Raw genomic sequence first — 144,179 nt, 5'->3', positions numbered from 1 at the left:
ATCAGAACTACAGCGCTCACACACATCAGAGCGCTTCGTATAGCACAGCAAATTATTGAATTTTACATAGCAAATATATTTATTATATAAAACCTATATCACAAGAAATGTAAGACATTTAAGTCATTCTTTCTATTATTCATTTATTTTGGAATTAGTACAGATATGGGCATTAGCAAAGAAACAGATGCCAATTCTATTCTCCAAAAAGCAATGTTTTCAAAATTAACCCGGCTTATAAACACTTAAAAAAGTCATATATACAAGTCTTCTGCATGTTCTTTTTTTAAATACAAAAAACACAGATGTTTACAAATAACAATTTAAGTGATATCATCAGTTTTGCAAGTAGCACGCCTATTTAGAAGCTCATCAAAGCAAAACAAAAAGTAATTTATTCATATAAATTGGTCAATATGTTTACCAATACAACCATAATACACTTGTTGTATTGTTCCTTTACCATATATAGGCACTGTTATGTTATGTTGTAATATGATAAGGTTTACTGCCCACACAATGCAACCAGACATTCATCCACAGTGACGTGGGGGCCTGGATTGTAAACAAAGGGTAATCGCTGGACCCACTTGATGGGGATGAATACAAGTTGGAAGGATACACACAGTTTAGGAGAGACAGAGGGGGTGGGGTAGCATTATATGTGAAAAATGACATTGAGGCAGAAGAACTTGTATTAGATCCCAGTAATGGAACAGAATCTTTGTGGGTGAAACTTTTGAACAAGAGATCTGGAGGATTAGCGGTAGGAGTGTGATACAGACCACCAAACTCAGATATTCAGAAAGATGCTGCATTGTACAGTGTAATCAGGACTGCATGTAGCAAGGATGTGGCTGTTATAATGGGGGATTTCAATTTCCCAAACTTAGATTAGGAAAGCCCAGTGGGGACTACGGAAGCAGAAATCAAAATGGTTGAGATGGTAAATGATTGCTTTCTAACTCAATTTGTCAGGGAACCAACCAGAGAGAGTGCATGTATTGACTTGATCTTTTCAAATGACCAAGATAGAGTCAGGGGGACAGTAGTTAGAGAACCAATGGCAAACTGTGATCACAATATGGTTAGCTTTGAGGCATTCTTTCAGAAAACAAGGTCCAAGTCTAAAACAATGGTCTACAATTTTAGAAAAGCAAACCTTGAAGGTATGAGACGGCACTAAGTAGAGATAGACTGGAGCACATTGGATACAGAGTCATTTGAAAATGGATGGGTATATTTTAAGAATATACTACTTGAGGCTCAGGAGCAATTTGTACCAAAATTTAGCAAATTGAGGACCAAAAAACACTGGCCAAAATGGTTTAATAGAGGTATGCAAAAAAATATAAAGAGAAAGAAAATGTTGTATAGCGCATACAAAAGGGATGGTGACGAAACAAAATACATAGAATATGTTGAGCTGCAAAGAGATCTTAAGAAAGGGATCAGAGGAAAGCAAAGAGGGAAATAGAAAGAAACAAAGCTCTTGGAGCTAAAACCAATGCAAAGAGCTTTTTTCAATATTACAACAGCAAGCGGTCAATAAAGGAGGAAGTGAAACAGATAAAGGGCAAAAATTGAGGTATCTTGGAAAATGAACAAGATGTGGCAAATGTTCTAAATGAGTATTTCACAGAGGTTTTTACAAAAGAAAAAACAGATGACATGCCACAGGTTGACAATCAGTCCAGTCAAACCCTAAGAGAGATCAGGATAAATGAGGAGGAGGTACTAAAGGGACTAGCAGAATTAAAATCAAACAAATCACCTGGGCCAGATGGGATATTTCCAACAGCACTTAAAGAAATGGGGGAAATTATTTATAGGGCGCTAACTCAATTATTCCAAATGACACTTAGAACAGGGGATGTGCCAACTGACTGGAAGACAGCAAATGTCAAACCAATCCACAAGAAAGGGGACAAAACTGAGCCAGGAAATTACAGACCAATCAGTCTCACCTGCATCACTTGTAAAATGTTGGAAAAAATGATTAGACAGAAAATAGAGGAGCATCTTAATGAAAACCATATTCTTGGAGATAGTCAACATGGGTTTAGAAGAGGCAGATCATATCTTACTAATTTATTAGAATTTTTTGAACATGCAACTGCAGCTGTAGATCATGTGAAAGCATATGATATGATATACTTAGATTTCCAAAAAGCTTTTGATAAGGTTCCACACCAAAGACTGATCCTCAAATTGGAAGCTGTAGGCATTCAGGGTAATGTAAGTAGATGGATTATGAACTGGTTGATGTATAGGAAACAGAGGGTGTCGATTAGAGGAGTTGCTTCTAACTGGAGTGAGGTTGTTAGTGGAGTTCCACAGGGATCAGTACTAGGGCCTGTGCTTTTTCTAATCTATATTAATGATCTGGACTCTGGGATAGTTGGCAAACTTGTCAAATTTGCAGATGATACTAAAATAGGTGGCTCAGCAGATACAAGCTTGGCAGCACAGGCTATTCAAAGGGACTTAGATAATATTCAGTTGTGGGCCGACACCTGGCAGATGAAATTCCATGTGGACAAGTGCAAGGTAATACATGCAGGTAACAAAAATGTCCACTATAATTACACTATGGGAGGTACAGATCTAGATGAAGTAACGCATGAGAAAGACCTAGGAGTCTATGTGGACTACTCACTTTCTCCATCCAAGCAATGTGGGGAAGCAATAAAAAAGGCAAACAGAAAGCTAGGGTATATTGTCAAAAGTGTAGAATTGAGAACAAGGGAAGTAATGTTAAGACTGTACAATGTGATAGTTAGACCTCATCTGGATACTGTGTGCAGTTCTGGGCACCACACTTCAAGAAGGATATTGCTGCTTTAGAGGCAGTTCAGAGGAGAGCAACCAGACTTATTCCAGGTCTGAAGGGAAAGTCCTACTTGGAGAGACTGAGGGAACTGAACCTTTTCCCCCTGGAACAGAGGAGACTACGTGGGGACTTGATCCAAGTCTTCAAAATCTTGAAAGGCATCGACCACATCAAACCAGAGGAGCTTTTCCAGATCAGCAGGGACACACGCACCCGGGGACACAAATGGAAATTGGGCTTCAAGGCATTCAAAACGGGAAACAGGAGACACTTCTTTACACAGAGTCGTCACAATCTGGAATAAACTACCCAGCGATGTGGTAGAAGCTGAAAGTTTGGGAACATTTAAAAATAGACTGCATAGGATCCTTGGATCACTTAGATATTAATGGACACCAAACGAGCACGATGGATCGAATGGCCTCCTCTCGTTTGTAAACTTTCTTATGTTCTTATGAGTTTGTCACGGTCTCGTCGGCCCTGCCTTGTTTCTCTGTCATCAAAGCGTATGACACGGGACAAAACATGGAATATCTTTAGAGACATGGTGGCTGGAAATATTGAACTTCCACTCCAAAGGCTTGCTGTTGCTTCTCCTTTTGACTTGTACACTCCTGCCAAAATGAGCAACCCAATGTAGGCTTGCAAGAGGTTCACATCCAAGTCTTTCCAACTGTCCCCTCTAAGTTTGTCATCTTAAGTATATCCTTTTCCATTGATGGTGTTGCAAAGAGGTCAAATGCTGATTTTATGTCTTGGACATGGCTGACAGCGTATCTGGTGGGGCTTGGAACCATTTTGATGACATTAGCAGCACTAAGTTTACCTGTCGGGGAGAGGGACCATAATAACTTTCCATTTTTGGAGGGTAATGTGTCTGCTGGTGGTTGAGACAACAGGAGGATCAACACTAAGAGTCTCATTCTCATCAGAGGAGGATGTCTCATAATTAGGGTCTTCCTCAACATTATCCTCTGTCTCAGACACATTGTCCTCTATGTCACTTTCACTGTCAAAGAGCTGTGACTAAACCTCATTGACAGAAAACCTTTGCTTAGAGGTCATTTTCAATTGAGAGAGAGCCCACAGAGCACCACGAGAAATGGTTTAGAAGGCTGCTGTGCAAGCTTTTGTGTTTGCTCCTCCCCTATGTTGGGTGAACTATCAATGTCCTCGCGAATACTATGTTTTCCCCTCCGCCATGGCGCAGGAAATATCGAAGTTTTTGTGGGAATTGTTTTCCCCTCCCCCATGTTGTGTGAACTATCAGTGATTCTCACAATATTACAAGTATGATTATGTTTGGTTAGGGGCCTAAAGCAGAGGGAAGTTTTTTGAAGATTATGTTATAGTGACCTCAATCTCATCCAAAACAAATTTGATTTTTTTTAAAATATTTCTTATATGTTCTGACTGATGCTATAAAATGTTTACAGGACATTAAAAATATATAATGTTAATTTTATGCTTACCCAGTTGTCCCCATTACAAACTTCTTGCAGGATTTGCCATAACTCGTTGTTTGATTTTGGCTGCTTTTTGATTATTTTCATCTCCATGTAACAATACACAGCTTCAATTAAGATGAGGTCAGGGGTTTGAGTTGGTTTGAGTTGGCCAATCTAATACTGTGAGAGTGTTCCACCTGCAGACTTCCACTCCAAGTAGGTCTTAATTATGTTTGCAGAGTGTTTGTGGTCATTACCGTGCTGAAAAATAAAGTTTTTGCACCTCATAACTTATGAATATGTGATTTGTACTTGTATTTGTGATTTGTACCTGCATTTACAAGAACTAATAATTTGTACGCATATTAATCTTTTTGACAGTGATCTCCTTCCATATTCTGTGTACTGCTTGTTGCCTTTCTGAAAGAATGATTTCTTAGTTACAACACACCCTACAAGACCATTTTTGTAAAACTTCTTCTCACGGTCAAAGAGTGTACTTTGGTTCCTGATGACTCTGCCACATGCTGAACAAGAACTTCACTGAATTTCCTTCTGTCCCTCAAGGAAGTGACCTTTAAGTACTGCTCATCAGATGCAGACAGCTTTTTGGGTGTTCCACTGCATTCTTGGTCTTCAACTTTCCAGTTTCTTCAAATCCCTAATGGCAGCTTGAATACCACATCTTGAAAATTCGGTTAGGTGGGGTATTGCTCTGTGAGAATTGCCTTGCTGATACAAAACTATAATTTTAGGTCTGTCAAACGGTGTTAGCTTAGCCATTTCCAAATCAACTGCTATATTGTGAGATGGCTAGAAGAACACAAGTTTGGTTTCCAAACCTCTACTCGAGGCACCTCAGCTATTCCATGTATTTGTAAAATTCCACAACTAGCACACCTGGTTCAGTTAATCCATACCACATTAATTGGAATCAGGTGTGTTGGTGGTGAAATTGAACATAGAATGGCTGGGGTGCCTCAAGGAGAGGTTTGGAAACCAAGCCTGTGTTCTTCTAGCCATCTCACGACATATCAGTTGGTTTGGTAACAGGGCACCCTTGAAACAGAGACCTAGTTCGCACTGTGTTTTCCCTGGTTATATAAAGGTTAATAACACAAATATAAAATGCAGTAAAGATGTTTCAAAAGGTAGAGATTGTTTTATTTTCAAATATGTGTGAACATGCACTGTACCTTTCAGTTTTCAGCTTTTAACTGACTCAGATCATTTATGGTTTTGTAGATGAGATCTGATCTAAACAGAAGTGAAATGGGACTCTCTGAACACTAATGGGATAGTTATGGAGGTGTGTGATGTTCATTATTAATATTGCAGTCTCAGTTGTACAATACTAGACACTTCTTGTCTGTCCCAAAACATAGCCAAATGGATCTACGTTAAGTAAAATAAGGAATTCTTAAACAGATGCTGGGAAGTCATCTGAATTTTGGTCTTATTTCATTTACTGCTGATGTATACTACTATATGTATTTGCAGTGGTTCTCATGACACTTATTGGCAGCATATCACTGAAAGTGTAAATGTCAGTTCATGCGACTTGCTTAGTTTTGCAATGCAGTTATCCCATGACATGATATTCCATGGATTAAAACACATTGTTTGCTAATCCAAGTTTATCATTTTAAAAGGCTAATTGATCATTAGAAAACCCTTTTGCAATGATGTTAGCACAGCTGAAAACTGTGCTGAATAAAGAAGCAATACAACTGGCCTTCTTCAGACTAGTTGAGTATCAGCAATTGTGGGTTTGATAACAGGCTCAAGATGGCCAGAAACAAAGAACTTTCATCTGAAACTCATCAGTCTATTCTTGTTCTGAGAAATGAAGGCTATTCCATGCGAGAAATTGCCGAGAAACTGAAGATCTCGTACAACGCTGTGCACTACTCCCTTCACAGAACAGCGCAAACTGGCTGTAACCAGAATAGAAAGTGCAGTGGGAGGCCCCGGTGCACAGCTGAGCAAGAGGACAAATACATTAGAGTGTCTAGTTTGAGAAACAGACACCTCACAGGTCCTCAACTGGCAGCTTCATTAAATAGTAACCACAAAACACGTCAACGTCAACAGTGAAGAGGCAACTCCGGGATGCTTCTAGGCCTTCTAGGCAGAGTTGTAAAGAAAAAGCTCAGACTGGCCAATAAAAAGGAAAGATTAAGATTGTCAGAAGAACACAGACACTGGACAGAGGAAGATTGGAAAAAAAAGTGTTATGGACAGACGAATCTATCTTCGAGGTGTTCGGATCACAAAGAACATTCGTGAGATGCAGACCAAATGAAAAGATGCTGGAGGAGTGCTTGACACCATCTGTCAAGCATGGTGGAGGCAATGTGATGGTCTGGGGGAGCTTTGGTCGTGGTAAAGTGGGAGATCTGTACAGGGTAAAAGGGATTTTGAAGAAGGAAGGCTATCACTCCGTTTTGCAACGCCATGCAATACCCTGTGGGCGACGCTTGACTGGAGCCAATTTCCTCCTACAACAGGACAATGACCCAAAGCACAGCTCCAAACTATGCAATAACTATTTAGGGAAGCTGCAGTCAGCTGATATTCGGTCTATAATGGAGTGGATCTCTGGATCACTGGATCTCAACTAGAATGCCAAAGGTCTGCAAGGCTGTAATTGCTGCAAATGGAGGATTGTTTGATGAAAGCAAAGTTTGAAGGACACAATTATTATTTCAATTAAAAATATTTATTTCTAACCCTGTCAATTACTATTTCTCCTATTCATTTTGCTGTTTGACCTATTCAAACTAATTTCATGTATGTTTTCATTGAAAACAAGGACATTTCTAAGTCAATGGTAGTGTATATTAAATATACACATACACCTACTCACACAAACATACATGTATGTATACATGCATGTATATATACACACACACATACACACACACTACAATGCAGAAAGAATAAAGAGAAGTCTCCTGTTTTATGTTCCCTTTTAAAGGTTTTCTCCTGTCCAATTTCCATTCAGTTGCAGTAGATCTCTAGCATTTATTGCAGTGGTACGTGCCTTCAGAGGATAAGTCAAGGTCAAGTAAGGTTTCTCACACCAGAGCAGAGAGGTCTGCTGTGGCAAAACCTTTCCCCATCTTGTACAAACTGGTTCTCCTTAATAACACTGGCATAATTTTGTATGGCTAAACCCACAGCTGAGCTAGAAAAGCTGCCAGGTGACACCCCACACTGGGGGACACATTAACAATATACTGAGGTTCTGCACAGACAGGAAGACTCACCTTGATATTACAGGATATGTTTTCAAGAACAGTTTGAATCTGCTTTTCCAATAGTCACGTATACAAAGGAGGGGGTCAAATGTGCCACCAAGGGTTTAATCCACCTTTAGTTTGCTCACATGCACTGAAAGAACAGCATCATTGCACACCAAAGCACGAAACAGTACAACCAAATTATGAAATGACGTTTTCAACATTCGATTTAATTGAGATGTTACAGAATCCTCTGCCGACATTACAATACAAAAAAAAAAAAAAAAAAGACACTTCTGTAAATCACCTAGTACAGCAAAATGCAATGCAAGAGTCTCTTTAAATGAACAATCTCACAAACTAAACGTCTGGTGATCTAAGTGAAAAGGTAATTTTTGTTCCCCATCTCACCTTTTCTCTTAACGAAGAATACATAGGATATTTTTACAGAGGAGGGGTGGGTAGGAGTATAAAAGTATAGCCAGAATTTAAACACTGAGGACTGTATGCATATTGCAAAAAGAGATATGATTGGTCTTTCAGTATTTAACAAATAGACAATTTCATGATACCAGCTTAAGTGTGGTTTTAAAACAAGGACATAAAAAGCTGTAAAATAGCATAATTGATTTGATTTTGCAGAATAATTTCACTGCATGGAATCATTTGAATGCCACTGTATTTACGGCATTAAAAGCACCTACAGATGTACAGTAATGTGGAAGAAATGCAATGGTAATTTATACACACAAATCTACACAATTAAAAGTTAACACCTTCAAATCTAAAATATCTGACCTTATTTTAACAATGACTGTGTGCGTTTGTTTAAGGTTATGCATGAGGTTGAAGACTTATGTCCTTGTTTTATAATTAAAGAAATGCTGAAGGTATTTTTTCTCTCTCTCCACAAGGGTGTCACCTAAAACGTGAGGCTTGCTTTATTGGGGGAAAAAAAAAAATGTAGGTCTGAAACATGGATTATTATTGAGATCAGGAGATGCAGGGTATTTCAAAGAACTAGAAGGAAGTGTTGTATGAATTGGACACTTCCAATTACGTATACTGTTGGAAATATTTACAGCTGAATTTGAGGAAAGTCTACACTAATAGCACTACAAAAATAATCCTAATTTTTTAACAGAGATTGTATCTGAGGTTATATTAAAAAAAAAATCCCAAATGAATAGTTAGTCTAATCTGTACACGGTGAAGTTCTCCTCAGGAGGGGCCGGGGATTATAAATATAGATCTAAAAGGAAAAAAAAGAAAAAAGTGAAATACAACACACACTGGAAATGGCACTGTCCTAAATGGTGCTGGTTGGGTACAGTGGGTTGCATTCAGACAGTTTCTAGGAAAGACCCCTGCATCCCACTCCCCACCAGTTTCCTGTGATGGGAGCCACAGTAAAAACACTGTAACACAGCCCCCCTCCACCCCACAAACCCCTGTTACCCCCCCAATCTCCTGCACCCACTCTGCTTATCGCTGCTCCATCTTCACTTTCGGTGGCTTGAGAAAAGAGCGATTCTTCTTCTCTTTCTTAGTCTTGCCTTTGGCTTGGAAGGTCCGCCAGCTGTCCACGCGGCCATCCCTCGTTTCCTGATTAGCGATATACAGTTACATCAGTGGATCTTCATAGCAAACAAGGGCACAAGCAAACGTGTGTTAACTGCCGAGGCGCACATCGCTGCTCCAGGGAGAGAATTTCTGATCCAACTCAATGCATCTGAAGGTTTCTGGAAATTAGGGGGGTGCTGAAAAGGTAATCTCACAATGTATGTAAAATTGTGCGACATGATTGTCAAAATAACTTTTATATATTTAATTTATCAGAGCATGCCATATAGTGAAAATTACAAATATTGAAAGGACTATACTGGGAATTGAAATTCACAATATAATAAAGGCAACTGATTAATTGTTTGTGTCCATTATACCTATGCAGTCCAAACAATGACAATCATATCAATTTAAATCCTTGTTGATGAATGCAAGCCACTGGTGAATAAGAAAGACTTTACATATTACATTAAATACTTCGAGGTTGTTTTGAGACCCCAGTGGCCATTTACAAACATTCACAAATATCCACAGACTCCTCTATAATCAGACAGAGCAGAAGGCAAGGTTTAAAGGATTTTCTCATGGGAAATTTGGCCAAGAACTACTTATCAATTTGCTTACAAATACATAAGCTGGAAGATTCACTTTCACTGCATTCATATCATGGTATTTTACGCTTATTACAGCACTTTTTTGCACTTACAAAACTTCCCAATTTAGTCAGAATTGTTTTCACAAATGTACACCATCACTACATCCTTCCTGCTCAATATGCAGTGTGAATGTTGCAATCTACTTATACAAGAGTTAACAACTGTCAGCCTTCCTGTTCTGTAGCCAGATCTGTGCCATCTCACGTGGACTTTACTTACATTTACTGATTTGATGAGGACTGAAAAGGAAATTTTAAATAAATAATAATCTTGAATGGGCCTCAAACACGACTGGCACACAAAGATGGGCAGAGGGAATCAAAAGAATGTATCCAGTACTGCTATACATGGAATACAAAAGTATTCCAGTGATGCGAGAATAATAAGCTTTGGTGTGCTACACTTTTTTGCTTTTACTGGCCTGCAAAATGGCCCTACAGAACATTTATGGCTGCAAGGAATCATTTTTATCATCCAAAATAAATAAATAAATAAATACAAAAAAAAAATACTACATGGGAATTGTAACTTCAGAGAAAGATTGTCCACTGAATCTCTCAAATTAACACAGCTTGCCAATTCTTCAGTGGCATAGACTAGCTGTAACATGAATTCAGACTTCCAAATGGTCTTAGAATGGTCTAAACTAAAATCACTCAAATTGCTATGACTAATAGAAATGCGCCACCTCCTGGAGACAAAATGCCACACAGCAATAGCATGCTGTGAACATAACCCAGAGGCATTAAGGAAGGCACTGGCTTCCTAAAATACAGCCCCACGCAAAACTGAAGAATGACACAGACAATGTAAATGCTCTTCAGATATGGACATAAGAAATGTATCCTCTCACACTTGGGACAAAACAAAACTACAATAAATCTTCCAAGTCTGTACCTCAAAGTTTTTCTGCCACTCCCTCTCCCGTTTGGCTTTCTCCTGCGCTTCAATTTCCTCCTCCCGTTGTCGTTTCCTGAAAAACAAAACAAAAAAGAAAGGAACTATTTAGTGACTAAAATGAAGTTACAAGATAATTCTGTGTTGGGAGTTTTATCGTCCCCCTTTCAGATATTTTCTAATAATTTGATTGAGGAACGAAGGCCTGACTTGAATCCTGCTCAGAATCTGTGGAAAGACAAATTGCACCAAGACAGTGTGCTAAGCTGGCAGAGACTTCCCTAAATACTTTTTCTGTAATTAATGCTAATTGAGTTGAGGGATCTGAATACTTATGCAATCGACATATTTCAGTGTTTTCTTATCTTATAGTTACAAGTATTCTGTTTGAGCATTCAGGTTTTGAATTAAATATTAAGTTAAAATGTGTATGCATCATTTTATAATTTCACAAAATGGGACATCATAGGATGGTAGTTTTTCAAGGCGCTGTATATAATATAAATGTATTGTTGACATCAATGGTGAGCACAGGATTCACATTGATAAGAATGGTGGGAAAACATTTACATTGATAATGACAAACACACAGGGACAGAAAAAGAGATGGACACAATCAGGCAGATAGAGGTAGATGAGGGAAGCATCACAGTGCTATACAGTGAGGGAAAAAAGTATTTGATCCCCTGCTGATTTTGTACGTTTGCCCACTAACAAAGAAATGATCAGTCTATAATTTTAATGGTAGGTGTATTTTAACAGTGAGAGACAGAATAACAACAACAAAATCCAGAAAAACGCATTTCAAAAAAGTTATAAATTGATTTGTATGTTAATGAGGGAAATAAGTATTTGACCTCTTCGACTTAGTACTTGGTGGCAAAACCCTTGTTGGCAATCACGGAGGTCAGACGTTTCTTGTAGTTGGCCACCAGGTTTGCACATCTCAGGAGGGATTTTGTCCCACTCCTCTTTGCAGATCCTCTCCAAGTCATTAAGTTTTCCAGGCTGACGTTTGGCAACTCGAACCTTCAGCTCCCTCCACAGATTTTCTATGGGATTAAGGTCTGGAGACTGGCTAGGCCACTCCAGGACCTTAATGTGCTTCTTCTTGAGCCACTCCTTTGTTGCCTTGGCTGTGTGTATTGGGTCATTGTCATGCTGGAATACCCAACCACGACCCATTTTCAATGCTCTGGCTGAGGGAAGGAGGTTCTCACCCAAGATTTGAAAGTACATGGCCCCGTCCATCGTCCCTTTGATGCGGTGCAAATACTTTTTTCCCCTCACTGTAGGTCACAATACACTGAACAAATTACATGTTCAACTTGAGTGAGGCATCAACTCTTGTGCATTTAGGCAGATAAAAATGGTGCTTCAAAACATTATCAGTTAAAACAATTTGCTGAAGATATGGTTTTCAGCATACGGGCAACATAACCATAGCATTCTGTAACACATGGATCAGGAATGAGAGGCCGCTGGCTTTAAAAAGTGTGTATCCCATGCCTCGATGTTCTAGTGTCGCTGTTTCTTGATTTGAAGTCTGTAAAAGTCCCACTACCTCTCATGCATGTCCTTGGCCTCCCTCTCCTTCCTCTTGATCTCCAGTTCTGCAAACAATTTCATCGTCTGCTTATACACCGCCTGCCTGAACTGAGAGAGAAACATTGCAGGTATGACACGCAGCAATTCATAAATATTACAACATACGCAATAATCACATTAGGTAGATGTTTGATCATAATAATGATGATTATTATTAGTTACATATAGTCTGTATAAACTGAAGGTGTTGGCCTAAAGTTTATTCACGAGGAAAGGTTTATCAACAAACCGTGCTCGTGTTATGAAGCTTATACGCAACTCTGAACCCTGCAGCTATTAACACAATCCTCAGCATTACTATGCAGTTAAAGTACATAAAATAAAATCCAAGCATAAGGTTTTTTTTCATTCCTCTACTTGAATTCATTTTATTTCCATTCCTCTGTGCTCAGAAATGAAATCTCCTTATTTACCGATTTTATTCCTTTATTTTTTCTCAATAATAATTTAGGTATACCAGATCACAAAAGCATCAAGCAAAGTTAGCAACAGTCTGACACAGGTGCAGCATGCAGCGTGGGTTTTGTTTTGTGTGAAAACATGGCGGAAGGCAGTGAAGCGCTCGGGAGCATCCTTTTTTTTTTTTTTTTTTTTTTAACAGTTTTGTCAAAACCAGTCCCCGTTTCTGCAAGGGGCATGTTCTAGCCATATAGGTCCGTGTCATTGGTCAACAGCTTGAGAGTGCTGATTGGACAGACTCGGAGAGACTCACAGTGAGAGCCAGCCTGAGACTCATAGTACACTGGTTCTGGTGTTTTATATGAGTGCAACAGCTTAGTGTTTTGCAGGGTCTCTATATTACTGTGCTCTGTGCTTGTCAGATGTGATGAATGCACTTTAGCCGCCAGCCCTTGTTTAAAAACGCTGTTAATGTGTGTGTGTTTCGAGGTCCTTCATATAAACAGTTTGTGCGCTTTATCAATCTTACATCTCGTACACTTATTGCTGATGGATCTTCATTAGTTGAATATCATATAACCTTTCCTGTCCTTATAAGCTCCAGACACATACAGACATATGTACTGTACTTACCTGTGTAAATTGGAAGTTGTAAAATGTATTACACTTTGAATTGCTTTGTATAATGTAAATTTGAATTTGTAATGTTGATGCCTTGTACTTAACTGTATTCTTGCACTTTGTATTGCACTTATGTTGTAAGTCACCCTGGATAAGGGTGTCTGCCAAGAAATAAAAGTAATAATAAATGTAAATGTTAGACATTGTCCGATTAAAACGCAGGTATTGTTTTAGCTCGGCGTTTGCGGTGTGCATCCGATATGCGAGTGTTTATGTTTACAAAATGTAAATCGTGTTCAGTCCATATGGGTCAACAATTGCAATGAGCAGAAAGCAGCACTGACTGATGATCACATCGCAATTGACCTGCCTATCAAAACTCATTCAATGATTCACTGACTCTCGAGTCTGGCTGATTCGTTCATCTTAAGAAGAAACCAAGTTGTCTCAACTCATTGAGTGTTATAAAACTGAAGACCGTATGTCCCATGTTGGTTACACATTCCTTGCTTAGTGCACAATGAGAAATAACTCTTCATTTATATCTCATATGTGTGTGTGTGTGTGTGAGAGAGAGAGAGAGAGAGAGAGAGAGTGCGAGAGATTAAATGTAGTTTAACAAATTACAAAATTCTAAATCTTAATTCCTATATTGGCTTTGTTGCAAATCAATATTAAATCGAGGGCGGCATTGTGCTTTGGCAACATTTAACTTGTGTTTAACTTGTGCAGTGTTGATCTGTCAATCAAATTGGGCATACAGCATTTTGCTGCGTGCTGAATAAATACCACAGATGAATTCCATACTCGTTCGAGAGTTCTTGTAAAAAACAATGATTTACTCAAATGCATTTAACCATTTAACCATATATATATATAAGATTACATTTAGATGTGTTGGATAAATAATGTTAATGCTTCAAACTGTTATCTTCAGGACTCTAAATATATATTTGTCACAACTATATTTAATTTAACCCAGTGAACCAAATACAGTTTTATCTCCCTTTTGTGAGGTGTAGTTTGTGAACACCTTGTTCTTTACAGTTTAAACAAATCTATCTAACAATCCTGTTACGGTCTGCATTGGTTGTTTTCATGTCATAGAATCAGTGAATGGAATGAACTAATTGAATCAATTAACCAAACTAAACTGAATCAAATGAATCGAGTAATTAAAAATAGTCTAACTGCCCATCACTACTGTACTGCGACAGCTCTCACTGTCTGAGTCTCTCCGAGTCGGTCCAATCAGTGCTCATAAGCTGTTGGCCAATGACGCGGATCTATTAGGCTAGAACACGTCCCTAGTAGAAACGGGGAGAACACGTTATATAGTTTAGTCACCCAACCAACAGATTTTGTTCATTAAAATCCGGCAGTCGTTGACTTGGTTCATGCACATTGCTTTACTTGTGCTGCTTTTATATGCACATTTGATTTGATTACTTAAGGTTGTGTTCATTAAAACCTGCACTAGGGAAACTTTCACCTCTCATGGCCACATGGTGCCATCTTTAATGTTAATGTTATTGTTTTTATGTTTATGAACACAAAAAGTGCATAGTGATGCTAATTTTATGTGTTGTTTGTTGGTTTTAAATATACAACTTGGTGAAATGATTTCAGTGTGAGTATCAGTACTTTTTGAACATTTCCAGCACATTTTAACAATACTGTGATAATACTGATAACCCTGATAATTTTGGTCACTATAATCATGATATGAAATTTTCATACCGTTTCATCCCTACTGAACAGTTATTTTCTCACAAAGACATCGGAAGAGGATTTTGTGTTAAATATCATTCAAAATAAATAAAAGTGCCCCCAACTCCCTTACCAATTCTGGGTCATCCTCCTCCACTACAGTCGGTTTTCCTTCCTTCTTCAGCTGCTTCTTCTTCTCTTTCATCTAATATGTTTTAGGAGGGGAAAAATAAAATCAGAAATTTTCTTTGAAGCAAAACAAACTTTTAAGGTAAAAGGTCAACTACAACAGTGTTTCTCTATCTTTCCCAGTGAAAGACACACAACCTCAAGGGTAAATTTCACACCAACCCCTCTGTCCCGCTACACAACACTTTTGGGTCACTTGAACAACATTATTTGATTGCCCGGCAGCGTGTTTGTCAGGCATTCACACCATGAGCCACAGATTAACGGATATGAGCGATCCTCACCGTGTGCTCCACGTACTCCTTGCCTGCGTGAATCACATCAACGGCCCTCTTCTTCTGCTCCGAATCCAGGAGCAGCTTGTAGGCTTTATCAACAGCTAGAGACAAGAGACTTTTATGCTTATCTATCACAAACCTCAAACAAGAACAGATACCCAGTCGCAGCCTGTTATAAGAAAACCCAGAACAACCTGTGAAGACTGAGCCTAGCCTGTGCGCTGAATGGAGACTTATTAGATGGGACCCACAGGCACCCACAGCAAAATAAGCGGTATGCAGATTCTGAAAAGCTGGGAGGTTTTTTGGAGACTAATAACACTGTGATTTCCCCCCCCCCCTCCACAGCACCATCACAACCAACGACAGGTATGAATCAGATACAGACCCTGGGGTAAAAACAGCATGTTTCACTGTACCTTCAAAGGCTTTCTGGGCCCTTTCTGGATCATCTTGGTTTTTGTCAGGATGGACCAGGATTGAGAGCTGCAAGAGTTCAAATTAATTGCAGAATCAGCCAGAAACATGATCTTTCCAATTAATATGGTGTTGATAAAGACACAGACATTCATTATTTTCAATGATTTTCACATATTCAATGTCTGAGCTAATTACATCTGCTAATTATTTGCCCGCTTACATCATCTTTGAGTACAGATAACTTTTCAAATTATCTTACATTCCAACATCAGGCCATAGAATAGAAGTTCACAGATGATCTGAAATTACCTGGCGAAACCTTTTCTTGATTTCATCATCTGTTATTTCTGGATCCAGCTGCAAGACCTAAGACATGGTCAAACATCATCAATAAGAATATCAGTCGTCCCATTCCCCTCGCCAAATGTATGAAGTATAACGAGTGAGAGAGTATATATACACTCACACACTGAATTATTAAGGGGAAGTAATAATTCATATTATAATGAATTTCAATATATTGATTTTGATATTTATGCATTGAAGTTTGATGCCCTCGCCTGGTACTACGTGCGGTACTGTAGTTAGTCTTGCATATCTTAGAAGTACGCCGTATGCAACAGGAGTGCCAGGACACTGTGCCTGTGGGAGGGTCCTGCTAAACTGAGTCCCTATCATGCTTTTGTGTTGTTATAGAGTTGGTTAATTGGGAATGATCAAGTAGGGTGAATGCGTGGGGATAGGTGTACTAACGTCAGGGGAGTTGGACCTGCAAGGTAGTCACGCATATTTGGGTTATATAGCGTGGGTTACTGCGGTTGCCTTAGTTGGCGCCCTTTGCATGGAGTGGAGCTGCTCTGCTTTGTGTATGCCTAATTCTGCATCTCACTACTACAATAAACCTGCTTGTGTTTGCACCGTAATTTTGTTTGGTTGTTAAAATATATATATGTATATATATGTATATGTAAAAATAACCAGAAAGCACACTTACTTCAAAAGGGTTCAAATTAAAATATGAAGCCCCTGGCCTGGTTAATCTTTCAATCTGTTGTTTGGGGGTTAAAACAGAGTCTCTCTTTTCAATCTGCTTCACCTGTTCAAGAAGAAATATATAATTATCATCATCAGATGAACAATTATAGACTTAAAACTTAAAAATAAAACGGAATAGTTCTGCACTCCTGTTACTTTGCTCAGACTTAAGATATCAGTGACAGCTCTGGCAATGACAGCAGTACAGTATACAGTATACAGTTTGCACAAGTGAAGTACACAGGGAGTTTCTTATTGCTTGAAAAGAAAATACATGCAGTATAATAATAACAGGAAGAGCTGGGCTTGTAAGTTTATCTTTAAAAGCAATTGTTAAGCATTTCTCTTAGCACGTAAAATGTTAATGTACATTAGTGTACCTTACTTCAACACCGATTACATCATATTACAGGGTTTGATGTAACCTACAAGAATGAATCTCAAATCCTACAATGGAAATCTAACATTGCTACATTAACCAATGTACCACTAAGTAATATATGACTTGTCATTCAAATCTGAAAATAAAGTCGCATACATTGTGCAGGCTTATCAAAACTTAATAACCACTATCAAAACATGAAGTGTGTGTGGTGGGGGTTTGCTACTGATACCTATGAGGCAACACGAAATAAACAATCACACTAGACCTGACGTAAACAGGCAGCCGCCACTGTCAAATAAATTACTATTTCACACGCAAATCTGATATATGTGTGTGTATAATATGCGTCAGTGATTTGATGTAATCCGTCTTTAACCTCGGTCTACAGCAGGAAACAGCAGCCTGTTTATACCAGCCATTCCCCAGAATTCCCCTCTTCACCCCGGCGCCAGCGCGGACTCTCCGGGGGACCCCTCTCCCAGACTGGATGCAGCCCACCATTATCCTTCCTGCTTATTCAACCACCCACTGTGGTTTTTAATCACACTTTCTTCGTTCCTGTCTCCCACATTGTCTCACCTCCGTGTAAAAAACCTGGAAAGCTTCGTCTCCAACATCAGTAGCAGTGCCCGGCTCTCCCCCTGCAGCCGCCATCTTGGCTCAACCACATATCACGTGGTGTGCCCTCTGACACGTGACTGTGGACTCTGATCTAGAGTTAATGGGATGCTGGGTTTGAGCGGAAGAGCGATTTATATTTTAATTATGTCCCGATATCCTCAGTATATTTAGTCGTGCACAGCTACACTGAACCATTTCTGTGAGATATAATGAATAACAGGAAGGTAAACCCCGTCAGATCATAGATATAAATGCATTTAGGCTGCCATGCGCCAACAGTTTGAGTGAGAATTCGCGCGGCCATCTTGAGTGATAATAATATCATTGTACTACAAATATTAAATATAAGAACGAATATTTGCGAATATAGTCCAGAAGACTAAGTACTACATGCATTTATTTATACGTAAATATATTTAAGTTGTTTTAAAATCCATTTTATGGAGATTGAATAAATTGTTTACTGCAATGTGTTACCGTTAGGGGCATATCTCAAAGCAGCGGGGTTTATTCTCACCTAAGATGGAGGACGGACCTCTCATTCATAGTATAGTACAGAAAGCCAGGCAGGTATAGCATTGATTCTGTTTGGAAAAAAAAGAGATGTAAGCAGCGGAGGAAGAGGGCAATTGCATGATAATGTGACCCTGGCCATGAAAAAATAAAAATGTCTAAATCAAAAACATCTTCATCAGTTTTTCTAAAAGGTGCATATTTGTGCATGTTTTATTACTTTTGTTCACTTGATGCATTTTCTTTCATTTTACAGCCATTGAAAGCAACATTCTAGGATCAATGTTTTATTGATACATTTGTAAATAGGGCCAACCGAACTCAATGGGTATGCAATATCAAGTAAATAATACTATATTTTACTGATACAAGGAAACTATTTGACAGCAGTTCAAACTGGTGTGTATAAAAAAACACACGTGCCATGCATGTTTACTTATGAGATAGAAAAAGTGTAAAAGCAAAATATATATTAAAATCATGAATAGCAGCACATATCAATGCCAATGCTATGCAAAGCAAATAGTCTCGTATTACACCATTTTGAATCCCTGTAAAATGGCCCCGGAAGTTAAAATATTATTATGGCATGGCATGAAAATGCGTTAACACGTATTAGGCCTAGTTTTTAATTTAAATTAAATTGTTAATGCAGACTGTATGATTACATATTTTTTCATATAGCATTTTTAAAGTGTTTTTAAAAAGCTAATATGAAGCATACAATGATTATTTTACACCATGTGTTTCTTAAGTTGCTGATAATTTATTATAAGGGTGTATTTATTTATTTATGTATGCAACCTTATTCTGATTATTTACTGCCATTATAGTTATATTTAATTTACATCATTATTATCGGATGATTACACCATGTAACGCATTTTTTTCAATCAATGAATAAATACAATAATCAGGCTTAATCTGATAAAATAAATTAATAATACATAAATGCACTTATAATAAACACAGATAAAACAATGATATAAAATACATATTATTATGACTGTAATACGTACAATAAATAAACGTATCATCATGTGTAATAACACTATGTAACACAATTTTTGTTCCTGGGTAGTAAGTGTTATATCCAATTGCTTATGCCTCAAAAGTATAGAAAATGTCTGTTATTCCCTATCTATTATGAACTTTGCTTTTGTGACCAGGACAGTGATATTTTGAAATGTAACTACAAAATGACTACAAAAGATTTAGAAGCGAGTAGTTTCTTAAGAAACTATCTCATTTTTGTATATAAATGCATGTTAATTTAGATTCATATGGTTTTTTTTCTGACTTTATGTGAATGAAAAGACACAAAGTTGCCCATTTCCTCATTGGATATAGTTAAATTTCAAAATATCACTGTCCTGGTCACAAAAGCAAAGTTTGTGGGGAATAATAGACATTTTCTATACTTTTGAGGCATAAGCAATTAGGAAATTTGCTTACTACCCAGGAACAAAAATTGTGTTACATAGTGTTATTACACATGATGATACGTTTATTTATTGTACGTATTACAGTCATAATAATATGTATTTTATATAATTTTTTTATCTGTGTTTATTATAAGTGCATTTATGTATTATTAATTTATTTGATCAGATTAAGCCTGATTATTTTATTTATTCATTGATTGATTTTTCTTTAGATTATTAAGCCTTAATACATTTATATTTTATTTATATGATGATGTAATATGTTTTCTATTATGTTTATTATTATGGTTATCTTAAAATATGTATTATTATCATAATTACAGTAATGATTTATTTAATATATACTCATTATTATGCTTTCAGTTTATTTTACTGTGTTACTAAAACTGATTGTTTTATTTATCATTATAGTTTTTTTTATTTCATAACATTATGTTAAATATCTATCTTTACCATAAGTGCATTTATGTGTTATTAATTTATTTTTATTGAAATTATTAAACCTGATAATTTTTTATTGAGATTATTAAATGTGAATATTTTCATTATTTTTACTGAGATTATTAAGCCATATTACATTTATGTATGTAATTATTTATATGATGATTTGATTATTTGTCATAATTATTGCACTTATTAAGCCAGGGTTTATTTTTTATGTTTTTTTTAATTAATGTATGTGTTCTATTATTATTATTATTATTATTATTATTATTATTATTGGTATTTTTAAATATTTATTATCATAATTACATTCATTATTGTTTTTAATATACACTCCTATTATAATGGTTTATTTATTATTATTATTATTATACTTATTTCTTATTGATGTATTTATTAACCTTTATTTTTATTGAGAACTAGGTGTCATTTCAAGAGTGTCCTGTTACAAGGGAAATCATAAAAAGGCAGTGGACGGCAGAGGGGATTCATTTAAAACTGTCTATAATACTACGGGGGGATGATTTAGACATTCTTGAATTTCCGGCACAAATGTAAGACCATACTGCAGAGTAAGCTGATGAAAGACAGATGATTGTTAACATGGTGCGTAACCCAAAGGGTGGAGTGTGAAGACAATTGTCAAAATGTCTGAAGAGCTAAATAATACATTACAAGCTCAGGCAATGAGTGGTGAGCTGTAACGGTGACGACAAACTATGTTTTGCATTTAGCTTAACAAAACTGCTCAATTCCAGCCTGCATGACCCCCTCGCTCTGCAGGAGGCCGTAACGCCTCAACGATGCATAAACAACCGAATAGCAGATGGTGGTCTTTTCAGATACGCACAAGTCTGAGGAGGTCTTGGGTTTACAAATTGCAGTGTGATATCGTTTCAAGTACAGTTATACTTTTGTGAAATTTAAGATGCATCCTGAATCCCATGCCAAGACCCTGTTTCTTTCCTTCATGATAAACATTACTTTGGGATAAAGAACTTGAAGACTTTTTTGGGATATGCTTTACGTTTGTGATTTCTGCAACAAAGGGTTTAAAGACAGTTTGAGGACTTATCCGCTTTCTGTTTTCCTAGCTTAAAGTACCGCGGTATAGCGAAGTTGGTGATAAAAACCTGATAAAACAAAAAATTGTCCCAAGTGTTGTGTACACTTTAATGTGACTAAGCACCAAAAAAGTGCAGCGCCGAGTTGTCAGCTCTGTAAAACTAATGTAACACCTGAGGTCGAACCACGGTTTTATTCAACCCATTAACAAGGAACCGCAGCACAGTGTCAGCAGAATTATATTCACTGACATGAAGGATTGTGAGTGGTCGGCAAGCTGCACAGGGTGCATCAGGGAGTAATTTAAAAAGTATCGATGCCCAAAATGCCTGAATTACACTTTTATAGCGCACAATGCTAAGGGATGCGACTCTTAAATCTTAATTAAGTATTTGGTGGAAAATTGTGTGAAACCATACTTTATAGTGCAGGGTATTAAGATAATGCGATTCACCGACGATGTTTTCAACCAGTATGGATTTCCTCTCCATTAAATTGAGCTCTTTGCCTAAAACTCTGGGTTTTGAGGCTCAGAAGAAAGTCTGGTTCTGCAATTTTTTCAATATGGCAGACACTCAAAGGTATAGAGGGCCCTACCCGGCCCCCTGTCATTATGGTGTTGACACCATAATGCACCATGAGAGGACAGAATTCTTTAAATGGTAAGAGGGGTGTTTTAGATTTCAGCGAGGAATGGCTGCCTACTGTCAAATGATGATGTGATCCTTAAAGAGATGTTTGGTTTAGAGCGGGGGTTCACTACGACTTCGGGTCCCAACCCTTTGCAATGCACCACCATAGCGTCTCTCTGTATGAAAATGTTTCAAGACAATTTCTTACAGAAAAACAGCGTCGCCATCACCACTTTGGACAAAATACCTTTTTTGATGGTATCCACCCAGTGGTTGGAATACCTGTCCGACAGAGATAATGGCTTGATCAGACACACTTTAAATCATGGCGAGGTCAGAATGGGGCAATATCTCCTGGACGATTTTAGCGTCAGACAACCAGTCACTCACAGAGCAGTTGTGTAGAGAAAGGTGGTTTACAAGTAAAACATCGAGAGTATTGGTTTTCATAATATCACAGCTCTGAAATGGACAGTTTAAACTAAGTGAATCTTTATGCAACAAAAAAACAGCATTCTTATCTAAATTAGTGAACAGAATATGGAGTTTAGAAATAAGAGCAATTTTGGGTGTTTTCACACTTGGTGGTTTCAGCAGTTTTACTCAGATCAGTTAGCAAATATTTTCATGTGTATGTGAACACGCGAACCGAACTCAGACTGTCTCGGGAGGTGCATTGTGAACACAAAACACTCCGGGTTTTCACAATCGCTTTTCCGATTACTTTCTTGGCCCTTGCAATTTACATGCATAGCTCACATTAACACTGTCTGGAGCGCTGGACGTGGGGTTGTGTGGTCCGAGGAGGAGACGACAGCACTCCTCCAGATAGGGAACGAGGACCAGGGCTGGGAATTAAGGTCACCTGCTTGCCCTTGGTGAGTATTTTGAAGGCAGGGCAAGTGACAAATATGAATTACTAACCCACCTGCCAAGTAGAATTTAGTCAATAAAATACAAATAGAATTTTTTTTCCCTGTTGTATATCACAATGATTTTTCCTAGACTGTTGCATCTTTGGTATTGGGGATTCACAGCTTCACAGCCGAGGTAACTTTAACTTTGGCAAAATCATGAAAGATGCATCATATTTCAGTAACATTCAGTTATATTGTGTTTTAGAGTTCAAGTGCAAAACAATGCCCTTAAAAAACACTTGAAAAAAAAGATGAGTGCACGGGGCCATACACCCACTCCATGAACCTCCTGGACAGGTGCCTGCATTGCCTTTCTTCCATCTCGTGTTTCACCGTGTGCTGGAACAGCCCTATTTTGCGAGTGTTGGCTGCTAACTTCAGGGGCATCAGTCCTTTGTCATTGGTGATGTCCTCCAGTTTAATCTTGGGGCGCAGCTTGGCGGCCATTATGAGGATCTCGTCATACATCCTGGTAACAAACCCGGTGTTCTCCGGAGAGTTGTCAGCCACGACGATGAGCGCGTGCAGGACTGTGGTGCCAATGGAGTCTTTCTCCGTGATGTCAACCTTCTGATGATGGGTTGTCCATCAGGAACGGCAAGGGACAAGGGGAGCTTGCCGAAGTAGAACCCAGGCCCTTGGTTGAGCTGGAAGAACTTCCCGCAGGCCCTGACCTGAACGTTGGTTCCCTTTTCTACCAGGAGATGCACAAAATACATGCTTCTCCTCTCAATGGCAACATGAAGGGCCGATTGACCTTTTTAACAGCTGTCAGTATACACTCACCTAAAGGATTATTAGGAACACCATACTAATACTGTGTTTGACCCCCTTTCGCCTTCAGAACTGCCTTAATTCTACGTGGCATTGATTCAACAAGGTGCTGAAAGCATTCTTTAGAAATGTTGGCCCATATTGATAGGATAGCATCTTGCAGTTGATGGAGATTTGTGGGATGCACATCCAGGGCACGAAGCTCCCGTTCCACCACATCCCAAAGATGCTCTATTGGGTTGAGATCTGGTGACTGTGGGGGCCAGTTTAGTACAGTGAACTCATTGTCATGTTCAAGAAACCAATTTGAAATGATTCGACCTTTGTGACATGGTGCATTATCCTGCTGGAAGTAGCCATCAGAGGATGGGTACATGGTGGTCATAAAGGGATGGACATGGTCAGAAACAATGCTCAGGTAGGCCGTGGCATTTAAACGATGCCCAATTGGCACTAAGGGGCCTAAAGTGTGCCAAGAAAACATCCCCCACACCATTACACCACCACCACCAGCCTGCACAGTGGTAACAAGGCATGATGGATCCATGTTCTCATTCTGTTTACGCCAAATTCAGACTCTACCATCTGAATGTCTCAACAGAAATCGAGACTCATCAGACCAGGCAACATTTTTCCAGTCTTCAACTGTCCAATTTTGGTGAGCTTGTGCAAATTGTAGCCTCTTTTTCCTATTTGTAGTGGAGATGAGTGGTACCCGGTGGGGTCTTCTGCTGTTGTAGCCCATCCGCCTCAAGGTTGTACGTGTTGTGGCTTCACAAATGCTTTGCTGCATACCTCGGTTGTAACGAGTGGTTATTTCAGTCAAAGTTGCTCTTCTATCAGCTTGAATCAGTCGGCCCATTCTCCTCTGACCTCTAGCATCAACAAGGCATTTTCGCCCACAGGACTGCCGCATACTGGATGTTTTTCCCTTTTCACACCATTCTTTGTAAAGCCTAGAAATGGTTGTGCGTGAAAATCCTTGTAACTGAGCAGATTGTGAAATACTCAGACCGGCCCGTCTGGCACCAACAACCATGCCACGCTCAAAATTGCTTAAATCACCTTTCTTTCCCATTCAGACATTCAGTTTGGAGTTCAGGAGATTGTCTTGACCAGGACCACACCCCTCAATGCATTGAAGCAACTGCCATGTGATTGGTTGGTTAGATAATTGCATTAATGAGAAATTGAACAGGTGTTCCTAATAATCCTTTAAGTGAGTGTACACTGCTTTAATTAAATCCTTTAAGTTGTCTATTTGCTCTGCGATGTGTGTGTCTCCTCCTCTCGTCTCTGGTGCTTCAGCTAAAAATGGCTTTAAAGGGCGTGAGCCCCCCATTCTCCCGCCCAGAGTGACCAGACGTTCCAGCTGCTATTCAGCAACAGGTTAATCCTATATCGCAGATGTAAATGATTATTATTACTTGATTTCTTAGCAGACACCCTTATCCACCCTTACCCTTATTTTACCCATTAATACAGCTGGACATTTACTGGAGTAATCGAGGTAAAGTACCTTACTCAAGGGTACAACAGCAGTACCCCTATCTGGGATTGAACCACTACTCCACACTGATGCCCTTGAGGCCATTCATTTTACCGGACAAGCTGTTTTTCAGCTGCTTTGCCCCCCTGTCCATTACCAGTACGACACTGGGCGCCTTTATTTCCCATATATATATATTTTTTCTGAACACCCAGCCTCTAAGAATCACACTTCAACATTATATTGTTTGTCTTAATTATGTATTATTTGGAAAATGTCAGATGACAATACAGGGCTCCTTCTACATGCTATCAGCCAGGGTTGCCAGACACTTCTCTCAAAATTCCTCTACTGGTGGAAAAAAAATCCCCCATTTTCAGCTGTTTTCAAAAAATTTCCCCCATAAGTAAATGTGAATAAACAATACAGTTTTTTTTGTTCAGACTATTATACCTTGCACGGATAAAATGTGAGAATAAATGCAGTTGCCAATGGAAAATTATTAAATATATATTATATATTAAATATGATTAAAAAAATAATGTAAATCTTAACCGGGCTTTGCAAAGATATTATGTTTGGTCATCTCCGGGTGCCTCCGGTCAGGTTTTAGGACATCCCGACGAACATGTATTGTGGTCATGTTTTCTTGTTTTCTTTTATATAACAATAAATAAAACTGTTAAAGTTCTTATTTTACATACCGTGCTCATATTTTATTGATGATACATTTTCCCTGACCACCCACTCCCTATTAGTAACTTACATAGAATAATAAAGCTAACAATATAGGTCTATAGTCTGTAGGGTTCATGTTCAACACGTTAATTAAAAATAAGATTTAACCATACATACAGTACCTTTCAATTGCGGTTCTGCCTCCCATTTTAGGTGTATCTCTGTCGAGATGTTTTTGTTAACATTTGTAAGTTATGTCAAAACATTCCAGATAAATTCTAGTACGGATCGACCGATATGTTTTTTTCAGGCCGATACCGATTATTAGTGATCAAGGAGACTAATAACCAATAATTGGGTACGATATATATATACACATTTGCGGTAAAAAATACAATTTTACTGTCAACATTTAAAGTAGCACAAATACCAACACAAAACTTCCTTTAAATGTGTTTAAAAATATGTTTAATTACATACTAGAAAACAGAACATTTAAAATTATATTTTGAAAAATAAAGTGCAGGGAGCTCGTAGCAGCATTTCTTGTAAACTGAATTGAAATTTTACATAGATAAAATAATTAACTCAATAGCTCCCCAAAACAGGTACATTTAACTGACACGAGCTCGTGCAATTGGCGAATCTCTCAAGAAACTACATCGTAAATGGAGGTGAATTGACTCGATTTTTGCAATGCGAAACCTGACAAAATGTTTGCTGCATTACCATTGCTAAACCTCCTAACGTTAGCTAGTTCCTAACTATCATCATGTAAAACGTTAAAAAAAACTAATATGGGCGAGTAATCTGTTATATAGTATTTGTTACCATACTACGAACATTAGCTGTCTAGTTGCATTAGCACTGATGTTGTTGACTCGTTACACAAAAATATCACTGCATAAACTCAAACGTTAACCTATTTTTTACTGCAACAAAGTGCATTATATGCAGGGACTCTGGTGGAAAAGCTGTGACTGATTTAAAAGCCATTGCTTTCGCCTCCGTTGAATGAAATCCCTTATCATGTTTGCCCTATTAAATGGGGTCCTGAAAAATCACTTTCCAATGTCTCTTTTTTTGCTAGTAGGCTACACCAAAACATTAGTTTCAGTGGAGTAACATTAGTGCACAGAAAACAATTACTGTGTATTGTCTTCATAGCAATAGATAACAATGATTGTAATGTTTGTTGCAACTTCAGCATAGATTATTGTGATGTTCATTACAACTTCAGCATTCTTACCTTACCTCCGCTTTCCTTTTTCCCACAAATACGGCATACAGTGTTGATTGGCTATTTACTTGTGAGCTATAACCAATCCGATAACACTGCAGGCAGGACATTGAGCCAGACTAGATGCAGAAACCTTTCTGAGGAATGCGGCTGCATCTGAGCCAGTGCAAGTGCCTTTAAAAAAAGTACGCCTCTTATCGGCCATCATATCAGACAAATTAACGATTCCGATTATTGGAAAAATTATGAATATCGGTTCCAATTATTGGCCAGGCTAATAATCGGTCGATCCCTAATTTCTAGTCTTGTCCTTCTGCTCACTAAGCTATAGCATCAGACGATGGCACGCTGAATCAGCAGCACAATGCAAGATAATTTTGCTCACACCTCAAAGCACTAGGAGAGTGTAGTTATATACGATTGATCAATAAATATGCACTGGGTCCAAGAAATGGCGTAATAAGGTAATATTATTTAAATTCAATCAGTTGCCTATCCTTAACAGTTATAGTCACTGATCAGGCGCAAAAAATGTTGGGGTTTTGTGAGAGTGTGTGATTGGTGGAAATGAGAAGGGCGTGAAGACGCAATCGAGAAATATTGGGTAGAGTCACGCAGACTTTCGTTATTCTGTGTAGGCTTTGACCAATTTAGCCAATGGTCATCTGAGAATGTTCAGAAAATGTGCAGACACTGTGTAGAATAGCAAAAGTCTGTGTATCATGAACACACACATACACATCTAAAATGACTAGTTAAAAGTAGTCTGTGCAGCAATTTGCATACTATTGCATCACTAGTAGAAAGGAAAAATATGAATAAAATATTACAGAAATCCCCCATTTCAATCTGAATCCCCTCATCTGAAAAATATTTTCCCCCATGAAACCTTCCCCCCTATTATTTCCCCCATAGCTTTGATTTTCCCCCAATCTGAAAACCCTGTTATCAGCCTTTGGGGATATATATATAGGGCCAAATTGTGATGGCTAGACGACTGGGTCAGAGCATCTCCAAAACTGCAGCTCTTGTGGGATGTTCCCGGTCTGCAGTGGTCAGTACTTATCAAAAGTGGTCCAAGGAAGGAAAAGCGGTGAACCGGCGACAGGGTCATGGGTGGCCAAGGCTCATTGATGCACGTGGGGAGCGAAGGCTGGCCCGTGTGGTCCGATCCAACAGACGAGCTACTGTAGCTCAAATTGCTGAAAAAGTTTTTTGAAATTGTTGAAAAACTTACAGGACTTAAAGGATCTGCTGCTAACATCTTGGTGCCAGATACCACAGCATACCTTTAGAGGTCTAGTGGAGTCCATGCCTCGACGGGTCAGGGCTGTTTTGGTGGCAAAAGTGGGACCTACACCATATTAGGCAGGTGGTCCTAATGTTATGGCTGATTAGTGTATAATATATATATATACAGTGAGGGAAAAAAGTATTTGATCCCCTGCTGATTTTGTACGTTTGCCCACTAACAAAGAAATGATCAGTCTATAATTTTAATGGTAGGTGTATTTTAACAGTGAGAGACAGAATAACAACAAAAAAATCCAGAAAAACTCATTTCAAAAAAGTTATACATTGATTTGCATGTTAATGAGGGAAATAAGTATTTGATCCCCTATCAATCAGCAAGATTTCTGGCTCCCAGGTGTCTTTTATACAGGTAACGAGCTGAGATTAGGAGCACTCTCTTAAAGGGAGTGCTCCTAATCTCACCTTGTTACCTGTATAAAAGACACCTGTCCACAGAAGCAATCAGATTCCAAACTCTCCACCATGGCCAAGACCAAAGAGCTGTCCAAGGATGTCAGGGACAAGACTGTAGACCTACACAAGGCTGGAATGGGCTACAAGACCATCGCCAAGCAGCTTGGTGAGAAGGTGACAACAGTTGGTGCGATTATTCGCAAATGGAAGAAACACAAAATAACTGTCAGTCTCGGTCTGGGGCTCCATGCAAGATCTCACCTAGTGGAGTTTCAATGATCATGAGAACGGTGAGGAATCAGCCCAGAACTACACGGGAGGATCTTGTTAATGATCTCAAGGCAGCTGGGACCATAGTCACCAAGAAAACAATTGGTAATACACTACGCCGTGAAGGACTGAAATCCTGCAGCGCCCGCAAGGTCCCCCTGCTCAAGAAAGCACATGTACAGGCCCGTCTGAAGTTTGCCAATGAACATCTGAATGATTCAGAGGAGAACTGGGTGAAAGCATTGTGGTCAGATGAGACCAAAATCGAGCTCTTTGGCATCAACTCAACTCACGATGTTTGGAGGAGGAGGAATGACCCCAAGAACACCATCCCCACCATCAAACATGGAGGTGGAAACATTATGCTTTGGGGGTGTTTTTCTGCTAAGGGGACAGGACAACTGCACCGCATCAAAGGGACGATGGACGGGGCCATGTACCGTCAAATCTTGGGTGAGAACCTCCTTCCCGCAGCCAGGGCATTGAAAATGGGTCGTGGATGGGTATTCCAGCATGACAATGACCCAAAACACACAGCCAAGGCAACAAAGGAGTGGCTCAAGAAGAAGCACATTAAGGTCCGGGAGTGGCCTAGCCAGTCTCCAGACCTTAATCCCATAGAAAATCTGTGGAGGGAGCTGAAGGTTCGAGTTGCCAAACGTCAGCCTCGAAACCTTAATGACTTGGAGAGGATCTGCAAAGAGGAGTGGGACAAAATCCATCCTGAGATGTGTGCAAACTTGGTGGCCAACTACAAGAAACGTCTGACCTCTGTGATTGCCAACAAGGGTTTTGCCACCAAGTACTAAGTCGAAGGGGTCAAATACTTATTTCTCTCATTAACATGCAAATCAATGTATAACTTTTTTGAAATGCGTTTTTCTGGATTTTTTTGTTGTTATTCTGTCTCTCACTGTTAAAATACACCTACCATTAAAATTATAGACTGATCATTTCTTTGTCAGTGGGCAAACGTACAAAATCAGCAGGGGATCAAATACTTTTTTCCCCCACTGTATATATATATATATATATATATATATATATATATAAATATTATTTTACTCCAAAATTGTCGGTAGATCTGAGGTTTCGGGAATGTCTTGCATTTTTGGTGTGCAAATCAAGATATCAAGAAAATGTAATGAACAGAGTGGTATTCATTGATGGCTGGTCTTATGAATTACTTTTCCACCCCCCCAGTGCTGATCTGTGGATTGCAGCCTTGTGCAGGCTGATGGGAATGCATGTTCACATCTCTTTAGTGCCCCTAGGTACCGTTACAACAGGGGTTCCCAGAATGTTTAGGCCCAGGGACCCCTTTGCTGCCCAAAGGCTGCATTATTTCATTATTAAATCTGATTGAGAATGACACAACCTATTTAACTGGTCTGTGGAGTTCAGGGCCAAAAGATCTTTTAAAAACTGAATTTATCAAAATACTACCTACTTAAGTGACCTGAATGAAATGTTTTTGTAAATTGATGATTTTACAGCAACCTATAAAATATGCTGGTTTTACAGAATTTATATTTTAATGAACATTTACAACATTCCCTTAATACAAATCAAAGAAGCACAAGGACAAGGACAAGAAAATAAGGATACACTATGCTTGGGGAAAACTTATGTGGAAGAAGATATAGCCAAATTACAAAATAGTAGAAAACCTAATAAAAAAGCAAACCACAAATTGAGGAAGTGAACTTGGTACATTGATAAGAATAGGCTATTATAAGAATGGAACCTGTAAAAGTGACTGGAAGTAAGACTATTCAGGTTAGATGAGATTTGATTTAGTTAATATAGAGCACAATATACATCAAGTACATCAAGACTGTCTTGATGAGTCACTCTTTTATGCTTTTTATAAAGAAAAAACATGTATGCAGTGGGGGGCAGAATTGTAGTTTGAGGAAGATTTAAGAAGTAAGATAACACTATCAAGAAATGTTTTATTGAGTAGTTAAAACGTATAGTAACAGTTTCAACTCAGTGAATTTCACTGATCAGTTAACTGCTTTGACCTTCTTAGTTTAACAAGTTACACCCTTACATTATTTATGGTGCGATTTAAAGGAACACAATATAGAAATAACAAATGATGACATCAAAGTATGTCCTTTGTTCAAAGAAGGGCACATTAAGTTTGATTAACTTTAAAAAAACACAAATATGGAGAATATAAACAAAAAATAACCTATTACACAAGAAACTAAGAAAGCAAGATGACACAGAGACAGGACTTTCCACTAACCCTTTTCCTAGGTTTTGTACAACTACTCCATAGCCATTTGTTTAGATGAACAAACTTCACCACATGGATATATTTTATGCCAGAAGTTAGAAATAAAAGAATATAACTGGGAAACAATGCAGCCTTTTACTTGCCTCTTTTCACAGTTCCTCTGGGATCAGATTAATTAATGGGGATAGAAAGAGATGAATGCAAGTTTCCCTAGTGCTAGAAGACAAATACATATTCAAGTATGAAGAAACATTAGCACAGCAGTTGGATAATCGCACCGTCCAATAAGCTCAGTCCACTGCTGTTTGTATTGCACAAAGTGTTTTGGAAATGCAGTGGATTTATCCTGTATGTAGAGTATATCCACATTAGTAAATATCTAAAAGTATTTTAAGTGTCAGTGAGTTAAAGCACCCATATTCCACCATTCCCAGAGTTAAAATAGCAAGAAATAAATACATCCCAGTGGCACAGAAAAATATAAAATCCCCCAAATTACAGTTAATTCCCTAATATACACAGTTTAAAAGCATGGTCAGGAAAAGTTGGGATGCTTTTCTAGTTTTAACATGGTCTGATGTCCTCCCATCAGTCTACTCAGTTAATAAGTGAAAACCAAAATTGGTTCTGAAAACATACAACCATTGGAGTAGATTATTCTTAAATCAAGATATTCTTAGTCAAATTATTTGTTGATTATCAATTGAAGTTAGAGAGGTCCCATATAGTATTAGGGCTGAACAGCTTCTATAAGCTCCTATGACAAGTTTTAATCATATAAAGGAATGTCATACAAACAAATAAAATTTAAATAAAGTAGTGGTTAAATAAAACAAAACAGGGTTTATGTATAGGATGTATTTAACATACGAGATGGAGGTCCACAATTTGATTAATCCTGGGCATTGACTGATGAACTAACATTATTACAGGTTAAAGCAAAGAGTATGTTCTCAGCTGTTGACAGTATTTCTACTTACATTACTAGAGGTAATACATCAATCTAGTGCAGAATTTGTTGAACACCAATACAAACCTCTGACTTCATCACCATACCCAATATCTTTAGAAATGACTTTGCAACATGTACAGAAAATGACAGTCAGGTTCCACACAGACCTAGAATTTAAGGAATCCATGAGATAGTCTTCCTGGTTTGCAGCAGATGATGATCACAAATCCTCATCGGGGATCTGAAACTTTGCATATACAATCAGCATTATGACTGACATAACTATACAAAGACACCCGATCACCAGGTAGGCTATTCCAAGGAACTGGTTCTGTCCTCCCATCCAGGAAACATTGCTGAACACCACTTTCTTATGGCCTTGGAAACTTAGCACAGGGAAATCTGGAGGACACAAAGGTCAAGGAATGGACAACCACTACAAACATACCATGGCCGACTATACAGATGATGCATCTCGTCAACCGTTTATGATCAATACATTTTAAGTTCAGTTTTTATAAATGTAATTCACAATAACATACACAACATAAATATAACAAAAAGTTCAAACTAACTAATTATAGTTACTTTTGTCTGATTGTGTGTAAACTGTAATCCACATTTTGTCCTTTCTCTGCAGTTCACACTGATTTTAGGCCTTTCAGTGTCCCTTTCAACAGATAAAGATCATACTAGCAACATAACATCTTATTAGAACATCACTGTGAGTGTGGACGTGCCCAGGAAACACAGCCAGAACAAAGCAAGGGTAGTAGTAATCTTTAGATTTGCTTAGATAATATATGTGAATCAATCTGCCCTTTTCTATTTAATGATAGCTTTATTCTTCTGCACCAAACAGGTTAAACTGGTAAAGCAGAGTCAGAGAACTGTACAAATCTATTAGTAATCCAAGGTGCTGACTTCAGTAAATATATAACATGCAAGTCATACCTACAGGCTATACTTGCATTCTTCAGAGTGATGACATTTAATGATTGCTACACAAACTGTACTAAAGGCTTAAAGGTGTGCAGACATGAATGACAGATGAGATTTGACCTTTTTAACATTGAAATAGGATTTCTTGTTGTCGAACGTGAGAACAAGATGTCAGCTGTTGCAAAACTTTGACCTTCTACAATTCTACAACATACAACCACTTTTACACTTTTAAAACTTTTCTAAACATGTTCTGATCAAGACCATTGTCAACTGTAAAGGATACTGTACGAGATTTCCAAGCTGTAATTCCCAGCAGGCAAGCCACTAGCGTAATCTGTGTCCGAGATCCTCCTGTAAAGCTTCCTGAAATCTGGCAGAGCTGCGGTCCTCATCCATACCAAGAAGTCCTGGTTCAGAAACCCGTTATTGCTCAGGTTGGTGTCTAGGTCATAGGCCGGCTTTGGCCAGTTCAAAGGCTTCACTGTCCCTTAAAACCAAAACATCACATTTGATCTGATGCTGAAGGATGCTTGTTCCTGCTGATCATATTAAGATGCCACCAAATTAAGATGATGAGAAGTAGATCTTTACCTTGAAAAGCCTGTGTCAAGTTGCCATTTATCTGGCCTGGGTTTCGGAATTTGATGTTGTAATCTGTCCACCAGGCTATTCCATTACCATCCAGGGGAATGTTCCGTCCAGTGTCATTATGAAAGAGCACGAAGGTGTCTAAAAAATAAATGAAGAAAAACCCTCAGATATACATGTATCCATTAAGCTGTAACTTGTTGCTAAATCTTAGGAAGTCTTTCAGTAAGCTGAATTTGAAGTGAGTACATTACCATTAAAGAAACTGTTTGCAATGGCTCCACAAGGTGCTATAGGTGTTCCGTAGGCATCTCTGTCGAATGGTGCACAGTTGTTCACTGGATTCTATGAGGAAACAAAACTACTTGATGGCATCAGATGAACATGAAATACGGCTGATATGCATGATTATGAAAAAACTAAATGCGATTCGGTTTGCAATTATTTTGTTCCCGCCCAACCCTCCATTTTCAATTACCAATAAGTTTACGATATCAAATGGCTGAGAATTTCAGCCAGGCCTCAGCCAATCAGTGGCAGCCTTTATGAACATTTGGAGCTGGCTCTCTTTTCAGTGTCTGATGTGTGTTGCTTGTGAAAATAACATTAATTTATTAAAATTGTGTTTATATATGAACATGTTCTTGGGTACAAAGGGTCAACTTCCAATCCTCTTGAAACAAATTAAGCCTTTAACATGTATTTCCTATATTCGATTAATGATCGAATGATGAAACAGAATTCACTAATTACTTCAGCAGGTTCTTAATTCTGCAACATTAACAAAGTGGGCTGCTGAGAGAACACTGATCAGGCTTGTTTTGAGTTTCACCTTTATACACCATTTGGAAACACTGGCATACAAACGAGATTCATACAGGGTTTAATGGGAATAAATCAATGCATAGGAACAAAACTGTTTCAGCCATCTCTTGGAGGTACTTGGCAGTATAAATAACCACAAACCAGCATAGAACTGCTGACTCCAAACAGTTGATTGTCGTCCCGAGAAACTCCATATCTTCTGAAGTTTTGGTAGAAGTTTGATAGGCCATAATACATGTAAACAGGGCCCTGTTTAGGAAAAGCAATAAAGTTACTGTCCTGGTAACTTTGAGTACTGTAAAACATGAACAGGTTCTCTCTTTTACAAATGTATCATTATATTTCTTTGCAGGTGACCTTATCCAGGGCGACTTTAAACTAACAATACATCACATTATGTCTACATCCAATTACCTGTTTATATGGCTGGGTTTTAACTGGAGCAATTTAAACATTTAACTTTTGTTCCTATGACAACAGTATGGTTTTAGACATAACATACCTCAAACTTTGTGCTTAGCGTAAAGTTGAGTGAGCACTTGCAGTTTTGTGTTGCATTGTTTGTGCAGGGAGCACAAGGGGAGTTAGCAGTATTACCAGTGTAATCCATCTGTAAAGCAGAGAAAGCTGTTATTTAAGGTCTATGGAAGAAAATGTTAAACAATATATGGATTTCCCCCATTAATAATATAGTTAGTTGTTGTTCACATGATCACTTTCCAGAGCTCAACATTTTAATTATGAAGAAATAAGCCAACACTTATGAATAAATAACATGTAGGGACCTATATTCCATTGTGCACAGCTTTGTGAGGAGTCTATGACATCACTCAGGAGGTACACACACCCCGACTCCATGTATATAAGCAAAAGGTGAGATACTGCAAGTTTGACTACTCTGTAAGTTTCATTGCAGAAGTGTATGCATTTGTGTAATAGCATTTATTAAAGCATTTAATGTATTTATGCAGCATGATGACAGCAGCTCTGGAATAACCTGGGAGCACATACAAATATTTTCCCAATAAGATTAGTTTACTCTATCAGTATTATTTTTATATTTACCAGGAAACATGTCAATAGTGAATGAATTCAAGATAAATCCAGGAATCACACCCAAGTGAGAAAACGAGTTATTTTAAACATTGATCATGCTCCCCTTAAGACACACAATGAGTTTGCAATACCACCCATCTATGAGAGACAGTGAAAGAAAACTGTTCCTACCTCCAACACTTGAATGTTACTGGAGGTGATGAACAGTGCAACACCAATGGCAATGAAAGCCAGTCCAATGACAAGAAAACCAGGGATAACGATTCCTGCTGACAAGATGGGCTGCCATGCAGGCAGTCTCTGCTGGGTGAATGCTGTGTTGTCAGGCTTGTTTGGAGTTTCCCCTTCTTTTGCCATTTTCAAACTCAGACAAACCTATATCAGTCAGATGGGAATATCTGGAGGGATCAAAAAAAAAAGTAATTAAAGAATGATAATGTTCATAAACTGCTGCATTTTGGGGAACCCTGAGAATTGTTTAGGACAGGGTCCACAAAAGTACATGTAGCATTGGTTTAAAGAGGAAAATGCTGACACTTTTTACCTTGTGGGACAAGGAATAATATATAGACTCTGTAAACATCTTAAGCATCAAGCTTCTTTCCTCTTCCTTGCATGTGCTGTGGATTAGCTCCAGATCACTACCATACACAAATGTAAAATGCCTTTTCAAATGGGAACCTGCTTTTACATTGCTGGCACGAAAATGAGACCATATTCCGACAAGTTGCATTTAAGCGCTTATTTTGACCTAAGCAATTTTAATAACTTTACACTATGAAATATTATTTGCAAAAGTGTATGAGAACATAAGAAAGTTTACAAACGAGAGGAGGCCATTTGACCCATCGTGCTCATTTGGTGTCCATTAATAACTAAGTGATCCAAGGATCCTATCCAGTCTATTTTTGAATGTTCCCAAATTGTCTCTTCAGCCACATCGCTGGGGAGTTTGTTCAGATTGTGACGGCTCTCTGTGTGAAGAAGTGTCTCCTGTTTTCTGTCTTGAATGCCTTGAAGACCAATTTCCATTTGTGTCCCATGTGTCCCTGCTGATCTGGAAAAGCTCCTCTGGTTTGATGTGTTCGATGCCTTTCATGATTTTGAAGACTTTAATCAAGTCCCCACGTAGTCTCCTCTGTTCCAGGGTGAAAAGGTTCAGTTCCTCAGTCTCTCAGTAGGACATTCCCTTCAGACCTGGAATAAGTCTGGTTGCTCTCCTCAGAACTGCCTCTAGAGCAGCGATGTCTTTCTTGAAGTGTGGAGCCCAGAACTGTCCACAGTATCCAGATGAGGTCTAACTAGCGCATTGTACAGTCTGAACATTACTGCCCTTGTTCTCAATTCTACACTTTTGACAATATACCCTAACACTCTGTTTGCCTTTTTTATTGCTTCCCCACATTGTTTGGATGGAGAAAGTGAGGAGTCCACGTAGACTCCTAGGTCTTTCTCATGCGTTACTTCATCTCGTTCTATTCCTCCCATAGTGTAATTATAGTGGACATTTTTGTTAGGCTGTTACCTGCATGTAATACCTTACACTTGTCCACATTGAATTTCATTTGCCAGGTGTCGGCCCACAACTGAATATTATCTAAGTCCCTTTGAATAACCTGATCTGCCAAGATTTTATCTGCTGGGCCACTTATTTTAGTATCATCTGCAAATTAGACAAGTTTGCTAACTATCCCAGAGTCCAGATCATTAATATAGATTAGAAACAGCACAGGCCCTAGTACTGATCCCTGTGGAACTCCACTAACAACCTCACTCCAGTTAGAGGCGACTCCTCTAATCGACACCCTCTGTTTCCTATACATCAACCAGTTCATAATCCATCTACTTACATTACCCTGAATGCCTACAGCTTCCAATCTGAGGATCAGTCTTTGGTGTGGAACCTTATCAAAAGCTTTCTGAAAATCTAAGTATGTCATATCATACGTTTTCACATGATCTACAGCTGCAGCTGCATGTTCAAAAAACTCCAATAAATTACTAAGACATGATCTGCCTCGTATAAACCCATGTTGACTATCTCCAATAATATGGTTTTCATTAAGATGCTCTTCTATTTTCTGTCTAATCATTTTTCCCAACATTTTACAAGTAATGCAGGTGAGACTGATGAGTCTGTAATTTCCTGGCTCAGTTTTGTCCCCTTTCTTTGCTGTCTTCCAGTCAGTTGGCACATCCATGTATACTGGGCAATTTATATATTACTACCTTCCACAAAGCTGAGACAATTAAACTTTTCATGTGCATTAGCTCCACCTTTGCAATTAAAAGATACCATCCCACGACAACAATAATAATAAAGCTAATGATTATAATCCTATGCAAAACGCGACATCGTATACATAACCGGTCCGGGTCCAAAAAAGGTAACCCGTGCTAACTACAACATACGCTGACTTTATTGGTAATGACAGCAGTAAATGTAGAAATGTGAAGCACTTATTGTCTAAACCCCCTGGTTAAGAGTAGTTTCTGAACCACTGAATACACCCCCTCTTCCGCAAACAGCACATCTGACAACTCGACATCACGCACCGAGCGCAAGTTACCTGTTTGTCACCTGTCCCAGCCCCAGTGCCCTCAGACTGCTTGGACAATATGCATTAAGCCTATATATTAGTGCATAGATCAATTAAAGCAAACACAATGACTTAAAAGTACAACAGAGTGCTCTTGCAAAAACTTACCTGTTAAGCGTCTTCCCCAAAAACAGTCGCAGTTCCTGAAGAGCAAGTTCGGGTCGTGACGTCACTTTGAAACACCTCAGTTATCCTCATGTATTATTTCATAATGGTCTGATTTATTACAGTTAAAAAATGCATTTAAATCCATAGACAATATCTCGCGCGAGTGTAAACTATACATGTATGTAAACAAACCAAAAAAAAAAAAAAAAAAGTTACATTTAAATGTTATCCGAAATAAGACAAACCGGTTATTCCGGGAGCGCGCATGGCTGGGAATTCTCGAGCGTCCGCGTTCTCGAGCGTCGTCAGCAGAGCTTCCGCTTTGGGTTTGACTGACGGCTGCGGGAACCAATCACGTCTGCGCGATCGTCCCCTCGTCCCCTCCTCGAACCAATAGGCTGAAGCGGGAGGCGGGACAAAGCAGCTGTGGGGATCGAGTGGAAGCCTTTCTTTGTGTTGGTGTCGTCGGGGATCTTTAGGTAAATATACGTCTTATATTCATCTACCCAGAACAGCCTAACATAGATTCAGATGAGCGGCTAATATCTGTTTACACGACTGCATCCAAACACTTTTAGTGATGGCATTTAACGGCGCGATTGTGCGCTGCGTTTCAATGGTGTCCAGCACTGCGACTGAGCATAGCGTGTAGCTGCCCATTGTCAAAATTGCATGGCATGCTGCGTGCTTTTTGTGTTTCCCTTTTTCTTGAAATGCATACACATTTATATTTAATCTGCATCCTGTAGCCCCCCCCTAAAAACAAACAAACACAAACCAAAGCTGTAATGTATTCACACCAATTCAGCAGCGGTCCTCGTTAATGTTATGTTACACAACCTCCATGTGTAATGTATGCATCTCTTAGTGTAGATTCAATAATGTATCTTATGCTCGCAGTGTTTGTGAATTAGCTACTATCCAAGCTAATGTGAGGAGAAGTAAGTTACGCCCCCAATTATAATAAGACTTGTACCCCCCCTTAGAGAGTGTTTATTGTCCGCAGCTTTGGCCGAAGCACCATTGTGTCTCTGCCGTGATGTGATATTCATTCCAATGATCTGATTCTGTTTTTATTTCTTAGTGATTGAATGGATATTTCCAGGTGCTCCGAGAAATGGATAAAACAAGACAAGGTTGTTACACTGCGTAGTTTATTTTCATTCTTCATTGTGTACATTGCATCCGCATCTTGTGTTTCTGTGGTGGATGGTGCATTTGAAATACTGGTGTAAGTGTGTGTTGATTGACTGTAAGTGACACAATACAACACGTTGGAGGATGAGATGCACAACGTCGAAGTGTGTGTGTGTGTGTGTGTGTGTGTGTGTGTGTGTTTGTGTGTTTTATTAATGTATTCAATACATGCCCACTGCATCACGGGTGTATCGCGCAGTCGAACAAAGCCTACAGAGTAAACGATGTGTACACAACTGGAGAATAATCTTCCTTCAAAGTAAGATTGACATGTTTTCGGTAATTCGTATGAAACACGTAACGTCGTTCATCCTGCTGAAATTGATCTGCCGAACTGAAACAGGGCCTAAATCATATCTGCAGTAGCAGGTGTTCTTGCAAAGAAAGCATTGTGTTGTTTTTGGCCTGAAATGGATGCTCCTCTTTTGTGGGAGCGCAATCTGTCGAGTCGACACGTGTTTTTATGTATTTATTCTGTAAATGTGTTTATTACCGACGCGTATCCGATTAGAGATCCACCCTCTGGGGCAGCACAGTGGATTCCAGTTGTACTCCGATGTGTGATCAGCTCTGTGTTGTATTGTTTTAGTAATTGCAATTTACTACAAAAATCCATATTTTTTCATCCGGTAGCAAATTATATACTTAGATATCTATAATGCTGGGACTTTTTTTTCTCCAGTGAACTAAAGTACTTTAACATGTAATTGTTATATACATTATTTCTGCTTGCTCCGCTTGTCATGATTATGATATAAATGTTTTAATTAAGTGATTTGACGCTATATGTCTGGCTCTCTGTACAGGAGAGGTCCCTCTCTGCCTCAATCATGATGTCCAGTAAAAAATCAGACCCCGGCTCGTCCTCGTCCTCGGTGCCGGGGGCTGGGGGCGACAGAGCCCCGGAGTTGCAGCTCCCGAGCCAGGCGGGCGCCCCCAGCTCGGGTCCCGGCTCCGCGGAGAGTGGGGCGTCCAGCGACCGCACGCCGCGGAAGAAGGAGCGGGCCTCTCCTAGCGGGGACCCCGGCGGACCCCCCATCCAGCACTCAGGCTCCGGGGGCCTAGACAACGATACAGCGGAACGGCGCACTAGTCGCCGGAAGAGAGCAAAAGTAAACACCCTACATCTCCTTTGTCCTTTCGCAACACCGTCTGGGGGCGATATACAGACAGGGGGGATTGAACCCCCCAGGTGCTGCTTTCTCCGACACAGGTTTACTGTTTTAGCTTTCAGTGGTGTTTAACTAAGCTGTAAAAAAGTGAAACTGGCTCTAGGGAGCTCCCAAGTCTCCCACTGCAGGATTATTGCACTACTGCCTCTTTGACAACCTGATGCCTAGATAAGTAAGGAGCTAGTTGCATATATATATATATATATATATATATATATATATATATATATATATATATATATATATAGTGGAAAGTCAGAAATTAGGACTGATACTTCAATGCTTTTTCACAATTAACTAAAAATCTCACATTGTGCCCAAATACAACCTTGTTTGTTTTACCTGTGTTAGTTCTATTACTTATTTCCTCTGTGAATATGAAGTTGTTGTAAACTAAATAAATACATCAGTTTGTTTTTTCTTCCCATGCTGACCTGAGATGAGCAGAATTAGGAGTGTGCCACGGATGTTTTTTAATCGCCCCAGCTAGTGAGAACGTGGTTTTAATGAAGCGTTTATTGTGCTTTCTGTTGCAGGTGGAGTACCGAGAAATGGACGAGAGCCTGGCTAACCTGTCGGAGGACGAGTACTACTCGGAGGAGGAGAGGAACGCCAAGGCTGAGAAGGAGAGGAAGCAGGTGCCCCCTCCCCCGGCACCCCCCGTGGAGGAGGAGAACGACAGCGAGCCGGAGGAGCCCTCGGGTGAGTGCAGCATCTCCCTGGAGCCTACAGCACCATCTCTTCTTTATGACATCATTGTACTACAGTGGACATACTCTCCATTCTAACAGTATTTAGGAGACTTGTATATATGCCCACACAAGATGCTTGATATTTTCTGTCTATTTAATTCTTCTTAGTAAACCTGTCTAGACAGCTGTGGTATTTCTAGCAGGATCAAGGGTGTCTTTACATACCTTCTTCTTCTGCCCCCTCCATACCCTTAACAAAATGCTTGGTTGAGGTGTGTGGTGGTATCGAGGCGAGAGCTTTATCCCTCCTCTGTGCGTCTCCTGCAGGGGTAGAAGGGGCGGCCTTCCAGAGCCGGCTGCCCCATGACCGCATGACCTCCCAGGAGGCTGCTTGCTTTCCTGACATCATCAGCGGCCCCCAGCAGACACAGAAAGTCTTCCTCTACATCAGAAACCGCACAGTGAGTCCAAACACTTTCCTGCAAAGGTTGTTTTCAGTTCCTCTGTTAACATGCAAGTTGTATAGTGAAGCATATGACTATGAAGGTGAATTTTACATGAAAATATAATGTAGGTTATGTTCCTCTCAGTCACGGCTGTGTAGTGCCAAGTTGCCTTCCATTAGGCTGGGAATTGATCCAGAACCGATGTGGGATGCTGTCCAGAAGTATTCTATTGAAAGGGAGCTTCGGAGGAGAGGGACAGTTAAGCCATAGTGTCTGGTCTTGCCTCTTATTTATGTATTCAATACCCTTGTTTGTGGATTTTTGTTCCAGCTCCAGCTGTGGCTCGATAACCCCAAAATCCAGCTGACCTTCGAGGCCACGGTGCAGCAGTTGGAGGCCCCATACAACAGTGAGTTCAGTCTAGAAACACTGTAGTTAGTCAAAACCAGATGCAGAGAAGATTCCCTGAAATTTAAACCTCAGCGAATGAGTATTGGGGGCGGGCCATTGTATTCCTCCATTAGTCAGCTTTCCAACACACACTTCTTCAGGAGGGGTGAGACCTCACACTTCTGACCTGCACATTGTCAAAGCACTGCTTGGTTCTGATCCGATGCCTGCTGGACCTGAAGGGACACTCCGAACCCGCAGGGACACGAGAAGCCACAGAGACGCCTGTGTGCAATGATCCAATGAGTCTCCAGCCTAAGGGCAAATCCAAATAAAAACTTTGACCTACCCACGAATCACAGAGTATAAATTTGTACTGTATTATAGTTTAATTTATTGTTAGAAGCCACTACTATTTATAAGTAAACATATGACTTTTTGTGACTCACAGGGTGGGTCAAAGTTATAAATTGGTATAGCCCTACAACTCCTGTGACTCTCGGCCAGTTGTGAACTGCCCCCTGGGAAAAGCCAACATTTGCTCTATTGTTTTGTAATTTAGATGTCACGAAGTAGAGCTAGCTGGTAAAAAATTGTTGTTGTTGTTGTGGCCCTCTTTTATAGTGCTTTTTATTTTTTCCTCAGGTGATGCCGTACTTGTCCACAGGATACACAGCTACTTAGAGCGACACGGACTAATCAATTTCGGCATCTACAAGCGAGTCAAACCCTTACCGAGTGAGCATGGCCTGGATCTTTTGTTTGTTTGTTTGTTTTGTTTGGTCTTAGCAGTTAGCCAATTAGTAAGGTGTCCACGTGTCTTAATTTGTGAATTTAGCTATCTATATATTTAGACTATAAACAAATGTATAGATTTCGTGGAAACGAGCTAGTTGTTTCTAGATGATTGCGTGGCATTGAGTAAAAACTATATAAATACTAGGAGAGCCTCTCGGTCATTTCAGGATTTCAGTATGACAGTAAAAAATGGATGCAATTGAACAGCGGCTATACTCCAAAATAGTTTTTATCTCTAGAATTTCTGACATCGGTGTAGAGTTCCCGCATTGATAGAAAGGGTTTAGTATGTGGGGTTGCTGTTCTGATAACCGTGTTTCTCGTTTGTGTGGTGTGTCTTCACAGCCAAGAAGACCGGGAAGGTGATAATAATTGGAGGGGGGGTTTCCGGACTGGCAGCCGCTCGTCAGCTACAGAGTTTTGGGATGGATGTCACTGTGCTGGAGGCCAGGGTGGGTGTAACTGAACGACACAAGGCCGGAGCTGCCAACAACACCTGCTGCTCTACGGGGATCTCGTTCCCGAGTCCTTGAGCTCATCGGGATATTGTTGTAACATGAGAAAGATGAATACATAGTACAGTAAAATAGAGAAACTGATATTTGTTTTTTGTATGGAATATATTATCCGGAAGAGAGTGTGTGTCTACTAGTGCCTGTGGTCTGTACAATATTTGCTTAAAACGTTAGTATTAGCTAATCTGCTGACTGTGACTGTCATTAATCAGATCAGTGGTGTTCACAGACGACGCAGTAATAACGACAGTTTAACGCACTGCCCTGTCTCTGCAGGATCGCGTAGGAGGGCGGGTGGCCACTTTCCGCAAAGGGAGCTATGTGGCGGATTTGGGAGCCATGGTGGTGACGGGGCTGGGTGAGAACATTGTTTTATTTTACACCATCCATCGGGAATCCACAGGGAGAAGTGCACCCCCACCCCCATAACCTACCAATGGAAGTGCAGTTTGCCACACTGGACTCATCCTAACAGCAGTTGGCAAATTACATCCCCCTGGTTTTCCTTTATAGTTTGTGTGTTTGAAAATATTGAATTTCTGTTGTTTGTGTTGATTTGGAGCCCATATATCCACCTGAAATTGATCTTTCTCTGTTTGTAGCATAGAAATATACGATGTAGTGTTAGTTTCATTACTGTGCTATACATGTACTATGCTACTTGATAGACTGACCCCTTTAGATAGTACAGTCCCACTAAAGCCCAATCCCTGTTTTTTCTTGAGAGGGTACTGCCATGCTAATGAACTAGGCATACCTGCATTTTCCATCCATATGTTTCACTCTTTCTCCTGGGCTCTTTCACTTCACGTCAGTAAAAATCCATCTCCTTCAGCTGTGTTTTCTCACTCTGTGTGACTGAAGGGTTCTGTTTACGTGAGATGATAATTTTTTCATTGGACAAAAGAAGATGGCTACATGCAAATATTGTGGATTGTGAACAAAACCTTTAAATAACAATAATTGGATCTCTACTGGCATCACTCTCCACCTGCACAGCATTCAGTGCTTGAATTTAATAAAGAAAACATTTTTTGTCGTTAGCATTAGGCAAGGGTGGGGGTGCACAAGAGTTGATAAGCAAAGTGAAGTACGTACATTTGTACTTGAATGTAAATATTTTGAGAAATGAAAGCCAGTTTTGCATTGGGGTGTTTGTAACCCATACAAGGTGAATACTCCAATCTCAAGCTCTGACAAAGCAGCAGTCAGACCTCAAATAATGTTGTGAATGTTAAGTTAACAGGAAGTTCAATGCCCTGTACGACAATCAGAGTCTTCGGTGGGGTAAAAAAATAATCTGGTAAACGCTAATGACTAAATTGTCTTTAAAACAGAAGGAAAGAAAAAGCGGGTTGTTAGCCTTGTATAACTTGCCCTTTAGTGTGCCCTGAATACCCTAAATAGATTTAGTGTGTGTGGGTGTTAAATTTGACGCTTTATTGTCCTGTTTCCTCTCAGGAGGGAACCCAATGGCTGTCATCAGCAAGCAAGTGAACATGGAGCTGGCTAAGATCAAACAGAAGTGCCCCCTGTATGAAGCAAACGGACAGGCTGTGAGTACAAGAAGAATTTGCATGTTTTCATATATATTTTTCAGCATGTCATTTAAGATGGTGGAATTACTCCTTATCATAGTACATAGTTCCCCGTGCTAGTGTGTACAATGTGTATGTTGAATACCTTGTGTAAATGCTGGATCATGCTCCAAGATTCAGCAATCTAGTAAGCATTATTCAAAACAGGTTTTCTGGTATTTTGAATACTGATTCCATGTCACTGGAATCCTCTCTGATCCCAGCACTGGGATGCTCTTCTCTGTGCTGGAAAATGTCATTAGCTCTGCTTTTTCTGCTGTTTGACTTCAAACCATCTGGTTTTATGTTCCCAAGCTAAAAATGAACAATGTGAAGGAGTCTTAAATGAATCCTCCAGGTTAATTTTAGAGGCTGATTTCATTTTTATTTTTATTTGATAGCTGCTTAGAGAAATGTTGCCTGGAGAGTTTGAGTGAAGGTATAATGAATACCCTGCAGTTTATAGAGTGTCACATTCATTTTATTGTATTTTAATCTGTTTGCTTGTACCTATTGTACTGACATTTTCTTGTCTTCTTTTTCCCTTTCAATCCCTGTTGCGGAATCTCATCGTTTAAAGGGTGAAAGATGCACAAGTGTACGTATTCAATATTAATGTAATGCAGTGTGGCTTAAAAATGATTAGTTCAGATACATTTTTAAGTGGAAGATGGGGCCTCCAAATCAAGTGGTTTATATATCGCCAGTTGTCACTTCAACTGTTTAATGAATTACTGACCCATTTATTATTTATATTGTTTACATTATGGAGAATTATTTAACCAAACTGTAATCACTCAGTGTGTAATTCTGTACGTCTCTGAACCCCTGTTTTTTTCTGTTTCACATTTGAAAGTTTGAACATGGTCTGAACAAAACCCAGACATGGTTCTTATATGGAGATGTTGCTAAAATAAATAAATAAATAATTTGCAATTAAAACATAGTCCAAAAAGACCATTGCAGTGGCTGTTTTTAGTTCATACATTGCTGTTGCTGTGAAGCTAGATCTTATTCTGATAATTCATTGATGCCTGCAACTGTTCACTACAAAACTCTGCATTACTGAGTGTGCCCGGGATCATTTGTTGATGAAGGTTGTTGACACAGTAACGCACTTGCAGCTGTTGTGAGATGAACTTTGCAACCAAGCCTGATCAGCTCATGCATTTTAATGAGGATCTCGGAGCTAGGAATAGAAATGCTTCATAAATTATAATCGGCACCTTCGGAGAGGGTTGGAAACGGCTGTGCTTGGTCATGAAGCAACCTTAACTGAACACTAGTCTGCAATAAAAAACAAACAAAACATGTAACTAGAAACCTTTTTTTCACCCTCTCTCTTCAAGCACAGTACTTCACCACTTTGCTTATGTCTATGTAAATTCAACTGTTAAGCCCTGTGCAACTGAAGACACAGTATCTCAAGTTCTCCATTAAAATGAAACGCTTGGTTAAATTGTGAATTATCAGTGATTTATATATACTTTTCCTCACGTCTCAGGTTCCAAAGGAGAAGGACGAGATGGTGGAACAGGAGTTTAATCGACTCCTGGAAGCCACGTCCTACCTCAGCCACCAGCTAGACTTCAACTTCCTGAACAATAAGCCCGTGTCCCTGGGCCAGGCTCTTGAAGTAGTCATCCAGTGAGTGCTCATTGCCGGACCCCCTCCCACATCTGCAATGTCATGTTGTTGCTCTGTTTTATATTGTAGACTTCCTGGTGGGGGGGTCATATTATATTAGAGATATAGTGTTTTTGCTCAAAGACTACGTAGAATGCAATGTAAATAAAACACAATAAATTATGTTTAAACACTATATATAATATACAGGCGGAAAAAAAATATTTTAGTCTGTTAATTGATTCATGTACTTGTTTGTTTTTTCCACTCAAATAACTTCCTTTCTTTAATTTTGTTTTTTTTTGTTTTAGACTTCAGGAGAAACATGTGAAAGACGAACAGATCGAACACTGGAAAAAAATTGTGAAAACACAAGAGGACCTGAAGGAACTTCTAAACAAGGTGAATATACTCTCTGACAGAGTGGTGGGGTGGGGGCAATTTAGAGAGACAAATACAAGTAAGCATAAATGTACCCAATCCCCAGAGCTATGTTATCCATTTTTGTATTAGGCCTGTCAGATTAATTTATATTCCACCCACTTAAAACATAAGAAAGCTTACAAAAACGAGAGGAGGCCATTTGACCCATCGTGCTCGTTTGGTGTCTGTTAATGACTAAGTGATCAAGGATCCTATCCAGTCTATTTTTTAATGTTCCCAAATTGTCTCTTCACCCACATCGCTGGGGAGTTTGTTCAGATTGTAACAACTCTCTGTGTGAAGAAGTGTCTCCTGTTTTCTGCTCTGAATTCTTCATATTAGTTTAACGATGGCCAATTCTTTCAACTATACATGACGTTAGTAGCCAGACAACTGAGTTTGCAAAACGACCTGGCCTCCAGTCAGAGAGGTCCTGGCCTGCTGTTTCTTTGCCCTGGCACAGTGTTAATGCCATGCTCTGTGTCTCTAGATGGTGACCACCAAGGAGAAGGTGAAAGAGCTGCACCAGCAGTACAAGGAGGCGTGTGAAGTGAAGCCCCCCAGAGACATCACCGCTGAGTTCCTGGTCAAGAGTAAACACCGGGACCTCACCGCATTGTGCAAGGCAAGGACATGCAGAGAGAGGGGGTGGGCATGGAGATCCTCTGTTGCTCCCACCAACATGACATGGGGGGCCAGCAATCCCATTACTAATATCCCTGGTCCAAATACTTCCCTGCCAGACCTCTACAAATCACCCCTTTCTGTATACATGTTCAATCATAAACCTCTAGTCCTGCTTCTTCAGAGACCCAATCCAGTTTTATGGATCTCGCAAAATTCCCAGTTTCATGATCTCTGAAGGGTCTGCGTTTGCCAGTTTAATTGATAAGAATTAAGTTATTTACGAAAGTCTTTATAAATAATTGAACTGTAAAACCTGCTGGAATGGGGCTGCCCTGATTCAGATTGTTATCCGAAAACTTATGATAAATTCTGTTCTCCCTACAGCCTCCCCCAACTTTAATTGGGTAACATCAGTTCTGCTTAAATTAGTGGAGATTTAAAACAAAAAACACACAGTACAATACAAAATGCAAAACTAAACGCACAATGGTGCTACTCGGAATAAATCCCCTTTGCTATGCTTTTGAAGATACCCCAGTGCCTGCCACAAGGATCCACGAGGGTCTGGTTTTTATTAATGCATTCCTTTGGCATTTTATGTCCGTCTGAAGGAATCCCGATCCCCAAAGTGCTGATCTCCTCCTTACATCTCTATAGATAGAGCTTCAGAAAACATTCAAATGAAGGATTAACTTTTCTGTAACAGAGTGCAAAACTTGCAAATGTTTTCACTGTCTGAGACCGATTTGTTACACTAATCCATCCAAGCTGCCGGGAGATTAGGTTTTGAAGCCAAGTTCTGCTTTATACCTTTGCTATTTTGGTTTCTTGTTTTTTTGTAAACTTTATGCTTTGGCTCAGAACGGCCTTGTCTTTAACCTGGGGGGCTGAATCAATCTTTTTTTCCTAACCACCTTTAATAAGCAATAAGACCCAAAGCAGACTTTCAGTTTTCATCTCCTGATACAATTCAGTACCAGCTAAAGTAGTCTTGCAAAAATTGGAAACCACAATAATAATAAACATCTCCTAATTGCCTCCATGGAGTTAATTAGGCCACCGTTGTCATAAAAGTAATTTGTTAAAGATATTTTTAACGAATTCTCACAGTAGGAGCTTACTGAGTAATTGAGACTGGACACATTAGCTGCAGACTGTATTGTCACTTTCAGTTGGTACATGGGGAAGGAAAGCTACTTTGGAAAATGAAATTGGCTAGCCGATCTTATTAAAGGATAAACATTAGATTCATTTTCAAGGCTGATAAAAAAATAAAGTGAATGTATGATTGACCTATTTTTATGGCCAGGGTGTATTATGCAACCTTGGGAAGTATTTTTAGCTACAGAGCAGTACAGAAAATGCAGCTGTTCTGAAAAGTCATTCGTCTGCTACCTCTGGAATGACTTCAAGGAGGTTTGTGGGCAGACAGAAGGGAGGGGGGCGTATTTATGCTGTCGGTTCACATTTTTCAAACCAACAGTCTTGATCCTTAAGAAAACAGCATTTCTCCAGCAGGTAAAATCATGCAGCTGAAGTATTTCTTTTTTTAGGAATCAAAAGGGATAACTCAGTCCTTTGCGGTGAAATTACATGACAATCCCAAACCCAAGCCTCCCCTCCCCTCCATCTCCCTACCCTCCCATCAGTTTTCCAACCTTGCCCGGACCGCATGCGTGGCTTCCCCGCTCACTTTGAAGTGTGCTTTGATGGTAAGGTGATCTTGACCTGGATTATGCTGGAGCTGCTTGCCCGGGGAAGATTAGAGATGGGTGGCACCTCGGGTGGAATGTGTGGCATCCTGTAATTACCTGACTATAACATGCCACCGTGCCGCCTTTGCCCCGCAGGAGTACGACGAGTTGTCCGAGACGCAGGTCAAGCTGGAAGAAAAACTGCAGGAGCTGGAAGCCAACCCTCCCAGGTATTCCTGTGTTTCCTGTAACGTTGCACAATCTTTTTTTCTGTTCTGTTTTGTTCTTCGCCCAGAGCCCCCGGTGGAGCATTCACAGTCTAATTCAAGGGTCTTGTAGTAAAGCTCTGCCTTTCTGAACATAGTCTGACTCCGGATGTTGCTAGTTAAATCAAGTATCGAAGTTCCTCAATACTCTTGGTTTTTTAGGTCCGCTCCCTTTTGAAATAAATATGATCTCCGACTTAAAAAAGCGTTGTGATTCATTTTCCTTTTTTTTTTTCCTTTCGCGTGTCTTACTTTTGAGTAGTGACGTGTACCTTTCATCGAGGGACAGACAGATTCTGGACTGGCATTTTGCTAACCTGGAGTTCGCTAATGCCACACCGCTCTCAACCCTCTCTCTCAAGCACTGGGACCAGGTGAGTGATTGCCTCTTACTGATGATTACCCAAGAGGGACTGGAGAGCTCCATTAAAAAAAAAAAAAAAAAAGATTTCTCTCCGTTAACTCAATTAAGTCCTGGAATTGTAATTATATCATGGGCTTCATTTTTTGTAAATGTGAGATTCTTGTGAGGACTTCTGACCCTGACAATCATAGTTCAGTGCAGGCAGGAAAATAAACTCTCCTCCAAACATTCAAAAGCAAAGAAAGCAAGCAAGCAAGCTGTGGTTCTGTTTGATTGTATCTGTAGTTCTGACCCGCTCTTTTGTCTCTCTCCTTTAGGATGATGACTTTGAGTTCACTGGGAGTCACCTGACCGTTCGCAATGGCTACTCCTGCGTTCCTGTGGCTCTCGCTGAGGGCCTGGATATCAAACTGAACACCGCCGTGCGCCAGGTCCGATACACATCCTCAGGTAAGGGCAAATGACCCAGTGAGCAGTGTGTGTTGATGTTTAAAACTCAGCTGAATTAAGTTTTAGATCTTTGTAGGATTGGGCTTGTTTGCCCCAGAGCTTTTTGTTGAAGTGACTGATTTATAAATCATTTATAAGTCAAAATTGAGAATTGAACGCAGCCGAAGGGGGACTTTTTTTTTTAAATCAAAGCTCCATTTATAATTAGTAAATCTCTGCATATGACATCTCATTAACATTTACAATTCAACAACAAACAAAAAAAGCACTGATTATCAGTGCTGTGAAGAGCAGAAGAGCTGAGGCCATGAAGTTGGGCTGATATCTGCTTATTTACATACGTTGTCACTTGTAAAGTGTTGGGTGCCCTAGAAATGGAGTCTTTAAAGGATTAATTCCAACAGAGTATTTGTTAAAAATGACATGGATAAATGAAATGTATTGTACATTTGAATCCACAAAATGGCATATCCGGCAGCAACGCGCTGTGTGAAAATCCCTGTTAATCCACTACCGAAAATTTATTTTTTAAGACTGTTGGCCCAGTCTTCATATTTGTAATGAAGTATTGTGCATCAGGTTTGCTGTAGTATACTACAGAAATCGAGACTGAATATTAGAGTAGAACAGCGACTGGGTGATCCAATTTTGCTGAAGCAGGTTTCTAAATTACACAACAGTTGCAGTTTCTCAAATTATGAACAAATCGTTAATTTCAATTGCAAGCAAATGCCCATGGGTTTTTGCCCAGTCTGTCTCTTTCCAAGTCAAAGCCCGAACTCTCAGTAGTAAAGGGGTTTGTGTGTCTGGAGTCCCTTTCCTGTGACTGCTGTGATCGAGCTCGTATCTTTGCGTTGTCCAGGCTGTGAAGTGATTGCGGTGAACACCCGCTCCACCACCCAGACCTTCATCTACAAATGCGACGCCGTTCTCTGCACCCTCCCCCTGGGCGTGATGAAGCAGCAGCCCCCGGCCGTGCAGTTCGTGCCCCCCCTCCCCGAGTGGAAGACCTCCGCCATCCAGAGAATGGGGTTCGGGAACCTCAACAAGGTGTGTGGTCCCTCGCCATGTGGATGCCTTTTGTAACACTGAACATCTGCATCGTGTGTCGGAGTGTAGTTTGGTGTTATTCCACCCCCTGAGATCTCGGTATGAATTGCCAGTATATATCGCTCACTATCTGAATGCATATTTTAAATCATTGCCTGCTTTTAAAGCATGTGCTGTCCTTATGTGCTTAAGATGGAGTACAGTATTACTTTTTTATAAAGCAGTTCAGTTTCATTGAGTTGCAAGATCATTAGTTCTGGGAACTGAAGAACCAACTAAAACAAAAGTGCAATAGGCTTCTGTTCCCTTGATTTTGTTTAAAAAAACAAAAAAAACTATTGCTGCAGATTTTTTTTTTTTTGCCTAACTAAGCTGCAGCAAAAAATACTGCAGTATTATGCAACTTGATGCACTTTCCCTGCTGTAGCCAGCAGAGGGAGCTTCTATGAAAAAGTCTGTCACTTTACATAGGGAACCTGTAAATGTAGATTTAATTTGAAATATCCAGATCCTTTTTATGGTTTGATAATCTGCTCATAATTTCACTTTACATTTCAGCAGAACCCAAATGTCATATTTGATTGCTTTCTGCAAGAAATAATAAATGTATCAATTTACAAGATCAGTGGTACAGTCAGGATTTAGTTGATCACTGTATATGTAAAATGGGTTAATTTGTTACATTAGCCCTTTACTGTGCATGTAAGCCATGTTTTTCAAAACATACCTTTCCAGGCCAACAGGTACGAGTTATATAAACACATCTTCTTTATTCATACATTTCCTATGACTAGATTCACTTGACTTTTTAATTTGGTATTTGGTTTTGGTTGTTGTCTTTCTCATGGCCACTTTGGTGAGGTTGATGTATGTTTTTCTTCCATTTTTCATTGTCTGAGCATAGATCTAGAGTAAAGTAAACTATTATGCAGCAGACAGACCGATGTATTCAGTCAAAAGATCAGAGGGTGTCCTGAAAGAAAAGTTTTAGTCGAGGTAAAGAGTGTGATGTCTTATAGTTTTTCCTCCCTGTCACTAGGTGGTGCTGTGTTTTGACCGTGTGTTCTGGGACCCCAGTGTGAACCTGTTTGGCCATGTGGGAAGCACCACGGCCAGCCGGGGGGAGCTTTTCCTGTTCTGGAACCTGTACAAAGGTCAGTGCAGTCAGTTGCTGCAGCGCTCATAAACATGCGTATTTGGGGGCTCTCTGGTGGCACATCTTGAAGTTCATGATGCGTCCCATCGCCTAGATCCAGCTGGTTTCCAATCACAGCTGTGCTGTGGTCAGTGAGATGGTGGGGGGTGGAAGACAACCGGGCAAATCTCTGTTCAGTCAACACCAGCGCCTCCTGGTGGCTGGAGGTTTGGGTTGTTAGCAGCTCCAGCTGGATAGAAAGGTGTAATAGCTGGGCTGTGGACGTTCTTGGCTTGCACCAGGCAGCTTTGTTATCCAGAAGGAGCGTGAGTCTTTCTCCCCAAATTGGGTGAAAGAAGGAAATCATTGGAGGGTACGCGTACAAAAAAAATAAATACATATGTATTTCAGTTTAAAAAAAAAAAAAAACTAGCAGCATGTCCTTGAATGCAGGTCAGTCTGTGTGGGGTCTCTCACGTGTTTCCCTCGCTGTCCCCAGCTCCCATCCTGCTGGCGCTCATGGCGGGGGAGGCAGCGGGCATCATGGAGAACATCAGCGATGACGTCATTGTGGGCCGCTGCCTGGCCATCCTGAAGGGCATTTTTGGCAGCAGTGCCGTACCACAGGTATGTCTGCAGCCCCGAGCTGAAGAATCTGCAGCCTCGTGCACAAGGAGGGCTCTGTGCTCGGCAGAGGGAGATTCCCGTCTTTGTTTTTTAGGAACTCTGTGATCGGTTTGCATCTGACTTCTTCCTCACAGTCATATTATTCATTCTAGTCCAGATTCCTGGTTAATTTCTGGGACAGGCCTGTAGCTGTTAGTTTTTTCTCGTTCCTGTGAACACTGAACTCCTCAGTGCCGGGAGCTGTGGCTGGGCTGGAAGGAATGCTGACTAAAGTTTTTCCACCTCATATCTCTATTTGCTCATAGTCTGATAACTCCACAATTACATCAATGTATAAAATGTGATATTGGAACTATAGTCTGTTTTTCAAATCCGTTTTTTCTCACTCCTGAGTGTTTGTGTCTGTTGTTGTTGCAGCCCAAAGAAACTGTGGTGACGCGCTGGCGGGCCGACCCCTGGGCACGGGGCTCGTATTCCTACGTGGCGGCAGGATCATCCGGCAATGACTACGACCTGATGGCGCAGCCCATCACCCCAGGACCTGCTATTCCTGGAGCTTCTCAGGTGAGCAAAACCTGTTCATGTTTTAGACCGCATATCTTCCAGAAACATCGGCATCAGAACTGGACACAAAATGAATAATAATAATTGAATTACCCTGCGTGTGTCCCCATCCTTGAGTTATTCTGACATTAATTGGCGTCTTGTTTCAGCCCGTTCCCCGACTGTTCTTCGCCGGTGAACACACCATCCGGAATTACCCTGCGACCGTCCACGGCGCTCTGCTGAGCGGGCTGAGAGAGGCGGGGCGCATCGCTGACCAGTTCCTTGGCGCTATGTATACCCTGCCCCGCCAGGCCACACCCACCGTCAACCCCCAGCCCTCCCCCAGCGTCTAGACTGCGGGGCGCTCGGGCCCACTCATCGTGACACGGGGCCCAAGAACTGTACTGTGTGTCTGTGTGCGCCCCCGTCTGGCCTGTGGACCTACAGAAGTAGGAGACATGTCCATCCTTGGTTTCCAGCTGGAGAAACGCACATTTCATTAGCCATCATGTCACACGCTTCCAAAGGTTCAATCGCAACATTTTTGTGTATTGTTTCTTTATTTAAATGACAGTTTACACAAGGCACATTGACCTGCTTGAAAAAACTGTGCCTTTGTGCTTTACTGACTTTTTTTTTTTTTTTACTTCATGGTCACTGTTGTACAATGTAAAGTTAGACTTATTACGATATGCATTACCATTTTTTTTTTTTTTTAGTTTTTTTTTTTAGCTATTGTAACTTCTGGTCTATTGTTTAATTTGTGGGAAATTGCCAGTTTGCATATGAACGAGGGAGAGACCGATTTTTTTTCATTTCATTTTATATATACATATATATATATATATATATATATATTGGTTTTTGGGGGGAGGGGGGGTTGTTTTCCATTAGCGACTGGTTTTGGATTTTGTTTTGCATCGCATTGCATACTTTTTTAAAATATATTTTGAAAGAATTTTCAGTACAAAAAAAATGAAACTTAAGTCATGTTTTTTTTTTTTCCTAAATATGAAATGACACATTTTGAAAGAACATTACGTTACCAGGTATTTGAGTCAATAAATATGTGACTTACACATTAAACTGGTCTCTTGTACTGATGCTAAAGGTGTATTGCAGAATGAAATCTGATTGGAGCTGCTAAATGCAGCCAGTTCCTGTGGAAGAGGCAGTTATGGTTCTGTTTCTTCAGCTCCATTTGTTGACTTGAAGTGTTGGGAGCAATATTGGGAGTATTTGAATTTGAAAGTTTGTTATTTAACTGAAATGTAACCAGATTCAGAAAGACAATGCCAAGAGAAATGTTCAGTACCCACTCATCCCGTGTCAGGATTCAATTACTTTATTTGAGGTACAAAATAGGATGATAACAGGAACAGATGTATCTTTGCTTTGTTTTATTTGGCCTGGTCTTCAGTGATCGTCCGTATCTGTATCTGCATAGCCTCTCGTTTCTTTAAACCGCTGTGAAAGACGGGTGGCAGCTGGTGGGTGGTGTTGTGTGGGAGGGAGGTCTGGAAAGCAGTGGACCTCCTCCCTGACAAACATGCTGATGCTTTTCACTCAACACTTTTGCCTTTGCCAGTACTCCTCCTCAAATCGACAGCACAAGTCTCAGAGCGGCGCAGTTTACTTTATACTACCCAGTGACGAGGACATTTCGACCTGCCTTTTCAGTTAAATTGGTCCCATTGACACTTGGCTAGCCTCCAGTGGCAATAGGCTGAAATGCCTTATCTATACTCGAGTGTTTGGACCTGCATGCAACAGTGTGCATCACGTGACATAACAATTTTTCTGTGTGAACTAGGGGACAATTCGAAGGAAAATATAATCAACGTTGCACTGGTGTCTTAATAGTATATTTCTAAAACTCATTTCTGTTTCAAGTTTAACATTCCTTACCATATTTGGTCCACTGCGATGGCAAGGACTCTACCTCTGAACTGCGCTAATAGTTTTAATGAAGAGATGACACCTTTTAAAGAATAGAGAGGAGATGCGGCTGCTGGAGTTACACCTAGAAACAGGCCGTAGTGCTCACAACAATCCTCCCTAATTGTTATATGGAGGAACTCGTTCTACTGGACTGGTATGTGTACAAGTTCAATCAAACACACTTGAAATTCATTAGTTAACACTGAATTGTAAGCCATAATCCGTGCTAATTGGCATGGCTGGCTGAGTCAATGTAATTAATTAGTGTACTGATTTCATTTATTTTTCCTTTCTTCACAATTTTATGCATCACATAAGCAAACTCCAGTCCCCCAGCTAAAACTTTTAATTTAACACTAACTTGGTACCTGTGTCCCAGGGAAGTATGGTTAAAGATTCGTATCTGGTAGCTCTTGGGGGATTCAACAGGATTGCTCAGAAGAAGCCACAGTTTTACTCATCCAGGTCAAATGGCCTTTAGATTTTTCTGTGTTGGTTTTGGTTTTCTGTACTATTGGTTTCATCTTCCTTGGGACTTCACAACTCCCCATCTCAAAAATAACCATTCAGTGCTTGTACTAGAAAAAATATATCCCTCTACATTTGATCCACACAAAGGAAAACCCAATGTGAAAAGTTTAGAACCAGGGCTGTTCAGTTATTCTGCTGGTGTGTTTTTCCCTTCTACACTGGGTGGCTGTAAAGTTATGCTTTTGTAAAGCTATGGCATGTTTGAACCCATCCTCACGCCTTCCCAGCACAGCGGAAATGCAGTCACGCACACACACTCACATGTGGACTGTGCAAAAGAGCACAGCAACACCCGCTTCAGATATGCGAGTTCGGCTGAGCCGTGGAAACTCTGAATGGTGAAGCCGTGGCTGGGGGACACTGTCGATGGGGAGTACTCGGGCTCCACACAATACAGGTTTTACATGACAGAAGCCTACGTGACCCATCCTGCTTGTTTGGCTTCTGGCAGGTCATCAGTCTGAAGATTTCATCCGGCCACAGTTGATTGGCATGTTCTGGGAAGTGTCTGCTCTTTTCCATCTTACATATACCTCCTTTTAATTTCCCCTTGCGTCCTTAGTAGTCCTCTAGCTTGTCAATACCTTTCTCACTAACACGCACACGCATGCATACAAAGACAGATGGTACAAACAATTTTCTCTTTATTGAATTGAATACATTGCTGTACATTTGGCAGCGTTTGTGAAATCTACATGCAGAGCTCGAAGGTAAACATGCACAAATTATTACTCTATAACAGAGATGCATCACAGGCGGTCAAGAGTACATTCTCACAATACAGCCGAGCCAAGGGTTACTGAGAGAAGCCTGTGTCTTTCTGATGCCATTCCTAATGGACAGCTTTACACCTGAACATCCTTTCTTCCTTAAGGTATGTCCATGTATAAACATTTCTGAGGGGGGCTTCCATTTGAGTTGTACTCTCCAGTTAAGTTTGACAGGCTAAAGTTCACCTTTTTTCAGCACTACATAAACCCTGACTTTCCACACACACACACACACACACACAGGAAACTGGAAGACTGATTTCTAATAAAACAAGATGACACACAGCAAAATATTTAAGGTGCATTCTACCTCAGAGGTGCTCTGCTTTCAATAAAATGTAGACTTTTCTTTCCCATCATTACTATAATACACAAGCCTTTCCTTTATCTCAAGGTCCAGGTATGCTTGTCGTTTTGGTTCTCAAAGGGATAAGGGCTGCAGGTCTTATTTTATTTTCTTAACAAATACTTGCGACTCCCCAGGAGTGCACATCAGACCAAAATATATTTGTTTAAAAAAAAAAAAACATATCTTCTGAGAACACATTTAAACAAGGCCCACATATAAAATTAAAATCTATTTCATATAGCCTCCAAACAAGATGTTTTATATATTTGTATATTTAAATAATAACAATAAAAATAAGAATATTTACCCTTTCTTTCAGAGGTTCATAAGACTTTATATGTATCTTAGTAAACATTCGATTTCTTTAATATAAATTGTAAACTAGTAATAAGTTGGAATGATTTTAGCATGATTTGTAAAGGCAGCCACACTTGGAAGTGGACTTGGCCCAAAGAAAACAAAAAGAAACCCAGCTGAAATTCAATAGATCTGAGATGACAATGACTGTAATATTTTGGCAGGGGGGAGGGGACTGAAAATACATAAATTAAGTATTTAAGGCTTAACAATGGATAGAGTACTCTGTACATCTTGGTAAAAATGGGATAATATTCTGTTCCAAAAGACTCCAGTTGTTTAAGTGCTGGTTACTAGTGTGTCCACAATCCACAATCTCTCACCTAAAGTCGGTAGACTGTTTGTGAGGAAGAAAGCAAATTAAAACTCTGCAACATATGAGTGGCATGAAAAGTCCAACAACAACTCTTAACCTCAAAATGTACTGAAGAACCTGAAAATATATGTATTCACTGCTCATTATATGCACTGACACATTGGGGTCATTTACAGGGGATCACATTTCACAACATTAAAAGGGAATATAAAGGGAACCGAGTAAATCAGACATGATTTGAGGCTGAGACAGACCTCTAAGTGGACCTTTAAACAAAAAAACCCTCTTCTGCTTTTGATTCGAATGACTTAATTGGCCCAAGTTAGTCATTTATTAACTTGGTTTTAACTCAGTGGTTTCAAGTCACCTATTCATCGTGCAGGATTGTGGCCCTCTGGGGCCAGGGCTGTGCAACCCTGACCTACCCTTTACAGTGCTGACATTGTCTCTCAAGAGAAGATTTTAAGTCCTTTTCAAATGCCCCCTCCTAGGCAGCAGCAGCAGCAGTTATTTAAGTGGAAGATCTCCCTGTGCTTTAGGTTGCTCAGTTCTCCTCAGAAGAATGCAGGCATTGCAAAGATAATCCAACTCTGAGGCCCCTGGATACAAAGGTTATTGCAACACAGATGAAGGTCAGAAAGCACACAGCTCAGTGGAACCGGTTACCCAGTACAATGAGCGTTGTGGAGCTGCCCAGGCATGTCCTGCATTCAAAAAGCACAGGTGTCTCAGGCTGGAGAAGCTCAGCTGACGTGGTCTGCTGCATTTGTCATGGCAAGAAGACTGTTCTGTAAATTGCAGACAACCAATCAGTCCCAGAGGAGGGTGGCCACCAGAGTGCACCACCAAGTGCCCCTCATCCCCCTCCCTTTTGCTGATCGATAGGCAGGCTCCTCTGGGCTCGTACACTCTCTTGTACTGATCGATCGAGAGTTGAAAAATTCAAATCAGTGCTGGTACACAAGCTCCCCTCGTTTCGTTCCCCGCCCCCCAACTCTGCCAGGAAGAGCATTTCCAAGTGTTTCATGCAGTGCAAACTGTTGTTGGGTTGAGTAGGGGGAACACTGTCATCAGGATCTTTACTTGCGATGGAAAAATGTTGCTCGAGTTCATACAGTACTGATAGGAAACCCTGCTATTCCAAAGTTGGAACAAAATAAATTGAGCAGCATTTGCATCTGTGGTCATCAATAAACAGCTAGTGTTATTTTTTGTTTTGCTTTTTGTGTTTAAAGAAAGGGTGTCATGAGTCTTTCACACTCGAAGAAAGGAGTGTTATTGTATCCCAACATTGTGCACCATTAAAGTTCTTTTCATTTCGATTTTAGGACAGGGTCCAGTGTTTAGCCCCACAGAACTTGCTGGCCAGAGATTTTGAATGCTTGCACCTGTTAACTTTTATAGACAGCCAAACAAAACATGTAGGGGAAAAAAAAACCTGAAGGATCTCATGCAATAGGATCATGACCAATATCAGTTTTAGTTTGCTTTAAATGAGTGACATGATCTTTAAGTTCATTGCTCTTAAATTCCATTTAATAAAACCACAAGACTGTGCTGAATCAGGCTAGGGTTACATTTTTACCAGTCTTACACACGCTAAGTGTTCGTCCCCAGTATATCTGACTTTTCCCTTTTCTGAGGAGTACCACGGCAGTGCGCCAGTGGACTCCCTGATGTCCAAGACACACATGACGACATAGCAAGTGTGGCCAGAGCGCTCTCCTGTCCCAGTATTTATATCCCACATTTCTGGGGAAATCCATGATTAGCTCCAGCTGTGACCTCTCGCCTTTCACCACCCAGGGGTTGTATATCAACAGCTCTGGCCGGCTCTGTGCGCTTTAGCAGCCGATAAAACAGGCCTAAAGTGACAGGCGGGAATGAAACAGACTCAGAGACCAAAAAAGAAAGAATATGGGAGACAAATACTGTACTACTGTCCTTATAAATATATAGACACTAGATATCAAGAGAGAGATCATCACAGGGTCTTTCATACTTCCAATTGTGAATTTGCAAACCAGTTATTGGTCAATCCTGGGAGATCAGAATCTGTTTAGCAATAACCTTTCACCTGCTATTGATACCTGGTAGATTCAGAGAAGCGAAGCCAAAACTTGCATCGATGCTGCTTTTGTCCCAGTGGAGGGGACCTACATTTTCTAGCTATGGAAAAGCAATGCTTAATACTTTAAAATATCTGCTTTAGAAACATGTTCTAATACACCACTAGACTAGGACTTTCTAGAGATTAGGAGTGCGCTCTTTGATCTGTAATCTTCTGTAATTCCCCTCTGTGCGTCTTAACGCTGTATAATTAAAGTTCTGTTCAATCAGGAGTTTCCACTGAGAATTCTATAACAGGGAGTTTTTTTCTCATCCTTTCTTACATTTGATTTCCCCCTCCCTGTGGAATTGTTTAACAAGTCAACCCGATGGGGATTTCAGGGAAATATACAAAACAAACATAAGAAATTTAGTTTTACCAATTGAGAGCGAGTTCCCAGAGCTGGACACATGGGAATACCATCAAAAAGTATGAAGAAATATGCTGTTCTCTCAAGATGGTTCTTAAGTATGCAAGATGTTTTATTTCTGCATCATCATCCTGCATAATGAGAACTTGACATCACTTTCTTTTGCTGGCTGATGACACCAAGAAAAACAAAATGAAAACTAATTCGAAAAAAACAAAACAACGAAAGCAGGTATGACAGGTTCTGCATTTAGTTTTCTCTCAGACACCCAGAGGGGAATGTGATGGACAATCATTCCTAAAGGACTGGGCAGGGGTGGACAATTTCTATTAACGTTACATGGATATAAATCAACTCTGCAGGTCTTGTGTGGCCCTTGGACTGCAATAGTCAAACTCCACAAAACGTCACAGTGAGGGGTGAGGTCAGGGGCTGTATTAGAAGTCTTTGCCACAAAGATGTAAATCAAACTATTTTTTATGTCCTCGGATAGGACTGGCAAGCAGTAATGGACAACAGTAAAGTTTTGTGAGTTTTACTGGCGTTTGACTAAAGCAGTGGCAGCCAACCCTCGTCCTGGGAGGCTACAATCCTGCAGATGTTTATAGGTATAATTTCTAAAATGAGAAACATTCAGTTGTTTTCACTGTTTAAACAGTTGATTGAGTGATTTCTGTATCTGTCAGAATGAATATGTGAACTTGAGACGCAAAAACATGAGCAGTTGATCTCAACTAGACTGTACTGGATTTAGATTAGCTTTTCCTTAGAATACCTGGCACAAATACAGCCGATTCATAGTACACATTGTAATAAATCACTCATAAAACCTGCAGAGTACTAGAGCTACAAATCAATCCATTTGCCTTTTCTGCTTGATAATTTGCCCTCATATTTGTGGATGAGGCCATGGGATGGATTAAATCAAAACATTGACCCACCCGCTAATAGCAAACTACAAACTTGTACATCATAGCGGTTACATTTATGAGTAGAAGAAAGTAACATCTTACTAAAAATGAACTACTGAGTACAATTTTGTAGTTTTCGATTAGCAGGTGTATCAAAGGTTTAATTTAATTGCAGCCCTTGTATGACCGACAAGTAAATGTTTTCTGAGCAGAGGTCTGTTTTACACTGTTGAATTTTGTGTGATGTACGTTTAGGACACATTAGCTCATAGAGACACTGTCCTAAGGCTCTAGATCAGAGTTCTCCAACCCTGGTCCAGTAAGGCCAGAGTCTAGCAGCTCACTCCTACATCTCATTGTGGTTAGTTATTGTTCTTGTGGTAGATTCTGTAATTTAGAGAAAAAAACTCCCCAATACCCTTCAGCTCCAAAAGGTTTTTCCACCAAAAAGCTAAATGATTGTATTGTTTTGCAAATCCAAAAGCATGCCCTTGTAAGCTTTATCAAGATGCACATCCAGGGAGGTGGGAAAGGGAATTATCTCGCCCCATTAAACATTTGTGCCAAACCCAACTATGGCAGAGTCCCTCTGCTACAGCTATTATGAAGAGAACCCAGTGTGACATTTCCTGAACCAGAGATCTTTAGGATCCAGTAGATTACAGAAAGTGTAAAGTCTGCACTTGCATGGCACTACATTCGATTGTTATGGCACTGACTGATTCCTATGAGAAGCTCCACTGCAGAAGATGCATTCATCCACACAGGGCTCATTACAATGAAAAAAATCAAACTGAAAAACAAAAAGCTGTCCAGGAGATTCGCACTGCGACCCTGTGCTGCACCCTCTTGTCTGGAGTTTGTTCAAGAAAGTGTTGAGAATCCTTAAGACTTTTAGAAGCTGCAGAACCCCAACTACTGCGGCTCTTGCCGTTAGACACCCCCACTTTGAACAAGGGGTTAAGTCTGGATGTTCTTCCGCACTGGGTTTATCCCATGGATTTTATTTCATGAGGATGTTGTCCAGAACTATCAGGGAAGCATTTTCTAACATCCATCCCAGCCTTGCAGAGAAGTCAGATATCCACAGTGCTGGTGTAACGCCAAGGAGAAAACCTGCCCTTTTTTAATGTTTACAGTATCAGGTACTTATTTTCTTCGGAAAATAAAGATTGCCATCCAGTGCAGAGCTGTATTTGATCTGCTTATCCCTGAACAAATCCCACAGTCCAGCCACATTTATAGGACAGAAAGCAGAAGTCACTGAACAACAGGGAGCGAATTACACTAAGAACAAAAAATAAGCCTGTTCTTTTGCTGCAGTCAATGATGGACAAAGAAATCCTCGTTTTAATCAGCATTACACAAAACAAGTCATTCAATAACTTCCCTGAAGACCATTTGTTTCTTTCCACTGGGAGGCAAATGGGAGATATACTTTCTTGGCCTAAAGAAAACCTATATTTTATTTAACTTTCATGGCTGACTACAAGTCCTTGTACTAATTAATGGAGTGAGATGACATGGACTGGAAAAGAGAAAACAGACAAATTCTTGCATAAAAAAAATAACTGGGCCAAGTTGAGACAAACAGTGCCTCAATTGTGGACTACATCTTCACTGATTTCTATGACAGGGTGATAGTCTGACATGTTGGAATCAACTGTAATCCTTACATTTACTTCTAAGGCTTAATCAGTGTGTAACAAACCCAACAATATGTATGTATAGTTTATTGAACAATATTTATTAAACTGAATGAATAACGTGGTTTCAAATGAAGGGTGTGAATATATGTTTGACTACAACTATAGGTCAGTCCCAATTATGCAAAACTGTCCCTCCACGGAGAAAATCTATAGTAAAATAGCAGTTTGTGAATGGTGCTTACAAGGTGATGGTGTTTTTCGTAATGAAGTAAACATTCCAATTGCCTGGTTTATTTGTGCACATCAATTTAGAATTGGAAGGGAATGTCATTATTTAAAAAATGAAGAGCCCTCTTATAATAAGGAATGTTTTGTACTAAAGCAACAAAGAAATAACCAATTTGTAGAGAATTTTCACAGCAGAAATGTTTCTAAATCAGAAGACCTACTGAGTTGTTCTACACTGCTCAAGTTGTTCCCTCAAGATGTGAATATGTTTCATATCAACATCAACCTTTTACAGACCTCAGAATAAATTAAAAAAGGGTATTGGAATAAATTAATGAAAATGAGAATGCAGTTAACATATTGAAAAGATGACGGCACAATTTTGTTAACATTTAATGTTAAAGGTAAGTATGAAAATGGAGTCATACATAATTAGAAAACTGAGAACTAAACTGTAAATTCCACTGAACCTGACAGTCTCAGGCAAACACGATCGCCAACACAAATCTTCCTTAAGGATTTAAAAATGGATGCATTATAAAATGTATATAAATATGTACAAAAATGCTTGAACATTAACATCTTTGAGACTTCCTTACAATGTGCAAAGCAATTCATTTGACAGACAAAATGATTCACTGCATGCCCTCAGTGGGGGGGGAGGGAGGGCGGGGGGGCATGGATCTCAATTATTCTGAAGATTTTTTGGAGTGTTGCTTGGTACAAAAGTGCATGTTATACAGCATGTAATGTGGACAGAGCTTTTCTTAAACTTGCAAGACTTTTTCAATTGATTTTTGAAAGAGCCAGAGCATTTATCAGCTGTTCACAGTATTCACCAAGGAAAAATGCCCACTGATCCAAACATGCCTAATGTCTTCTTGTAGGGGTGGGTGTGTGTGTGTGTGTGTGTGTGTGACTGGTTTTCTTGCAGTGCAGCACAACATTTCATTTTCCCTTTAAGAGAAGGTCGTGTGAATTTCTTGAAGGTACGGTGCATCACACTCATTTGGGAAAAAAATCTAATGCAGACTCGTTGAGGGACAGTCTGAATTGAGTTTTGATTGTCCAGTGAAATGGCAGGTTTATGACAGTGGTATGACAACTGATATCAGCAGATTATTACTCTGGATCAAGGAAATAGAGAAAAAACAAACTGCTGACACTAACATTGGTATTACGCAGGGAGTCACTGATGGGATGCCAGGGTTTAACCTGCCTTGAATTTTGTCACTGGACTTCAGGGAGTTGAGAGACTGAACAGGAACAATGTAACAAAGCAAGAGTGAGCGAAATGAGAAAAAAAAAAAAAAAAAAAAGCCTAGTCTAAATCTAAGCCTATTTTCATAGGTTTCTGATCACAACAGTTGTAAAACAAAATAATAATAATAATAATAATAACAACAACAACAACAACAACAACAACAATAACAGAAGTAATTAAAATAATAACAATATAAATCTTAAAAAGTAATTCGCTCCCTGCATTTGGTCATACCTGACTCCTGCATGGTTGGTTTGTCTTGAAATTCAAAGTGCGACGTGGATACAGTGTGATTCCACATTGTCTTTTCTCGAAAAAGTAGCCAAAAACCCAAAAACAAATATTTGCACTGAGGTGTACGGGCCTCCCTTGTCAAGTGAAAAATATAATACAATGTAAGACAGAAGAAGGAGGGAGAGGAAGAGCATAGAGTGCTTGGAAAGTTCGTGCTAGAAAAATATACAGGTCAGCTGACACTGACAGATGCCCCTCGGAGGCCCAGGGAACGCTGCAGTCTCTCGATTCAACTTGCTCTTGGGGTAGATGATTTAGAACACTTGAAACTGGGATCTACCTTCTGCTCCGGGGACCTTGTGATGGGAATGGAGATACCCTGCAACTGTATTGATAAAGAAGAAAAAAAAACAGAAATCATGCATTCAGTCTTCACTGTCACAATCAGTACAACTGAGTCCAGTGGCGATTTCTGCGACGGGTAACAGAACAGGACTGGATAATGTGACTAACTGATCTTAACTGTCAGGGCTTCTTTGGGTTCCAAATATTAAACATTAAATGTTTAAATATTGCCAAATTCATACATGTTTTATGAAGATCATTTTGAATATTTACCTTCAGGTTTTGTTAGGTTTGTTTTAGATTTACAGCAGAAATATTGATGTCTTTATAAATCACATAAGGAAGAGTGCTGCCACCAGATTCAGATGTTCATGTTGGCTTTATTAAGAGTAAATGTGATGAAATATCGAGCTGAACAGAAATGCTACTGGAAATTACTCTAAATGTCCAAAGTTTCAGGATGTGTATATATTGTGTGTGTGTGTATGTTTGTAGATAGATAGATAGATAGTTAGATGGATGCACAATGTTATTTCTAAAACCGGAATCTTTTTTTTTGTCAAGTCAATGCAGTACGCAAGCATACTCTCAGGGATAAATTAATTAACATGAGGTTAATTAAGTTCAAGGTTTTCTAATTAAGCTCCATGCAGCATAATGGGAGTTTCAGACTATTAACTGACAGTTGTCCCATCCCCACGATACTGAAGACTGAAATCATTAAGAATTTTAAAGCCAAACCAGCCAGAGAAAATATCTTCTGGTTGCTGTATTTAATATTGGCTTTGTTAGATGCATGGGGAGACTCAATGACCTGAAATAAGACAGTTAAAACAAATTAGACAATCCCAGCTATGACTTGGAGGACGTGCGTTTAGTCTCACCCCTCCTGCAGAGAACACAATTGCAGTGCTAATCTCAGTTATAGTAATTTGCCAATTCTTAACTGGGGCACAAAAAAGAAAAAAGAAAAAAAAAAACTCAACTGATCTCAAACACAGTCTCACCTCTGATGGTGTGTGGAGGGGGGGGGGGGGGGTCGGGCTGGTTCAGTTGTCTGCCTGGCGGTTGTTCCAGGTGCGCCCCCCTACTCCCCGGCCCTCGGGGCGCCTGGCCTGGCCCCTGGTGGAGCCCCCCACCAGACCCTGCAACAGGTCTGATATGGGCGATGGCTGATTGACCGATTCAGTCCTGGACCCCCGCTCATAGGACCTCAGCTCACCTGGATTCCTCCGTAAACTGAAGGGGGGGTCTGAGCTGTCCTCTAGTGCCTGAATAAAAACAAAACTGTTAGTACAGGCAACCGAAAGCACTCTCTCTGTGGCAACACGATTGGGCAGTGTTACATTTATATCAAGGACATTATTTCTATCACGGTCCCGGGTCTGTGAGCGTGTTGGTATTGACCTGACATCCGCTTCCCATCGGAAAAGACCGGAGCTGCTAGAAGGACAGAAAGGAGCTACACTGAACATTTTCACAGCAGTTCACCACAGGGCCACTACATTGAGTACACACAACAAAACGAGTATCGTAGCACTGACATGTATTCCGTTGGGTTTCTTTTCTTTTATCAATTATAAATATTTTTATGACTTGAAGGTCTGACGAAAGTTATTAAAACAGCCTTTTATTTTAATCTGTGTTCTTTTAGATTTTTCTTCCTCTGCTGGCTAATATGCTTATGAATAGAAATCAAAATGGTAACAATCAGTACCACCCTAACTCTTGAAAGAGAAAAAATACAGTTGTGACCTTGAAAAGCCTTTAATGGACTGACATAAAAGCAAATGCCTGTTAACACACAAGGAGGAAAAAAGAGGAAGAAACCAAGAAATACAGTTCACTGTGCACTTCATAGACTGACTGGAGGACCTTCAGAAATTAAGAGCTGCCTTCCCTCTTAAATCACCATTAATCGGTTTTGCCAAGGAAGAAATTGAAAAGGGTTGTTTTTAATATTTATGACCCCTGAAAAGAGAACAGGTCAGAATTTGGCCCCTGGGCTTTATTAGGGAGGACGTCTGAAGGAAGCAGAGGGACAGAGCTGAGAAAGAGACTCTTTAAAGAGGTCTCTTTAACCATTTGCTCTTGAGATGTCATTTTTAGATTAAGCAAACCATCTACCGCACCATTAAACATATTCCTCGAGTTTGCACATTGGATTGCAACAGCTATGTGGATAAGCAGATATATAATACACAGAGCTTGTATCGCGTGTCTGTTGGAATGTAAAGAATGCCCCATATCCATATCACCTAGTGTTGTGATATAACAAGGCATTAAGGTGTTTAAGACTAGTCATTTTTTTGATAATCATCATACAACATGTCTGGTTTCACATTGTGTCTTTGTTTTGCTATATAAAGATGATGGAGGAATCAGGAAACGTCTGTACACAGTAAAGCTTTGTTTGGGGAAACAGGCCCTGGGCAGAGGAATACTATCACAATTGTATTCCTTGCTCCCCTGCTGCTGTCCTAGTTATTAAAAATACCTAATTATGGTCCTCGTCTCTTTTTCTAGTGTTGCAGCATTACATGTTTGTACGAGTATGTCCAATACCAAAGGATTAAAATAAAAAAATAAAACTCAACAAAAAACAGTGTCCCACAAATTCACAATTAGAAGGGTGTGGAAACAGCACTGGTCTTTCATATGTAACCATCTCCTGCATTCTGTTATTTTCTGAATATTTCTGTGTTTTCAAACCTGCCATTTACATAGTGATCATCACGGTCGACCACAATGTCATTGGAAGAAACTGTCACGTGGAATAAGGCTTCATTTTACTCGATCTAATTTAAAAACTAAGTATAGTGGAAAATGGTAACTTCCTGCGCTGCACCCCCAAAATAAATTCCCAAAGACACTTCAAGTAACTTACACATATAGGAAGTTTCTTTTTCCCCCTCTACAATAATGCCTGCTCTGGGCATTTTGACAGTCTTAGCTAAGCATGCCTTGGACACTGGTCCAAACTGTAAAAATATCACAGCGCTTGGCACCTATTCCCTGCCAGATTCCCAGCATTAAGGATGCAGGCCAGCACAGAGGTAGTCACAGAAAGGTCAGAAAAGAACGACCTCGCGGGACCTCCGGCACGACGACAGTGCTTTGGGTATTCCTTCCCTCTCCAGAGTGCTTTGTTCCCACTTTACAATACATGGAGTCATTATTAAGGAAAGATGCTAAGGGTAATGGGGCCTCAAATGCTTCAATAACTAACTGTGCTTCATTAACACCCCTGTAGGTCATTTAAGAGACTGGATGCTGAGATTACTAAATAACAGACTTGGCTAGGGAAACAAATGCTACAAAGCCTACTTTTCCTCATTCCTCTGTGTTGTGGTCCGCTCCAGTGAGTGAAATACCAGTTTTCAGTGCTCAAACCTAATGCCAGACTATATTATCCTCCGCAAGCACTGCCACAAGTCTTTTTGTTTTTTTTTAGGTCAGTGCCATTCTCAATATGACATTTGCCATGAGGCCTACCTCTACCTCTACCTCTACCTCACCACACTCTCCAGGTACCAGGGCTTGCCTACTGCAGGTAGACTGGGGTAGCACCATTAAACTGGGGCCCAGTGTAAACAGGAAACAAATAGATCGCCTCTCTTAATGAGGGTCAAACTGTAGAGCTGGGACAGAAGATGAATGTTTAGCCGCCAGCCCTCTCATTTATTCAGGGACACCTCGTTTTCTCTCAGCCCTTTCAGGACATTTCCATCTTCCTGACTGATAGCAGAGCAATGCGTCTCCTTTGTGGTGCGTGTGTGTGGGAGTGAGTGGGACTTGTTAGGTTGGCTTGACTGGCTTATAATGGTCTGACTGGCTGATAATGGTTTTCAGTCCTTGTGTTCGATTTCCTTCGGTTTGTTTTTCCTCAGACATGCACACAGTTGGCCACTAACTAGTGTTACACAACAGTCAAAAATGTAACATCATTATCTATTATATTAATGTGTTTTTGAATTATTAAATGCCTTATCTAAAGACATCTGTATGAAAAAAAGATAAATCAGCCAGCTACATTTGATGCAATTTGCATATTTTCACCACCACCCCTAGGGTCTTTGGGTTTGGGTTTGGGTTATCTGTAATTTATTTCTGAAGTCTGGCTGCTGTAGACTTGCACAAAATGGTGTCCTAGTGAAACAGTGAACAGTGAATTTGTCAACTAAATACAGTGCTGGAGATCTGTGGTCACGTTCGTGTAGCGCAGAATTACATTTTCATTGTAATTCCATTGATTTCAATATGACAACTCCTAGTCACTGAAAACCACCTTAAATTCACATTCCATATTTTAATGAATCCAATGCTTTTTAATTATTGCACAACATTGCACCGATTATCATCCAAATCTGTACGAAACTGACCCAATATTTGTGTGGTTATATATAGGGTAGAAAAGATATCAGGACTCTGCAGTTTCTATTACAATTGTGTGCTTAAAGACACCAAAGTGATTTGAACTCGAAAAATTGTAAATAACCATCTAACTATTTTATTTCGTTATCAATTACTGTTATAATATCTAACTTCTGTTAATCAATGTATAAGGCAAACAATAAGTCCAAGCCATTTTACTTCATATATTATACACACTCACCTAGAGGTTGAACACTGCTTAAGTGTGCACACAAGGCATTAGTCAGCCAGCTCTGTAAGTGTTCAGCAGCTGTTTGTTTTGACTCGGAGTGACACGCTATGACCAGATCCAAGACTTTTCACTCAAGCTGCTTAATGATATTTAACTGTAGATATGGCAGGCACACTTGTCTAGTAGTAAGGCTGGAGGTATATATATGTACACACACATATACATACAGCGTGAGGTTTCTTGCAAATCTCTCTATACATTTAGACAAAACAACATGCTACTGAAAGGAAATTACCCAGTTGCCTGAAGATAAAGTATGTGATCAATACATCTTACCGCACTCACTTATGGCTCTGAAACCTGGACACTAAACCTAAAAATGATACAGAAACTGGAAATGCCAAGAAGCATTGAAAGATGTACATCACATCATTAAAAGTGAAAATGTTAAAAAGCACACACTGCAAGAACAGACCAAAGATGGACAAAGGATGCTATAGAACGGATCCCAATAGATGAAAAAGGACCTTGATGAAGACCACATGAAAGATGGAAATGTGAAATAAGAAGCTTTGCAGGAATTACATGGAAAAGGGAAGCTATAGATCAAAACAAGTGGAAACCTCTTGGGGAGACCTTCTTTCAGCGGTGGATTGATCCCTTTTTCCCTCTTTTGATTTCTTCCATAAAATCTGGTCCGAGTCCAAGGTAGACAATTTCTTACTTCAAGTACCTTTTGATCATCTTCACTTTTTTTCTTGGTTTTAACAAAAATCTTTAACATGATTTATCTTAGGATTTTGATGATTTTATTATTAGGAACACCATACTAATACTGTGTTTGACGCCCTTTCGCCTTCAGAACTGCCTTAATTCTACATGGCATTGATTCAACAAGGTGCTGAAAGCATTCTTTAGAAATGTTGGCCCATATTGATAGGATAGCATCTTGCAGTTGATGGAGATTTGTAGGATGCACATCCAGGGCACGAAGCTCCCGTTCCACCACATCCCAAAGATGCTCTATTGGGTTGAGATCTGGTGACTGTGGGGGCCAGTTTAGTACAGTGAACTCATTGTCATGTTCAAGAAACCAATTTGAAATGATTCGACCTTTGTGACATGGTGCATTATCCTGCTGGAAGTAGCCATCAGAGGATGGGTACATGGTGGTCATAAAGGGATGGACATGGTCAGAAACAATGCTCAGGTAGTCCATGGCATTTAAACGATGCCCAATTGGCACTAAGGGGCCTAAAGTGTGCCAAGAAAACATCCCCCACACCATTACACCACCACCAGCAGCCTGCACAGTGGTAACAAGGCATGATGGATCCATGTTCTCATTCTGTTTACGCCAAATTCTGACTCTACCATCTGAAGGTCTCAACAGAAATCGAGACTCATCAGACCAGGCAACATTTTTCCAGTCTTCAACTGTCCAATTTTGGTGAGCTTGTGCAAATTGTAGCCTTTTTCCTATTTGTAGTGGAGATGAGTGGTACCCGGTGGGGTCTTCTGCTGTTGTAGCCCATCCGCCTCAAGGTTGTACGTGTTGTGGCTTCACAAATGCTTTGCTGCATACCTCGGTTGTAACGAGTGGTTATTTCAGTCAAAGTTGCTCTTCTATCAGCTTGAATCAGTCGGCCCATTCTCCTCTGACCTCTAGCATCAACAAGGCATTTTCGCCCACAGGACTGCCACATACTGGATGTTTTTCCCTTTTCACACCATTCTTTGTAAACCCTAGAAATGGTTGTGCGTGAAAATCCCAGTAACTGAGCAGATTGTGAAATACTCAGACCGGCCCGTCTGGCACCAACAACCATGCCATGCTCAAAATTGCTTAAATCACCTTTCTTTCCCATTCAGACATTCAGTTTGGAGTTCAGGAGATTGTCTTGACCAGGACCACACCCCTAAATGCATTGAAGCAACTGCCATGTGATTGGTTGGTTAGATAATTGCATTAATGAGAAATTGAACAGGTGTTCCTAATAATCCTTTAGGTGAGTGTATATATATATATATATATATATTATATATATATATATATATATATATACATACATACATACATACTCGTGTTTGTGATGATTACATTTGACAAAATAGCATCTAAAAATCGGCAACTTTTCCTAGTCAAATTATTAATGACACGAAAACTGTAAGGATTTCACATCATATCATATTTACTTATTCATTTTGCATGCATGCTAATAATGTATTTTTTGTTTGTTTTTTTAAACTATTGCCATGTTGGTGATCACCCTCAGTGGTACATGTTTTGGGAGAATGCAGCCTGTAAATTGTGTGTTTTGGTCTGGGACTCGCTGATAGTAGATCTCGGTGAATTGGAGAAACCTAACAGACTAACAATTTGATTTGTCACATGCTACAAAAAAAAAAAAAAAAAAGTTTTATGAGGTATGCTGAGCTTCAAAAGAATTTTAATTTAATCATCAGCTGGATTTGAAGCTCAGCCATGAGGGATGAAAGCCTTTTTTTAAAGGGCAAATTAATTAACATATAACCTCCGCTGATCTGATGGGATTACACTGTGTGTTGAAGTTCATATTTCATTTCCCCTCAGTAAAGGAAAAGTCTAGCACGAAACATGGCTTCTAACAGAACGTCAAACCCTCATGTTGCATCCTGCATGGCGATGACGTCACTAGACATCTGGGATGAATCACAACCCGAAACAAAATCACTGTGTAGCAAGGAAGTACGAAGGAAACATCCTGATCCGCATGGAAACTATGTTTATCACCTGATAGTGAAATTACAAGGACAACAAGTGATCAGGGGACAGCGGAGAACAGTGCAGCAGCAAGCTTGTCTCAGGGAAAACATTTGGTACTTTTCATTCTTAAAATTTACAAACTCAAGTTATCTTCAGCCCAATTCAGATTCAGCCATTACAGGACTCGGATCACCACTGCAATTCTTTGCTTCTTTGCAAGCCCAGTATGCCTGCAGCGCAGCTATTACAGCTGAGAATCTGAAGCGGCTCAATTGCCAACAGCCTGAACCTGCAGGCACCCGAGGAGCCACAAGGAGTCGCTGCTGTGGGGTGAATTGTGGAGTCCCCGGCTGACATTTTCACACCTGACCCTGGCAATTCTTGGCCAATTGTGCTCCAACCCAAAGGGACTTCTGGCTAAAATGGCAGTTGCAGAGCTGGGATTTAAAAGGAGCTCAATCCAAGCGCCTGCACTCTGGGCAAAGGCCTGTCCTGGGTGGGTGTGCCACCTGGGCGTCTCCTACTACCGCCTCCTACCATTTTGATTTGCATGTGGTAGGACAGTAAAACTAAGGGTAGGAAAGCTTAAGATGATTTTCTAAAATTAACTTGCATGAACAATTCACTATAGATTACAGATATAGAGAGAATGCTACCACAGAACCTTTTGTTTCAGAGTGTTGTAATTAGAACATGGCTGAGTAGCGGCACCGTTTTTCACCAAAATGACTACAATTACCCCCCCCCCTGCCCAGCCTGCTGCACAAACAGAATGCCTGCCAGTTATTTGAACACTGCTTAAGTGTGCACACAAGGCATTAGTCAGCCAGCTCTGTAAGTGTTCAGCAGCTGTTTGTTTTGACTCGGAGTGACACGCTATGACCAGATCCAAGACTTTTCACTCAAGCTGCTTAATGATATTTAACTGTAGATATGGCAGGCACACTTGTCTAGTAGTAAGGCTGGAGGTATATATATGTACACACACATATACATACAGCGTGAGGTTTCTTGCAAATCTCTCTATACATTTAGACAAAACAACATGCTACTGAAAGGAAATTACCCAGTTGCCTGAAGATAAAGTATGTGATCAATACATCTTACCGCACTCACTTATGGCTCTGAAACCTGGACACTAAACCTAAAAATGATACAGAAACTGGAAATGCCAAGAAGCATTGAAAGATGTACATCACATCATTAAAAGTGAAAATGTTAAAAAGCACACACTGCAAGAACAGACCAAAGATGGACAAAGGATGCTATAGAACGGATCCCAATAGATGAAAAAGGACCTTGATGAAGACCACATGAAAGATGGAAATGTAAAATAAGAAGCTTTGCAGGAATTACATGGAAAAGGGAAGCTATAGATCAAAACAAGTGGAAACCTCTTGGGGAGACCTTCTTTCAGCGGTGGATTGATCCCTTTTTCCCTCTTTTGATTTCTTCCATAAAATCTGGTCCGAGTCCAAGGTAGACAATTTCTTACTTCAAGTACCTTTTGATCATCTTCACTTTTTTTCTTGGTTTTAACAAAAATCTTTAACATGATTTATCTTACACAAGCTCATTTTGAGTCCCATTTCCTTACTTGCATCTCAGATCTCTTGAATTTGAAGCGTTTTTTTTTTTTTTTTTTTTTTTTTTTTTACAAAGATTACTATACCTTTGCAGATCTTGATCTTGTCACTATGTTGGTGGAGTCTGACTGTTGATGTGGCATTGTTGTAGATATATTACATACACACAAGTCACCTTGAAATTTACAACAAAATATTTCCTTGAGGTTTGTGAACTTGTATTGTAAATGGGATCTATGGCTATGGAACTTTCCTTTATTGGTTTTACTATCAAATTAAGCCTACGGCGAGAGTTTACTGATCCATGGGATTTCTAAATACAAGACGGAGAAAAGAACAGGACATGAACAGGAAACAGAATCTGTTCACTTTGTGCGTGCGCGCGCATCCGAGTCTGGACTGAATCACTCCCTGTATGTAGTGCTGACACCAAGCCTTTTCACAGGAGTCTCATAAACCACTGAATCCCCCAGGCAGCAGACATGAACTTACACATCTCTTACACATCAGCAAAGATACACAGTGCCTGCTGTGAATGGTATGTCGCTGACAGAGGTTTCAATTCAATTTTTCCATAGAAAAAAAACGCAAGCAAAAAAAAGAAATCCTATTGACTTGGAAAAACCTAATTTAACAAATCTTTCACAGTGGATTGTTAGCCAGATTGTCACCTATGTTAAAGCATAGCAGATTGCAAGATGTTGAAATCATACTTTAGGTTATGAATGTTGCTGTATCGCAATGCTTTCTGTCAAATCCAAGTAGTTAGATGATTTGTACTAGTTTAAAAAGTTGTTTTCAGTGCAGACCGTACAATCTACAATTTGGAGAGCAGTTGATGTGATTAACAATGGGGCTACACCACTTCCCCCTTTTCTATGATTTCCCCGATACAGGGGAAGAAAGCCATCCAGTTATTATATTTTAATCTCCATACAGTATGTCTACACCAGGGACTGACTACAATATCACACCCTGACAATATACAGTAGTAAGGAATGCTGACTGCTCTAAAAGAAAGAAAAAAATGGAATTAGCAGCTGCCAGTAGGAGACTGGCTCCACAAAGCTCACTTCTGAGTGGTTTCTGGCCTCTGCTTAGATTAGCAAACAATCCTTTCAGAAACGCATCTTCAGATCCGACAGAAATAACAAATCACAACATTCCATTTCGTCTGGCAAAGACAGACTCAAGAAAAATACAAGCAAGACTTTTTTTTTTTTTCTCTGAGGTTCTTTCAGATTTTTTTTTTTTTGTAATATTGTTATGCTTATTTTGGGCCTACAGGATTAAATTCAACAAAATAAAAACGGCTGCTCCCAGCACAGTATTACCCTGTGTTTTAATTGTCAGAGCCCTTATTATGATATTTTGAAGATGCATTACAGCTGAGACAGTTAAATGGGGTCTGACCTCAATTACACACCCACACCAAAAAAAGTTGCCAAAAGATCCAATTTCCAAGTCCTTTAAAGCAAAGCCTTCTGATCATTGGGTTGGGAAGATTAAATAAGCAGATATGCTGGTGAGACCTGGTAAAGAAATGTTAGAGAGGCCTTCATCCAGAAATGGATTGATAAAGGCCAATGAGGATGATCTCACACACACGCACTATTGGTTTTCATAGAACTTCATGGTTTGGCAGAAGGAGTCAATTGCTGCAGACCTCCTCACTGCAGCTCCAGTTTACACAATACAGCTTCGTGACAAAGACCCACGTGGGAGCCGGGTCGCAGCAAAGTCCCCCGTCTGAACCCCCTAACCTCTCAGAGAATGTCGACCGCACAGCACTCACAGAAAAAACCAATCTTTCTGTATCCCTGGGACCTTCTAGCATTTTAAAAACCATGCTCTAAAATTAATCATTCTATAAAACACAAAGGGGTCCGGTAACTGATTTGGATACAAATAGCAACTACTATTAGTATCCCCAACCCCCTGCCCCCTGCCCCTGGTGATTCCAGATTAGGGGGGGGGGGCTATCCCGTGTAGAAATCAAATTTTAAATAGGTATCCTTTGTGCAAATTAAAATACTGCATTAAGCAATACTTGTAATGCTGGTTGCATTATTTTAAAGTGAGATCCACTGTAAAGGATACAAGAATCCAGTGATTGCATTGTAGCTGCTGGGGTTAAGGTTTTAAAAGGTTGGATTGTCATTAATTAATTTGTATTTATTTATTTTAAACACTAGTACCCTGAAACCTCCTGAATGTGAGTTGGCGGGAAACCTAGACCCAAGAAATGTCAGTTCTGGATACCTTTCCAGTCATTTAAATGTCATCTCTGTATTTTACATATGGCAATTATTTGTGGCTGTGATTAAATTAAAAAAAAAAAAAAAAAAAAAAATTGACCCATTTTTTATTTTTTACTTTTCCCTTAACCCATTCACAAAGTAACCAGATTTGACCTCAGCATGCTGCTGCAGGTTTTCATTTCCCTGAAAGGGGAGCGGTGGAGGCCATGCCGTGTTTTCAACAGTAGAGCTTCTGGAGTTTATTATAGGAGCACTTTTAATTGGAGAGAAAAGGGAGGGGGAGGTTGGAAGGCATTTACATTGCTCTGTTTAAAAGCATCATGGCTTTCGATAGAAATCTCAGCAGTAGCTGCCTGCGGTTTTGCAATTTTGCATGTAAATACAGCCAGCAGAAATTCCTAAATCCCACCAATATACCGTTCACTTTTATTCGCATACAGTACATGCATTTTATTTGTCTACTTAATTATATAGCTATATATATATATACATATATATACACATATCATAATTGTTTTCCAGGCGTAGTTCTGCAACTATTTCAGAAGAGTTCAATGTTCCACAGGCTGATTATGTGGTAGAGTTTAAGAGGATTTATTCTGAATCTACTGGTAAAATTCACAGGCTTTGTTCTGCAGTTTGTGTTTTAGCATTTACTTTATACAAGAAAAGGAAAACCACAAACAACAAAAAATAGGAAATACTAACATTTACAACTGAAAATTGGAATTCTAAGATTGGATGTCATTCTTCTACTGGTTATATCTGGAACTGTACATTTATTTTGTTTTTTGATTTATGAATTTATAGTTATTTGACAAAGTGTTCTACTGGCCTTCAGCTAGTTAGCCAGTCACCCTACATTCAAATTAACAGATTGTCCAGATCTGTAAAAAGGCTTAAGCTTCACTCCTTTGATCCAAAATAAGAAAGGAAAATAGCTACATGAATTTGAAACCTATTGTAGGCTATGACAAGACTATAATTTAAAACTAGTTCATCTGAAAAAAAATATATATTTTTTAAACTTTGTCTTATTTGATTGCACAGACCCACTTGATTTGATTCATAACCTAAACGTGTGTGGCAAGAATGGAAAATTAACATCACAATGAAAATCCATCTGATCCTTCCTTCTACAATTGAAAGCTAGGATGTGAAAACAAAGACATGCATGCATACACACAAAACAAAGTTGAAAACATGATTTCAGCTTCAATTTCCATATAGTCCATTTTGTTACATTTAAACTTTCTGACAGTGAATACCTTGACAAACATGTAATGTGAGGAACTTCCTTTTAATACTCAGCTAGTGAAAGAACCTTTGAACCATGGGTACAGCTTTACTTCTTTGCAATACATTGTTTTAAAGTTACAATAAATTTTATAAAATTGGAGGGAATTCAAAGTATGCAATCTTTGCTCCATGTACTTACTGGGGATTTGATGCGTTTCCAGGATATCAGTTCCTGAGCGATGACGGGCTCGTGGGGCTGGGTCCTCTCAATGACGCTGTCCAACACGCTCATGGTGCTTTGGCTCCTACGAACTGGCTCTGGGGGTTCCCGGGCCGTCACCACACTGTGTATCCTGCGCATGTATACCTCAGCGGGGCTGGGCTTTGAGCTACGGGAGGTCTCCTCCGAGTCCAGGACCGCAGTGGCCCGGTAAGCCCTCCAGGTGCTGGAAGATTCAGTCTCCTCCTCTGGGGCATCTATCCTGGGACCTCGATTCTCTTCCACAAGGCCTTGCTTGTTCCTCCACGTGCTCCTCACGGTCACATTCTTCAAGTCCACACCGGCATCTTCCTTGGACTGTTGGTTCCTCCAGCTGGTGACTGTTGTAGTAGTGGTAGTGGTGCCACCTCCACCGCCACTCTCAAATCCAGACTCGTCATTCTTGTTGCTGTTCAGCTCCGGCTCTGGGGGCTTTATGGTGAAACTGCTCCTGGAGAGCCGAGTCTCCGTCTTCACCTCCACCAGTGGCTCAGGCTCCTCAGCATCCAGGGAAGGCTTGCATGAGATCTCACTCTTAGGGATGGAGATTTCATAGGGGATGGACACACTGTTGCGGTGCTCAGTGGTGGGGGTAATCACTATGTTGCTGGTGGAAGTATGACGTTCCCTGGACAGCTCACTGCTGCTGCTACTGCTCCGGCTGCGGCTGCTGGCCCTTGAAGAGGTGGGGTCACTGGGGTAAATTGTGATGCTACTGGTCATCTTGTTCAAGATGGGTTTGGTGGAGATCTTGGGCTTGCCGTCAGAGGGCAAAGGCTCTACCCCCGTGCCGGACATCACCTCTTTACGGTCGATCTCCACGATGGCTGGCTTAATGACAGCTTTGGATCGCAGGGCCTCCCTGGGGCTGCAGACTCTGCGGATTTCGATGCCTGAGGGTGTGTGGGTGGCCTCTGATAAACTACCTTCCCTGCCTAGAGGTTTAGGTGCCTCTTCTTCAAAGGAACTTCGAGTGGATGAAGCTTCTGAGTGGGAATCTTGCAACCGGGAATATCTGTGGTGCTTTGAAACAGCAGACCTGCCACTCAATGCAGTGACCTCGGGAACAGGTTCCGTTTCTCCTAGTGAGCGCCTGGATCCTGTAGATTCAGTCTCTGAGGCCGAAGAAGGGCTCTCTGACCCATGCTCAAGTTGTGCCAAAGCAGACACAGGGGACCTATAGCTAGAAATCGATCCGTTAGGCTTTGCCGACATATAGGTTGTCACTAGGGTCTCCTCCAGGTGATCCAAGGGTTCCGAGTTGAACATCTCCTTTTCGGGGGGTAGTACACTGGAAGTCTTACTTGAGATTTCCAAAGGCACATCTGAGTTGTTGGATTCACTGTCGCTGCCAGTGTACAACTTAGAAAACCTCTCAGTTTGTTTTTTCTTACCCTCATTTTCACTAGACTTCAAAGACTCTTTCCAGGACTTTTGGACACTCTGGTCATTAGCAGCGGGAGGATAGCGACTGAGAACAGAGGGTTGCTCCCTTGTTTTCTTTACTTTCTTTCCTTCACTGAGGGATGTGCTTGTTGACATATAACTGGTTGCTGGTTCTACTGCCCTTCCTCTTTCCCTTACTGCAATATCACCAGGTCTCCCAACTCTTCTGCCCTTTACTCCTGGACTGAGAGCCCTCCTGACAGATTTAGGAGAGCTTTCACCTGACTGATTCAGATTATTGTTCCTTATCTTTGCTTCCCGCCTCTGCTGAGGAGAGAGCTCACGTGGTTTGTAGTTGGAAATAGGTGGTTCAGCAGCCACACTCCTGTACTTGGGCTTCTCCTGTCTGAAACCGCCCCGGACATTAATCTCCTCATTTTCGGCTTTGCCATTCTCAAGGATTTTGGTACTGCCAAGCTGCAGCTTCAGCTGCTCCACCTGGTCACTAAGCACTTTACTCCGATTTCTCTCTTGCAGGAACTTTTCCTGCAGCTCTCCATTCTTGGCTTCAGTGTTCTTGAAGTCCTCCTCCATCAGTTCCAACTGCTTCAAGCGGTTTTTGAGCCTCTCTATCTCCTGGTTGAGATCCTTTACTTTATTATCTTCCTGACCGTCTGTACTGTTCTTTTCATTCTCTGATTTGCTTCTTAGGCCTATGTCGTCAGTCAGCTTCAGAAAATCCAAGCTCTTTTTCCTTATGCCAAGTTTGCTGGTCAAACCAGGAGACAGCTCATCCTCAATACGGAGGTCCCCAGTCTCAGAAGAGCGCTCCAGAAGGTTGGAGGCATTCCTACTCTGGTCTGCAGTGTTGATCTTGTTGTTGTGCTCAAGTTTCTGGGTCAGCTCTTGGATTAATTGTTCATCTTCCTTCTGCTTCTCCAGCAGCCTTTTCCGCTCATTGACAAAGCTCACTGCCAGGGTCTTGAGCTTTTCCAGTTCTGCATTCAAGGTCTGCTCTGCTCTGTCCAGTCGGCTCTCCGAGGAGTCCATCTCCTTCAGTCTGGCTTTCAGGGTCTCCAACTCAGATGAAAGCTTCTTGGTCAGGTTCTTCTCCTCATTCAGGCTGAGGCAGAGCTGCGTGCAGTCAGACTTGCTCTTGCTAAAGGCCTCCTCGAGCTTCTCCAGCTCGGCCATCCTACTCTGCAGATGCTCAGTTTCAGACTTCAGCTCTTTGGTCAGCTTCTCCTCTTCCTCCAGCTTCTCCCGGACCAGCCTGCAGAGGTCCTCGGCCTTGCGCACCTCCTCATCCTTGCCCTCAATCTTCAGCACTCGCTTGCGTAATGTGTCCACATCGTTGAGCAGGGAGGAGCTGCTGCCCTCAGCCTGCATGATCTTGTCCTGCAGGTCCAGGAGCTCATCCTCAGCTTTCTGCAGGTTCTTGGTGGCCTCCTCCAGCTCGTCCAGCCGCCGGCCCAGGCTCTGCAGCTTGTGCCGCAGGTGGCGGTTAGTGGTGTCTTTGTAACTTGTAACATCTGCCATGGCTGCTTTTATTTGACAGCTTTATTAGAGGACCACATTTGCGTGGCAGTACAGTGCTTCTGATTTTTCAGTCCTACGTCACTCCTTTATTTCCTTTTCACTTCAAGGCAGTGATTTCACCCCTCTTTTTCTTTCTATTGCTGGCTTTTCTTTGGACTTCCTAAAGATGTGATGTTATGCTATATTCCACTCCGTTCCATTAAGGTTTCCAATAATCCTGTGACAGGATAACCTGAACAAGAAAAAAGAAAACGAGATTAAATAAAGTGTATGATATCATATATGATTTAATCCAGTCATGACTGTTTGATATTTAACTTTAATATATTCACATTCTAATTGATATAGGCTGGATTTGTCTAAAATTATAATGCTATCCCATTCCAAAAGACTGCTGCATAGTGACTGATTGGAAAAACAGCAGAAGCCTTCAGCCCAAATACATGCCACAGTAAACCTCACTTGACCCTAGTAGGTACAACAGTTCCAAAACCTAGAAATCATTGTAGCGGAACAGAAAATCAGATCCCAAAGGCAACCATTGTTTCTGCAAGTTATGCTTCCTGCCTTACTGATATGAATGTCAGTACAACAACCATACATTAAAAGAGCAGTAACAAATTATCCTCAATTTCCTGTTATTAAATTTTTTGTATTTTCACACATCCTGTTTCATGTACTGTGTATTTCCATTAAATTTTTTCTACGATTGGAATTGGATTGGGATTTTGAAGACTTCTCAAAGCTATGTCAGGAAGCATATCAGCATTGCACAGGTTGCTGCTGTAATGGGCGTTTCTGAATGGTGTAACACTAATTTGCTTCCCCTGCTTCATTTTTGGTAAGCACCTCTGGGAATTAATTTCAGAAGTTTTGTCGTCGTCTCCCACAGGATATTATTTAAACATTAAACATACATTTCACAAAGCATTATGTAACATGCAAGTCCTAACATACGTCCTACAGATTCATTTTGCAAATTCATTTAAATGCAAGCTTGGAGTTTTTCTGTATTCTCCTGCTTTAGTTTGCTTTAGTAGTTAATTAAAGAAAGATATGGCCTTTAAAGAGCTCTACCATAATTTTTTTATGAAAGACAAAGCCACTATATTTCTTGGCTTACTTATTGAACACTCCAGTAATAACCTTCCAAGAAGCAAGCAGTACAAATACATTTATGGTTACACATCTGTGACGAGCAAGAATGATAGAAGAACTAAACTCAATAAACTACACTTTCATCCCAAAGAGGAAACTGATCACTAAGAGAAAGATAAACTGTCCCCGTAATGGCTCAGGGTAATAATTACACTTACATTGGTTAGGAAAAGCCATAAACTATGTAGACCTATCAAAACATTAATAGCCGACTTGCATAAAATAATGCAATCCTTTTCATAACACTGCCTCTGACTTCAGACAGCATGACTAAAAAAAATATATATATATGTAAGGGCATTAATAACAGAAGGGGAGATAACAATAACAAACAGATAAACTAATAAACTAGAGTTTCTCTATGGAATATGCACATCTTCTCGATGGACAAAATTGTACAAAAAAAAAAGGCAATTTACAAAAATGCAGTGTTGAAGAAGCTATTTAAGTGAGACTCTATACACTGTTTTTGTTTTAAGAAAGGCTATTTTTATGGAGGGATTTATATAGCAGGAGCTACTACACAGAGAATGTGAGAGTAAGAGAGTGATAGTGGCAGAGAGAGAGAGAGAGAGAGAGAGAGAGAGAGAGAGTATGACCATGAGGAACAATTTGCTGTGATTGATTGTACGTTGCAGTGCGATTGCACACTCAGCATTATGCTTTTACAGTTCAGCTTGATTATAGCAATGATCAACACGAGCTCTTAGAAGAGTCATAAAAAGGATGGGGGTTGGGAAAATTATTCTGGGCTCATCTTTTTTCTTTGCAGGAATTACGTCTGCTGCCAAACCGCCATTGTTAAAGAGGGCCAGGATTAAATTACCTCAAGCCATAATTCTAATGTAGCCCTAGTGTTCAGTGCTGCCATTTGAAATCACCTACTCCGTTTCACTCGATCTCTTCAAGCACCCAGCACTGATTTCTTGTCTGGTCAGTGCTTCTCAGATCCCAGTCCCCTGTATACTCACATGCAGCTGTCGACACTACCACAGAAACAACTCTTGTTGCATGATGCAAGTCCGCATGAAAAAAGACTTTGGTCAAAATGTGAAGGGCAACGTTGATGATAACCAACATAATAATTATAATTTTCTGACCTACTTCCATTTCGACCAATATCAAACCAGACCAGGTTAAAAGGCTCATTTGTAAATCTCACTTGTTTGTTAACATACAACGGTGAGGAAAACCCATACAAAATCCATACATGTTGTTCTCTCCATCTCATCCATGTCTCTGTCCCTCCCACGTTGTCAAGGGCTGAATAGAATGGTCTTACAAAATATATATTTTTAAAATCACATAAAATTGTATCGCTTATGGTGTCACTACTATACCATTTGAGTGAAACAGGTAATCTTCTAGCCCGACTATTTATTAAGAAATTATGTGGAGCAATAAGACAGGAGGTATGCAGCCATGAAAGAATGCTTGCATTGATTAACAGATGACATTAACATGAAAGACTGCCTGTCAGCAGCTGCCCTATAAATTGAAACCTGATGGGTTTATGAGTCTTATTGACCACTCAGGTGTTTCTCTGCATTCTTCTATCCCAAATTAAACTGAGAGGCCTGCGCATATTGCAAACGACATCATTTATTGATTGTGATTTTCTCCCCATATTCCAATGTAAGCACATACAGAAGAAGATTCAGTAACCCAAAAGCACTTGCATTATTTCTCAATAACTGCAGATGTTTATGACTGAAAAGGAAACTTAAAATGAATTCAGCAAGAAACAACTCTCAAAGGAAACCATGTGCTTGTGGGAAGAAAGCATTTTCTTCCCATGTTAAATCTCAGCCCTGGATTTTGTCAGTGTCTGGTTTGACATTATTATACAGCACTGACTGTCATAATGAAATCAAATATTTGCTACAGAAGTGTAAGTGTTACACGAAATATTCCAGTTGTCTTTATCTCCAGGTCTCTTATTGCTTACTGAATTGGAGTCTGAATATTATTATATATTTCTTAGCAGACGCCCATATCCAGGGCGAATATGATTTGGGACTCATTTTATGCCTCAGTTCGCTCTCTTTCTATATATTTCCAAAGATCTATTAATATCTGCCAGGTAGCCATACCATACATCATAATTACTCTTCTGCAATAATGTTTTGCATTCCAAAATGCACTGGTCTGATCCAGCAGTGGGCAGAATTTCTATTTTAGTGAAAGTGGCTTTTCATCTTTCATTCTTCTGAACAAGTGAGCCACCCACAGAGAAGCCAAAAAGCTTATTATTAAATAATATTGCAAGGGTTTCCCCCACAGTAATGTAAAACGTATGTATTCCACAATCTAAACCGAGAAGTGTGGTTGCTGTGTGCAGACAGAATATCTACACACTCAACACAGAGAGGAGGAAGGGGTAATTAAGTAGAAAAATATGTATTGATATGTTTTTTGACAATCTTTATAAGGAAAGGGATTGTCTTATCAAGTTGTAAATATTGAGTAGATTCATAGGTATTAGACATACGTTGATGTTGTCACCCAAATATCATTAAATTATAATTAGACACCTTAAAGACTGTGTTATCTGAATATAATTACAATTTAAACAGGAGACTTAAATCGGGGAATGGTTTGTAACTCCCTGAACTTGCCTCTGTTAAGTTTAGCAATTTTGTTTTTTATGAACCCCTCGGTCATCTTGCCGCGTGAAGGTGGTCTGTCTGTAAAAACCACTAAATCCTAAACCCTAATCCTTTGCACAGTGGTGGCTACTGATATTGTGCCGTAAGGACTACCCTTGGTTGGCACTGCCTAATCCAGCCCTGCCAACTTTCCTTGAATAACAAGACACCCTGCCGGTAATGCTTCAAAATCCACTGGACCGTGCAAAGCAGCTTTGGCAAGGACGACAGAGCCAGAGTCATCAAAATACCTATCTTTAAACTGCCACACATAAATGAGGGGACTTGACTTGGTCTAAACTAGACATCTCACCTTGCCGAAAGTCAACCATTCGGAGTCTTTTTCTGAACCTCAAACATTAGCGGAGATAGAGTAGAACTGGGTGTGGAAGTATTTAAAAATTATTTTGAAGGGCCTGGTTCTTGCAATACCCATGTGTCCTGATTTGACATCCCATTCAGACAAATGCATACTGACATGCAGCTCAATAAATGCTGCCAACACTGCCAATATTTGTGGTGGTCTAATAAAAATCTTGAGTACCTCCCATTTCCCACCTAGTCAAAGCCAACTGTGTATTTTCTAAAATTGCATTTTCCTCCTTGATCAGGACTATCGTTATATGACCACTGCATGTAGCACTGATATTAATATTGGTAGATTTTCATCACGTCCAGAAAATAAATTCAGATCATTTGGAAGGCTTGCAAGCATCAGCAGTGCCCTGCTTTGATTAGATTTTTTCTGATTTAAAAATAAGAAAACTAAAGAAAGAGACATCAACCCGATCCTTTCCCAGCCTGAGTGAACTCTACATGCTCTCTGAGAGAGAGCCTCCACTTCCTGCAATTGAGAAGGGAAGTTCATTACTTAACCTTTCACCCTCCTCTCACTCTAATTGCTGTCATTGAGATGAATGAGGCTGGGGCTGTGGGGGTTACCCAATGAAGAGACTGGAAAAGTCAGAACTGGAAAAGCATGAGTGGGTCCAGATCCTGAAAAGAATACAATAAAAAACATATATATTTAAATACATAAATATTGCACGAGGACTCAAAACAGTACTGCCAACTTATAGGCGCAAGAGGAAAAACCCGAGCCTTGACATAATTAGAGAGAGTTTGATCTGCCTGGGTCTTCTCCAATGCCAACATCAAATTTGAAGTTGAATCGTTTCCAGTGTTGGGAGCCTCAGACATGAAGGTTACAATCATGCACTATATCATTAGTCTTAAGCTATGTTTCCTGTCTGTGCTCTCGGCACATTTTGTACAATCCAAACTGCAAGTTCCTCTGCACTTGACGTTACTTTGGAAACGCCATGTATTCCTTCAATAGACGTATATTTAAAATCGGCCTTTTGCCAATGACACCAACACTCTGCGACTGGTTTATGTGTTAAAGAGAAGGACAAAACCCGGCCTCTACACAGGATAGCAGTTCTTGGCTTCTTCTGCACTTAGTAGTTGCAAGATGTTGGCAGGGGTTGAATTAGCCACAAATGCGGCAACCTGATGCTTGTGCTGCATTTTTATTTTCCAAAACCCATCTAAATTTTCAATGTGCTGTTTCCTGGACTGTAATTTTTTACAGCCTGTTTTGGAAAAAGCCTATCAAAAGCTATACATTACTAGTATGCGTGTCCTGAGAAGGCAGGCAGGCTACAGTGAAAACGGGCTTAAAGACAAAAATATACTGTGCTTGGTTTGTCTTTTTTTGGCCTGAGAATAATTACCTTTATCCTGGTGGTATTCGAGGTAGATCTGGATCTGAGCTTTTTCATAATTGATAAGCATGAGCATTTATTTTTCATTTGCCACACACCAAAAACAGGTGTGATGAACAGGGGAGCAGAAAGATTGTCAAAAGAATGCAACCTGCTTTTTCAGACGAGTGGTATTGCATCAGCAATCGATTTAAATTCAGCTCAATTCAGCTGTGCTTTGTGGTGATTGAAACATTGCAGATGAAGCTGAAAAAGTATAACGTATAAATAGATAACTGCTGATCTTCCAATAGCAGAGGCATACACTAAATACAAGTGGTGTTTATTAGCTTTGCATCTAGAGAGTCAGACTCCCACTACAGCAGACAACTGTGTTAATTAATTTATAAATAACTTTGCAACAGGAGGAAAAAAAAAAAAAAAAAAATAATAATAATTACAAAATGACCTACCCTAGGGATGAAGTCTAACCTTTCTTCTGATACTAACTGACGTGGGACTGAGGCTGCCTGTAGTTCGCAATGCAGATTCAAATTTGTGATTTAAGGACAGCAGACTTGAAGTATGTCTGAAAATAAGTGTGTGTGTGTGTGTGTGTGTGTGTGTGTGTGTGTGTGTGTGTGCCTGCACGTTCAGTGCAGGAGTTAAGCACTGTCCAGGAAAAAGAAGCCGCAGAAACGTACTGCAGTGGTTTCCCAGTGATTCGCACTCCCCCCTCCTTCCATACCCAGCCATCCCCTCCCCTTCCTAATCTCCTGGAGCATACGAATCCCATCTTTATCAGAGGACTGCGAATCTCCTTCAGGAAGGTCAATAACGCTTGTAAAGGGAGAGGGGTCTTCTTACTGGGGTGCTCTGTTGACCTGCTATCTGTTTTCATGGAATTTACCAGTTAAATCTAAAGAAAAATCAATAGGCCCGTCTCCTCCCAGGCAGCTGTTTCTGTTTATTGTAGGGGGAAAGGTGACGTCTTGGTCAGTAAAGCACAGATATACACAATCATACACACACATATATATAAATCACATTATTCACATACATTAACACTAATCCACACACACACACACATACACACACACACTTATTTCCAGGCATACGTCAAACCTGCTGTCTTCACCTCATGAAATTAATCTGCATTGAGAACTGCAGGCACTGTATATACTACACACACACACACACACACACAAACACTAATACATCATGGCAAGAAGAGCAGAGAGAAACTATAGACAAACATCATAGTCAACTAAACCCTTTCAACATATTTAACTTATTTAAGGTAATACTTTTCTTTAATATATTCACATTAATAAAAGTTATGCACATGTACATTTGACAAGTACTTTTAAAAGTACTCCATGTTATGGATTTGCCACTTAGAAACATAAACAACTTACACTATTGGAGAATGGTGCACTGATCAACTAGGACGAGATGCTCTGGTGATACTGATAGCCAAGATGGTCAAATGCAGAAATACTTCTAACATTGTCTTTTTGATGCAATGTAAAAAAGCAAACTGTGTAAGGTGCGATAAGAACAAACAATCTATAGCAGGAAACACCTGATCTATCTAGTCTCTCTAGCTGTTTCCACCAAACTTCTCTCTTACAGGGCACTTTCATTTCCTATTTCTATTTTCATTCTTTGCTTACAAACTCTTGCTGAAGCGCACAACACTTCTGGATATTATTGTAGCAGTTTCTATAAGCAAGTGGGTGTGTGACAGTCTGAAAGTCACAAGTCTGCCTTTTATTTCTTGTTCTCTGAAGGTGACAAGTTGCGGTTTGAAAAGGGAAACTTAAATGTTCACTTTAAATTGAGTTGTTTTCGGTAAGAATTCAAATGCATTCCTATTCATTCCAAGCACAGAAACTTTCCAAAAAAAGCAATTAAAGTACCGAACACAATCTGCAGGTGAATGGATTGATTTGTATCCGTTTGCCTGAAGCACTCAATGTCCTTCTGCTATCAGAATGTTAAACTCAAGCATGTTGTTTAAAAGCATTTATTAAATACCTTTGAAATTTTGATTTTTGTACCTTAAATAATCATAAGTTTGAGACCTAATGCCCAATTAGACGTGAAAGAAGGGCACAGCAATGGATAAATGTGTGCTTCGTACAGCTAACTATAACAGAATCCTCCATAACAGGCCCACGTTTTGCAAACCTATGCAAACTTAAGCTTGCTCAGTCAGCTGCTACAAATCTCTGACTTTTGCAGGCAAGAATAGCAAAATCCAGCTCCTTTCTCTCCATTGTACAGACTGTTCTGCTTCTCTCTTGAAGATCTATTGCTCTTCTGTTGTGTGCCTCTACAAAAAACACATAAAAGCAGCCTGGAAATATCCTTAAAAGGTAATAATCATGGGCAGAATATTTGCCAGTCTTTTTTTTTTTTTCTCCTCCCTTGTTGTAGTTTTTCACCCCCTTCTGACTCTCCAGTCTATCGAGATATGTCAGCAATGATGCCAAACGTTTTCCTAAGCCCTTCCACTTACAACACACTGCATTCTGTCAGTGTTAGTGCCACACACACACACACCCCTTAGATTTTCAAATGAACAGGAAGCTAAGTTTTGTAAGCTGTTTAGTCTAAGTCAGTTTTATTCTGGCATGATAAAGTACAAATATTTATTAGCAATTCAGTACATATTTAAAAAACAGTAGGGACAGTAATTAATTCTTATGAATTAGTTTAAAAACTAATTTCTAGGTTTGACTTTCATCAGATTTGACTTCCAAATTATGAAAGTCCAAAAATGCTATCTGTATGATTTCGTTTTTATATTGTTATGTTACATCAGCGGTCTCCAGTCTTGGTCCTAGAAAGCTCTAGTTAGCTAACTATCTAGTTAGTTTTATAGGTCACTAATTCACCAGTTTCTAAAGACTAAATACATGTTAGTAATTGATTAATTAAGCACCTTCTCAAATAAGGGAATTCTGCTCCTTGAGTGCTGAAGGATATTCAGGAGCTTGTTCTAAATTATTTATCTTCACTAAATGAATTTACCAAAACACCTACCCAACTGATCAAAATGTAATGTTTCACAGATTTATAAATGCACAATTCAAAAGTAATTATTAATTCTGTCTGTTTTACAATTGTGGTTCAAATGATCCTCAATAAACGCATCTCAGGTGAGTATCAGATAAACCCAGCGGGGGCGGGCAATTGAGTCGGTGTTGGTGCGCAGTGCTGCGTGTGAATGAAGGACTGTGTCGCTGCAGTGCAGGTAGAGACTTGCAGGGGTGGGGGGGGAGGTTCTGCGGATCAACTGTGCTGAGGTTACAGTACGTCTCTCTCTCTCTCTCTCTCCTCCCAGCTCAGGCCCTGTAACCTTGGGTTGCTGGGAGCCGAACAGCTGCTGAGTCAGCGCAGAAAGAATGCAGCACTAAGAAAATGAAACCAGGCGAGCAGAGCGTTTTCCTAGCAGACCGAGCTCTGCTGGAGTGACACAGATGCTGCTATCTGGGCTAAACAGGCCACACTGGAGATGCGCAAACTGAACATTTGGTTCTTCTGTTTTCTGGGAGTGGGTGTTGGGGTGGCTCCGACTCATGCTTAACTGTGAAGCAGCTGTAATAATTTGTGATAATTTACCCGCACTTCCCAAGAAGATGCAAAGCAAAGCCGATTAGCCTGGAAGGAGAGGAAGGGAATGTTGCCAACAGATCACCCTTTTTAGGTTTCAATCAGTTTTTGATCAAACGCAAAGGCTTTAGTTCAAATTGAAACATACTATTTGCCTTGTCTACGTGGGAGTTGAGAATGCTTATACAAGAAGCAATTCCCACAACTGCTCCAAACCTCCTCCTAGAAAACAATATGATTTTCACCAATAATCAATTCACACAAGTCAAAATGAGAGACATGAAAAAGTAAAATCATGTGCAAGACAACTTTTGTATCCAGACGAAGTGCAACTATTGCATTATAATTTTCAAGTTTTGCTGGAACAGTCGTCTTTCAGTTAATAACGGCGCTTTAATATAACCTTTGCACAGATTCAGTGACAAGGCAAAAGATGAAAAAAATAAAAAATGCACACTGGCTACTGAACTGGGTTTCATTTCCACAGCATGTTTCTTTTATGAGTCAGATCCGTTTTCCCTACAGCCCTCTCTATTTCAACCTGTTCTGGTAACCTGTTCCTTTGAAGGTCAAAGGTTAGAGAGGGAACAGAGAAACTGCTGCTGCATTTTAGCATGTGAGGAGAACAGCAATAACTAAAAGTTGACATACGATAAATAAGTCTGCTTTCACAGGCATATTTATTAATTTGTGCTTCTATACTTGTATTTATCAGTTTCTTATCTTAGTTAAAGGGACTACTTCTCACAATGCACTACAAAGCACTGGCAAGCATACTCGTGTTCATAGTCTGGAGTTAAATATTTTCAGGGTCCGGCCAAGAGAATAATCTGTTAAAGATCTTTGTTAAACTGGAATAAAATGTATAAGGGTGGATTGTGCCAGACTAATTCTGTACCCAGCACATGAAAATGTTTATACTGTTCATTTTATGTTTTTAACCGTGTTGGTTGTATTCTTGTTTTGTATGCTATTGTACGAGACAACTTTACGCAAAGATGCACAATTCCAGAAATACTAAATAATGAAATATTGTATTAGATTCACACACACATAAAGAAGATAATTCACAAGACAGATTGTGTGCTGCATCTTGTAGATCAGGTTTTGTGTGGGAGGGTGGAGAAGGAGTAAAGACCAGAGTTACATTTTGTTCAAGGAGATTGAGATGTGTGAGTGATGCTTCCAACCATAAAAAAAAAAAAAAAAACTGCTTATCAATCCCTTGAAGTCACTGACATGACAGCCAGCTATAAATGTCAATAAAAATGCATAAACAGCTCTGAAATGTGCTTCTGGTGTTCAGTTCAGTACACAATTTCACGCCACTTACACTGCTTCCAAAGATGAGACTCTGGGCAAATTAATTTGGATTCCAGTCACATAAATGGCCAAGTGATGGCAGCAATGGGAAGCCTCAGTCAAGCACTTCTGCATGCATTCGAAACGCTGGGCCTTCCCTGCCCTTTGTGCAGTGCCGACCCACTCACAGACAAAGGGGGCCAAAGCTCCTTGGGCTGCCGTGAAGGGCTGAGCTGGTGCTAGGACAACACACAATACACTTGAAGGCCGTTTCTATCTTGACTAAGACCCCGCATCATTTGGGGCTGAAAGTGCCAAGACCTCACAGCCTGGATGTCGGCCCACGTTCTTGACAGATTAAAGAGAATATGAAGAAATCGCCATATTGGCCGAACAGGAAACATTCCTCGATCATGAAGGACACCATGCATATGACACAACGGTGAACTGACAGAATGAGAATATGCTAAGCACCCTCACCACGAGCATTACATACTAGAGACCAGTGGTCCAACCTGCAGGTCACCCCAAATCGAGTTCCAAAGCCAGGGAACACATGTTAGTCATTGATTAATTCAAACACTCTTCTGCAGAGGGAACTCTCATCCTCGAGGGCTGCAGGGTATGCAAGACAAATTATCAACGATCTCCAATTCACACAGTTCACCATACACTACCGACTTAACTGATCTGAACTAAGTTTCCAAGCCTTTATGAATCGACTAAAGAGGGAGATGGAAACCCCTGCTTGATTGGGGATCCCTGGGACACTAGAAGTCTAGTGTGGCTAGTACAATAAATACATACTCCTGTCCCACAATACATCCCAATCCTAAAACAACAACCAAACAAAAGATACTGTGAACAAACAAGTGGAGGCCCTGTTCCACCAGACAAAGGAAACACTTGTGATTCTATTTGTCTACTTATAGTACATTTATTTGCCTCCCCTGCCTTTGCCATCTATGAAGGCAGTTCAGACAATGACATTATAATTACCAGTATGCACCACAAAAATTACCCAGTATGTGTGCACGGCTTTGTTTACGCAGACAGCCATAAGATTATTCACTGGGCTCAGAAAGGATTTCTCAATCTCTGATCAGCCCCCTGAATGACAAAAAAACAACAAATTTCTATTACCATGACACATGCTGCATTATGCTTTCTTTAACTCTCCAGCAAAAATACAAAAATAGGACAAAAAACTACCTCCCCCAATCTACCCACAAGAAGGAAGAGGGCCTAATTGGGACATGCTGCAGTGAAGGGAGCCAGTCTGATACAAGGGGTGTCTTAAAACTGCCTGTTGACTCACATTATCAAATGTTCAGTGTGGTTGTCCAACACTGTAAAATTAAACAAGCTGTATCTTGTACTGATAATATTAAACAGGAAAGATGTGTTCAAGATATTCCACTTAGATCATGCCCTCCCCTTCAGGAACAAATAACAACTGGTAAACAAAAAACAAAAAACAAAAAAACAAAAAAAAAAAATATATATATATATATATATACACACACACACACACACACACACTAGGGATGTTAATAGTTTAGCATTTAAACATTAACAAATTGATAAACGTTTATTTTCCTCTTAAATTCTTAAAATTTAAAACTGATGGACATTTTTTTGTTTTTTTGTTTTTTTGGTTTTGGACATTATTATTATTAATAATATTTGTTGTTGCACCATCACCATTTGTTCTACATCACATGGCTATTCACCTCCCAATATCTTTCATGCTTTTAATTATGATTTGCCATATCAACTTTGGGAGCAGGAAATAATGTGCTGTGTTTTGAAATGTAGAGTTTAGTTACAGGGGCAGCACAGGAATGATGCTGAAAAACATGAAACAAAAGCATCCTTTGCATTCAATGTCTGTTACTAAGACTAGGGCAGGATCTAACATGTAAAACGTGGGTCTCAAGAAACAATGATGCACACGTATGCTGGTAGTAAATGTGGCAAAACTGAAAACATTAACTGGTTGATCGTTGAGATTGATCGCAATGGATATGCACCTGATTTCAACTGTCCAGTTATTTTTGTTATTGCGCGAAACGTGATTCCTAATACTTAGATTTATTGGGAACGTAACTCCTTTAGTTTATGTATAATTAATTGGAACAGTAAGCAAATAATATTTTAGCAATATTTAAAACGGACAGCAACGAGATAATATTTCTGTATTCCGTCAATCATTCTGTTATGATATTGCTTAGCTGTTTCTACATGTTACATCTTCATCAATATTTAAAAATTCAAGTTTAAACTTTTACTCAATTTAATTTAACATCCCTAATATACACACACGTCGTTCTGTGTACAGATCTAGATCTAGCAAAAAGATAGTCCCATACACATATTTATGAAAAGAAACTGACTCTCCAGGTGCAGTGAATAAATAAACACACACACCTCTAGTTGCCTAGTCCTGTCCCCATTGCCTAATCATGTGCTGGGAAAACAAACAGTAAATGTGTAGTTCTTAGAGATTGTGCTGCACAAATACTTTAAGCCAAGGAAGAGTCACAGTTCTCTGAGATACAACCTGATAGGAGAGAAGCCCGTTTATTTGCTTAACCTTTAAAACATTTAAGGAGCTCCCATTGAAACAAGCTGAAGGTGGCACGTAACCCAGGGACTCAAAACAAACAAATGGATGAATAAATTGAAGACACATACCTCTTTAAAATGCAAATTGTTCTGACCTAGACTATGTCATAGCTGACTTTGGCCTAGATTCACAGTATGGACTTGGCTGAATATAGCCGAGGTTAGGTGTGCTCGAGTCTGACAGGGCTTCCCCACATTGGGGCACAAAGCAGCCCTTGTAGTTTAACGGGCACCTGTGAGTGGCACAGTATTATCCCTGTGAGCTGCATCAATCCTCCACACAATCCCATAGCAGTGCTGTTTGCACTGCGGACGCCAGTGTGGAACGAAGCTGTTGGCTTAGTGGTGCACATTTCTGAGTGTGAGTGTGTGTTAATTGCCAACATCTCTCTCTCTGATGATTAGAAGTGTGAGAAATTCCATGTTAGAAGGTAATTAATACATTGTACTGCTTGATAACAAGGATATATGTTTTCTGCCTGTGTAATCTTCAAGAATTATTTTAGGTTTTAGTCACTTAAAAAATAAGTAGCTAACAATAGAGTCTAGATAAGTCTATTGATCGAAGAAAGTGTCATGCCCAGAGAGAGGTGTAGATCCTGACGTCTGGTCTCTATTCCAGTCAGACGCCCCCCCCCCCTGAGCCGCTGGCAGCTCCACTATTTACCTTGGCCTGGGACTCACAAACAGTTTACACAGGAAGGGACGTCAGGAGCACAACGTTTCCCTGGTTTTTCTTTGGCTTCCTCTTGGGAGGGTCACACCCTGCACTGGGTCGTGGAGGCTAACATAGACTGAAGACCCCCCGCCCCCCCCACCCCCAACAGAGCTCCTACCGAGTCGCAGCCCTGCAGCTTTATAAAGCAGATTTCCGTACAGACTATGAAAAGGGTGAGGCAACACGGATCTTATTTGCCGACAATTACATGTGGCTTGTGGAGATAGTGGTCAAACGCGGAGTTTTAGATATACTCCCGGACACACTAGTTAAAGCGCCCCCCCCCCCCCCCCCCCCCAAATACTCAGTATCAATAAATATCCTGCTTAGAACGGCAATTCAACATACAGACTCAAAACCATATTATTTTACTTCCTTGACAATGTAATAGCATTTGATAGTGGATAGTGGACAGATATAGCACTTTGTTTAATACTATATTTCTTAGCAGACTTCCTTATCCAGGGCGACTTACGACTGTTACAATACATGACATTTTTACATACAATCACACAGTTCTCAGGTGGGTTCTTACTGGAGCAATCGAGTGTCTCGCTCAAGAGCACAACAGAGACCACACTAAGCTGCAAAAACCATAACCAATTATGGAATGTTTAAGAGCCTGCTTAAAATTCCTTGTTGCTAACTTCAGTGGGGTGCACATTTTCAACTGTGTTGTCATACTGTCTAACTATGATGATTTGTCTAGCATGAACTGATGAGTCTTCCCAAACAATTTCTACAGCAGCAGCACCCCAGCTTCATAAATATAAAGGTTTTAATACTTTCTCCAAAGCTTCTCTCGCTCTCTCGCTCTCCTTGGAAATTCATACAAGTTACAGCTTTGTTAAAACGGACGCAGGTTTCGACTAGCTTCATCAAAAGAAAAATAGCAAGGCTGGTAATTGAAAGTGGGCCACAGGCACAGACTTGAATCTTGGGAATTCAACCATGAAACAAAAAACACAAACAAATTAACCCCAAAAAACTTGAAACGTGAGATTAATTACACTTGACTGAAGTGGAACAGCAAAAATGTGGCTGTACTAAAAACTGTCCAGCATGGTGTCTTCCAGGTTCAAGAACAAAAACAAAACTTAAAAAAATGAACTCTGAACTCTGCTCCAGTGTCTGGATCAATTGCCCCTCCTCCACCCCAACTGCAGAGATCAAGGCTAATCATTGAAATGGCCAATGATTAATGGGAACCCATTTTACAATCCCTGCGCTTTCAATAGCAATTGACATCTTAACGGCCACTACGACACTCCCTGCCTGCTAGAAGCGGGGGGGGGGCTCAGTCTGGAGGTTGAATGTGAAACCTGCTTTCCTTCAGACCTACAGCAGCACTGTAGCGTTAGCCAAGGGATGGGACCTGGCTCGAGGCGTTGACAGCACTGAAATGTATATGTGTGTTCTACAGCTGCAGCTTAAGGGAAGCAAAAGTGGGGGCATAAGAGAGGAGGAGATCTAAATTCAAACCACATCTTTCAAGGTTGAATTACATTAAGGAGAATTTATTTTCATTTTTTTAAATAAAACTTGTCTATTATGGCTAATATAAAAAGCAGGGGAGCTGACGTGACTTTAATCATATTAGGGCCTGACTTAATAGAAACTGAAGTAGGCTTTTTCCACACATCTGGGTAATGTATTACTCAGAGCAGAGGGAGGAATCTGGTGTTAAAATTCAGATTTGTTATTTTAAATTACATTTTAAAGCCTTGTGAAGCTGATCTGAAACTAAACTAATTTGCAATCAGTCATTGAATCATTTGCTTGCCTCCTCCACCTGTCGGACATTAAGGGTTAAGGAACAAAACTGTTTACTGACAGTTGGCACCGAGCCTCCTGATTTTAGCATCACCACAACAGTCTCCGTGAGCTGGCGTTGGGCAGTCACTGCAGCAGAACTGCATTGTGGGAGGTGTCGTCTTGGCTACGTCCGCAGCATCCTCTCAGAATGCTGAAGAGGCTTTAGCAGAACAGCACTGCAGCAGGACTGCAGCACCGAATGGCCTGTTATTGGCTGTGAAACAGGGGAAGATTTTTTTTGGGGGGAGGAGGGGGTTGGGAGTCACAAGCCCGTCATTGCAAAGCAGGCTGAAAAGACGTCAGAATTTGCGTAGATCTCAGCGTTTCTCTGATCCCTTTAGAGAAGGGCTCATGCACTGCCTGTGACTCAGAGCCGTGCAGAGATGGGACTGCAGCAGTTTTAAACCTGCTACTTAACTACTGCAGTACCTGAATACAGTGGTTTAGGTAATTAAAGAGAAGACAGTCAAGTGTGCCCCTGGCCTTACCTTGAATTTAATTATTTTGTGATGATGCTAAATATAGTTTTATGCACCAGTCTCCTTTTTCCATCTAATTTCTTCTTTAAAATGATATTAAAAGAGATTGGATGCCAAATAGTGCATGGCTGCCTGATGCAAACATATGGGTTATTAAGAACAATCCCTAATGCTTTCAAATGTTGGTAGAAAATGTTCTATATTAGCAGCTCAACTAACATTGTACGCACATGGTGATGCATGTCAATAGACCTTAATTTAGAAATCCTTAAAACTGAACACCTCCTACAGCTATCGTGCACAAAACAAGATTTAAACCACCTGCTTTCTATTTCTTGGACTCTCTGAACCGATACTGTTGTGTAACCACAGTGCATAGCAGCATAATCAGAAATCTGATTGGGTAACAAATAAATAAAAGACCAATAAAGATAGCATATCGGGAAGCATAATACCCACCCAAAACCTGGACAGATTTGTTGAAAGATGTCTTCTGTTTATAGAAACAGTGGTCGGAGCATCTAGGACCAGTTCCTCTGGTTTTTGGTCAAACTTCAATTACAATTGCTAAATCGAGCCAAAGAAGCATGGTTTCCTGGTTGCGAGAAAATGGGGATGTAAAGAGAACTACAAAACCTGCTAGACAGCCCTCCGCCAGGATCACAGCTCCCTACCCCTGCTTTAGGAGGGTAAAACACCAAAACTGTTTCAAGAAAACCGACACAAACACAAAGTATCACCCACATAAAAAAAAAATTGGCATATGGCGATTGACCTGTATCTCGTATTAATCTTGATGTAATGACGTTATATGTACACAAAAAGACCAAGTTAAAACCTTACCACATACGATTACCAATAAATTCAGCACATGAAAATAAATAAAATCGTGGAACTAGTCATGGCTCTGATTCGATATTAACCGTGTGGAAGAGAGGAAAGAGGCCAAAGAATATAATAAAGATGGCTGGAGAACTAGAGGGCAAATCAATGTCTGTGATGGACGCTTCTTGAAAGAGCCACTTCAAAAGGCGGTTTACAGGCTCGTCTGAGGCGAGAGCCGGGGAGCAGTGGAGGAACTGTGAGCATCACCACCCTCCACTGTTATTAAAGGGTGAATTTACGTAGATTACAAGGCAGTGTATTGGCCCTAGAAACCGTCTTTAAATATAAGGTATTAGGCTATTAGTCACAGACATGCATATGCAGGATTTTGCTCCACAGGAAAACAATACCAGTCAGGGACCGATCTGCAATTCCAGATGCAGACCACAGGAATTAACAAATAATGGAAACTAAACCTTACATCTGTACAGACATTTAGTTTGATTTGGGCTTAGTTTTCTTCACACCTTTGCTATGAGACGTTTGCTCTACACATCTGTTTTAAAATCATATACTCAACCTGCTTTATTGAGTCATGCGGAATTCAGATTCTACTAATCTATTGTGATTTAAGGAAGTCCAAACACAGTAATAAAAAATAAAAAATAAGAGTGCCCAGTGCGTGGTGATAACATTAAGTAGTTTTTTTACATACATTTACATACCTCTGTAGTGAGAGTATCAAAAGCTTCCAGGAACTCTATTGGAAGCACTGACATTCTACTGTTCATACTGCCTTATTATTAAAACAATAAAGGATTTGCTTCTCCGGTTTCTGAACATTTGGTAAAGGAACTTTGGCAAACAAACCATTTGCTCAAGATATTTTTCCCCGTTACCACAAATTCAATTGAGGATGGTAGTGATTCTCGAGGAACTAGACAAACAAGCTTTAAGAGCTTAGCATTACTCATTTTGTAGGCCTCATGGAGACTTTTTAATGCTTTGAGTGTAAGCGACACTAGAATGAAAGGCTTTGCAGCAGCGATAGATAAAGCTGAGCTAGATAAAGCTGGTATTACGAGAATGAGTACTGAAGCACCTAGCAAATTAGGGGTTGCACGTTTGAGCTGGTGTATTATAGTTACAGCCTATGGGTGAATTGCCACAACCTCAGAATCTGGTTGTTAGTTCAAAACATTAAGTTATTAATTACTCTAGTCCTATGAAACAGATCAAAGACACTATTAGATGCCTTTATTATGTCTACTATTAAATATAATATATATACATATATATATATAGATCTCCGTGTTCACTTTATTATGGGGTCTCATTTTAGATCTGTGTTGACTATTATAGGGTCTCATACTACAGAGAAGTGGTCTGCAGTCTTGGTCCTGGTAGAGCTCCAGTCCAGTTGGGTTTATAGGCCACCCAGAATTGGCATTTGTTTTAAAGAAAGGGAATATGTTGGTTATTGAGTAATTATGGCAAGTCACTTATTAAATTAGCGTAAATCTGGACCTTGAGTGATGAAGGTCCTAAAAGATCTGTAGATTACTGAATTGATCACAACAAAACGTTTCGAAGTATATAAATAGATGATTCAAGGATGACCTATAACTGGTGGACAGAGGCTCTCTGGGAGCAGGGAGAGAGACAATACAAGATTAACCAGTTAATCACACAGGACTAAAGTGGGAGAAGGAAGAGGAAATAGTACACCAGATACACAGTGCTACTTCAGTCCAAATGAATGACAAACATCAGCCTTTAAAATAAGCCCTTGTTTATAATTAATTTATACTGAGTAATAATTAAATATGAAAAACAGTGTCATGCGCAGAGGAGTAGACATTCCCTACCTAAAAGTGCATTAAGAAAGCCTGTGCCAGTGGATATTTACTTTAATTGGGAATGCAGGCTTCAGAACCATTCATAATTTGGACTGTTCTGGTGAATCTGCCAGTGTTTTTAAAAGCTCCCTATTAGCTTTACAGAAGCTGTCAGAAGGATCATTTTCACTTACTTCCCAGTGGGGCATACTACATCCAGCTGGTCTACTTTGAACAAGGCATTGGTGACGTACAGCAAGATATCCACGTCAGATCTTCAAACCTTCCCAAATAGTTTCATCCCAAGAAAACGGATCTGTTAAACCAAAGACAAAAAATATTAATCCTAAAAAGGTCGTGACAAACAAAGAAAAAAACGAAACCACCATTTAGATATTAATATTAATATATTGCATGTATGTATATATAAAGGAAATACAATTAGATCAGAACCCAATAAAGATATAGATTCAGGATCAGTAGGACCACAAAATGTTCCAGTTTAAATGACAAGGAGTGGGATTCCAATTGTGAAAGGAGGAATTTGTATTAGTATGTTTATAGAACAGGGTGGCTATGTAGAGATTTCCAAAACTTCACATTTCTTCATATATGAACAGTCACTGGGGGATCTGGACTTTAAAAATTCCCTCCAACTCTTGTGTTATCTCTCCCACAGTAGATGGTTTTCCCCTCAGGAGACCAGCTGTACTAAGTGTTTCTTTCTTTTTACGGTAGAATACATTTTTTGGCTGTTAATTACTTCTAGGTATTTTAAGTATCCATGCATGTGAATCAGTTTGACGAGACTTCTGAGATCAGCCACTGTCGGAGATAAGGCTTCCAGGTTGACTGATCCCAGCTTAAGAATCCTTATTGAACTTCAGACACGTAAAGAGTATTGCCGTTTCCTAGGCTTCTATGGCAAATGTAATAGTCCTATATAAAATTAAAAAAATAAATACATAGATGACCGAGTACTGAGTGAGGAATGGGTGGAGCAAGCTGGGACTTTGCAGCATTGTACCAAGTCAGCTTGGTGTGCCAGTTCTGCTATGTAAGCAAACAGTATTGGGTGCTAGGCAGCTTCCTGAAGAACAGTGAAGCAATCCTTAGGTCTTGCGCTGTATTTAATTTCAATGTTTTTTTGTTTTTTTTTGTGGACTTTGACATACCTTGACTGAACTGGGGAATCCCCTGAAATGTTCTCTTGGTATGCACCCTTTGAAAACCCACAGATACAGAAGTAAGATAGCACAGGGTCTGCTTGGAGGAAATACCCACCAAGTTACATGAAAGGTGAAAAATAACCTAACTTTCACAGAATCAGGAATAAAAAAAGTGGTTCTTTTCTAAGTACCACTGCATTTGTGTTGTGTTTCTTAGGCCTAAAGACTATCTGCACAGGCAATACAATTGAAAAATGGACCATGGCTGGTAGGTTATCAAAAAAGTACTGCCAATAACACTACTGGAAGAACAATAAATGGTAAATAATTCACCCTTAACTATAAAGATCAAGATCATCATACACACAGAAAAATAGGAAATTTCTATAGACAAATTACCACAAATTATAAATAAAGCTTAAATATTACACTTAAAAAAGGTAAAGAGGTTTAAGCAACAACAAAATTACACTGGCAGACATCTGTGTGCGTAATCATCTGCAGTAATATCCATAGTAACATCTGCCGTAAAATAAACAGCAACTTCCTTTGGATTTTTTTACTATTAAGACTCGAAACAGGTGGGAAGTTGGGTAAACCAAATCCTGGAATCTGGAATCGTAGTCTCAAACCCTCTCCAGCCACCTGTTTTCTGCTGGAATACGTGGTCCTCCCAGCACAAACAAACTGGAACAGCTATTCTTACCTGTCAATTTAAATGACCCGGTCTGACCTGTTTGGCACATAACTTCGGTGAATAAGTATTTATCCAAATAACATCACGCCTAAAGTGATGCACGCAAACCTATTCACGATAATGGTTTCTTCTGCCAAAGGAGCACAAACTTTCGCTGCATTCTGCATACCTAGCCGCTGATAGTGCATGAAACAATGCACTCCTGAGATGGAAAGGGGTTCTTTGGAGGGAGGCGGTGGCTCCAGGGGTAATTTTGCTATCTCCAAATGACTCTTTAAGTCAGAAGAGATTATCCAGAATGACTGAATGTGTGCGACATGAAGTAACACCATCGGCATCATCTGAATGCTTCTTAACAATAGACAACACCTGCTGTCACATTAAAGACTGTAATGCCTGTGTGACATCAACCTTCAAAAACCATACAGTGATCAGCCCAGTGTGCATGTGTGTGTATCCAAGTGTGGGGGAGTATGTGTCTACATGTATACAGACATTATAACTCAAATTCCAAATTCCTCTTCTATTCCTCTCCTTAGCACCTCGTCACTGTCAAATGAGGAGAACTAGTTGATCTTATTTCAAATATAGATTATGTTCCAACATCAGTTTAGTTTCTACCCCATGCAGAGTTCAAGTGTCATGGTCTGACCCATTGGAAAGGCATATGGAGGTGTCACTTTTTAAAAATGGAACTGTATTGTTATTTGTACTAAATTATTTCAAATGTAATTAAAACATACTAATATTTTATTCATTCAACCATCTAATCCACGGGTCAGATCGAACTTGCACTGATGAACATTAATTAACTTGTTTGGATCTTGACACCGTGACATTGTTTCCATCTGAAGGAACTAGTAGTAGTGGTGGCTCTGAGGGAAAGTGGGAAGAACAAAGCGGTGAAACATCATCTCAGTCTAGTGGAAATGAGCTGATTGCTGAGAAAGGTTTGGGGATATTTTTTACATTCAAAACAACAGATGTTGAACCAAGTAACATTTGTATACTTTGTATGAAAGCTGTGGCAGAAAAACAAGGAAACGCATAACATTTGAATAGATAAAATCCATACATTTCCTGTTAAATCTCCAATACCGCAATTTATTCATTGAGCAACATCACTCACCCCTAACAGGATGAAACCCCCACCCTTGGTTTTACCGACTTCTGAATATTTTTGCCATAGATGGCCGGAGAACTCCCAGACTCCCAGTGCAGATCATGAAAACCTGTGATTTTCTATATGACTGAAGTTAAGACCCTGCCCAGACAATGTTATGCCACCAGTAGTGTTCTCCTTGTACCAGTAACCAAGAAGCTATTCCTGTCATCATGTTGGTAGATGTACTGGCGACCTCTTCCTACTACTCCCATCATTGCTGGCAATACACTGACATTTAGTAATAAAGGCCAAGAACAAACCCTGGCTGAATATTCACTCGGTCCCCAGAACAGACTCATGTAACTCAGCATGGGGAATTCCCCCAGTTCAATTTATTTAACGATGTCAGTCAGAGAAGGTTCATGAGAACATACAAGTTCCAAACAACAGGAGACAATTCATGCCCTGAAGCTCGAAGCTAATCAGTTCCAGAACCACATTGCCCCTCACCGTCTCTCAAGGCCTCGCCAGCTACAGCGTGACTGCCTAACACGTTTCACATAGTCCAACCTTTTGACATCAGAAATATTACTCATATTTCCATTCTCAACTTCTAAATATCTCCTGTGATCTGGGAACGGTTTATGGACTTCAAAGTACTGAAAAAGTGTTAAGCCTTCAGGATGACAAAACCTCCAGAAAACATCCAACTTACAAGAAAACAACAACAACAAATGGTATCGTATTGTATTTTAACCTTAAACTACAGTCATGGATTGCTCAGAGATGTTTTGCACTTGAGCCATTTCCTGCAAATGATTAGCGGTTTTTTTTAATGTTGTTTTGTTAAGATATTTTGTGCCTGTCCAATTATTGTTTTGTCTCTATTTTTCAGGAAAGGAAACCCTAAATAAAACAAGTAGAACAGGATGCCTCAGAGGCAGCACTGGTTTGCTGAAGACTCACACGGAGCACAACAATGCAAAATTAGAAATTAAAAGCATGAAATTTGCCATATAGACTACATATAAATGTATCTATCAAACCAAAGCAGCATGCCAAGTGCTACATTCACATATCATAATGAGGGAAACAAAGAACGTAGAGACAACTATGACTGTGAGGCAACTCCCGCATCTGCCATTTAATTATTTAATGGTGTATTAACTTCCGTGTACATGATTCAAGCTTGGCCAGGATTGACATTACATTACTGGCAGTAAGACCCTGATGACAGGATCTGTTGTTAATGAATATTGTCCAGTGGCCAATGCTGTAATAAGAATAAGATATATTCAAGTCTAAAATGTGGAATGTGAATAGACAGTAAATTGGCCTAGGTGGTCCCAAATAACATCCTCATAAAATTTGACAACAGATACAAATATCAAGAGATGATAATTTTGTGAGCTTTTAACTTTGTATCTCAGTAAAGCAATATGTTGTAACCCTCTGAAGAAATTACCATACATCTTTATACCACTTTGAGAATCCATACATCAACTTTGCTCATTTTCTGGGGCCTACAGTTAATGCCACAACACAAAGTAAGCAAGCTTTCAAGGATGAAATTAAAGAAAGCATGGGAATAAAATTTGCATTGTTTTTTTGTTGTCATTTTTGCTTTTGCTTAACACCATATAATTACTAGAGAGGATTTTATCTTGTACAGTGTATTATTAAAGATACTAAGTTAAGATCACCAGAAGTATTTATACGTCCTTTCTGTAGTATACTTTTATCACAGTACCCCCCCAACCATCCTCCTCCTTTGCTGCAAAGCCCCACCCTGTTCTTTAGCTTGGTCCCAGGATCTGAAACCTTAATCGCATACTATCTGTGGGAGAAGCGCTTGAAATTCTGTCAATATGGCAACCACTACTTGTTCTCTCTCTTTCAATGTCTGTCTCTCTGCAGAGGTCTTGCTGGGTCTGTCTTTGTGCTCCTGGTCAATGAGTCACTATCAGAATGTCTGATTAACATCCTCTTCAAATCACCGCCCAGAGAAAAGGAGTTAAACTGTGCTATCTGTAAGGCCAGGAACAATAGATCCTAGCAAACAGTAAAAATGTCAGGAACAATAGTCCCAAGCAAACAAAAAGGTATCCAGGTGTACAACCAGCTCTATACATGGACTTTAATTGTTCTTAATAGTGAGTGTCGACTCATCACTGGTCTGGAACATACCAGAAAATTCTGGAAATTGATTCAGAATTACATACAGGACTGTATGTACATAATGAAAAATTATTATTAATTGTGGATTCTGACTCACTGAAGAACCATCAATGACAATCCTGAAACAGGACCTTTATAGGCTGTGCAAGATGACTCAAGGTCTGATGCACTTTATGGATGCATGTTTTACTCACGTATTCTAGGAAAACAATGACATTTCTGGATCGGATTACAATTCCAAATAGGGTGAATGAGCCTGGGAACATGTCCTCTTTCACCATGTTTGTGACTTCCTACAACCTAATGACTCACGTAAGAGAAAGGGGAAATAGTAAGAATTCCTTTATCAGATGGGACATTTTTTGTCTACGTTAAATCCACAAGCACAATTAGCGTAAACTAGATGTTGTCTTGGGCACATCAAGTTCAAAACCAGCAAGACAACATAAGGGGTCATAGAAGTCATTTCCTCATATGACAGAAAGGCAAGGTGATCCATACATTTAAACGCACACATCTCCAGACTACGAGCAAACATCTGGAAGTATTCTGCGAAAGAATAACAATAATCCGATAGACATTCAGACATGGCTTACCACAGAGGAAGACGTGTCAAAAATCTCAGCCTAAAGCCTCAGATCAAACCAAGATTTCAACCCACTGACCAGTCACAAATCACAAGCCCGGCAGTGGATATTGGGTTCACGTTGGGTGACAGAGGGAACGCCTCTGGAAAACCAAAAAGCCTCCATTATGGACTCTATGGTCTCCAATCCATTGCTATTGCTGACTTCAGGGGGCGGTGCTCAACAGAGTGCGTCGGCGTGGCGGGGGAGTAAAAGAATAAGGTGGGGGCAGGGGGGTGTGCCAAGCTTGCAGTTTGAAATATATAGGAGGAGGCCTGCATTTCACTCTCCCGTCTTTCATCCCTCCTGAAGAAGCACCCAAGAGTCTTGGCACTGATCCGAGTAATTTACCATTTTTAAACTGCTGGAAAATGTCATGGACAAAATAATTGGATAAAGAGTCTCAAGTGTTAGGGTTAAACTGTAGCTGGAAGATGGGTGGAAGTTTGAATTGATTGTGGGCCTGAATTCATGTCAGCTTTCCACTAAACAGGAGGATGTGTTGCCCGATAAATCCTGTTCAACAGATTAAATCCGTAATAACTGCCCTGTGGACAAGAGCTTTGAGAGCTACCAGTGGTAGGAAAAAACAGCCATAAATTGAAGGGGAGAGACTTCCAGATGGTGAAACAAGGAGGAGTTATGCATGGGTCAGGTGACTTATTTATTCTATCTCATGGCACCTGGTCAACAGTATCCCCCCCGAAGCCTGAGGAAAGTGAGCTGGACCAAATACTTGAAACCAATCAGAAGAATGCTTTAAAAAAAAAAAAACACATGCAGAAGGCTGTCTTGTTGAGTTTATGTTTTAATGTCACTGAAAAAGTCTTCTGCCCGAGCTGATACATGAAATGGTATAATTTCATAAATTATACCATACTCTCAGTACAGAGGGAAGACATTTAATCTCTTTCTGAAGTTCAATGCCAGATGTAAATGACTTGCATATAAAAAATATATAAAAAAAGCAATACTAATTTAGAAACCTGAGCACAAATACCTGAAAATGGTGTTCCTTTTGTTGAGTCTCTCTGATCTCAGTAGAAATGAATAATGTAAGAGAGAAAATAATCCAAAACACTGAATAATTCCTCCCTACAGTCTATGTATCTATGTGAATCTTTCTTTTCTTGATGACAATGAAAACAATCATAATGCAAATTATTTGTTTTCCAAAACACTGGAATCTTTGGCTCACGTCAAGACCTGGCTGACTTTCAAATGACAAGTTATGACACGCTGATTAGGAAATAGTCTGCAAATATGTTAAATTCCAACCAAAAGGGGGCACAGTCTTGATCTCCTTATTAATGGTACCTATCTATTATTGTGAGTGGGGTCTCCATACAGTCCAGGTAAGCACTGTACAGATAAGAATAAAATTATACTTTCCCCACCACCAAAGCAGAGGCCAAAACTTGCATTCCTCCATTCGTTAGGAAGAAAAACATACTCAAGTAAATATGGTGCGTGTTAAACCATTGTTAGACATTTTCTCAAGCCGTACTTTCCGTCGACCACTGTGTCCCATTCCACCCTCAGCTGCGCACAGTCAACAGTGATTCGTGCCAAGGAAGTGGATTTATGAAACCAAGTGCGGGAATGTTGATACAGGTGTCTAGGCCACCCATTTCCTCTCGGCAGGGGCCTAGTGCTGTACCAACATCCAACAGCAAGGAAGCCTGCCGCTGAAGGAACACAGTCTTCAACATGCGTGTACTGTACAGTCTGCTCTGTAAAGATCTGAAACATTTACAAGACACTTTAAAATGCAGTCAGACCACTAACATCAGGGTTACTAAAGCAACCCAGAGCAAAATGCCATGAACCCTTAAAAGACGAAGGCCAATAAGATGAATCAGATCAACACTCCCTCCTAGTGCATTTAATATTCTTGGTTTAGTCTGATTCTCATTTGTTGCATCACACTCTGCACTCCGTCTGCATAGTAATACATTTTTGATTAGTTTCCTACAGCCCAAAAAAAGGCACTGCTTTATTGGCGTGTACAAAAGGATGCAGTCTCTAAGTGCAGACAGATTGTACAGCAATATATTTGTCCTAAATACCTACAATAAAAAACTAGTGCACCACAAAATCAGTCACATATGCTTCATAATGTACTTGCGGAAGGCCGAATTTTGAACAGGCTCTTCAGATTTCACGCTGCTTAATGAAACCCACCTACTTCAGTCTATGCTGTGCAGTGACTGTACAGGAGGCACCCATAGTACATCGCCCACGTACTCAACTGTTATTACCCCAACCACCCCCTAAGGATATCAGCACTTTACTTTGAACCAAGACCTTTGGGAAGGATTCATCCCACACTAAGCGCTGTTGAAATCTGTCAAGAGCTCCCAGCTACCATATCGTTGAATAAGATGCGCAACAAAATTCAATACTTTTTGGAGGGTCTTAGAAAAAGCTAACATGGTGTTTGCATGCCTGTTTTTGATTTCAGAGCTTATGTCTTCCTAAATTAAATTGAAAGAGATTATATATATTAAAAACAAAGGGGTTCTGTATGAAGTCAAACTTACAATAAAAATGCAGGGATGACCTTTGAAAACGAGAGATTATATCATAAATTGAAACCGTGTAGTACAGTAGACAGAAAAAAAAACTAGCATACAACAGTATTAATTTCCAAGTCCATAAATACCATCGCACAGCTGTGAAGCAGGGATGACACGGTAAAAGAAATCCTAGAAGAACACTAGCTTTGCAAATGTGAGCCCTTTCCGCACATTTTCAACATAACTGCCCTGTTAGGAGCTTCCTGGGAAGTTGGGCGAGAGCTACGATTAAACCTCACTCAGTCAGTTGAAGAGAAGAGAATCGCATGGCAGTCCAAGCTGATGAAACTGTACCTCAACAGTGAACTAGAGATAAATGTGTTCAATAGTAGCTGCCCTCCTCCCAAATATTGAGAGAGCATCAATTTGGCCCCCTACATCAAAGGCATCCCCCAATTTTATGATGGACACAATCATTTATAGCCTTTATTTACCAGTTGCACAGGTGAAATACCCCCCCCTCTCCCCCTGCTTCTGAAACAAGAGTTATGCCACTGGAATCAGGGTTAAAATGGAACAACAATGCCTAGGCATTCAAATCAGATAGGAGTGAGTTCAAAAAGTATGCAAAAAATGCTACCCTCTTTTCCATCTACTCCCAACAGTGCTCTCACTCTCACCCACCCCCTCCACCAAAACACACACACACACAAAATGGGGGGGGGGGGGGGGGGGAATTATTAATGTCAGATGAATTTCCAACAGTTGACCAAGACGTCCCTTATATAATGGTTATAATAGCAAGAGGTTCAGATTTTGCTTTTCATTAAGTTCCAAAATTACACTAAAAGTCAATGCTCCTTAATTAAAATTAAAATCAAGGTACAGAGACAGCCAATCTGTGGGAGTTAATTCTAAAAATATGTCTTGTCCAGAAGGTTCAGGAAGCTGAGGAATGTGAAATAGAATTAGAAGAAACTTTTCAACTCAAAGAAACCCCCCTCTTTTTTCTCTCTCAAATACGAGAGATCGCAAACATGTAGCCGGGAGTTAAGAGTTTTCTAGGATCAAATGACAGCCATTCTGTGCAAAGTGTTCATTTCATCTAGGTGTCAGTTTCAATAGCCAGCAAAGCGGGACCCAGTAAAGGCAAGACTTTCCCGTTACATGTAAGTGTTGCGCTTAGATTGTGGAGAGAAGAGTCTGACATCATCCCTGTACAGTATGTCATTACAGTTACAACTTTTGCGAAATGGCGGGAAAAAAATGCAATCGATAAAACAGTGTTCTACTTTAAAATCAATTTAGGAAATCTTTACAAAAGAATGGAAAACATCTCGTTATCTATGGACAAGATACTCTGTGACACTGGTTTCAACTCAAGTCCTTGTCGGACTGGTTCCCATTAAAAGACCATGAAGTTTGTGTCTGTGCATTTAATTCTACAACTAGACATTATTACTTTGCAAATATTTTCCCCCGGTTTAACACATTGGTGAAATAAAAAGAGAAACTATGCCCTAGGATGTAGTTTTTGTTAAAATTAGTCTACATGACGCAAAACTGCAGCTACTTTAATCAATGCCACCCATAACCCTGTCTCTTCAAAAATAATGCACAGAATTGTCCACTTTATGCAGAGTTGTTACACTTTTGCTAATGGACGCTTTATTCAAACTAAACATGGTCCAGTCAGAAAGAACAATAGGGAGAAAATAAAATATTCCAATGAATCAGAACCTAAAAACTCTGGAGCCAATTTTTCTTGTCTTTTTTTAATGAACCCTGTTAACAGTTTAATAATAAGAAGAAAAAATGTGTTACGAAGGAGCCAAGTAAAATGTTCAGCTATTAGAAAAATTCTTGGCATGATCTTTAGTGCGATTAATTTAGTATGAGTAAAGGACTCAACAGGACAGGTTGAACTATTCATCGCGTTGGTGTCGACTAAAATAGACTAGTGCTTAGCAAATCCGAGAACGTTCCTCACTGCCTGCTAGCTGTAGCTCTGGAGGGTTTTTTGTATCAAACAGTCAGCGTCACAGAGGGGAGAATGGGACCCTCTGGGTTTTCAACCCACAGACTGTCACTGACGGCTTCATTTTTAATCACCCAGCGGAGCAGCATGTCATGTGTAGCACACGAAAAAGCAAATTGAGCTCTTCGCGAATACTACCTTGTATGTCTACCTTCGGGTCTGATTTACTGCCCAAACATGTAACGTTTCCAAAGCTCTTTTTTCTTTTGTAATTCAAGAAACTGAACATCAGGTTTTGATATCTTCTGCTACAGTGCATGACTTTATGACCCACATTAGAGGTATATAACCCAACAGATAGGGATCGGACTACGTATATGAAAAAGGACAAAGAAGATTAATTGCAGATTGACTGTTTTTCATTACACAAAAATGTTTGCTGTAGGACTTAACCAGCACCAGTTCTTTAAAGGAGAAAGAGGTCTGGGCTAGATATTGAGGTCTGCTTATTTTTCAATTTGCCTTGATCAAAAGTTTTATTGTTGAAGGGGAAGGAAACTGGTCATTAATAGAAAGACGCAAAGAACAATTAAATAACCATTGACACATTGAAAAGAACAGTCTGGTCTGTGTTATAAGGCTGCTGTGTACAGTGCACTGAATTGTGACCTTTAAGGGACTTCACCCACAGACAGATTACTGTCTCATGGTGGATCAGGCAATAAAATGTGTTTGTGTTCCCTTTACCCCTGTAGTCAATCACATATTCAGCTTTACTTCCTATATGACCTCAGGCTGATCAACAAAACCCATACGGCTTCAAAGTATCGCAGATACCCTAGCAGCACTGCCTTTCGCTGTCAAAGAGGAGAAGACGCTGAAAAACGATTAAATGCTGTCCAACACCGGAAAGCAAACAAATTCACTAGCCAAGGGTATTCCTCTCTTTCAGTGTTGGTTTGCTCACCACACATATTTCATCACTTATAACCCAAACACGAGACAGATGAAAGGAAAAACGAAACACACAGCAGCGAGGGGCTGGAACGCCATATGGAAAATTAGTTTGAAAAGGGGGGAAAACATGAAGCAAAAAAATAAATCATGTATACAGCTCAGTCAGATCTGAGGAGGCATTTCACAACATGCTTCTATCAGGGCACACACACACACACACTATCCCCAGCTACCCAATTGCACCAATTAATTCATATATATTAGCCACAGAGGCAGGGTGATCTGTGCCCAGATACAGTCAAGCTCTAAAGTGAATGGAAAGACGAGGTAACTTGAAGACAAGCAGTAAAGTTTTTTTTTTTGTTAAGTCAGCTGAGTCAAGGTATTCAGACCATCCCAAGCCTGAGGGCAAACATGTTAAAAGGTTTATCTGCGTCTGGGCGTCATTATTGTTCAGGTGACATCTAGGCAATAGGGCGGCTGAATTTTTGTGATACTTGTGACAATCCTCACAGTCTAATGTAGAAGAAGGGTGTTTAAAGTTTGAAAAGCAGAAAGGTTACAATTAGAGTACAGGTTATTAGAATGACATTCAAATTCACAGTAATGTCAGATTTAAATAATAATAACAAATCAGTTAAGAGACTTTTACTATGGGCTGAATTAACTCATCAGTAGGGCTGTCAGCAAGACACTTATGATAGGCTAATGTCTAATCTGAAGGATGGAATAGATGTCACCACCACCAGATCAACAAAGTCACTTGGTAACTCAACTTAATGTGTGGAATAAGGATCGACACGTATACAAATTGAAATACTTGTGTTGTTTCTTTGTTGAAGCAGCCCTTAACCACCCACACGTGCCATTATAGATACTAGAGCTGCAAAGACCCCTTCTTCCAATCAGACGTAGGTTTAGGGCTTGTGTCCTCCTGTCATAGACTTGCCCCTTCTTTATGAAAGACGGGATCATTAATTCATGTTATTTACGAGGTGTACGGGTGGAACTGTTCATCCCACTCTTGTACATGACCCTCCCGCTTAGACACCTCAGGAGGTCCAGTGGAGATTCAAGATGACGACTATTTTAGCTGGCTATGAACTTTATGAAATCATATGATGGCTGTATTTTTTTGTCTTCTTCTCAAGGCTGATAAGGGAGGATTTGGCATTGAAGTGAAAGAACAGGTGCTGCCGCTAGCACAGACTGCCACGTTTCACAAGATCTCAACAGGCAATTACAATTCCTGACATTACAGGTGAGGCATTTTAATGAAATGAACCAGGAGAGCTCCCTCTTATCACAAGTAGAAACTGGTTGTACTTAGTGAATGTTGTAGGACTGTTTGATGCATTTTTCACACAGTGGAAGTTTGTTTTTAATACCAACTTCAGAAGTTTGAGTTTTAGAAGCTACTATACTATAAAGCCAGTCACATCTGTACCCTCTGGAACTAATTCTAGCATTACCTGACAATTGTTCCTTTTTGGAGGGTCTTTCTTTCCACATGTCATGCCCAAATATAGCGATATAGTAATTTTTCACAGAAATCAGTTACATCTATTGTGACGTCAAGTGGTCAGAAATTCCAGCTGGAATTGCTTTACAATTTCAACCTGAGGATTGACTAGCCAACGTCTACCTGTCACTTCCCAGGGGCACTAGACGCAGTGGACTGCGCCCCTTGTGAGCTCCTGGCTGAAACCGAAACTGGCAAAAGAGCAGCTGGCAAAGTATAGGACGCACCCTGCACTCCAGGAGGTGTTTCTTTTTACTGGACGCACCACACAAGGAGGCCACTTCGACCTTAATCTTCACAATTAGGAAAAGCTTAGCTGACTTACTGCAAAGCGCAGATCTGGAAAGTCACCAAGAGTGAGGAGTGCCTGCGTAGAGGGTTCAGATCTTTAAACCGTGTTCTCCGAAGTACATGATTTCAGCTCTCACGACTGCCACAGTACGACAGAGATGCAATTTGCTCTGCACTGAGATGCATAGTGGCGTTCAGATTATAATTATTCACACCTTGGTTGCATTAGAGTCTTGGAACATGTGGCTAAAGGTTCACTACATACAAATTGAGAGCTCAATTATCTAAATTCTTTCATACACTGATAATCAGGTCTAGTTGCCCCCCCCCCCCTGCATTTCACCACCCCACCTCCCCTTATCAAACAAGAATCCTCCTCCGTATTTCAGGTTTGCTGTGCTCCCAAATAATTCTGTTTTAAATTGGGGGGTCGGAGGATGCATCAAACCCACGCACAGCTCAATCTTCCAGTGCTCTTCGACTGAAATGCCATCACCGAAACAGTCCTTTGTGGCGATCTGATCTCCCTGCTCAGCTGCTGCCTCACAATTAGGAGCCATTGTGTGTCTTCAGTGGGATTATGCTTAAATTACAGCTAAAGACTCCTCAGAAGCCCAGCTTTGATTCAACTGAATGAATATGATGCGTGTCAGGATGAAAATTACTGTAGATACTCATTGCTAATCGCATATTTCTGTTTCCACAAATCCACCTGAGGTATAAAGTTTCACAGTTTGACAGTGTAAGAAGAATAACCATACATAGAGCACACTCCCATCTGTACTTGGAACACCCTGAACTACCTTCATGTGAAAACTGAGAAATGCAATTATAATTTGTTCCCTACCTTAAATTTCACTTCACCCTCTCTATGGATGAGGCTTTAATACACTACGAATTAAATTAAAAGTTGTCCCAGTTTATATCCAAGTTCTAGAATTAAAAGGTGTATTTCATTAAAGGCTGAAATAATGTCTGCAATCGTGATGTCATTGTCACATGCAAGAGGCTTTTGTCTGTAGTCTAATAAAAAGAAAATCCCTTCTAGATGTTAAAATAAGACTTTTAGTTGAAGATTGAACTGAGCCATTGTTAAATTGTTGCTATACATTTTACAAAGTAAAAATGGTAAGTTTGAATTCTGTCTTTATGTTGTTATAGGAGGTAATGAAATTTGAATCATACAACACTTTTCACTTAAGGGGCTAGAAATTGAAAAATGTTGGAATCACAATTCTCTGGTAATATGAAGTCCCCAGACTATGTCTCTTCCCAATAATAGAGGAAAGCCTTACCAGGCCAAAGAAAATATAGATACATATGCAGATTAAAGATACATAAATAATGGGAAAGTGACTGTCAAATTTACTGCAGACTTAACCCTTAAGAACTCAATATGATGTATGCGTCACAGACATTTAACAAGATTTGCAAAAATATATAATCCCAAAGTACCAGACCACAGCTCTGTATGTGATACTTGTCACACTGGGTTCTTAAGGGTTATCAGAATACTAGTACAGAAAGGGGCAGAAACCTAAGACATGAACCTTGTACAATATGTTTACAAGAAAACAAGTTTGCACCATGCTTTCCTGTTAGGTTCTCAAACTATGCAATACAAATAAATCCTACATGAAAGACCAAAAATCTCTGCAGTTACTTCTGTCTTCATCCTCTGTCATTACCAACAGCAGTATTTTCCTCTTCGCCGTTTTTCAAAGGCCTGAATTTGTTATTGATTCGAAGGCTGTCTTTTTGAAAGCCTGTTTTCCTGACAACACAACTTTGAAATCCGTTGGCCGGCTCACTAACAAAGTTAAAACACTTTCCTGAACACCAACTTTTACTTTATGACTAAAAATAGACCCTGAAATATCCTTGTGGAGTGCGGTGTCAAGCACAGGTCAAAGGTAGGCTGGAAAAAAAATACTTTTAATGTGGGATAGGCTATAAAATCGTTCTCAAACCACTAACCCAGAATAGGAAATGTCATTTAACAGCCTCTGCAATAAGTCTTAAGATTCATCATGAACACAAAAGAAGCCATTTAACTCTTACTCTTAACAGATCCCTCACTTCTCACTGCTGCTCAGTACAGTGCTGCAAACACATTGTGCGACAGCAGGAATCAAGGATGAATGTAAGCGCTGTAAACGGTTTGTCCTGCCAGCACGTTAGCACATCGTCCAGCTGGCCCTGGTAGGAATAACAAGAATTCTCCAACCTATTGAAATCGCCATTAAATATGCACATTGTTTGTGCTAGTCTTTGCTCTTCAGTGAACACAACTCGCAATGTTGTTTTGGGAGGGTACTTTAATTAGCCTCCCCTTGAGCTATGGAAGACTGGGTGGGGACAGGACCTTTTTTTTCTTGTAATGGTAAGCTCAACAAAAATTAAGTGCCTAATACACACACACACGGATGCATACACACAAGCATACACACCCCTTCCAACACCATACTTTCCAATCCTGCCGAACAGGACAACAATGGATGACTAGCATTCTTTCCACCTATTTTGCAGTCCACTTACTAAACTAATTATCTTCACAAAAACAAAACTGTTTTTAAAACAATTAAGTGTTAGTCTTCATTTTTATTCATACAGCTCTGGGCTGACATCTGTGGTAAGCAATTGCCCACCCCCCAAGTTTGAATATTAATAAACATAATATGTATTAATTCAAATATGTATGCACTTAAATAATGCAGTCAAACAGAACAATCCCTGTTCTGAAAACCCAAACAACACATTTAAGACAGGGGTGTAACAGTTCTCCCACACTGATTATTCGTGACACTTCATCATGATGAGACTCTGTATATTAGAATAGTCTTTCTCATGGTATAACACATGGCCAAAGGCATGGTATAGCCAATTATGGTCTGTGAAACAGGCACTGAATTATGAATGTAATTTACAGAGTGGCTGGAAAGCCTACATCTGCAAACATGAAAAGGAAAGTTTTGCCAATTCTTTCATTATGTTCAATCAAGGCTTCCGCATGCCTCATTGAAGTCTGTTTTCTCCATGAAAATATATATTTAAATACATATTAACTCTAAAATTGAACAAACACCTCTTTCAAAACAGGCCGTTAATATAAATGGGGTCTTCTTATCCTTGAGCAAATTAAGTTAATGTTGACTTTGCAGAGTTTGAAACCATATTAGCGTACTACCGTAGATACCAAGCACAAACCACTGTGATGTGATACCAGGACATTTTCACTAAAAAGCATGGTAGTATACATATATAGCCAAACAAAAACCTCAACAATATCCACACAACACATCATCCCATAGAAGAAATGAACAGTTCCATGTAACTCAATCTTCTATTTTTGGGGTTGAAGCTTGCTACAATGTTATTAATGCCCTAATTCTAATTTAACCCCGTGTTAGTCACCAGTCTGTTGCACAGTCCACTAGTAGAGCTTTAGAAAGACTGTCAATTATACTTATGAGGTACACATAATAAGTCTTCAGTTAAATGAAAGAGTGCCTTATATCTGTTCATTAAACAGTGATTTTTGTATTCAGCCAGGATCTGATTCTATCTTAATTAAAGAAAAATACTTTGTTAGTTTGCACTGAAAAGTTTGTAAAGTGAAAATAAATAAATCACCCATCATTTCTGAAACTAGACATTAAAAACCAGCTGGATCAGCTGGAAACGAGCAGTCCCAGCCTATTGGTGTAAACATGCATCTGAATTCCTGTAAGCATCCAGTGGAAATATACTGGATAACTCCTTAACGGTGTCGAGACTAGAGAAATTGGAAATCTGCTTTGTGGAGCAGCAAGTTTAAATCTTACCCCATATGCAGTCCATGCAATTGGATGTGTTGGAAGACAATCTAATACGATTTGAAGTAGCTGGCTATACCTAATAAGAGTCTCAGAGAAGTTAAGAAAACCTGTTTTAAAGAGCAGCGACCCAGGGCTCAGTGAAGAGCTGTCTCTGCATCAAACAGGTTGGGGCAGGTCTCACATTATGAGCCCCACCTGGGCAATTATTCTGTGGCAGTACTTATGTTTTCTACATTTTTTGACTTCATCAGAAATTCTGCTCTCCCATATAGGATGGCTCATTCAGTCCTACGGATGCCATTGTTGGTGCGGTCCTGATCACAGCAGGCCCCTGCAAGACTGCCGAATGTCATTAATATTTTCACTGTAAGCCGGGCAGACACTACTGGTGACACTGTTTGGTGCAGTACATTCACAACTATGCCAAAACAAAATGGCATCTAACTGAACAGTCTTGGGCATTAAATGAAATTGTAATAAATGTTGCCTTAAACACACACAATTGAATGTATTTGTGAGTTTTAAGTGTATATACAAACACACTCATGTATACAAATGTAACTTAATAGGTTAAAATTGAACACAAAAGTACCACAGAATAGTGCATTCTGCCCATTATTTTAGCATAACGATAGATCTAAAATTGCTTAATTTTCAACATGCAAAGAAAAATCAGTCCCGAATAGACTGAGCAATGCTACCCATTGGCACAAGATAACAACATTACAATATTTGGATAAAGCATTTCTTTCAATACATTATTGGCAGAAGCTTAGTATCGTCGATGTCACATCCTATTGACATTGCCCATCAATTCACTTCCCAAAGAGCTGCTTTATTGTAGCACACTACCGACCAACATGAAAACAACAAGGTCACTTCCAATAAAAAACGGCTACAAAATCAACCCACATACTTGGGTGCACATGTATACATGCTTACTGAAACCCACACCTTAACACTTGATTCATATCCTGCCCTTTCAGATACATCCTAAAGTTTCAGCCTGCTTGTGCTGTTACACATTGTTCTTCAGAGTGCACTTTTCCTGTCCACAACCCAGCAACACTGCCAGGAGTGCAGGTCGCGTTCCTCCAGCGCCGGTTTCCGCAGTTCTGCGCAGCTCCACCAATGGGATCGGTGTTATTCTGCAGATCTGTGCAGAACTGCGGGAATCTGCGTGACAAGGACGCACGGCTCAAGTTCCTTACTGTACTTCGCCGGACGGAAAGTTTAGTCGAAAATTCTGTTAAATCATTACACGTCTGACTTCTTTACGGGGTCAAATCTCAATCACGAATCGCCTAACCCCTAAACAGTACCTCTGCAGGACAAAAAACTTACAAAAGAAAATACAAGTTAGTCCGTTTGCTACAGCGGTCGTCTATGCTGCTGCACTGCAATGCTGATCTAGCGCAGGAAGGGGCTCAACTCAGCTCCCGGCGAACTGTCCTCCACCGGGAGAACTCGACACATTGTAGCGCGACTTTAAAGGGACCGACTGTCCTGCGTCCGGCTCTGTTACAGTAGCCTCGGCGGCTCGGAAACAGCTGTGCCGCCGTTCAGGCACCTGGTTTTCACAGCAGCTCGGCTGTCTGCGGCGGCGGAGCGGGAGAGGGGGGAGAAACTTGCCGCAGTTGGGAGTTATTATGCCGCCCGTCAGTGCCGGAGCCCTCGCACACACAACAGCAGCTGCCGGAGTCGAAGAAATCACTGGCGCCTCCTTACCTTGCCATATGGGAGCGCGGCGACGTCCTCGGGAAACGCATGCAGCTGCGGTGCGCGAGTGACCGAGACGAGAGGGGAAAATACCAACTCCTGTCGTGAGTTTCGCCCGCAGAAGGTTTTTCCTTCCCCCCCCCAACCCGCGCTGTCTCGTCCCTCTTCTTCCCCCTCCCTGCCTGCGATGCAGGATCAAACCATCACATTCCCGAGAGTCCCTAACAATGAAAAAGGTGGGTTTTCCTCCGCGCAGAGAGATCCACCCCCTCTGCGACGACGCTGCCTCCAAGGCCGGCAAAAACGCCCCCCTCGGCCGCGCAGAACCCGCCTCTCCCGGAGAAGTCGTGAGCGGACAGACGCGGGTCGTGTAGCGCAGATGTGCTGCGGTTCTGTGCAGATCTGCTGAATCGCATCGATCCCACTGGTGGAGCAGCGCAGACCCGGGCAGAACTGCGGACATCTGCGCTACACGAAAGCGACCATTGGCTGCGTAAAAAAACACAAAGTGGGACAGTGTTTTCCTGTCACAAGTAACCACCTCCGTATTAGCCTGGTGAAGCATGCAGTCGCTGCAGTCCCATTTTTACCGGCAATGTGCGTCACTTTCATTGCCCCCCAAAAAGGCGGTCGGGGGGTGATTATGAAACGAACTAGGCGGGACGAACACATTCCAGGAGCTGCTGTTCCTCCAGTGGACTGAAAAAATGAGGAAAATAGACAAAAACCTGCTTTTGGTCATGATCTTTCCCAGCTGGAAGAGAGTCCTGGTCAGATCTCAGAAGCTGCTGTTTGCAGGAAGAGAGTGGGGGGCAGGGAGAAAGACAAACCTCCCCCAGCCACTGGGTACAAATGTCCACATTTAGACTCAATTAAATACCCCAAGTAAGCTACCTACTCCGTACAAAATCAAAACATCTAGAAGGAAAATCTAAAATGCAGTGTATTATTGCTACCTGCTTCCTAAATGTGTGTTTGGAAGAGTGCACTCGCACATGAAAGTTATATAAATCAATGACTATTATTATAGTGCACTTCTGTTCCATGCTCACTGTGTGACCTCTTATTGAACTCACTGTAGTCTACAAAAATGATTTCAAAGCTCTGGGGAAGTTGTTGGCACTCCTGGGTGAAACACATGCAGTTTGACTGCTGTTTTATAGGGAGTCTTGCACTCGTTTATGCACTTCTGCACTTTCACAGGACGGGGAGGAGGGAGGAGGAGTGGCGGGCTGGATTCCTCTCCTAATGTCACAGTGACGCACCGAGGCTGTGCTCGGGTTGGGACCTGCATGGCTGAACATCAATGTCATCTCAATGCTTAGACACTTAGAACTGAGCTGGTTTGTTTATAAACGTGCAAAGTAATGCTCCCAAATGAAATGCCCACAATCCCCAAATGTCTGCCATCTTCTGATTTATGTGTTTTTTTAATAGTAATTTTAAAGTTGAAATGAGATCAGATAATATAGCAGAGTGCTTTTGGTTAGAGTGGAAATATGTCTATGTCTGCTAAGTTTACTTTGATATTTTTGTATTTATTTACTTTTTGTTTTATTGTTTGCAGGCTTGTTTTATTACTAATCTAATGGCCAAGTAGAATCAATGAAAAGATGTTGCCATGAGTTGATTTATCTAGTTACATTCATATGTTCTGTATTTTACCCTGAGGTCTTCATTGAGTTTAAGATATTTTTCTTACTATGCAGATATCAGTTGGGAGTTTGACAGGAGACGCTGATTAAGGTAATTGAGGTAAGGTGGCACTGGGCTGGATAGGTTTTAATCCTGTGCATGATAGACGGTAGCACCTGAAAGTGCAAACAAACTAGGATCTTGCGCAAATCTGTTACAGCATATAAATTCCCGCTGCTGAGGGAGTACTGTTGAAGTGTTTTATCTGCAGTTTAGGAGGCTGTATCAAAAACAAGATAAGCACTTGACCTGAGAACACCATGTCACAATCTTTCTCCATATCCTCACACCTGCACCATTATAAACAATAGGCTTCTATGTTATGTCCTGGACTGGTCAGCACTCTTGCCATTTTGCACTTTATTTAACTATGCTTCCTTCTGCTCCTGCACACCTATGTGTTGTTAGTGCTTCTTTTGTGTTACTGCAACCCCTTCTATGCTTACTTACCTATATTATATCTACCTTATTAGCTCATTGTACTAGAATGTATGCTTATTGTATTTTGTACTGATTGTATTACTGCACTTTTGTAATGTTTTAAAATGCTTTTTGTGGCAAAATGTAAGTAACATAAACTGTCTGCTAAGAAATAATCATACAAAATAATTGTAAGCATGTGCTTACCTGAAACAGTAATCTTCAAAGATAAAGATGTCCCTTTTACTTGACACCTCCAGTCTACAGTTCCCCAAGGAACTGTGAAGTAACTTAGTCTGACAGCAATAGTCACAGCATTCCTGTTTTTCAGCATTAGTATCTTATAGGATGCAGGTCTTTTAGCTCAGGCCTCCTTACAGCCCGGCAGAACTACCCAGACAGCCAATACTCTTCTGAGAGTCGGTTTCTCAAGAAAGCACTTCCAAGCTCTGGAATTCATCAAGTATCTTCCCCAAAACCTCACTCCCAGCTCTGCTCGTCACAGATATGAGCCCGGGCACAGCAGTGTTCAGCCAAGGCAGCATGCCAGTGTTGGAGGAAAATTCACAAGATCAACAGCTGAAGTGCTGGCTGGAGCTGTCAGAGGCCTGTCTGCAAACCTGACAATGATTGCTGTGTATTGTTTATTAAACTACTGTTTTGGTTTCACCCTGGTGGTAACACTTTTCTACAGCCTGTAGAAACTATAGTGGTGTCATTGAGAAGGGTGTAAACTGCTCCAGATTGCTTCTGATCATCTTACTATTGCACTAAACTAAGCCGCTCTGTTGTTATTTTGGGGTAAAATAATTTATTTGGAAGTTTTTAAGAATTGTTAGGAATGAGGGCAAGATGAAAGAAGAATAGGAGGAAAAAGCTACAGTTATTACCACAAGTAGTGTAATCAACTGATATGGGGCCATCATAAAGACTGTTCTGAGAAACAGGATGTGGTCATATGCGTTGTGGATTGAGGGTTATAAAGGGTTGTTTTGCAACTAAGAGGCCAAAGGGTGCTGTATTGGTCTAGTATTACTCCTGCAATGGTTTCTGATTGCTCTCTAAATGAGCACATATGTTGAAAAACATCCCAGTTTAAATTGCCACCTGTCTACTGTCTTCACAGGTTGCTTATCATTCATGCACAAGATCGTTACCTTTTCCCATAGCAGAGGGAATATATTCCCACCCAATAACACAATTCAGATCCCAGCATTGCTGAAGACACAAACGCCCTCAGTGTCACAAGCAGGGGGAAGCGGAATGACAGCAAATGGGAACAGCAATTCAAAAGCATTGCTTCTGTTAGTTTTCAACAACTGGGTGTTCCCCGCTTCCTGGGGTTAAGAGAAGCTGAAAAACAACACAATAAAAGAAAAACAAAAAACAATGTCAAAGCCCTTAGAATCTTAGATCTCATTTTCAAATGTAACAGGAGTTTTCAGAGTTTAAGAAAGCGATTCATTTATTAATAGCCTCATTGTTACTGCTGCCTGCAACTGAAATTTTATGATATGAGGGTGACTTTATTAGATAAGCAATACAATTCAGAGGTGTGTACCATCTGCATGATTTATGTTATTACTTATTGGTTGTAATTCATATAATATACATGGTGCATTTTTCTCTGTTGCCACTTTTCCCCCATTAAATGTGTACTGTAAAGAAACTAACAAAACAAGCTAAGGAAAAACAACTAAGGATCACAATAAATACCTTGGATAGGGCTGTATGTCCATAAATGGTGATAAACAAAAAACAAAACAAAAGGGAAATCTTGGGGGCTTAGTGGACACCTGCAAGTTGAGGTTAGAAGTCAATGTTATTTTGTCCGCTCTCTCCGTCTCTTTGCCCAGACGGAGGGAGTTGAGGCGAGTGCACTGCTAATTTGGCATAGCTTCTGCCTCTGCATCCCCTGGGATTTATAGCCCGCGTTGGCAGGGCTAAATATAACATACCCTTGAAAATGCACTGATGGAAGGACGCAGGTCCCCCAGTCACAGACGAAAGGAATGCGGATTTCCTCTAAAAGGCTTGTTGCATTTTGTTTAAAAATCTATCGCCTTCTTCCAAACCTGAATTACACTTTATTTTTTCTTTATTTTTCTCTTTTTCTTTCTTTCCTTCCATTTTATCATTGCAAAATATGACCTGTTTTAAAGTAGTGTTATTTGCATTTGGATTTCTTTTGGTTTCACTCAATGGCAGTCACAAGAGTTATCAACAACCAGAGGAACTTTAGCTTTGTATTGATACAAATATACTCTTCATATCAAGGCAGGTGTGAGGGAATAAATTCATTATTTATTTATTTATTTATTTATTTATTTATTTAAATACATTGATACAAACTACATGACACACAATGCAGGCTAATTCTACCTAAAGCCAGAATTGCTCCTTTGCTTTCGCACAATGCCAAGTGCCCCAGCTCAGAGAAACAGGCTCAGAATCTGTTTTCGGTTTATGTTTCTTATGTATTATGGTGTGTGGCTACACTGCACAGGGTGGGGGAAGAGAGTGCTTCTCTATCACTGACTCACAGTCTGGGTGCATCACCCCAAAACACCCACAGAGAAACAGCTGTGCATCTGAGCTGATAAAATGAAGGCAGGAAGATCCATTAATTAGCACAGGTTTCTCACAGAAAACACTGTTGGAGACACACAACAAATACACTGACCTCAATTTGGCTCAAAACTACAGGAGCCAATACTGTTTATATATATTTAAAGTTTGGGGTCACTTAGAAATGTCCTTGTTTTCTGTGAAAACATACATTAAATGAGTTTGAATAGGAAATATAGCAAAATGAATAGGAAATATAGTCATTGACAAGGTTAGAAATAATGATTTTTAATTGAAATAATAATTGTGTCCTTCAAACTTTGCTGTCGTCAAAGAAACCTCCATTTGCAGCAATTACAGCCTTCCAGACCTTTGGCATTCTAGTTGTCAATTTGTTGAGGTAATCTGAAGAGATTTAACCTCATGCTTCCTGAAGCACCTCCCACAAGTTGGATTGGCTTGATGGGCACTTCGTACGTACCAGACGGTCAAGCTTGGTTGAGATAGGGTTGAGAACCGGTGACTGTGCTGGCCACTCCATTATAGACAGATTACCAGCTGACTGCTGCTTCCCTAAATAGTTCTTGCATAGTTTGGAGCTGTGCTTTGGGTCATTGTCCTGTTGTAGGAGGAAATTGGCTCCAATCAAGCGCCGCCCACAGGGTATGGCATGGCGTTGCAAAATGGAGTGATAGCCTTCCTTCATCAAGATCCCTTTTACCCTGTACAGATCTCCCACTTTACCACCACCAAAGCTCCCCCAGACCATTACATTGCCTCCACCAAGATGGCGTCAAACACTCCTCCAGCATCTTTTCATTTGGTCTGCGTATTATGAATGTTCTTCTTAGATTTTTCTGTCCATAACACTTTTTTCCTATCTTCCTCTGTACAGTGTCTGTGTTCTTCTGACGATCTTAATCTTTCCTTTTTATTGGCCAGTCTGAGCTATGGCTTTTTCTTTGCAACTCTGCCTAGAAGGCCAGCATCCCGGAGTCGCCTCTTCACTGTTGATGTTGAGACTGGTGTTTTGTGGTTACTATTTAATGAAGCTGCCAGTTGAGGACCTGTGAGGTGTCTGTTTCTCAAACTAGACACTCTAATGTATTTGTCCTCTTGCTCAGCTGTGCACCGGGGCCTCCCACTGCACTTTCTATTCTGGTTACAGCCAGTTTGCGCTGTTCTGTGAAGGGAGTAGTGCACAGCGTTGTACGAGATCTTCAGTTTCTCGGCAATTTCTCGCATGTAATAGCCTTAATTTCTCAGAACAAGAATAGAGTGACGAGTTTCAGAAGAAAGTTCTTTGTTTCTGGCCATTTTGAGCCTGTAATTGAATCCACAATTACTGATGCTTCAGATACTCAACTAGTCTGAAGAAGGCCAGTTTTATTGCTTCTTTAATCAGCACAACAGTTTTCAGCTGTGCTAACATCATTGCCAAAGGGTTTTCTAATGATCAATTAGCCTTTTAAAATGATAAACTTGGATTAGCAAACACAACGTGCTGATGGTTGCTGATAATGGGCCTCTGTATGCCTATGTAGATATTCCATTACAAATCAGCTGTTTCCAGCTAAAATAGTCATTTACAACATTAAGAATGTCTACACTGTATTTCTGATCAATTTGATGTTATTTTAATGGACAAACAATTTGCCATTACATTTCTAAGTGACCCCAAACTTTTGAACTGTAGTATATACATATGTAAGTGTACATTTTTGCTTAACATATCTATTTGCTGTATATGATATGTATAGTGACAATTGACATTTCTATCATTCTCTCAAGCTATATTTTTTTCTGAAATCAGTTTTACAAATGAATAAACCATGTGAGGCACCTATCTATCTATGTATTTACTTTGGAAACTATTCTGTGACTGGAGGTGGAATTTATTAAGCCAAACAATAATTTTGAACCTAAATTCCATCTCTCCATCTATACATATATCTGTGCATCTGTCTCAATCTATTTATCTTTGCTTTGTTTTACATTTATCTTAGAGATCGGTGCTCGGAAAACAAGCAGCTGGAAAGGTGTCCTGGCTGGAGCATTCCTCCGGTGTCTGGAATGTGCGCTCATTCGTGCTCCTCCATAGCCCTCCTGGGCCCCTGCCAGGACTGAATGGAAGGCAGGTGGAAAGAATGCATTGTTTTCCAGGCCGGATTCACAAAACACTGTAAGAGAATGACCAGCAACAGAAGTTTAAAGGAATCGTCCAGGGGTAAAGTGGACAGGAGCGGGGAATCGAGCACAGCGGCTAGACTGAGAGCGACTCTTCCAGGGTCAGACCATCTTGGTATTTTATTTCTGCACAAATCGATAGGAACATCATGGTCCAACCTTCCACAGCAATTACTATGACTAATATACCGCAGTAACCCAATTCAATAGCACTGCAACACAACGGTGTTCTTTTTAAAAAACGTATTAAATTATATCAGTGTGATGCCACTAAATGAAGCATTAGCTATTGTTTTGCACTGATGTGATTATGTGACAGTCAGCAATTGTGTATAAAATAGAGCCGTGATCTGATGTTGTGCCAATGCACTTATCAAGTACAAGCAGTACAGTACAGAGACGGCATTATGGTCATCAAAAGCTCTACCAAGACACCATGTTCTGTACCATGGCAACACCGTACTCTAATGTGAATTCTCAATGTGTTTTCATGGTAGGATCAACAGTGGTATTGTTTAGTTCTGTCTTTGCAGAAATATGTCCTTATCATATCATGTTATCAATGGACAGTCGGCACTGAATAGAAGTGAAAAGGTTCCAACTGAGGTACTCGAAAATCTGTCCCTCTGTTAATCTGGTGCTCAGAGATTTATTAATGTATCATAACTGAGCTGGCAGGTGGGGTAGCTGGGAATGAGACAGCTCAATTTTTAACAGCATGCAGTGTAGGCTTGCCACCTGACCTCATAATTCTTAGACACCAAAAAAGGACAGGTTATTAACACTGCCCCCGCGTTGAAAGAAATGAATACAGACATGAATGACGCGCAATTACATTTTTTACATTTCTTTTTATGTATGTGCCTCTGAATCAATGTTGTTAAACTCATTGTTATGTTAAACTATGAATACCACAGTTAACAGGCGGGGCAGAGTTGTCTGTTCTTTATAGAAAGTAATTAAAAGGCAGTGAGACACACATTTGAGTGGGTGTGGGTATAATACTGATATGAGGTCAGGTGAAACTCTTTGATTGGATCCAGTGGTTATGAACTAAAAATATCGCAGAGGAGGGTCATAGGATTGTCATTTTTGAGAAAATATACCTTCAGGTGGAATTCATCACACTGTTGTCTCTGTGCTGGGGGAATTTCCTAGGTGTGTAACAGAATTGTCAAACAAGTTTTACAAGGAAAAAATATTGATAAATCAATTGCATTTTACTACTTTTTCAGGATAATTCCATAATTTATTTTGGTATAAGTTTATACTTGATGTGTAATATCACCCTGACAAACATTCACACGTTAATTTCACAGTCAAGAGAGTGACAGTGCAGTGCACACCTTAGGAAATCATATTGAGAGGGTGGTAGATTCATAAAAAATATCAGAATATAAAGAAAGCAATGATAATATTGCCTAAAAAATATTCATACGAAATGGGAAAGGAAGTGACCAATAACAGGACCCACTTCTTTTTCCCTTAGAGGACAGATGCAGCTAGAATTATTTGAATTATTTCTGTACTTTATGTATTTATTATTATGAAAAACAAACATTTTTCTGACTTTAAACATATATAATACCATTAGAAACTTTAGGGGGACTACAGATTTTTTCTGGTCAACTCTTAAATGCTCAACTCTGGTGCCATCTTCTGGTGATAAAGAAGAACAGAGTCTGAATAAAATGTGATGAACACCACAGAGCTTTCCCAAGTCTCTCATGAAACAGAAAACCTGTAGGCACAGAGTCTTCTCTCCCATTTGTAAAACAGGCCGGAGATTTGAGCTGTTGGCTGTGTTGCCATCCCTAGTACAAATCACATTCTTTTGTTATTAAAGTACTAAAGTAAATCAAACATTGGCAGGCCTTTTTGGTCCATTTGCTGGACCAATGAGTTTAATTTTCTTTGTTTCCCGTAACTCTCCAGCTGGCCATAGGATTTTCCCAGGTTAGTCCTGTTGATTGTGAATCTGGAATTCTGATGGGCCTGTTACTGATCAACTGAGATGAACTACAGCGCAATAGTTATCGCAGTGACTCAAGAAGAATACAGACTGGGCGTCGTCACTGGAGGACGCTGTGTAGCCATTCACCGCAATATAAAATGGGAATCAAACAGACTGTCCTGTATGGATGTGTTTACAGCAACTCTTGAACTCAGCTCTGCTCTGCTCCACTGGGGTACTGTGACCTTGACAGGCTGATTACCGTGCACGAGTCTTGTGTATTTCAGGTAAGGTTAATGTTATTATTTACTTGATTGATGTACAGGATTTTGCTTGTACATTTCTCCCCAGGTTTATTTTAGTTGAACTGCATAAATTGCCCCTTCATTAACATGTTGCTAGTTAATTGATTAATAAATCACAATGTATAAATAACCCCCCACCCCTCCCCCCCAAAGAAACAAAACATTCTCATTGTTCTTCTACTCTTCTACTTTCAAGTTGTTAATTATAACAGTAATAATAATATGTTTCCTTATCTGAGGTTTAGCTACATAGTGTAGTGTAGTGCAATACAGCACAATATAATGCAGTGTACATTATAATTACAGAATATGAACAAAAGTGTTTTGCAGTTCAGTGTATTACAGCACATACGTGTTTTACAGTTCAGGATATTATAGGGCGATGTTGCTAGACTTCTCTAATACAACAGACCAGGCAGTAAATAATGACTTCTGTAAATAATAATGCATAAGATGCATTTCCCCGGCACCTTCATCGACTAGCTATAAAATGATATGGATAGAGGCTGTCCCCTACGACACTTTCTTTTTTACCCATGTGACACTTTTGATGTTTTTGGCTGTGCTGTACCACACTTTTGCAGTATTTTCATTTTTCGACTTGTATTTGCATATTAAAGGGATAATTGGTCTATTTCCATTGTATGATCAGTCATAATAAGTACAACAGTAATATTATTATATTCCACAAAGCTGAGCGAGTTGTTACTAGTGGATAGGGAGAGTGGGAATCTGGCTTATCTTATTTGCTAAGCAACAGATCTGTTTTATCCATCCATCTATCTATCCATTGTCGAAACTGCTTATCCTGGTGAGGGTTGCCAGGAAGCCGGAGCCAATACCGGCAGGCAGAGGGCGCAAAGCAGGAATAGACCCGTGACGGGACGCCAGTCCATCGCTGTGCAACACACACACACACACAGGTCAATTTAGATAGGCCAATCAGCCTAACCTGCATGTCCTTGGACGGTAGGAGGAAACCGAAGTGCCTGGAGAAAACCCACGCAGACACGGGGAGAACATGCAAACTCCACACAGGCAGGCCCCCGAGCTGGAACCAAAACGGGGACCCTAGAGCTGTGAGGCCGCAGCGCTAACCACCGTGCCACCATGAGGGGGGAGAATCAAATCAATGATAGTGAATTGCATTATTACTCTTATAAGAATAGCAGTTGTTTGTATGGCGTATCAGTCCTCACACAGCCCCTCCTCCTCACCTCCACAGAGAGCCTGAGAGTCTGCGGGTGAAGGTGGGGGTTGTTGACGCACATGGCTAAATTACAAATGTCACGCAGGAGTCCCAGGTGACCCACATCATCACCCACTGGGAGTACGACCCGTCCTCATCCAGGAATGACATTGCCCTGCTGAAGCTGACGCCCCAGCGGTTTACCCCGAGTACACAAAGCCCATCTGCTTGCCCGAAAAAATGCAGGCTCCCCGCGATCCGAAGAAGTGCTACATCACTGGATTCGGCCTGCAGAACAACGGTAACCCGCCACTGTTGTCCCGCACAGAGCACATCCTGACCTGCAGTCTGACAGGCATAGATACAGTGTATAAAAGATGCTAGGTTATCTGTTAAGCACATGAACTACACTGAAACTACAGGAGCCAGCTATACCTGAGTACCTCTGCTGTGAAAAATATGTTTTCAAAAGTCTTTACATTTTCTTTAATAGTATTTTTTATTCAAAACAGGGGACTATGATATATTACAACAGACCAGAGTGTTAGTTATTTTGAAACAAATCTGCAACCTACCTATTACACAGAACATTAAGAAGATGAATAAAAAGATGATGTGCACAGGGGCTGATGAGATGGACGAGAGGCCCCGACCGATGGCTTCTGTGGAGAAACAGTTAAGAATGAAACCATGAAGGGGTCTGTGGTTAGAGGATTGTAGTCCTGCATGAAACTGCAGTTTAATTAAGCTTCCACTGAAGTCATTTAGAGATGTATTCAAGCAGCATTAGTTTAAAACTATTACAAAATGATGAAAGCATGTAAATATATTGATTTGAATCAGTAAAGCAAATAAACTGAACAAGGGGAACAGTGATGCTGCAGAAAAACTGAAGGGCCCTTTCCCGTCACTCAGACTGGCGTGCTGCTCGCTGGGGGCCAGGCCAGGCCAGGCTCTGCCACCTCAGGCTATAGCAGTGCTTAGAACTGGGGCCCAATAGCAACTGGCTATACCACATCTAGCGCCTGTTGTATTGAAAGTGCTCTGTGTTCGGCATGTGGCAGTATGTAGAAACTCTGCGTTTACACTCGTGTGCAATATTTCTGTTACTGGATCAGAAGCCGTGTAGCAAGATTCTCATGCTCTGCACCCACTCGCCACTTCTAGGCGAACCTGAACCACAGCCTGTACCCAAGAGATGAACACAGACCCCTGAGTCGGCTCATCCAATAAAGTTTTGTTTTAAAAATCATGCCAACAGCTCCTGCCATTCAGTCTGAGGGAATGGGCTCTGTATAGCAGTCGCATCTCTCATCCACTAGATCAGAGACACACAAGCGCACACTAGCGTGGCCTCACTTCACAGAAGGTCACAGTGCAGGGGTTGGCGAGGGAGTGCACCGTGCTGGACAGTGTTGAGGGGGGTTGGCTGGGTTCGAGTGCAAGGGAGAGAGGTGACAGGCGTGTCTATACAGGCGTCACTGTGGAGTCTCTGCCCCTAGCAGTGCTGGAAACACACAGGTGTGTGAGCCGCAGCACATAGCCTAGGACACAGCGACCTCACTGACAGGTTGACCACTCAAGTCACAGATTCTCAACGCTTTTGTTTGTGTGTGTGTGTGTGTTTGTGTTTGTGTGAGTAAGGTGGAGATAGTTTTTATCTATGATTGATATATTTTTAATCCTTTAATATATTTTATAATACATTGTGAAATGTTATATTTCCATATATTTTTTTAATGTATAATTGCTTTGGCAGCACTGCGAATTTGTAAGTGATGCCAATTAATCACCTGAAATTGAATTTGAAAATTGTGTGTGTGTGTGTGTGTGTGCGTTCGTGCGTGCGTGTGTGCGTGCGTGTGTGTGTGTGTGTGTGTGTGTGAAATTGAATGCGTGGGGTTGCTCATTCCTCATGATCCCTCTTCCATCGCTAACATCCCAGGTAATTAAATAAGGAGACCATCCAATTAAAAAAATCAAGAAATGTTCCATTACCCATTACCTGTTATTACCTATGCTTCGGATACCCATTACGAGTTCTTTAAAAACAAGGGCAAAAAATAAATAGTCAAAAAAGAAGCAAAATTAAATGAAAATTGTAATGGCAGTTAACCATAATGTTCTACTCACATGCAAAAAGCAGCTATAAGTCACAGGAATAGCATGTGTGAACAGCTGAAAACCTGGGCTTTTTGACGCTTGTAATGGTTTGTTAAAAACTGGTTTCACCTATTGAAAATGCTCTCACTAAATGCTCTTCACTCCGAATCAGCACAAGGCAATTGATGTCTTAATTAGCAATGGCAGTGCGTTGGAAACACTGTTAAGCCCATTAGTCATGGCCCTGTCATCTTTTAAATGGGACAGTCCTGGCCTCCGAGTACCAGAGAATGCCTGTTTTGTGAGTTGATGTCTTAACTGATACCAATTGCATTGAGTGTGTCTGTGAATGTCCTTAGCATGATTCTCTTGCTTCTTATCTAGACCCGAGTCTGTCAGTGATTAAACAGAGAAAGAGATCAGGGAGCATACTTATATAGTGAGGGAAAAAAGTATTTGATCCCCTGCTGATTTTGTACGTTTGCCCACTGACAAAGAAATGATCAGTCTATAATTTTAATGGTAGGTGTATTTTAACAGTGAGAGACAGAATAACAACAACAAAAATCCAGAAAAACGCATTTCAAAAAAGTTATAAATTGATTTGCATGTTAGTGAGGGAAATAAGTATTTGACTCCTTCGACTTAGTACTTGGTGGCAAAACCCTTGTTGGCAATCACAGAGGTCAGACGTTTCTTGTAGTTGGCCACCAGGTTTGCACACATCTCAGCAGGGATTTTGTCCCACTCCTCTTTGCAGATCCTCTCCAAGTCATTAAGGTTGCGAGGCTGATGTTGATGATGATGATTTTCTATGGGATTAAGGTCTGGAGACTGGCTAGGCCACTCCAGGACCTTAATGTGCTTCTTCTTGAGCCACTCTTTGTTGCCTTGGCTGTGTGATTTGGGTCATTGTCATGCTGGAATACCCATCCATGACCCATTTTCAATGCCCTGGCTGAGGGATGGAGGTTCTCACCCAAGATTTGACGGTACATGGCCCCGTCCATCGTCCCTTTGATGCGGTGCAGTTGTCCTGTCCCCTTAGCAGAAAAACACCCCCAAAGCATAATGTTTCCACCTCCATGTTTGACGGTGGGGATGGTGTTCTTGGGGTCATAGGCAGCATTCCTCCTCCTCCAAACACTACGAGTTGAGTTGATGCCAAAGAGCTTGATTTTGGTCTCATCTGACCACAACACTTTCACCCAGTTCTCCTCTGAATCATTCAGATGTTCATTGGCAAACTTCAGATGGGCCTGTACATGTGCTTTCTTGAGCAGGGGGACCTTGCGGGTGCTGCAGGATTTCAGTCCTTCACGGCGTAGTGTGTTACCAGTTGTTTTCTTGGTGACTATGGTCCCAGCTGCCTTGAGATCATTAACAAGATCCTCCCGTGTAGTTCTGGGCTGATTCCTCACCGTTCTCATGATCATTGAAACTCCACTAGGTGAGATCTTGCATGGAGCCCCAGACCGAGGGAAACTGACAGTTATTTTGTGTTTCTTCCATTTGCGAATAATCGCACCAACTGTTGTCACCTTCTCACCAAGCTGCTTGGCGATGGTCTTGTAGCCCATTCCAGCCTTGTGTAGGTCTACAATCTTGTCCCTGACATCCTTGGACAGCTCTTTGGTCTTGGCCATGGTGGAGAGTTTGGAATCTGATTGATTGATTGTTTCTGTGGACAGGTGTCTTTTATACAGGTAACGAGCTGAGATTAGGAGCACTCCCTTTAAGAGAGTGCTCCTAATCTCAGCTCGTTACCTGTATAAAAGACACCTGGGAGCCAGAAATCTTGCAGATTGATAGGGGATCAAATACTTATTTCCCTCATTAACATGCAAATCAATTTATAACTTTTTTGAAATGCGTTTTTCTGGATTTTTTTGTTATTCTGTCTCTCACTGTTAAAATACACCTACCATTAAAATTATAGACTGATCATTTCTTTGTCAGTGGGCAAACGTACAAAATCAGCAGGGGATCAAATACTTTTTTCCCTCACTGTATAGGGTAGTTGTGGGGTGGCAATCTAGTTCGCAGGTATATTACTGGTCTAAGTGGTTCGTTTCTGTTGGTATTGAAGTGGTTGTTGATTTCTTTTCACAGATCACTAAACTACCAAGACCTGAATGAAAAATGTGCATAAAAAGTCGTCCTCTCCCCTGGAACCTTCAAACCTTATTATACTAATTACTGAATGGCTTCTCAGTGCTGCAGGTGCAACACACAGTTGGGACTTCCAGCAGAGAGAGAATTAAAATCCTAAACTGGTGGAACAACTTATGTTCCTCCCTGTGCCACTTTACACATTGTCTTTTATTGCAGCTCATTGTGCCTTTCATTTACTTTTTTATTGTGCCTTGATGCATTATTCAGTTTTAAATATTACATTAAAATGACCTAAATAAAACATAAAGTAAACCAGATTAAAATAGTTTTCCCCATTAAAAGTAAAAGCATGAATGTGATGCAGTTGCGGTCGGTGCAGTTAGTACTGCAGAAGGACACCAGGTGGCAGCCATGCATTTTCTACAGCCATGGACTACTGAAACTGATTTAAACAGTTCAGAAAACAATGCAGCTCTAAAGCTACTGTTTGCAACACCCTAAAAAGCACTTAAAACTTTGAAACACATAAACGCCAAGTGCCATATATATGTATGTATTTTTACATTGAACAAACTGCATTCAGTTTTTATGAGATACAAAGCATAACTTTCCCAAGTTAAGAAATGAATGTGTGGCGTATTAAAACAAAAAACTAAACTAAACTGTAAACAAATCTAAAATGTCCCGATCACCCTCTGTAGTTTGTCCTTCGGGCCCAAAAAAACACAACCAACTACAACAACAAAAACGCCAACAAATAAATAGATCTAAAATAATAATATTAATAACAAACATTTTTAAATGCTCATTTTACCATCTTTATGTTATCTCATTTATGGGTCTCTTCAGATGCTGTAATTGCTTTACTTGTAAAATATTAATGAAACTATAACATTTTGTACTGTAAGTTATAATTTGTCTTGAAATTACAAAATACCAACAGGCGATGTTTTATATCATGTTTAAGTATGCATCATTGAATGGTGCTTTGTGCTGTATTTCCTGAGCATGTGCAATATTAATATGACTCGACTATGGTCCGCGCTGTGCTGTATCTCCATATCCACCTGCTCTGCTCTTGTATCATACTTTCCCATTAGCCTGTTTTCACAGCGTTTAGTTTGACAGCTGGGTTTATGAGGCAGCTGGTTTTAAACACCCTTGTCCTGGAAGTCCTTTAGATCTTGTCTATGTCTTTCTCATGTGTTGCTACAGCTCGCATTTGAATTCGCTCAATAGATTTGACTTATTTCGCCCCGTCCCCATTCCCCAGTGGTGCAGAGAGAAACATCTAGCTGACTGGACATGCTTCTCGCAGGGGTGGGATTATGTGCTTAGCGTTTTTAAATCAGTAAAACACAACTATATAAATCTGTGGATAGACTGGTATTAAAGATCACCAGTTGGATAAGATCAAATAATGCCCAGCTCTGGGGGGGCGCAATCTCTCCAAGACAAACAGGTTAACCAAGCTTTACACCTGAATACGTTACAGTACCCGACTCTCATCTCGGTCCCACGACACTGTCAAACGAATAAAAGATAGACTAATTTATAGCTGTCTTGCGCTTTCTTTTCATTCTTCATTCACATAGATTAGCCCGTCATTCAGGTGTCTGACAGCGAGCTGCCAGGACCAGGCCGGAGCTGCTTGTTCATTGTTCATCAATCCAGCAGCAGGCCGCGGGCTGTAGGTGCGCGGGCTGGCTGATATATTAATGTTTCATAATAAACAGTGTAAAATGAGGGCACGTTAAAGAACAACAACTAATTATAAACTTTCAAAAAACCCTCTCCTGGTATACAAAGCTAAACTGAATTCAGAGATGTAGAGCATCGGAAATACAAAAAAAAAAAAAAAAAAACCATTCTTGTTCTTAATTTAATAAATAAAATGACTCAAAACTGTTAAAAAATCTTGTCCCTTCTACAAGTAATTCTTAGTAGTGTACAATGTTTGGCAGCAATTGCTAGTAATGTAAAAGTACATATATTACTTATGTTCAGTCAACAAAACAAATGCCTGTTATGGTTCAATATAATAAGTGGAGTTACTTAAAACACACAATGCACTCCACGAGTAATATTAATTAATAGCTGATGAGAAATTCAAGTAATCCAGTTACTTGGTTCAAGCATTCCTGAGAGAAGTAAATCCAAGTAAATTTGCAGTAATCATAAATGTAATGGAAAATAAATAATAGCAATTCATAGTAATATGCAAGGAAATGTTTTAATTGTTATAAGTAAAATAAAAATACGAAGTCATTTATTTTTGTGGGTGTGCTGCCCTGCACCTTGATGGTTTTGGTCAGTTTAAGGTGTCATATAATATTTTGTCACTGTAGTAAATGTAGGTTTATTTCCCCCATGTTTTTAAAACCGAGAGAGGAGATGTGGGTGGAGCTGACAGCATAGATATTTAATGGAAGAGCAGAGAAAGAACGGACACATGTTGGAAACTGAAACAGAATATAGGCAAGATGCAACGAGACACAAATTAAATTAGTAAAAAGACAGATAATTACACTAATTGTGCTTTTTGTTGTTTTGACAATGTAGCGACTTCATATAAGTGCCCAATTAAATAGTTTGAGCAAGCAGTGCTCGAACTATTTCATATGATTTGTAAGCTGTAACGTTTTAGAAAACAATAATAGAATCAAAATATGCAACATAATAAAGAACACCCCAAAAAATGATCAAGTGTCTTTCCCTGTCACATTCACTTAAGGCTCTGATATAAACCCTAATTGAGTTTCTACTGCTCTTAACAAGTCCCATGATAGTAAATAATAACATGCACACAACAGTATCAAGTATCTGCAGTTTTTAATTCTGTGTTGTTCCCAGTTTTAGGACATCTCGTACCATCTAGTAAAATAGAAGCTGTTAAACAGGGTTTTATAGATTTACTGTGTTCTTCACTCTTTACAGATTCATGAAGGTATTCACTTTTAATATTGGACAAAAACAAATAATAGTTAATACAGTTTTTGGACTGCAGTGACATGTAATAGCATGTACAGCACACAACACACACACACACACACACATGAACAATAAAGGCAAACAGGCCCCACACAGTTGACTGTACGTGCCTTGCCAGTCATCCAACCGAGAGTTATGATGAAAACAGCAATAATGAAAAATAAATAAATAAACAGAGCTGTCACTATTGCTTTCATAACGAGCTGCGAGGATCTAATAACCTTCATGAAACGGACAGACCTGCCACGGTTTCCTATACAACCCGAACCTTCAAACGTAGCTCACTGCGCTTTATCACACTCAGATAAGGTCCAGTTCATTTCCTGTTCAGCTTCAGAGGAACTGTGGAGAAGCGAGGGCTGACATATTAAAAAGAAGAAGAAGACAAGGATGATGAAGAAGAAAAAGAAGAAAAGCAAAACAAATTGAGTATACAATTTCAGTGTTTGATTGACATGAACAAGCAAACAAATAAAACTGTTCACTCAGTCATGCATGGGTATTGTATGTGTGTAGTCACACATATCATTATTGAGCCATGCACCATCTATAGTTTGGTTTAGTCACATACAGTGTTGCGTAGTTCAGTGTTTCCTCAGCTTTTGAAGCCTAAAGGTCACCTACTCAATTTTGAATATTTATATGGAGCACCAGCTGCCAACCTACCCCATTATAAACCTTCAAACTAAAAGATAAGGACCGAATATTATCAAAGTTTTATGCTAATTAAAGACTGTATCGATATTAACTGAAAATTTAGATTTTAAGAAAAGAATCACAAAATGGAAAATGCAAAATTAGAAAATGTGACCACACCAAACTTAAATTAGAGATAGATATGAAGTTAGGAATCATCTAGCAGTTGTGTTTGAGTAATTAAGCTATATTGTGCACTAAAATGAAATTTAGCGATTCAATTAGTCGTTACTTTTTGGTCCAGGCTAGGGGTTAAAAACCTAGTAAACTTAGACTTTTATTAGGATTAGGGTTGCTTTTCAGCAGACCTGGGCACAGATTTGTATGGGCTTATTTAATAGATATGACTGCTATAATGTAATACAACATGAAGAATATAGAATAGTAGAAGATAGTATTACTAAACCAATAGTATCAGTACCAGGACAGGAATTTCATGTGATGCAATTTGCTTCTTAGTTGTTGTGTTTCTGTTGCTTTGTATGATGATGTCTGTGATCAGATCCTTCTGATAGACTGTATTTGATGTGGAAGGTTGTCATAACAACATATATTTATGGCAAGAGACACACTGCAAAGTGAAACACTGGAGCAGCGTCGCTATCTGAGCGGACTGTTTCACTACAGGACACCCAGAGATACTGAGACATCAGCGGTGGGGTTCACTGGACTGTTCACTGAGAGGTATACACTAGACCCCTGCAGAAACTATAACACATCAGATCATTTAAGTCAAATGCCATTAATTAACCCATTCTAATCTCCTGTAAGGACAAATGAAAAACAGCCACAAGATGAAAATGACACATTTGTCCTGTTCAGAACACAAGACCTGTTACAAACCAGAGGATCTGTTTGTTTCAAAGCACCTAATCAGCCTTGGAATCTCATTCAGGCATTTCTTGAAGGAACCCCTGAGAGTCAACTTCAAAAGCTTGTTCCAGACCCCCACAACTCTTTGTGCAATGGATTGCCTCCTACCTTTATGTCTAATCTTAATTTCCACTTGTGATCTCTGGTCCTTGTTTCATTGCAGAATTTGAAGTAGTCTTAGGCGTTGACTTCATCCACCCCCTTTAGGATTTTTAAAACGTGAAAATTCCCTCTCAATCACTTCTGCTCAAGAATAAAGAGATTCTGTCCTTTTTCTGTAGAAAACAGTCAGGGACCAGAGATTACTCCAGTCGCACTGCACTAAAGATCTCCGGATCTTCTGAACTATCTTCTAACATGGTAAACAAAACTGCACAACATATTCTGAATGCATATTTTTAACATTACTTTTCTGATTTTAAATTGTATACTTTTTACTGAATACCCAAGCAATACAGAACGCATCACTTCCTCACACACAGACAGACAAATAGATACATAGGTAGGTAGAGATACATTAATATTCTTTTTTTGTTGTTGTTGCAATATTACTATTATTCGAACAGTCCTCCCAAATTTCACTTTAACCATTATGTACATTCTAACACAATGCATCCTGTTTCATTTTCAGCCATTCAGTATGATACATGGAGTATAAATATGAGATTCACTGTATAACTTGTGATCATGACAGAGAGCCTCCAATGAGCTGTTTCCACTCCCTGATGTTGGAGCTGTCAGGTATGGAGTTTATGCTGATTGTTCCATCCGAAGAGATGCCAACACAAGAACAAAGCACCGTCCTGCCTTGATTTTGTTTTACGGGCACAAAACATTCCCAAAGCCTCTTTCATAATGTTTAATTGGCTGTTTTGTCATAAAAGAACATCAACTGCAAATAAAATGCACCATTTGCATGCTATCGTAATGTAAATTAATTAAGGCAGCGTCTGCATTTACTCAAGCAGAAAACGAGTAATGTTGAAGTTAAATGCTTTCGATATAGCTGCTCACTTCTGGGTTGTCTTGTCAACCTTATCTTGAAGGACGAGTTAGCCATAGGCACACTAATAGATTCCACCAAGAAAACATGTTGAGATCTTAAAGTACACTCTTTTCTTGAAATATGAAATATACCATGGTATATGGTATATTTAAGGTAGTTAACTCAGCTAGATTCACTTGAAAGAGAAAAACAAATGGGAAAATAACTTCTGTAATCTGCTGTCCCTTAGTGCCAAAGACCTCAGCTGTGTGCCCTGGGTAATAGCTTAGGGTGGCTGTGAGATATGGGCATTTGTGGTAGCTTTATTTGTTATTCTTTCTATTTTTAAAGTTTACATGCCTCTGTTTTGTATTGGGCCCCAACACCCCTTGTAGTCATGTTGCTTTTAGAACAAGTCTTCAGTACATTATTTCCTGTAAAAAACAACCCATGGCCCAGCAGCGGTCACTTAATCTATGATGGTTGAGTGTTCATCTTACACTAAACCCAAAATAACTTTCCCTTTGTTTTAGTAATCTGCAACCAATTCAACCAATTTAAGCAGTTTTTGTGAAAAAAAGAAAGAAATGGAACAAATCAATACACAAATATTAAAGAAAAACAACAAAAGAAGGGGTAAATAAAGGTGAAATATTAAAACTGAAGTTTTGTTTTGAAAGACAAACAATGACAGCACAGCCCAAAGAGCGAGGGGCACGTTCTCTCTCGCTCACACAGCACCGGCCCTCTGCTGTCGGGCTCTGAGTCGGGGGAATTCATTGACCACAGCAGGGTTTATTCACTTCCTTTGGTCTGTAGAAGTGCTTGTGAATAGATGTAAGTTGTTAAGGCTGCCACTTTCTGTATTTGGACAACATATATTTAATTATACGTGAAGAGCTTTATAGCTTTCTCAGCTTTCTCAGAGCACTTCAGCAAGTTGCCAGTTTCTGGAACGTGTCTAAGCAACCTTATGTGACATGTTACTGGGAACTGGACACAGGCTTCTGTTTGAGATTTCACTACACAATGCCCATGTTCACACCTGCTAATGGAATTGTATTGTGAATTTTGTAATTGTTCAGTCCAGCATCGTTTGTGAGTGACTACATCTTTCTTGCCACGGAGCCAGTGTGGGCTCTCTCATATAAATAATTCTGGAGGTAACAAAGAAAAATTCATTACGATGCAGTACTCTGGGGTCAGATATAATCAAAGGTAGAAAAATTGAAGTGACATGTAAATCAATAGTATCAAAACAAAATGAACTTTCCTGAAATAATAAAGGGAGTATATTTATGTTTGTGGGTGGGTGGTGTGTGCAGAGATAAACAGTATGCTTTAAAACTCAAATGTCAATGAAAGGAAAGATCCACCTTGTTGTCTGCCGCTGTATTTCCTGTAAACCCACGGAGGCTGTAATTCTTGCCTGGGTCGTGAAATGGAAGAAAAACCATTGTCAAAGGATATTTTATTTAATTTTTGATAATCAAAGTTGAATAAGTTTATGAAGCACTGGAAATAAAAATATTTGATATAGATTTGTTTTTTTAACAATGCATGGAAATAGAAGATTATCCCTATGAAAATACATATCTACAATCTACAAAGCCATTCTCAGTAAATTGCCAGAGGTTTTTGTGTGTAATTGTTACACATCATTCAAATCAATAGTTTGCATAAGGGCAACATTTGTTTCTGTTGTTGCCATTGTTTGTGTGGGGCACAGACAAGCTGTGCAGTAGAAGCTGGCTCCCTGGGTTCCTTCATGAAGCGGCTGGAAGAAATTCTTGTTACAATTAGCTGTGAAGAAATGAGACACAAGTTTGACAATGACCGCCTCCCTTCTGTACCCATTCTTATGTTGTCATGTTCTGTGCAAGCTTGTGTCAATGAGTCACAGGGTTATTACAGGTTTCACTTCAGATCAGCTGTAAAAATAATGACATCAATCCCTTACCTCCTCTGCTGCACTTCCTCTGGAAATCCCTCCAATCAGGGACGCATATGTATGTGGTGAATGGTGAACATGGGGTACAGGCCCTTGCGTTCCCAATCAAATCTGTTACCTTTGATCAATAATGTTGAAAATTAGAATTGTTTAATGAAGAAACAGAGATATTCAAGGTTTCACTGTTGTCTTTAGACGTGAAAAATATTAAGAGCACCATTACCCAACTGACCCCCAGCCCCATATATACAGTGAGGGAAAAAAGTATTTGATCCCCTGCTGATTTTGTACGTTTGCCCACTGACAAAGAAATGATCAGTCTATAATTTTAATGGTAGGTGTATTTTAACAGTGAGAGACAGAATAACAACAAAAAAATCCAGAGAAACCCATTTCAAAAACGTTATAAATTAATTTGCATGTTAATGAGGGAAATAAGTATTTGATCCCCTATCAATCAGCAAGATTTCTGGCTCCCAGGTGTCTTTTATACAGGTAATGAGCTGAGATTAGGAGCTCTCTCTTAAAGGGAGTGCTCCTAATCTCAGCTCGTTACCTGTATAAAAGACACCTGTCCACAGAAGCAATCAATCAATCAGATTCCAAACTCTCCACCATGGCCAAGACCAAAGAGCTGTCCAAGGATGTCAGGGACAAGATTGTAGACCTACACAAGGCTGGAATGGGCTACAAGACCATCGCCAAGCAGCTTGGTGAGAAGTGGCCTAGCCAGTCTCCAGACCTTAATCCCATAGAAAATCTGTGGTGGGAGCTGAAGGTTCGAGTTGCCAAACGTCTGCCTCGAAACCTTAATGACTTGGAGAGGATCTGCAAAGAGGAGTGGGACAAAATCCCTCCTGAGATGTGTGCAAACCTGGTGGCCAACTACAAGAAACGTCTGACCTCTGTGATTGCCAACAAGGGTTTTGCTACCAAGTACTAAGTCGAAGAGGTCAAATACTTATTTCCCTCATTAACATGCAAATCATTTTATAACTTTTTTGAAATGCGTTTTTCTGGATTTTTTTGTTGTTATTCTGTCTCTCACTGTTAAAATACACCTACCATTAAAATTATAGACTGATCATTTCTTTGTCAGTGGGCAAACGTACAAAATCAGCAGGGGATCAAATACTTTTTTCCCTCACTGTATATATATATATATATATATATATATATATATATATATATATATATAACACACACACATTTATTTGACCTGATAGGGGTTCAAAATTGGTTGTATGTACTCTGTAAGGGGAATACCAATGTCATTTCTCAAAATGTGTGTCCTTAATAAAAAAAAAAAAGATGAGATTCCAATAAGGTGATTAATGTATTTTCCTAATTAAAAGCAATCCCAGAAGAAATTCCTCTGCAGGACTATTAGACTAGAGTGTGATTGAGGAAGCAGCACATCTCACCCCAAGGCCCCTTCACAGTCAGTGACAACCCCACCGTCTGGTGGCCTCCATGACCCCCTTAAACACAATAAAGTCTGCTGCCCTCGGGACCTGCAGAGCACAGACAGAGCTGTCAGACGGGCAGAACAGGAGAGCTGCTGGTTAGTGTGTTGGACATTGAACAGGAATAATAATAATAACAAGAAGAAGAAGTAGAAGAAAATAATAATAATAATAATAATAATAATAATAATTATTATTATTATTATTATTATTATTATTATTATTATTATAATAACAGCAAAGGTAATAATACTTATCAGCAACATCCTCATCATTGTCCCATTCTCATATTTAACAGGAGTAAATATAAACTAATGCATTCTTATTACTACCTAAATGCAGGAAACATGTGTAACAGTCTCAGCCCATGGCAAGTTTTCCACGTTCCTTACTTAAATAATATTCATGTCTTAACTTGTGTTCTCTCAGTGCACTGCAGTATAATTGAATAATTGGACCTGAGAGCATTTAAAGCCCCTGTGCTCCCTGTGAGGGGCAGGTGAGAGGATGGACAGAGTTGAGGCAATGAGATGCGAGTCGGGGAAATATAAATACTTGTGTAAAATCCTCACTGCCTCCTCTCGCCTGCACTGCTCACTGGCTCTTTGTTTATGTCTGTGTTTGCATGATTAGATTACCATTGGTATTCTTTGTATTGTAATTGTTTTTAAAAGAATTGAAATTTTCGGATTGTTGAATGTGAATCTCCTTGAATACATTATTCAATTATCATTGTTAAGAATACCAGTAATTATTCTAAACATCCAGCTTAGACATTCAGATGAGTTTCAATTTGCTTGCTTGTTGTGGTTTAGTGACTATTCCTTAAATAACTTAATGAGCCACTAGTCAACAGTTGTGTTTCAATTGCATTGATGACCCACACAATACTACGAGTTTAAGAAGTATCTAGGTACCCGAGCATCATCTTCATATAGAGCGGTGGTTCCAATCTCCATTTTACATTTTCAAAACTCAGTGTTGATGGTTGATGGAATTAAAACTGGAATAGATTTAGAGAAAAAACAAATTGCTCTCACATCATCCTTGAGGTACTGGGAATTCAGCCAAAAACTAATAGAAACAATTATAATTTTGCTGCACAATTCATCACTGCTCTTCAAACACACATTATATTTTTTAATTTGTTCATGCAGTGGCAGATATCAAACACCTTTGTTTACATCACAAAGAGCTTTTACCAAACGTTGGGTAAGACAGCCGCCACAAACTCAAAGTAGTGGATTAAGGATTGAAAAGTAAAAAAGAAAAGGACTTGTAAAATCTATGTTCTTTTAGATACAGAATACTTCAACATAACACCCTGACACACACAAACACAGTCTTATTGTTCCCCATCTCCACTTTTCTCTGGCTTTGTTGTCTTCAGTTATTTTACCGTGGCCTTGGCTGCTGTAGACCTTGTTTGTCCTTGTGTCCTGACATGTTTTTGCTCATTGTATCCGGGAAAGCTTTAACAGAGTCTCGGCCTTTGCATGGGTCTTTACTGGCGACGCAAGGCAAAGACATAAAAGTTAATGACTACACAAATTGTCCATAAAGCTTTTACAACTTCACAGGGTCTCTCCGGAGCTGCTGTTTTACATATATCTCCATTATTTTAAGATGGATATACACTAATTAAACTCAGTGACTCTATCTTCTAAAGCAAGGAGGTAGCTTGTGTGCTTTTATGACCAAAGTAAGGCAATTGCCATCTATTCTAGAAAGCGTTTATGGGGTATGTGATATCACTCCTTTGCTTTTATTTCCTTAATTACCGCAAGGCCTGTTACACTACTACTAAATGTTCCTGTTGTTTAAGCTGTAATTGCCAGGTGCTTTTATATTAAGATGCTCTTCAGAAAAAGAAATAAAAAACACTTCAGAGGAGACTTTCTTCTGGGTGAAAGTGGGTAAATGAGAGTAATGATGTGCAATTCACGGGTCAATAAACACTACCTCACAACCTCAGGATAGTGCAGTGAAACAGAATAAACACACTATTAAGGAATCATCACAGCAGTTAATGGCCCAAAAATATAATAAACTAAATACATACATGAAATTTAGCTCCATTATGAGGGACAATCATGAAAATTCTGTAACTTATATGTTTACAAAAGGAAGACTTGAGATTCACGCTTATTAAAGAGATACACACATTAATCACAAGGGATTCTTACAAGAGGCTTCATTTATACACTTCACTGATATGATTTTACTAATGTCAATGAAAACAAATTACCTTGCTTTTATTTATATGGGTAACTATTAACAGAGACAAAGGTAAATCTACCTTCTTATTTATTTATCTATTTTTCTGTATGTTGTGTGAAAATGCACCAGTTGCAGATAATATGAT

General features: G+C 40.0%; 4 protein-coding genes across 10 annotated transcripts; 1 reads left to right on the top strand and 3 right to left on the bottom strand.

The window, feature by feature from the left end:
• Window positions 1-7,735: 7,735 nt before the first annotated feature.
• On the bottom strand, window positions 7,736-17,997 carry dnajc8 (DnaJ (Hsp40) homolog, subfamily C, member 8). Of its 4 annotated transcripts, XM_066717460.1 has the most exons (10): window positions 17,870-17,996; window positions 16,865-16,966; window positions 16,180-16,236; window positions 15,870-15,936; window positions 15,457-15,551; window positions 15,117-15,188; window positions 12,210-12,301; window positions 10,646-10,721; window positions 9,007-9,131; window positions 7,736-8,778 (listed from the first exon to the last, which is right to left on the bottom strand). In XM_066717460.1, the coding sequence occupies exons 1-9, from the start codon at window positions 17,942-17,944 to the stop codon at window positions 9,012-9,014; spliced, it is 756 nt and encodes a 251-aa protein (XP_066573557.1). In that variant the 5' UTR covers window positions 17,945-17,996; the 3' UTR covers window positions 7,736-8,778; window positions 9,007-9,011. The 4 variants fall into 4 exon arrangements, with proteins under 4 accessions (XP_066573557.1, XP_066573559.1, XP_066573561.1 ...); XM_066717462.1 differs by lacking the exon at window positions 9,007-9,131; XM_066717464.1 differs by lacking the exon at window positions 7,736-8,778 and having other exon boundaries at window positions 9,075-9,163.
• A 13,023-nt stretch (window positions 17,998-31,020) lies between these two features.
• On the bottom strand, window positions 31,021-38,602 carry tmem30b (transmembrane protein 30B). 2 transcript variants are annotated; one of them, XM_066717458.1, is made up of 8 exons: window positions 38,408-38,602; window positions 35,871-36,097; window positions 35,146-35,253; window positions 34,785-34,892; window positions 34,073-34,163; window positions 33,822-33,959; window positions 33,514-33,717; window positions 31,021-32,687 (listed from the first exon to the last, which is right to left on the bottom strand). In XM_066717458.1, exons 2-8 carry the CDS (start codon window positions 36,054-36,056, stop codon window positions 32,506-32,508), a joined length of 1,017 nt encoding a protein of 338 aa, XP_066573555.1. In that variant the 5' UTR covers window positions 36,057-36,097; window positions 38,408-38,602; the 3' UTR covers window positions 31,021-32,505. The 2 variants fall into 2 exon arrangements, with proteins under 2 accessions (XP_066573555.1, XP_066573556.1); XM_066717459.1 differs by lacking the exon at window positions 38,408-38,602 and adding an exon at window positions 38,270-38,291.
• Window positions 38,603-38,812: 210 nt separating this feature from the next.
• Window positions 38,813-55,088, top strand: kdm1a (lysine (K)-specific demethylase 1a). 3 transcript variants are annotated; one of them, XM_066717456.1, is made up of 22 exons: window positions 38,813-38,886; window positions 39,492-39,543; window positions 40,411-40,716; window positions 41,313-41,478; window positions 41,796-41,929; window positions 42,245-42,323; window positions 42,950-43,042; window positions 43,448-43,554; window positions 43,894-43,975; window positions 45,079-45,173; window positions 45,775-45,792; window positions 46,699-46,841; window positions 47,132-47,222; window positions 47,734-47,868; window positions 49,721-49,794; window positions 50,093-50,204; window positions 50,512-50,644; window positions 51,507-51,694; window positions 52,734-52,848; window positions 53,329-53,456; window positions 53,874-54,020; window positions 54,170-55,088. In XM_066717456.1, exons 2-22 carry the CDS (start codon window positions 39,499-39,501, stop codon window positions 54,353-54,355), a joined length of 2,577 nt encoding a protein of 858 aa, XP_066573553.1. In that variant the 5' UTR covers window positions 38,813-38,886; window positions 39,492-39,498; the 3' UTR covers window positions 54,356-55,088. The 3 variants fall into 3 exon arrangements, with proteins under 3 accessions (XP_066573553.1, XP_066573552.1, XP_066573554.1); XM_066717455.1 differs by having other exon boundaries at window positions 50,090-50,204; XM_066717457.1 differs by lacking the exon at window positions 39,492-39,543 and having other exon boundaries at window positions 50,090-50,204.
• Window positions 55,089-57,096: 2,008 nt separating this feature from the next.
• Window positions 57,097-118,524, bottom strand: luzp1 (leucine zipper protein 1). Its single transcript, XM_066717454.1, has 5 exons — window positions 118,326-118,524; window positions 99,932-100,053; window positions 78,015-81,231; window positions 66,385-66,648; window positions 57,097-65,417 (listed from the first exon to the last, which is right to left on the bottom strand). The coding sequence occupies exons 3-4, from the start codon at window positions 80,997-80,999 to the stop codon at window positions 66,427-66,429; spliced, it is 3,207 nt and encodes a 1,068-aa protein (XP_066573551.1). The 5' UTR covers window positions 81,000-81,231; window positions 99,932-100,053; window positions 118,326-118,524; the 3' UTR covers window positions 57,097-65,417; window positions 66,385-66,426.
• Window positions 118,525-144,179: the final 25,655 nt, after the last annotated feature.

Source organism: Amia ocellicauda, chromosome 11, assembly GCF_036373705.1.
Source record: "Amia ocellicauda isolate fAmiCal2 chromosome 11, fAmiCal2.hap1, whole genome shotgun sequence".
Classification (NCBI taxonomy): Eukaryota; Metazoa; Chordata; class Actinopteri; order Amiiformes; family Amiidae; genus Amia; species Amia ocellicauda.
Note: the sequence above shows the minus strand (reverse complement) of the source record. Positions and strands in the feature narration are given on the sequence as shown.

Bases quoted from the DNA above. Each gene is read 5' to 3' on its own strand.
- dnajc8 (XM_066717460.1), bottom strand. From the start codon at position 17,944: ATGGCGGCTGCAGGGGGAGAGCCGGGCACTGCTACTGATGTTGGAGAC. The intron at 15,189-15,456 runs GTGAGGATCGCT...AAAACATATTAG, and splicing joins AGGAGTACGTGGAGCACACG to ATGAAAGAGAAGAAGAAGCA. The intron at 12,302-15,116 runs GTAAGGGAGTTG...TTTCTCTCTCAG, and splicing joins AGGAGGATGACCCAGAATTG to TTCAGGCAGGCGGTGTATAA.
- tmem30b (XM_066717458.1), bottom strand. From the start codon at position 36,056: ATGGCAAAAGAAGGGGAAACTCCAAACAAGCCTGACAACACAGCATTC. The intron at 35,254-35,870 runs GTAGGAACAGTT...TCTGCTTTACAG, and splicing joins GTAACATTCAAGTGTTGGAG to ATGGATTACACTGGTAATAC. The intron at 34,164-34,784 runs GTTTGTGGTTAT...GTTTCCTCATAG, and splicing joins GAGTCAGCAGTTCTATGCTG to AATCCAGTGAACAACTGTGC.
- kdm1a (XM_066717455.1), top strand. From the start codon at position 39,499: ATGGATATTTCCAGGTGCTCCGAGAAATGGATAAAACAAGACAAG. The intron at 51,695-52,733 runs GTGTGTGGTCCC...CCCTGTCACTAG, and splicing joins GGTTCGGGAACCTCAACAAG to GTGGTGCTGTGTTTTGACCG. The intron at 53,457-53,873 runs GTATGTCTGCAG...TTGTTGTTGCAG, and splicing joins GCAGCAGTGCCGTACCACAG to CCCAAAGAAACTGTGGTGAC.
- luzp1 (XM_066717454.1), bottom strand. From the start codon at position 80,999: ATGGCAGATGTTACAAGTTACAAAGACACCACTAACCGCCACCTGCGG. The intron at 66,649-78,014 runs GTAAGTACATGG...GTTTTTATTCAG, and splicing joins GGAAACGCATCAAATCCCCA to GCACTAGAGGACAGCTCAGA.